General features: G+C 45.4%; 1 protein-coding gene across 1 annotated transcript; it reads right to left on the reverse strand.

Moving 5' to 3' along the window:
- Positions 1–22,112: 22,112 nt before the first annotated feature.
- Positions 22,113–113,064, reverse strand: CYYR1 (cysteine and tyrosine rich 1). Its single transcript, XM_088481689.1, has 4 exons — positions 112,974–113,064; positions 69,449–69,551; positions 23,456–23,613; positions 22,113–22,444 (listed from the first exon to the last, which is right to left on the reverse strand). Exons 1-4 carry the CDS (start codon positions 113,047–113,049, stop codon positions 22,317–22,319), a joined length of 465 nt encoding a protein of 154 aa, XP_088337815.1. The 5' UTR covers positions 113,050–113,064; the 3' UTR covers positions 22,113–22,316.
- Positions 113,065–144,179: the final 31,115 nt, after the last annotated feature.

The raw sequence follows: 144,179 nt of genomic DNA on the forward strand, positions 1-144,179 counted from the left end.
ACTGACATCACAAGTGATGTCAGTGGGAGTGCCTTCGGCTCTGATAGAGCCGAAAGCACTCCAGGGCTTGTGGCAACGAGACCCTACCACAAGGGTCTCGTCACAAGCCCGATGGTCGTGATGGTCTTGACCATCGCGACCATATTTTTGGCCGCTCGCTATAGCTGTGGGTGGTAACCCACAGCTATGCCAGCGGCCAGGAGGCCGCTCTAAAAAAGAGAAGGATGGCCCTGATTCAGAGCGAGCGCTCTGTCAGAGCATCTGGCTCTGAATCAGGGCCTCAGTACAGGGGCTGGAATAGGTGGTTAGAGGTGGGCAGTGGGAGTGTAGATGCAACCAAAGTATAGTAAGGGAATGGTGCAGGTGTACATTCGCGAACTGCAACTAAAATGCCCAGCGAAAGGTCTCAAACAGTGACGTGCAGTCAAAGTAGGCAGGGGAGGCAGAGCCTCCCCTGTCATACTCCCTCCCCAATCATACTCCCTGTCATACTCCCTCCCCTATCATACTCCCTGTCATACTCCAGAGTTTTGATATAATAAAAATGTCTGTTTATACATGTGTGCCTCCCCAGCCATTCACCTCACCGCACGTCACTGGTCGCAAACGTAGCCAGCTGGAGAAGTATGACTTGCGGGAGCTGTTACCCTGGTGTACAAGAGTCGCACAGGTTCCGGGAGAGTAAGCAGTACAGTATGATGAGGTAATATCACATGGAGTAGTCGATACACACGAAGCCAATCAGAAGCAACTAGATAATTATGCATGTATCCAGGAGCACCAAAAGGGGGGGAGCGGGTACTATTTACCTGACATAAGGGGCCAGGGCCGGCTCCAGGTGTTGCCTGTGCCTGCTCGATGTAAAGAGCTTTTAGTGCTGCGCGCAACCGAAAATGGGGGCATGAACTAATTACCATAGGTCACGCCCCCTAAGTGGCATTATTTGGGAAAGTGCCCGCATGGCACACCTCCTTTGTAACGTCAGGCTGGGGGAGAGCCTAGCACTCCGTCACTAGCTGGGTTTCCCCCAGCCCTCTCCCGTCACTGAATGGATGCCCTGCACATGCACGCAGCAACCATTCAGCTACTCTGAGGTCCGGCACCGCCGCACAGCTGCGGCGATGGGGGTGCTCAACCTCCCGATTTGACCACCCGCAGGACACTTAGGCCCACAGGTGGAACAGCGGGACAGTGCTGTCCCGCAGAAGTCAGGATGTTGGGAAGGGGTGCCCCCTCTATGAAGTGGTGTCCCTGTTCGACAGCACTGGTCAAACACCCCAAGAGCCGGCCCTGTAATGGGCTACAAGTACACCTAGAAAGCCCAGAATGTTTGGTCAATGTAATTGTTAGAAGGATGGTTGTGGTCCCAGAAGATTTCTGAAATGACTCTTTCACCTTTCAGTTCATGCATAGATCTAGATACAGGTGCATTTTGGTAGAAAGCAATATATGCACTGAGGCTTGCAGAGTTAGCTGGATTGAGAACTGCAGGACAATTATATGTGCCTTCTGGTGGAGAAAAGGAAGTATTCATTAACATTACCTTTACAACGGATCATACACTAATAAGCTCATGTCAAAGATATTATTATTTAAATTATCGAAATGAAAAAAAAAATCTGAAGCAATATCTCAAATCTATTTGCTTGCAAAGATACGCATTTATCAGATGGATGTATTAATGTAAACTTCACATTAGTTTAATAAACCAGTAAGAAACTCCTTAGTGCCACTTGAATATCATAAGAGCTGTTTTTGCATAAATAAATACATAACACCTATAAAATAGATCATATAACCAAACAATATATGATATACTCTTGAAAAAAATATAAATTATGCTTTTATTTATGAACAGCGATAAAACACTGCCTCTGCGAGATAGAAAATGTCCCGATGTCAATATGATTAATAGCATCAATATGAAAGGAGCAATTCATATAAGTTGAGAAAGCCGTATATTTTCTCCCAACAACTTTCAATTGCTTCCTGATAATGAAAATGTACTGACTCAGGATTTATAGGTAATCCCCATTAGTGCATCTGAATATGATAAGTAAGAACTGTCCAATTAATCTAGGTCAGTAATTAAAAAGCATAAATTGGGCAAAACAAGGCTTGCCTACCCTCCCGATTTGGCCTGGAGCCTCCCGATTTTTCGGGTTCCGCTCCCGGCCCCCCGGAAAGGCAGGCAAGTCTCCCGGAAGTCTCACACCCTCCCCACTTCCCCCCTGAAAAAAACAGAAATCCCCGCAGCGGGGGGCCCGGTGACGCGATTCACGCAGAATCGCGTCATCGTGGCCCCACCCCTGCTTCACAATGCTGAAAATCACGGCATTGTGAAGAGGGGGCGGAGTCACGATGACGCGATCATGCGGCTCCGCCCCCAGTGTGACCCAAAATGGCCGCCCCAGCCCCGCCCCCAATGGCCGGCCCCGCCCCCGCTATTAGCCGACAATCATCTCCCTCCCGGAAGGCTGGAGCGGATTGTCGGCAAGTATGGGCAAAAGGCAGCAATCAATATGGTAATTCTGCCGATTGGAACAATCTTTCGCAGACATTGTATAATGCGTATGCCCAATCCGCCACTCCCTCTGCTGTGCTGCACATCAGAGGCAGCATCTAACCATACATCTAACCATGCATTGCGCTGTCATACGATGGTTCGTGTACTGTAGTGTGTCTGGCAACGTGATGCATCGTTACATCGTATTGCTGCATCGTAAAGTCTGTACCCAGCTTAAGTTCATACACTTGTAGGACCTGATGCAGAGTTCAATGTATGCTCCACTGTAAGCACATGGCTCATGCCCTGGTGCCAAGCATGTGGAAAGTTTGAGCAATGCACATCTCCACTTGTAACTGAAGAGACATAACTGAGATGTAATAACAGGGTGTCCTCACAAGGCTCAGCCAGGGCATTGATACAACTGCAGCCTATGCACAGATGAATGCAAGCACAAATAAACATATTTTCACTCGTGTCTTTTGAAAAAAGTATTGCCTGGTGCAAGTGCACCCTGATAAAGATGGCGACTAGCAAATCAAGTGTACAGATAGACTAAATTTATATCCACGCATGAGAACGCATCTACGGATGAGTTGATTTCAATTTCGCGTCAGGTCTGTATTGTTTAAAATCTTCTGCCCCAGTTAGTGGGTGACAAAATCTGTACATAGAAGATAAGGGAGAGCCAGATAGTGTAGGACAATTTATGGACGAGTGATCTAAAGGTAAATAGAAATGTACACAAAATCTTCTCGATTAGCATATTTGTAAAATCACTATCAAGGGCAAACTATGGAGCTTCTTGCAGACCATTGTTCCCTGATTTGGTTCCTCATCAGGACCTCTCCGAGCAGAAGCTGGGCTGGCTACTGTCTGTGCATGTGTGACCTGAGCACCACATCCAGTGCTTTCCATTCAATGAACATTGTCCAGAGTGCATTCCTCTGGCTGGGCTTCCATGTTGAGTATCGTCAGCCAATCAAATCCATACATGTACAGTATTACCACTATGGGCGGAATGCACTAGCACAGTGCAGTACTTACCACCACACACAGCATCCCTACATATATACTAACATATGCGATCAGTAGCACAAAGGACAGCTCTTCCGATAAGCGCTGTCCTTTGCGAAACGCGCAGACCCGTGGACTTCCGGGTTTACGACCTGAGAGTCCAGCTGCGCATGCGCAGAGTGAAGCGGCGGCCGCGGGGCATGCCGGGAGGGATCCGACAGGATCCCCCATACCAGAGCAATGCGGTAGAAGCACATAGGCTTCTGTAGGGTAACACCAGCAATAGCTGGCGTTACCCTCGGCATCGGAAACACGGCAGCCACACAGTGCATATGGAAAATGCAGGAAAACCCCAGAAATGGGGCACATGCAAGGGACAGGACACTGCAGTCACTGCATAGGGGGAACTGTCCCCATAGTGACCTACAGTACAGAGGGGCACAGCAGCACATGCGGTGAGCGGGAAGGAGCACGCTTCTGCTGTGTGGAGCTGCCGGAGGCGTGAGGAGCCGCTGCTAGAGCACAGGAAGCTGCTGCCAGGACCCAGAGAGTACTGAAGAGAGACTGATTTGGAGCTGACTGGTTTGAAGGCAGGCTAGGGGCGGCATCCAGGTCCGGAGGCAGGAGCAGTGACAACGGAGCAGGCTGGAGGGGGTGGTGATTGCCCTAAGGAGAGGGACTGTCCCCACAACTGCAGGAGAGGTCTGTAACCAATGACCAACACAAGTAACGCTCTGCATTCTTACACTGTCACCCAGCTAGCAGCCTACAGCAGCATACATAGTTGTTAATGCAAGGGACTTAGTGATTCAAAACCTCATTATACCTGATAACGTTAGTGTAGCAGCCCCATGGACAGGAGCAGCCTGTTTTACTTCAGGAAGGGACTGATTCTAGTTATATAACCCGAGCAGCTGCTAATTTATTGGGACCGTGTTCTAGTTATATTCAGTTACTGAAATTCAGTAGGAGGCTTGGTTATTGAATGGAAACCCCTACATTTCAGATACCCTTATCTGGAGTCCGCAGGTCCCTAAAGGAGCATCATTATAACTCCAGCATTAAAGTACTGTTTATAATGTTGAAAGTAAATTCCAAAGCAGCCCGCATTATAACCCTGATTGTTACAGCTGTACTCGCTGTTCAGAAGGAAACAGACTAGCAGAGACAGAAACAATTAGCATCTAGGTTGCTCTATTTGAAACATTCACTGGTTACTGCTACAAATGTTGCCAGATCCCTTCTATTTGGCTAATGGCACAGGACAGGATTAAACTGCGTATCACTTCGTAGGGTAGACAGAGGAGATCTAGGAAACTGCTTCAGTTAATTCCTTAGGAGCCAGTGAGCCAAGTTACTCCTTGTCTGTCACGTTTTTCAGAGGAAAGTAAGTTCACCAAGTTACAGTCGTGCACCACCTCTAAAGTACTATCTGGCCAGCAACTGATACAATGTAATGACTTGAACAGTTACAGTTAGCCGCTAAGATTATGCCGTTTATATATTGTGTAAAATAGTATTGTTAGTACAATGTTTTGAGTTTTGCTCTGTGTCTTAACTTCATTCATTCAGTTTCTTATACGTACAGCCAACGAGACAAGAGAGTTCTGCTTTAATTTTCTGTCTTAAATGTGTGTGTGTAATAACTGTATTTCAGATTGTTAAATTATATTACTGATATTGGTGAATAAATTCACCATCTGATTGCATATTATTGCCTGTATCTATATTTGATAACATTCTGGAAGGACCCTAAGTGGGGTGTTACCTATGTGATATTGTGCATACTGTGTATGTATGTGTTAAAATGTATATATGTGTTAGTGCGTGTATACCTTTTATGTGTATGTGAGTGGTGTCTTTGTGCGGGGCTTCGGGTGGGGAGTAGACTCAGCTTTGTGTGGCTTGAAGGGGGCCCCCACAGTTAAGTTTCCCTGGGGCCCCCACAAGCCTTAATCCGGCCCTGTTTATAAGAGGGCTGAAAGGAGGTGATTGAGCAGCTGATTAGGACAGGCACTACTATATTGGTATTTGCAGTGGCATTTATACAGACATTATTTAAGCCTTAAACACTAAGCTGCACAGAGACTACATTGCGAACAACTAAAACCCTCTAACTATGTACCAATTCTGCAAAGTACTATGTACTATATTATATATATTACTATATTACTGCTGATGAGAGAGATACTGTTAGTGTCTGAGCTCTAGTGGTTACAGTATCACTAAAGAAAGAACAGTATCTGTGCATAATGCAGCTTATCCAATATCTGTAGCAGAGTGGAGAGAGAAATACATATGTAAAGGATACAAATCACCTCTCTAGTGGAGCAGGATTAAGAAAACTAAGCTAAGGAGTTATGTTCTAAGCTATTCAGCAATAGACTCTACAGATGGTGCTATAGAAATACTGATAATCACCTTTGTAATAAAGGATATAGGAGCCATAGTCAACTAGCCAATTCAAAGACTTGTACAATTGGTCAGATATAAGGGCCCCAGCATGCACCAACATACTGTAGGGTTTTTAAAGGACCAATAATACCTAAGAGCTACTGGGTTAATTGTTTCTCGATATTATACTTATTTTGTTGTATGGCATGCAGAAGTGTATGTATAGAAGGTACATTGATGTAATCTAGGTTGTGGGGCATATTGTATTGTATTGGATTGTTTAAAGGATGCTCTGATAGTGCTGCAGAAGTGGTCCTGACTGCATGGTGCCATTCCAGGAACCCTCCTGGCCAGGGACATGGGGTAGTGATGGTGCCACCTACAGAGCCCTACACTCTGTGTGGCAGCAACAGTCATACACCCCTAGTTATGGCCTTGCCTGCTGCAGTATAAAATCATTCCCCGGGGTATATTTACTAAAGGTCGATTTTGGTAGATTTTTCAATTTTGGTGTATTTCTTGTCGATTTTCATTTGATTTTGCAAATCAAAGATTTTATAAAGGCAAAAATCAAATATAAAATTGACTATAAAACTGAATCCCGACCAAAACTGAATATCGACCAAACATTGATACATTTACATAAACCACTAAAGGATTCCTTTTACTAACAGTCATATGTACATGACTGACTGTTTACAAACAGTCAGATTGGAAATCGAATAAAAAACTACTTCAAATCCGACTGTCAACTCAGGCAGTTGATTTTGGGAAAAGCATGCACAGATCACAATGTTGTGTGTGTGTGCCCCCCCCGGAATGGCCACTGGGAGAACTACATCTCCCAGCAACCCTTGACCCTCCCACCAGTCCCTGGAGCCTCCCAGCAGCCCCCTTTCCAATGAGAAGAGAGAGGGGAGACCACAAGGAGCCGCGGAGACCACCGGAGACCCCCAGCCAGGTAAGTGCAGAATTTTTTTCATCTATTTTTTATGCGGCGCGGGGTTTCAGAGCTGAAAACCCTGCAATCACTTTTTTTAAATTGGATACCGTGGGTATCAGGAGCGCGCATACCTGTGGTAATCCAAAATTGGGCGCAAGGTTTTTTACCTCGCTAAATATATGTGTGTAGAAGGACAGCATAAGGCAGGTGAAGATCTGACTGAGCCAGGTTAAACCCCGTGGTTGTGGTAGCAATATACCTTTAAGGACTTTTTTGTTGGTGTCAATCATTAGTGTTAGCCTATAGGGATCCTTGGGGGTTTGGCCTTGCTGGCATATTAGGTCTGTTATCCAAAGACTCCTCCTCTTTGTTTCTGGAAATTTCCAGCCCAGGAGTCAGGGAAGTGCTCTGTGCAATGTGATTGTATAAATTGTGCATAGTCAGTCTTTTCTTTCTCTTTATTTATTTTTCTATACTTAGTCTATTCTTTTCTTCCTCTTCCTGTATCCCAGTCTTTGCTTTTATCTCCCCTTTTGTCACGGCTGCCGACACTTGAGACTCCTGGAAGGAGTCAGGCCTACTCGGCACTATAAACTGAGGTGGTTTTAGGAATTACCTCTTCATGAAATCTCAGTAACACGGAATAAAAGTAAATAGAATTTATTCACAGGCAGAATATTATAGCAACATTTCATATAAAGTCTCAACAACACAGAAGTTCAGATAGGCAATAATCAATATAGGAGTAAACCCCTATATGTAAATAAAGTCTCTGATACAAATGTGGTAGGGGACCCCAAGTCCAATATGAAGCAAGACCTTAGGATGGTATAATGGACCTTACTAAGGTTGAGCCCTGTAGCGAGATGAAAATCAGTGTTGAGCCCTGCAATGTAGTGAAGATCTGGAACAGGGTTAAGTGCCTGAGACGTGGTGAAAATCCAGAAGAGAGTTTAGCCCTGTGATGTACTAAAAGTCGGTGCAGGGTTGAGCCCCTTGATGCAATGAAGATCTGTGACAGGGTTGAGCCCTGCAATGCAATGAAGATCCGGAACAGGGTTGAGCCCTGTGATGTAATGAAGATCCGGGACAGGGTTCAGCCCTGCGATGCGGCGACGATAACTGTAACGGTGCAGTTGACAAATGTAGTAAAGGTGAGTTCGATGTCCACAGAAGTAGAAGACAACAGGCAGAGTAAATAATCCAGCAGGGGATGCAACCAGAGCAATGGAGCAGAATAACAATACTTAGGCAATGGCAATGTTGAGCTCTGTAGTGCGGCTGGTAACCGGTATCAGAGGTTTAACCGGAACACGGGCAGAGATATAGCAAAGTCCACAGCAAACCACAGGCACAGCAGGGATCTGGCAGGAGTCCAAGAAAGACCTGAAAGCAACGCTGCACAGACACTGAGACACAGTTAGTAACAGGCTTTATACTAGAGGTCTGTGATCCATAGGAAGTTCAGAACATGTGACCCAAATGGAATCAGGTTTGAAATAATAAGCGCTCTAGGAATCCCACAACCTGACAGCACCTTTGAGACAGATGATCATTTTAACTCTCTATCCCCTGCATGTGGAGAACACCAGTAACCAGAATAGCTCCTCCAATGACCACAATGGAACTTTGGCAAATGTAGTTTATCTTTATGTACTGAAATAGTCACAGTCCTGACACCTTTGCTTTCATTCTAACTTTTAATTTTCACCTTGTTTATAATTATCTCTCCCTCCCACCTCCTGTTACGCGGCTCCCCCTTGCAATGCCCGCGGCCCAGCTAAGATTCAGCCCCCTTGGCTTCTTTAGCCGGAGCGGGGCCTGCTGTGTCCCATGTGGCTAGCGGTCACATGGCCCGCCGCGACTCTGGGTCACGGCGTGTGTCACAGCGAGTGACAGCTGCTCCGGAGCCTGCGTTAGCAGTCTCGGCTCCTGGTGGTGTTGTGCAGCGGCGGCAGGCTCCATTATGCCGCATAATCAGGTGAGACGCGACCCGTGCAGCTGCTGTGGGCGTGTCCTGAGAGGCCTCACACATGACAGTGGTGGAGTCAGCTGTGCTTCTGCTTGTCTCCACCACTGGTGCAGGCGTGGGGGCTGGGTCCCTGATAGCTTCTGTCCCCAGCCGGGGTCAGCGGCATTCTGGGCAGGGGGCGGGGCTAACGGCCACTGCTGTGCCAGTACACAGGAGCTCCAGACTAGGTAGGGGGAATAGGGCATTTTTGCAGGTCCCAGTTGGGCAACCCGCATGCCAGGCTGGGCCTGTGATGCGGGTGCAGCACACTGCTGCTGTGCAGGGTGACATAATGCCCTCTCCTAGCCGGACTGTTCATTATGCTCCGCTTTATAGTGAGGTGGTGTCAACGGGGTGGGCTGGTTTTGGTGTGGGTCATACTTTCAACCCCCCAATAGCGCAGCGTGTGCGGGGGACCCTCTTGCGTAATTCCCATATTAAATCATTTGCACCACCTTTTTTAACATGTATCAGCATTAATAAATAAATTGTGCACCAGCTAGGAGATCTGGAAACCATGCACTGTTAGAGATGTGCAGCTATAGAGCCCAATATATACATATATGTCCAGGAAAGTGCTAGGTTCTTCTGCTGTTACCCCAGACCCCGGACTTGCGCCAATGATCTGGAATGGTGCCTACATCTGAAATAAAAACATTCAGGCCCTGATTCAGAGCCGGACGCTCTGACAGAGCGCTCACTCTGAATCAGGGCCGTCCCTCTGAATTTAAGAGTGACCACCCACAGCTATAGCGAGTGGCCAAAATGATGGTTTGCGACGGGTTTGCGACGAGACCCTTGCGGTAGGGTCTCGTTGCCGCAAGCCCTGGAGTGTTTTTGGCTCTATCAGAGCCAAAAGCACTCCCACTGACATCACTAGTGATGTCAGTGGGGCCGGCCCGAGACGGTAGGCATTCCCATGGGAACGCCTCCATCTGGGCAGCCATGCCACCCGGCACGCCCACCATAGGGGGCGTGCTGTCAATCACCAGTGCGAGACCCATAGCGATGGCTTGGCCGCCTCCATCGTGCGCATGAGCACTTGGCCAACATCGACCAGCTTGCGAGCGCTCAGCGCTCGCGAGCGGGTCTGAATCAGGCCCTCAGCTCAGGCAGGATAGCCCTACTGCTGCATCTAATGGCTTATTGTGATCACTGGTCCTGTATATGCTGGAATTATGATACACAATGCACTATGTATGACACATATAATGGGTTACTGTGATCGCTGGTCCTGTATATGTATGCTGGAATTATGACACACAATACACTACGTATGACACATATAATGGGTTACTGTGATCGCTGGTCCTGTATATGCTGGAATTAATGGACACTCAATATATTTTGTATGACTCATATTAAAACTGGATAAGTGCTAATTATACTCTATTCATGGACTGGCCACACTCACTCTAAAATCACGCATTAGGAAACCCCCCACTTAGAAGTCCTGCATTTGCCACTGGTGGGGGTCATTTGGCGCTGGGTCACACCTACACCCCGCCATTAGCACAATGTGTTTGCGACGGGCACGCTTACGTGTTTTTCCCCAACGGCTTTCGCTAGGTGATGCTGCTCCTGTGGTGCAGCCGGTTCCTTCCCACCCAGTACTCACGAGTTCCGCACCTATGCTTGCTCCTTCCATTTCGCAGCCTTCCCTACCTGCAGCAAACACGTATCGTTTTGCAGCCGCTAATGCGTTATAGGCTTTGTCAGGTGCTTTGGCACCTCTGTTGGCAGCGCAGTCCACGTTGGCCTCCCCAGCATCGACGCAGTCATCTGCACACTTGCAGGAAGCTTGCCCCCCCCGATGGGTCAGCTTTTGCGGTTTGCAAGAGGCTTCAAGCCCTGGTGGTCCGCCTTTGGTTTGTCCTTCTACGTCTGTGAAAGTGGCTATGGATTCTGTGCCTGTTATCCCTTCTTCCTCCTCTGCAGGTGTTGCTGTAGCTATGACCTCTGCTGATCAGATTGATGGGGCGGCGTTGTGCATTGCGGTACTACGACCATATTGCGCGGTTTGCGCGACATGTGTGTGATCGTATCACTAGGGGTAAGTACGTGGATGTATTCACGCTTGTCTCTAAAGGCACACGTCTATAAGCAGACCTCAAAGCAACTGCGTGATTGCGACACTGTGGTCATGCAGGTGTTTGTCAGTCTGTGGTGTGCCTGCGCTGAACGAGCAGTCGTTCAGTGTAGGCACACCAATCATCACCTAACGTGCTGAACTTGACGGTATTGTTGGGTTGTACGGCATGTCTGCATAATGATAGATGTGTAAACGACCGGCGCTCAAATGAATCGTCTGGTGGATGCGTGCCTTATGATGCATACACACGGTCGGATTTGTCAGATCAAGGATTGCAGCAATGAACGATTTGAACGATTCCGTCAACGATTTGAACCATTAACGATTTCAGACAGTAATTCAATGAATTAAATCATCTAAATAAATAATCGCATTTGAAATTAATTTGCTCAAATTGGCATTTGCAATGGCGATTCACGGCGCATTTAGGGTTAGTAAGTTGGTGGCACCTGCGCGCGATTCAGCATCTGCGCTACTTCGTCTCTGTTGCATAAGATGTGTTGCTCTAAAACTGACCAGATTGGGCGGGGTCGCTGGCTAGCTTTGCAGAAGTGTCAGGACATCGGGATCTGCCCTGTGCTTTTTGGCGCATGCATATTTGCAACAGCGTCCAGAGTGTGGGGAAGCGTGGTTGGTGCATCGGAATGGGGTTCCAGTTAGTACATAAATTTGGTCAGTGTTTTGCAGTGGTGTATTGCAGCTCTCGGTCATCCTTCGCACGAATATTGTACTCATTTGTTCTGAATCGGGGCTGCCACCTCTGCTGCCGCTTCTGGTTTTCCAACGTCAGAGATTCAGGCTCTGGGTGGGTGGAAATCCGGAGCATTCCGTCGTTATGTGCGACCGGGCAGGGGGTTTGCTAGCGCTTATTCGGCATGCTAACCAAGGGTTTAGACTACTCGCTTTCAGGGGTTTCGAGAGATTTTTATTTTTTCCTAAGGAGGCAACAAATAGTTTCCCCATATAAGTAGAAAAGATCCTAGTAGGTTTTGTTTTTACCTCCAGCCTGGTTAGCATGCTTGTGTTTGTCACTAACATCGTTATTGTTGTTTTTATGTTGTCTTGTCCGTGGATGGCAGGTGTGCATGGTGTTGTTTGAGTGTTGTGTTTTCTTCGATACCGCTCTTAAACTATATTATTTTCTTACTGGATTGTACGATGACAGGCCAGTCTGGATTATTGGCCAGTCTGGATTATTTGGGCCGCTACATTGGCCGCTGCACATGACTTAAGCTCTTTTGCTTCGGCCCATGGTTCAGGTGGTTGGGTGTTAGAGGAGTGCTGTGGCGTGGATTGAAGGGGCGTCTGATGCAACGGTGCAAATGTTTGGTTGGCCTAAGGTGTTGATCGTGCAATTAGGTGGAAATGATGGCGGATTTGCGGTTCATCGTGCACTCAGTATCAAGACGTTCATTTGTTCAGGTCTGATGGGGACCATTTATCAGATGCAGTTTTGCTTCTCTTTGTGGAGGCGTTAAGGTGATGGTGGAGTTGGTTTTGGTGGCGGGCTGCGGCTTGAGTTGCCTCGCTTTGGCAGAAAGAACGGTAGTGTGATTTTAGTTATACAAATTAGATGGGTGCGCTCTCCTTGTTCAATGATAGGCCAGAAACGTCCCTACCGGGAAATGACACAGCCCGTCTGGGCGTGCTTTTTGCTGGAGAGTTGAACACCAACGGTGATGTGTTTGCTCTGAGTCTGTAGTTTGTTGGCGTGTCCATTCTTTGTTGTCCTCCACCATACTAACTTAAGCTCACAATCAAGTTCAATGGGCAACATCTAATGATCTAATTCAATAGCCCAAATTCAATATTTTATTAATTATTAATAATCTGATGTCAAATAAATTTGACCTTTAATTTTAAATCCAACTCCTGTTGTCCGTGTGTTTATTTTAGATACGTTTTTAGTTGTGTTAGGTCTGTAAGGTATAGTGTGCATATCAACCACAGGGAGTTTATGCCATTGTTAGCAGAATGTATGTATATGAAGAGGGGTGTTTGTACCTTCTACGTAAATAGGGCAGTATCATGCTTGGGAAAGCAACACAATAATCTCTATAGCATAACAAATAAATTGCCATAGATCAAATAAAAAAAATACTTACTGTAAAAAAAAAGCAATGGTATAGTGAAGAAGCTCAGCAATGGCAACTAGATGAGGCTGCTGCAATGCAAATGCATAAATGTATAAAGTATACAGCCAAAACACACATTATAACACAGGTTGTTGCAGTTTGCATTCAAATGCAATACAGGGCCTGATTCAAGGAACGCAACCGGGAATGCAATAGCGATTACACACACAGGACCTCATTCAGAGCCGGTCGCACAGAGCGTGCGGTCGGTCTGAATGAGGGGAGGACGTCTTGAATTTTCAAGACGTCCTCCTTTGCGGTGGTAAGGCTGTTAACACCCACAGCCTTACGACCGCCTAAGGTGATGGTCGCGATGGTCAAGACCATCGCGACCATCGGGGCTTACGACGAGACCCTAGGGTAGGGTCTCCCTTGTCGTAAGCCCCGGAGAGCTTTCGGCTCTGTCTGAGCCGGAAGCTCTCCACTGACATCACAAGTGATGTCAGTGGGGCCGCCCCCAAAGCCGGAAGCTCTCCACTGAAGAGCCCCAAAGCCGGAAGCTCTCCACTGACATCACAAGTGATGTCAGTGGGGCCGCCCCCAAATGGTAGGCATTCCCATGGGAACGCCCCCATTTGGGCTGCCACCCCCCCGGCCCGCCTTCCAAACGGGGCGAGCTATCAATCAACATCGACAGCTCACCCCCTTTGGATCGAGACCCGCTACGACCGGCGCTGTCGGTCGTAGTGGGTCTCACGCATGCGCACGACGGCGCCGGCGCCGTCGTGCGCATGCTCTGTGGGGGGCCATCGATCCGGTCCGAGCACATCGGCGCTAACGACCGGGTCTGAATGACCCCCACAGTCTCTCTGCGATAGGATGCTAATCCATTGCGATCGCAAAGCAATCTCAGCACAATAGAAGATCGCCCACTTTACCTTACACACATCTGAAATGTTTAGCAGGACTGTGAGACCATCAGTACAATCGAGTACTATTGATGCCTCACGCAAATTTGCACAAGCTCTGACCTTACTCAGAAATTGCTAACCTCATCGCACACTATGAGTCCTCAGGCTACGTAGGGCATCACAGTGACTGATTTATACACGCCACTGCAACGGCGTTCACACGCACTGGCATACCTGCGTTCGTCCAACCACCCCCCCGTTACCACCCACAAACGGGACTTCCTGTCAATCACTCTGCGGTGGGTCTGCATAGCCACCGCAATCGCAGTCCCGATCGCGGTGCCTGGTTCACGCATGCGCACTGCGATGCATGCGCAGTAAGCAACAATCAACTGCATGCATATTAGCAACTGCGCTCCTTGCTGAATCAGGCCCACTGTTAGAATTGTACACATCAGGTGGTAAATTTACTAAAGGTCGATTTTAATCGGTTTAAAAATCGCTCTAAATCGATCAACATTGATGTTGTGTCTCAGGGGCTAAATCGCACATTTACTAACAGACACATTTTTTTTATATTAATTTTAAAGTGTTAGTATTTGTGTGAATTAGCCCATAAAACACTATGGGCCATATTTAATTAGCCGCGATAAGCCATTTCGGCAGGCGAAAACTTATCCCTGTATTCAATTCCAAAGACTTTTTGCCGGTGCGGAAAGTCAATGCATTGGTATAGGCGAAAAAGATTCGCCTATGAAACTAGGCGGAAGAAAGTGCAGAATTGGGGATTTGTGGTGCAAACTTGCGGGAACCTCCCTGCACCCTTGGGACAGCCCACCAAAGGTAAACTGTATAAAAAAAAAAGTTAAAAAAAAACTTAAGAACACCCTAAAAAAGTACTTTCATTTTGGGGGCGAAAAAGTGCAAAGTTGGGGGACAAATTAAAAGACTAGCAAAATAGACTCCAGAGGGTCCCCCTAGTATGCCCCAGGTGTTTCTAAGTTTGCAGGTGGTTGCTGCAGGTGGATTTTTAACGATTTTTAAAACATCACATTTTCAAATTTGCTAGGACTATTTATCTTCTCAAAAAAACCCTTCTAAATGCTATTCTTCACAACTTGTGCAAAAACGCTAATTAGAAGCTATTGAGAGCATTTAAGTACCCCAAATAGCTTCAGCAGGGCTGTTCGGGGTATCCATAGTGATCCCCAATGTTAGTGTATCTGTTGGTGAGAGTCAGGCTGATTTCCCCAAATCTGAAAGCACTTTTCGCCTGTTTGAGTTTCGCCGGGTCCCGTTTTTGCGTCCTTTAGAATTGAATAGGGCGAAAAGCAGCCGCGTGCACGTAGTCTTTTCTCCAAAAACACACTATGTAGGCGGAAAGTCCAGCAGGCGAAACTTGATTGAGATAGATCTACTTTAAATCAATTAAAGTCAATTTAAATCGATCTTTAGTAAATTTACCCCCAAGTATGTTCAGTTTACATCCATACAGGAATGTGAGAGGGATCCTCCCTTAAATCAGTGGTTCACAAACTTGGCCCTCAAAACTCCCTAACAGTCCAGGTGACTTAATTAGTACCTCAGTCAATTTGATTATATCATCTGTGCACAAGCATATTCTTGACACTTGGAGGTATATTTACTAAAAGTTGATTTTTGGTCGATATTGGGTCGATTCTTGGTTGATTCTGTGTTTTAGGGTCTAAATCACACATGTAATAACATATCATTTTTTACATCTTTTTTTTAAACAATGTCAAAATATAATCTCTAAGCAAATATGTGATTTAGGGCCTGATTCAGAGCCGTTCGCTATTTGCGGTCGTTCGTTCAAAAACAAGTGGCTATTCAAATGATCCGTTCGCAAATTGCAGTCTGTTCACACCTCTAAGTCTGAACGAGCGAGCAAAACATACGCTCGTTTATTTGATAAAAACGCCCCCTGGCCGCTCGCACCATACGTCATGTCCGCTATTTATTAGATTAATCGAGTACATCGTACAGCGTATGAACTGCTCGCTATTCTTGTGGTTGGTTTTTTCAACCGCTATTTTGCGAGAAGTTCTGAGTTAAAAAAAAACAAGTGACGTGGTCAATGACGCTGCTGTATTAATTATGCACTCCCTTAAAACGCCCGTTTTGACCTTTAAGCACGCCTGCGTTCGAATTCCACTCCCCCGTTTTCAAACACCTTCCCCTGTTACCACCCACATACGCCTCATTCTGTCACTCGAAATAGCAGGCACTCGCTATATAGCGTACAAACGATTTTCGGCCGCACTGACTGGTTCGCGCATGCGTACTAAAAACCGTACGCATGCGCAGATGTGCGAACATCGCTCGGAACGAGCGTACGGCCGCTAGCGAGCGGCTCTGAATGAGGGCCTTAGACCCTTAAACAAAAAATCAACAAAAAATTTACCAAAGACCGACCAAACATCAAACAAAAATAGACCCAAATTGACTTTCAGTAAATATACCCCTAACTTACACATTTACTAACAGATGGTTTTTGACATTGTTTAAAAACAAATATGCCAAAAATCATTTTAGTAAATGTATAATTTAGACTATGAAATACAAAATCGACCAAAATCAACCTTTAGTAAACATACCCCCTGGACCGTTAAACTAGGTACACACATCGGGCTGACAAATGGGGCGATCTTTCTGCAAATCGAAAGTCCCAATATCTGTTCTACACTTTTTATTAGTAGTTCAAGTTACCGATTTTTGTCCACGCCACACTGAGATGCCCGCCCACAAGGAGGATGACGTAGTCAGTGGAGAACTAGCGGCGGTGCATCCATAACCGCCTGCATCCAACAGCACCGCTGCACCCGCCACCAGTGTCCCCCGGGTCCCACAGTATTTAAGTGTAGTGCAGACCGCAGTGAGAGCGGTCCGCACTACACAGTAACAAATACACCACCGCCAGCGGCGGCTGTGTGTTTGTTATAGCAGCCAATGAGAGTCAGACAGACTCTCATTGGCTGCTGAGTCCACGGAGGGAGCCGGCTGGAGCTCACTCATGAGCTCCGTTTTCCAGCTCCCCCGCAGCGGGTGATGGGAGAGACGTCATGACCTCTTCCCCATAGTGCAGAGCAGGCCGGGAGGAGCGGACAGCAGTGGTCGCGGCAGGAGCATTGAGTCAGGTAAGTTGTGTTTTTTTTTTGTGTGTGTGTGTGTAAGGGGCATGGGCACTGACACTGCATAGGGGGGCGCTACTGGGGCCACTGTATAGAGGGGGTGGCTGCTACTTTGGGCTCTGTATAGGGGGGACTACTACTGGGGGTAATGCATAGGTGGGACTACTACTGGAGTCAATGCTTAGGAAGGTACTACTGGGGGCACTGCATAGGGGGGACTACTACTGGGGGCACTACATAGGGGGGACTACTACTAGGGGCACTGCATAGGGGGGACTACTACTGGGGGCACTGCATATGGGGGACTACTACTGGGGGCACTGCATAGGGGGGACTACTACTGGAGGCAATGCATAGGGGGACTACTACTGGGGCAATGCATAGTGGGGACTACTACTGGAGGCAATGCACAGGGGGGACTACTATTGGGGGCAATGCATACGGGGACCACTTCCGGGGGCACTGTATAACGGGCACTGCTGTGGACACTGCATAGAGGGGCTACTACTGGAGGCACTGTATATGGGGCACTACTGGGGGCATTGCATAGGGTGACTGCTACTGGGGGCAATGCATAGGGGGACTACTACTGGGGGCACTGCATAGAGGGGACCACTTCTGGGGGCACTGCTTAGGGGGACCACTACAGGGGGCACTATATAGGGGGCACTGTATATGGGGCACTACTGGCTGCACTGCATAGGGGACCACTATTGGGGGCACTGCATAGGGGGGCCCAAAGCATATTCTTGCTCTTGGGCCCACCACTCTCTAATTCCACCACTGGACGTAGTCACAGGAAAACGTAGGACATATGGGCAGATTATTGAGAATGCACACACACTGCTCGATATTGGGAGATTGCATTAGCGATTCTTGGCTGACCGTTAAGATAAACAAAGGAATGTTTTGATAGATACGTTTTAACCGTTTTATCTTGGTAAATCGGCCCGATAATTGTATAGTGTGTACCTAGCTTAAGGGCGCCTTGAGGCCCTGGTTTGGGAATCCCTGTTCTAAATTAAACCTAATTATTCAAATGTGACGAAATCTGTTGTACTGCCTCTTCTGGCTCTATGGAATCTCTTCCGGGATTTTTCAGAGCGGGCTACACTGTATATACTGTACATATTGTATTGCAGTGTCCTTACACATTCACCTTTGTTCCATGGTTCTGCTGGTGAAAGGAGTAGGGGAAATGGTGCCCTAACAAGTAGGATTAATAAGTACTCAATATTAATTATATACTGTACCTGCCAACCGGACTTCTTTTCACAGTGGGCCTGATTCAAAAAGATGGTCGCGATGGTCAAGACCATCGCGACCATCGGGCTTGCGACGAGACCCTGCGGTAGGGTCTCGCTGCCGCAAGACCTGGAGTGCTTTTGGCTCTATCAGAGCCAAAAGCACTCCCACTGACTCCCACGCTCCATTTTTAGGTAGGAGGGCACTGATTCAGAGCGAGGGCTCTGGTCACAGCGTCCGGCTCTGAATCAGGCCCAGTATTCCAAATTAGGGGCAATGGTGCCCTGTGCAGACACGCATTGGCCTGGGAACAGCTGCCTCGTTTTATAAAATGGATAAAAGGAAAAACACAGGTACCTTGTAACAGGAGCTTTATTTTCCTTTAAAAAGTCTTCTAGATTTCTTCTCACTATCAAGATGTCCTGAACAGGATGCAGTAAGAGGAGTAATTAGAAGTGTCTAACCTATTATCTTTTCTGTAGAGGTGGCATAAGTAACCAATTCCTCATTAATACCTCTACTTCAGACCATAGGAGATAACCAGGCACCATGGTAGTTAGTCTCGTTGTCCTTCAATAGGAGTGTAATATAATTGGTGTATTAAAAATATAGTTTTTCTTAGGGAAGAATTCAGTATCATAGAATAGAGCAAGATAAGGCAAAACATCGCTAAAGTCACTGTTGAATTCCAATTCGTGGCGTCAGATGTCAGACTGCACAGAGCCGCACACTTGCAGAACTGATGGAGAGTCACGGGCTGTATACAGTAGTTCCTTGAATTATACTTGAAAAGCAAGTTATACTGAGATGTTACTTTGTTTGGAAGTGGTAGTTTTTGAAGAGCTGTTCTTATTATGTAAAGCAAAAGTCATCCTGTCTCAGGGGGTTGCTTTGTGCAAAGTATACTTACTTGGTCATTCTGAGCATTTGCATTTCTCATTTTTCACGACAATTTGATCACGTGGTGGCGCTGTTTCATTATTTGACCTGCTACTGTATGTAGTCCTTAGCATTGTGCTAATGTCTCTCAGCCATATGTATATATACAGCATATTGACATACACTAATGTTGCTTACTGCCATTATCAGATGTAGACGGTTAGTAACTTCCCAAGTATCCAGTAACAGGTAAAATTTACTCATTTCGTTTTCCTCTTCTCAGATCAAAGAAACGGTATGCAGACGGGAAGCTGGCGGACCTAACCCCGACAGCCGGCTTCCCGACTGTCATATCCCGGCAAGGGTCTAAAGACAGGCATCGATATGCCGATGCCTGTTATTAGACATACGCCGGGAGCCCAACGCCCGGCATCCCGATTGAAGGGGCACCAAGCGCGGATCGCCATGGGGGGGGGACTTAGGGTTAGGCACCCCCCCGGGAGGTTAGGTTTAGGCTAGGGGAAGGGTGGGTTAGCATTAGGCATTCCCAGGGGGGAGTTAGGGTTAGGCAACCCCCCGGGGGACTTAGGTTTAGGTGGCGGGGAAGGGGGGGTTAGGGTTAGGCACTGGGGGGGAAGGTTAGGGATAGGCACCCCTAAGGGAGGGTTAGGGGGTAGAAATAGGTTAGTATATACGTACCTGTGGACGATCGGGAATTCCTCCTCTGCCAGGATGCCACTGTTGGAATTCCAACTGCCGAGCATGGGTCCAGCAGTAAATCATACCGATTCCCAAAGAAACTACCCCAAGTGCTTCCACGCTCACCCTCCAGCTGTTTACCTCCCCCTATAGAATGTAAGCTCTCGGGCATGGACTCCTTCCTTGTTCTTCCCTTGCACTAACCTTACCACCAGTGCTCTTTGTCTTTTGTCTCCTCCAGCGACTGACACTGCCTGATCACTCATACAATGGGTACACTGGATTATTGAGAGCTTTTATGCTACCCCCTTCCACTGTCTGCTGACTCTAGCACAGCGAGCTGCCTTACTTTCCCCCTGTACTTGTCACTCCTTGTCTGTGGTGTTACTGCATTGTACAGCATGAATGCTTTGTACATCTGTGATGCTTAGTGTCATGGATGGACTGGGGCTAAAATACATCCCCGGCATTCTTTCCATGCACACATGCATAGGAAAAGGGGGACGGGACCACACATAATGGGGCATGGCCATGCAACATAGGGCGTGGGATGTGCCATGGGGGTGTGTCGTGGATCACGGAAGCGTGGCCTCCTGGCACTCCCTGCCTAAGCGTGCCAGCCAACCGAAGCGCCGGGAGGGTGAACTGCTCAGGCAGGTCTTCAGATGGCCGGACCACCCATCAGGCCAATGGCCCTTCTGGCTTTTCCTATAATTGCTGATGGCCAGTCAGGACATGCTAATTGTAGTGCATTGTATTTAGGGCCCACCGGGGGAATGAAGTGGTAAGGGCCCATGCTTAAAAGGTGTGGTCATCCACCAGAGGGGGTGTGGCCAGCCACCACAGACGCTAATCAATAGGCAACTCTTAGTGTAGTTTCTATAGAAGGAAACCAAGCCCCTATGCTGATCAGTGGTCCTGCTCCACCAGGTAACCGACAGTCTAATAGAGTAACAATGTAAAACTGAGGTCTGGAACCTGACACCTAAAGGAGGGGGTGGGCCCTCAGGCAGTGGGGCCGACCGTGGATTTCCCCTGTACCCCTGTGGGCCAGTCCAACCCTGTTGATACTGTTTACTGTGTGTGCTTTTATGTGTATTGTACATAGTATATAGAACCTAAAAAATAGAAGATGTTATGAATAATAATAACATTTTTGTGTACTGTTTCCCTCAGGGCTGATTTTAGAGATGATGACAGGACTTCCTATATGTCTCTGTCCGTCCTGTTTTCTGCCGAATTCCTCATGCAGTATGCTTGGATGGAAATCCACCACTACCCATGCCCATAACTAGATGCATGGTGCATATCAAATAGTGACCAAGTTTTCAATATGAAAATGTAAAACACCTAAAATACAATAGGTCACTTCATAACAAATAAGATTAATAAGTACTCAATAATAACAATTATATACTGTACCTGCCAACAGGACTTCTTTTCACAGGATTCCAAATTAAACCATTAACCTGGACTGACTAAATTAACTGTATATAAAGACATGCGGTTATCTAAGGCAGCCAAGAAACTGACTGCAAACCCAAAAATATCCCATTACCACACTGTGAATAAAAATGAGGATGACACAAATTTAACAGCCGGGCCGATGGAATTAGGAATTACCTCAGCCTGATCTGAGTGTCACATCCCTAGCCAAATATAGCCTTCACGTCCCACAGAGTTCCCTTCCCACTGTCCTGCTCCGTGCCTGGACACCCACTCAAAGACCATATGCTCAGCAGCACCCCAGTCACAACACATTACAAATAGTAGCCCACTGAGAATGATACGCAGGCCTACCCCACCACCTGCCATGTGTTTGACATCAGGTGTGCTGGCTGTACAACAACACTGAATGCATTAAGGCCCCAGGACATGCACTGTACTGTTTGTTGCACCCTCCAAAAGCCCGGTATGGGCCCCTTCCCGAAATTCCACGTTACTTGATGCCAGAATATAAGCATAACAATATAACCAACATTTTATCTTTGTTGGAACAAATCTAAAATATTTTAATGCACTTATTGCAGATTTATTTTTTATAAAAAACAAGTATATATTCAGAAATGATGGGTCTTTGTAGTTCAGTCCACATCAAAATAATACTGTATCTTTATTATCAAAACATTTGTCAGATGCACAGAAAATAAATACTGTTCTTATAATATGGTGCCTGGTAATGATTGGTCCTACGACAGACATCGACGGTGGCGATGAAGATCTCGCTTCAAGCACTTCAGGACGTAAGGCCTGGACGTTGCGGGGATTGGTGTCCATTGTGCATTGTCTCTCGTTATTCATCTTCCTCGTTATTCATCTTACAAACCATCTTTTATCACTCTCTAGAATGCTGAAACGCTTGTGTTTCTGGAAATGTCCAAGTCTCGGAATGTTATTTCCTGGGAGGTCCTGGGTACGGTGGGGGAGCAGGATATTGCATAGGCATCGGTGGGGTGGGAGTATATGGTGGAGGTAAATCAATAGGATACTCCATCTCATAGCTGTATGGTGGTGGAGAAACTAAAGGAAAATAAAATTAAAAAAAATTTAAAACAAGCTTCAGGTTACCCATTAATGCAGGTTCCAATGACCACTGTGCTGAAGTGACCTATAGTTATTATTTTAGCACTTTGTAACTGGCCAGGAGACATGGGGCAAAGGGGTGACAGGTAAGGTGAAGAACAGGAGTCATGTCATCATTAATGGACGCCCCCCAATTTTTATTATTTTCATTATTAGTTTATAAGCCCTATTTAATCAGTTACCAGTATAATATAATAATAAAACAAACTATGAACTATCTGTGACACCTGTTGTATTTTTTTTAATTATGTACACATATTTACTAAATAGCAGACAGTTTACAGGGACTCCCTTATTGCTTTCAAAATTTGCTTCCACAACATTTCAGACTGGCAGTAATCAAACAATACGCCTGAGTCCCGCCCCCAGCAGGTGGCGCCCCGAGGCCTAATGGGCTATTCACCACTGGTGAAGATGGTTTGCAATACAAAGTGTCTGTGCATTGGGGATATTTCTGTATGCTCTATGGCTAGGAATGGGAGCGATGCCTTTTGTAATGACATTTTATTTTATTAGCAGATGGATTCCCTAGCCTAGTAAAATAGCTATATTGCAAGTTTATTATAGAACTATTTTCTAGCCCACATATATAGATATATATTGACTATAAATCTGAGAGCTCTCATCTTATAATATATATACAGTATACAGTATGTGCAGAGGAAAAGACATTCTGGGGGCGGAATATGGTCACCATTGCTGTATAGCGCTGTCATTAGGAAATATTGTATATATTAACTTGGACTACAAGGTCTAAAGTGCAGACAGGGGTCATAGGATAATTTACACACTGTATTCAGGAGCTTCATTTGAGGCAGGTTTTGAAGAAGAGGAAGAATAAGATGCATGATAAAGCTGGGCTGTTACTGTGGGAAAGAGCAGGTACCAACGAACGCCTGAAACTGAGCCTAGAGGTGTCACAACTAATATCCGCACGACCCCACTTACCTGAGTAACTGCTGATTGCATTGATGTGCGTGGCGCGGAGAACTCCCACACGGGTACCGCGTGTGCTCTTCATACACATGCAGATACATATTGCGATCCCTGCAATCACCCCCATGATGAACACAATCCCAAACACAATTCCTGCTATCGCTGTACCCCTAGAACACAAAAAGCATCGTCCTGTTACTAAGCGCACGGAAAGACTGCAAAATCACTTGCATTTGGAAATAAAACATTTATGACAGAGAGAATGATATGAGCCTGTAAAATAAATCATGCATGCTTATTGCCTACACACCTGCAGTGTCAGGGAGACAGTAGACTCACACATTTATGGGAATTTTCCAGCACTCCCAGGCCCTGGTACTGTAGTGGGGGCGGGGCCAAGCACAGGGCATGTATAATATTTACTACAAAGACAGTGCACTCCACATCCATGGCTGACACAGACACCCGCCAAGCCCCCAGACAAGCCAGGGACCAGGTAATTAGTGCTCTCCTCAGCTCCCTCAGCACCTTGGAGAGTAACCGACTCTTCCTAGATCCTGCTTCTCATCACATAGTGGTATATATTGGACCCCCCCTCTCAAACCTTACTGCATGATTATGCAAGTCACATCATTGCAGTGATAGGTGGTGTCATGACACCGCACTTACCCCTTTGACTCCTGTGGTGAGGTACAAACAGTAGGTATTTATGAAATAGATAACATGCCAAGCTCATTGCAGTAGCCAAAAGTATACTATATAATGCTACATGATATGTCATGTAAACCATTTGCAGATGCAGGGAGAATAACTAAGCCAAAACAATGGACTTGTATGACTATTATAATACACATCATACATTATGTAATATGCCAATGAGCATAGGCATGCGCAGAAGCCAGCGCAGGGGGTGCCGCTCCGCCACTTCACCCTCCGCCCGCTGGGTCATGCACTACCCCCTCTCCCCCTCCCTCTGGGACATACTGTACACTACTGACCTGAACTCACTTGACCGCCCAGGTGAGTAGTGTAGGTTCCAGTGGGAGGGAGGGACATGATAGTCCATAACCCGACAAAATGGGAAGTGCCAAAGCAACACCCCCTGTGCCAGCTTCTGCACACGCCTATGCCAATGAGTACTGATATCTTCAAATTTGTTAACAACTCTTCCACTTAATGTTGTTTTTAATTTAAGTTCATCTAAAACATTTATAAAATGTCACTATTTCTATCACTTATCTGCTTTCCACTAAATACCTTTGATTAAGAGGAATAACAGCCTTATAACCTATATTGCCTTTATGTCTCTATTTCTGTATGCACACTCAGCTGTTGGCATAGTGGGCAGTCACAGAATGGACTGAATGAACTGTTCAGCTTATTTTTATGTATTATATATTAAATAATTATTATAAGACAATAAGGGGTTTCTTTATCAATTAGCTGTACATATATATGTATATATGTATAATTGTATATACTGTATATATATTTAGTGGCGGGCTGCCCTGCGGTGCCACCCACGACCAGGGGGTAGAATCCAGGGCTGCTTAGAGCGCCACACTGAAGAGGGTGCCGCTGTAGAGATCAGCAGCCAGCACCAGGACCCCATGCACATCCCAGCGCCGGCCTTCATTCTCTACAGCGGCACGCTCATCAGTGTGGTTGGAGCAGCAGTGGCAGCAGTGTGGTTTTGGCACCGGGCTGCAAGCTGGTTGTAGCTCATGGACTGGTAGCCATGCAGAGAGACAGCAGCGGTATTTAACCACTGAGGGGAGATGTGTGATGAGGGGAGCTCTGTGATGGTGGGAGCTCTATGATGGTGGGAGCTGTGTGATAGGGGAGAGCTGTTTGATGGGGAGAGCTGTGTGATGGGGAGAGCTGTATGATGGGGAGATTTGTGTGATGAGGGAAGCTGTGTAATGGGGAGAGTTGTGTGATGGTGACGAGCTGTGTGATGAGAAGAGCTGTGTGTTGAAAACTGTGATGGAGGAGCTGTGTGATGGGGGAGCTGTGTGATGGGGGGAGCTGTGTGATGAGAAGCGATGTGACAGGGAGAGCTGAGTAATGAGACGGGGAGAGCTGTGAGGGGGAAAGCTTTGTGATGGGAAGTACCGTGATGGGGGAAGCTGTGTGATGGGGAGATCTGTGTGATTAGGAGAGCTGTGTGATGGGGAAAGCTGTGTGAAGGTGGAGAGCTGTGTGATGGGGCAGTGCTGTGTGATGAGGAAAACTGTGATGGGGGAGCTGTGTGATGGGAGAGATCTGTGTGATAGAGGAGAGCTGTGTGATGAGGAGAGCTGTGTGATGAGAACTGTGATGGGGAGCTGTGTGATGGGGGAGCTGTGTGATGGGGAGAGCTGTGTGATAGAGAGAGCTATGTGATGAGTGATGTGAAGGGGAGAGCTTTGTAATAGGGTGAGCTGTGTGATAGGGAGAGCTGTGTGATTGGGAAAGCTGTGTGAAGGGGGAGAGCTGTGTGATAGAGGAGAGCTGTGTGATGAGGAAAGCTGTGATGGGAGAGCTGTGATGGGGATAGCTGTGTAATAGGGAGAGCTGTGTAATGGGGAGAGCTGTGTGAGTGGGGAGAGCTGTGTGAAGGGAGAGAGCTGTGTGAAGGGAGAGAGATGTGTGATGGGGAGAGCTGTGTGATGAGGAGAGTAGTGATGAGGAGCTGTGTGATGAGGAGAGCTGTGTAATGGGGAGAGCTGTGTGAGTGGGGAGAGCTGTGTGATAGGGAGAGCTGTGTAATGGGGAGAGCTGTGTGAAGGGAGAGAGATGTGTGATGGGGAAAGTAGTGATGAAGGAGCTGTGTGATGGAGAGAGCTGTGTGATGGGGGAGAGCTGTGTGATGGGGGAGAGCTGTGTGATGGGGATGTAGTTATGAGACCGGCGGTCACGATGCCGCCAGTCTAAATCCCAATGGGGGAAGTCTGCCAAGGGACTTAAGATAGGCATCGTAATACCAACGCCTATCTTGATCCTGACACCGGAATCCAGAGGGATGCCAGCCAGAATGAGGTAAGTCTGGGGCGCCCTTAGCTGTTAGCCGCAGGGGGGAGGATTAGGCTTAGGTAGCATAGCGGGGTTAGCGTTAGGCACCCCTAGGGTTAGGCACCACTGGGGAGTTAGGGTTAAGCACTAAGGAGGGAGGTTTAGGTTTAGGCACGAAGGGGGGAGACTTAGGTTTAGGCACTAACGGGGAGGGTTAGGGTGTGGGGTGGGGAGAGTTAAGGTTAGGCTACAAGAAGGGAGGGTTAGGGGGAGAAGGGGGAGGGTAACTATACTTGCCCAACCCCTGTCGGGATACCAACCATCGGGATTCCGCTGTCTGTATTTTGACAGTAGGCATCTCATCAGCAGGCATTACATGCCGATTCCGTGTGATGAGCAGAGGTGTGATGGGGGAGAGCTGTGTGATGGGCAGAGCTGTGTGAAGGTGGAGAGCTGTGTGAAGGGGGAGAGCTGTGTGAAGGGGAGAGCTGTGTGAAGGGGGAGAGCTGTGTTATGGGGGAGAGTTGTGTGTTTGGGAGAGCTGTGTGATGGGGAGAGCTGTGTGTGGGGGGAGAGCTATGAGAGGGAAAGCTGTATGAAGTGGGAGAGCTGTGTGAAGTGGAGAGCTGTGAGGGGGAAAGCTGTGTGATGGGGAGATCCCTGTGATGGGGAGAGCCCTGTGATGGGGAGAGCTGTGAGGGAGGAAAGCTATGTGATGGGGAGATCTGTGATGGGGGAGCTGTGTGATGAGAAAAACTGTGTGATGGGGACAGCTGTGTGATGGTGCCAGCTGTGTGAGGGAGAGAGCTGTGTGAGAGGGCGAGCTGTGTGATGGGGAGAGCTGTGAGAGGGAGAGCTGTGTGAAGGGAGTTAGCTGTGTGAGGGGAGAGAGCTGTGGGAAGGGGGTGAAGCTATGTGATGGGGAGATCTGTGATGGGGGAGCTGTGTGATGAGAAAAACTGTGTGATGGGGACAGCTGTGTGAGGGGGAGAGCTGTGTGAGGGAGAGAGCTGTGTGAGGGGGCAAACTGTGTGATGGGGAGAGCTGTGAGAGGGAGAGCAGTATGAAGGGGGTTAGCTGTGTGAGGGGAAAAAGCTATGGGATGGGGGTGAGCTGTGTGAAGGGGAGAGCTGTGAGGGGGAAAGCTGTGTGATGGGAAGAGCTGTGTGAGGGGGGATAGCTGTGAGATGGGGAGATCTATGATGGGGAGAGCTGTGTGATGGGGGATAGCTGTGTGATGGGGAGAGCTGTGTGAAGAGGAGCGATGTGATGGGAAGAGCTATGATGGGGAGAGCTTTGTGATGGGAAGAGCCATGATGGGGGGAGCTGTGTGATGGGGAGATCTGTGTGTTGAGGAGAGCTGTGTGAAGCTGGAGAGCTGTGTGAAGGGGGAAAGCTGTGTGAAGGGGGAGAACTGTGTGATGGGACAGTGCTGTGTGATGAGGAGAGCTGTGTGATGATGAGAGCTGTGAGGGAGGAAAGCTGTGTGATAGGGAGATCTGTGTGATGAGGAGAGCTGTGATGGGGAGCTGTGTGGTGTGGAAAACTGTGATTTGGATAGCTGTGTGAGGGGAGAGCTGTGTGAGGTGGTGAGCTGTGTGATGGGGATAGCTGTGTGAAGGGGGTTAGCTGTGTGAGGGGAGGAGAGCTGTGAGAGGAGAGTTGTGTGATGGGAGAGCTGAGAGGGGGAAAAGCTGTATGATGGGGAGAGCTTTGAGAGTGAGAGCTGTGTGAAGGGGTAAGCTGTGTGAGGGGGGAGAGTTGTGTGAAGGGGTAGTGCTGTGTAAAGGGGAGAGCTGTGTGTTGGGGAAGAGCTCTGAAAGGGAGAGATGTGTGATGGGGTGAGCTGAGAGGGGGAACAGCTGTGTGATGGGGAGAGATGTTTGAGGGTGAGGGGAGAGCGCCAGTCCCTTACTTTGCCTGGGGTGCTCGGAAATCACATATAAAGTTTGGTACTGTATTTTTAAATGAAAAACATTGTCAAGGAGAAGACCTTCTACAGACAATCCCATAAAATGTGACTAGCCTGAAAATGATAATAGTTGAATCAGTGAATGATGACGCTACTGCATAAATCCAAAAGGCCACTAGTTTTCATAATGTATATTAGTTTTTAATGTATTCTTACTTCAACCTTTCAGCTGCATTTTTACAACAGTTCCTAGGAACCGTGCAGGAAGAGTGTATGTGTACCACCAGGAGCACAGGACCTCACCCATCCTTGCGTGTCCATGGCTTGTAAAAATAACATATGGCCCATGCTCAGGGGCGGACTGGGGCTGGGGCAATGAGGCAGAGACACTCTGGGGCAATGAGGCAGAGATACACTGGGGCAATGAGGCAGAGACACACTGGTGCTGGGGCGATGAGGCTGAGACACACTGGGGCTGGGGCGATGAGGCTAAGACACACTGGGGCTGGGGCAATGAGGCTGAGACACACTGGGGCTGGGGCAATGAGGCTGAGACACACTGGTACTGGGGCGATGAGGCTGAGACACACTGGGGCGATGAGGCTGAGACACACTGGTGCTGGGGCGATGAGGCTGAGACACACTGGTGCTGGGGCAATGAGGCTGAGACATACTTGGGGCTGGGGCAATGAGGCTGAGACACACTGGTGCTGGGGCGATGAGGCTGAGACACACTGGGGCTGGGGCGATGAGGCTGAGACACACTGGTGCTGGGGCAATGAGGCTGAGACACACTGGTACTAGGGCAATGAGGCTGAGACACACTGGTGCTGGGGCAATGAGGCTGAGACACACTGGTGCTGGGGCAATGAGGCTGAGACATACTTGGGGCTTTGGGAATGAGGCTGAGACACACTGGTGCTGGGGGAAGGCATGGGGGGTCCTGGGGATGAAGAAACGCTTGGTGTCCTGGAGAGACATAGGGGGTTCTGGAGAGAGACAATGGGTCCTGGAGATTGAGAGACAGAGGGAGACTGGAGAACCACAGGGGAGCCTGGGGATGGAGAGACATACGGGCATCTGGAGACACAGAAATTGTTTGATCAGAGAAATTAATTTTGCCCTGCACTAAAACTTCTGCTACTGTAGGTTATGATGATGACATTAGTTATATTTCTACATAAACAGGCATCTTCCAGACAATGTGATCTTCTACATGAATACCGGCTGAAGACGCTGTCCAGTGAGGCTCAATTTCTTCAGAGGTTCCCTGTTGCAGAGAAACCGCCATATAGAAAAGACTTTCAAACTGACTGGCCTGTACCTAGTGCAGAGGGATGGGGGGTCCCAAATAAAAGGGTATCATTCACCCAGAATTCTGTAGCTGGCCCTGCTCCCCTCAGTGGCTCGCAAAAGCAGCTCCAGGCTCTAAGACGAGGGAGTATCCTGCCCTCCTCCACAGACTCCGCCCTTTCAACAGACCCACCTTCTCAACACACCCGCCCCCTTTAGGGCTGCTTCCAGAAATTTCCCGGGCTGGTTTGCCATCCCAATCCACCACTGCCCGTGCTTCTGATCAACTTGCAATGCAATTTCAAAATGGAAAGTACACCGGTTTCTTTCAAATATGAGATTTTTCCTCCTGGATGTTGGGGAGGTATGTATACTATTGTAGCAATTGCTAGGGTATAATTTTACACTGTCAGAGCGTGACAGCTCCCACTCTTTAAAATAAAATAATTATAAATATGCCGAAAAAATAAAATTGTGTTTTTAAGCAAAAGAGCATTCCCATAGTTGTACTGCCTTTCTGCCCACTTACGTGCACTTATTTATTGAGAAGCCAAACCTTAAACATCTCTAAATCTTTCCAATAAAATGTTTACTATAACTCCTACTGGCAAGGAATGGGTTACAGACAATATTTCTGTGCACTACAGTCAAATCTCATTATATCTGCAAGGAGATCACAGCAACTCCCGTCCACAGATCGCACGCTGCAATTACAGTATAGCCCCAAGAGCCTTTTCATTTACGATTTCATTTCACAAGGTAAACTAGACATACAAAACGTATGTGAAGTCTCCAGGGGAGGGGGTTTGGGGGCTGGTAATAGGGGTGGGGGTATAACAAATTTCAGCTGCGCTTGTTTGAAATATATTATCACTTGAATGCAAACCTTTGTACAACAAAATATATTGGTTTGATGTGTCAGGTGCAATTATAAAGGGTATCGATCTTCACATCCGCATATGATTGACTTACTTAGGATAGGTAACCTTTGACTATATATAGAGGCATATGCGGGAGAATCTGAATCCCCCCCACCCCCTGCAGCCCATAAATTAGGTGAGCAATAAATTGATGAAGTAAGGTTAGTGTTGGGGTGTATTTATTTGTGATAAATATTTTCACAGTATTTGTTTTATTGCAGCTGTTTTACATGGTGAACTACAGGTCACAGTGATCCCTTGATGCCTGGGAATGTTGGCACTTGTAGGAGTGTGTGTTTGGGGGGGGTTATTTTTTGGTATAATGTATTATTTGCTACAAGTACAACTTTCAGGGGTAAATTTATCATATTCCGCATTTTGGAGGGGAGTGTCCAAACTGAAATCTAAATTGCAGTGTAAAAATAAAGCTGTCCAGCATTTATGGGCTACATGCAAAAGCAGCCAGTATTTACCCTGCATGCAAAAAAAATTATCAAAAAATGTATTTATTTATTTGCACCCCTTGCATTGCAGCATGGTTTGTCCAGGTACAGTTACTAGCTACAGTATTTCTTATGCTGGGCATACACTATACAATTATCTGTCAGATATCTGTCCAATCTGGCTGGTTGGAATGAAAATCTGGTAATGTATGGGAGCAAATGACAGTCGATCATATGGTTTTAAACACTGAAAAAAGAACAAAAAAAATTGTTAAAATTGGTTAAATTCATGTGTTTTAACCAATTTGTCTGGATGACAATTTTTGTCTGTTTTCGGGTGTTTGTGAGCAAATGGTCGATTGTCATTTGCTCCCAAGCATTACCAGATTTTCATTCCAACCAGCCAGATTGAACAGATATCTGACAGAACATTGTATATTGTATGCCCAGCAGTACTCTATTCTCAACTCTGAACCACGCCCTGAGGCAGGACAAGACTGCTGTGAGATGGGGGAGATAGAAATTAAGGAGGCAGCACTCCTATTTAGTTCCCCTGTAAATCTATTGTGTTAGTAAATTGACACACCTGTGCTCCAACTAGATAATCTGGAAAACATGCACTGTTATGCTGGGTACACACTGGACAATATATCAATCATACAGCCGATGATCAATATATCCTCCCGACCATCTAGCAGTGTGAACACACTATGGGCCTGATTCAGACCCACTCGCGAGCGGCTGTACGCTCGCAAGTGGGTCGATGGTCTGCACTGAGCATGCGCACGACGGAGGGAGCTCCGTCGTGCGCATGCGCCAGACACGACGAGCGAAGGACTTTCCTTCGCTCGTTGTGTCCGATCAAAGGGGGCGTGCTGTCAATGTTGATTGACAGCACGCCCCCTTTGGTGGGCGTGCCTCCCTGACGGGGGCGTTCCCACGGGAACGCCTCCCGTCAGAAGCCGGCCCACTGACATCACTAGTGATGTCAGTGGGAGTGATTTTGGCTCTGATAGAGCCAAAATCACTCCGGAGCTTGCGGTTGAAAACCTCAACCGCAGGCTCCGGCTCGCAATTTCGATGGTCGCGATGGTCACGACCATCGCGGCCATCAAAATGCACGCTCGTATAGCCTGTGGGTGGTGACCCACAGCTATACGAGCGTCCAGGAGGACGCTCCATGAAAAAGGAGCCCGGCCCTCATGCAGAGCGTGCGCTCTGCTCAGAGCGTACGGCTCTGAATGAGGGCCTATATATCTGTGACCAACATATATCAGATATATTGCGGCAGCCACAGGGCCTTAGAGAGCCAGTTGGGCCAAGGTACTGGCAAGGAAGAGTGGCCTAATGTAAGGAGGCGTGGCTATGCTTCCTTACAATAATAACCTAACAACCACAATTTGCCGCGTCGCTTGCACGCTTCACAGAGGGAGCGCCATTGTGTCCTTCAGCTAGGGGAAGATCCAAGGGGGGGAATCACTCTCCTCCATCCTATCTGTTGCAGTAGTTAGTACCTGCTCCTCCCCTCTCGGCACCCCTGATCGGCCATGCTGCACTGCAGATGTGATAAATTATGCAGATATATCGCTCACATTTGCTTGTGTGTACACATGTCCGACCGACCCATATGCTACGCTCAAAGTTCCTGCTGCCTGACCTTGTGCTGGTCATTTAAGAGGCCAGGAACCTGCATCCACCAACGCAGACCCTGGCCACTGCCCTCCCGGAAAACGGAGGCGACCCGTTTCCTGAGAACGCCTCCGCTCCGCCCCCAAATCAAGGGCGTATTCATAATGGTTGCAGGGTGTGCGGTGCACCCATATTATATAAAACATACCCATTCGAGGTTCCATGTCGTTAGTCTCAGCAATGCACAAAACGCCGGAAAATGGCCACCGCGGCCACTTTTCCGGTGTTTTCGCATGCGCAGTGAGGAAATCTCCGGGGAAATGGCAGCCGCCCAATTTCCCCGGCGATCTGCACATGCGCAGTAGACTCTGGGCACACTCTAGTGCCCAGAGTCTACTGATGCTGCAGTGGCCGACCAGCCACGTCAGTCGGCTGCCGTCTGCCGGGGAAAGAGGATGGGGCCCAGACGGGGAATGCTCACGGGTCCCCTCTTCTTTTAAGATGCCCCTGCCCCAAACACTGCAGCATGTCAATCATGCTGGGGCTTGGAGGGTCTGCGAGCGAACGGGTCCTGTGCAGAGCCCAAGCCACTGGATATGTACCTTCATTCTCGGAAGAACATACATCTCTGAAGCAGGCCCACGGCGCGGCCGATTACTGAGGATATACACAATATCGTTTGGGCATTACCTTACCAAATCGGCATATCGGCAGACGATCCGTCATTCCAGTGTGAACCCCACATTAGGGTTCCATGAGAAACTCTTGTCTACATTAAACAATCGAGTTACAGTAACTGTTTTATATTGTTTTAAATTGTTGTCAATTTTCGTATTAAAAATAAATAAACAGAAAGAGTCACCTGAAACTGAAATACAAACATTACAGCATCTCTCTTTGCAAACAGTCACCCGCTTGGATGAGAGTTTTAAATGACATAGAGGCCTCAATTATAAAAGATGACTTAATCTGGCACTGGCCCTAGCTCTGCCCCCAGTCAGGGAAATCCCTGCAGCAATGGTCTGGGAATCATTACTGTTAATGTGATGCTAGTTTTCGGCAGGAATATTGCAATTTGTTTTAGGGCAAATTTACTTTAAAATCTCTGAACCATTTGCCCTCATCCTCTTAGAACATGAAAGCCTATTAAACATGTTTAGAATTCCATACATTGTACACAATTTCCCACGATAGAGAATGGGGCGGCCTCGCTGAAGCCTGGGCTAGAATTGGCTCTGGTAGCACATTGCATTTTTTTTTCACTTTTGGTTTTTATTATATTGTTTTTTTATTATATTTTCTGTCTGATGCCCAGATTGATTTGTCTTGTAAATCAAACTTTTTTGTCTCCTCCCCGGGAGAAGTCGGGGAAGGAGAAGCAGCTGGGTGGCAAAGGGGGGCGGGACTTGACGGTCTACGTCATTAAGCCCCGCCCCACACAGTAAACTGCCGTGATTCGATCAGATTTTAATAGGGGGCGGAGCCAAATGACGCGATTCTTGCAGATTCGTGTCATTAAGCCCCTGCCCCCTACATGGGGAACCGCGATCGCCATGGAAATTCTCCCCATTCTGCCCACTTCACTAGGAAGTGGGCAGGAATGCGGAAGAAGTACTGGGGGTTACCCGAGAAATTGTGAGCATCCCGCAAATTCCGGGAGAGTAGGCATGTATGTTGTAAACCCTTACTGTATATATTGCATGGTATACGTTTACGAAGCAGGAATCCCGACCGCCGGCTTCTAGACTACTTAATCCCGGCGAGGGTTAAATGACAGGTGTCTAAATCTACACAGCCGCGGAGGGGGGAGGGTTAGGTTTAGGGCTCGCGGGGGGGACTTAGGGTTAGGCACCCCCCCCCCAGAAGGTTAGGGTTTGGCTAGGGGGAGGGAGGGTTAGGGTTAGGCACCCCCCCGGGGGACTTAGGTTTAGGCGGTGGGGAAGTGGGTGTTAGGTTTAGGCACTTAGAGGGGGGATTAGGGTTAGGCACAGGGGAGGAGGTTAGGGTTAGGCACCCTAAAGGAGGGTTAGGGTGAGGGGGTAAAATTAGGTTAGTTTATACTTACCTGGGAACGATTGGGATCTCCTCCTCTGTCGGGCTGCAGCTGCCGGGATTTTAACCGCCGGCCAGGTGAATCATAACGATTTCAAATTGCATTTACATTTCATTAAGTCAGGGAGTACCAAAACCAGAAACATGTTCTTTTGTTCTACTTTTAAAATTGTGTTCTTCTACTTTTAGGGGACTATTTATCATTAAATATTTGCCGGATATACCTCAAAAACACCCATTTTTGGGGATTACTCTCAATTAGGAATCCCCCTGATGTACTATGGAGGGATTGCAGCAAACATCTCAAATACCTGCCCCCATCTTCATCTGCAAATGCAGCTCAGCTGCCGGATATACCAAGCTTGGACCTGATAGGATGATGCCATCTCCAGATGACATTACCATACAGTAGCCTGTGGGCTCCCTCTCTGTCACCAGCCCACGCCCCTTCCCCGATGATGCATGTACCAGGCCGACAGCTGCAAATGTGCATTGGCTGCTGGGAGCCCGAACCAGACAGCAGTGTTATAGCTTTGAAATTGCAGATTGCGATAAATATGGTCTTAATTGTGTTATGCTTCAATCGTATAGCAAGTATATATTCACATTTACAATTCCCTTAGCTTCTAAGATATAGGTAGTGGTGCCGAAATCTCGGCACTCACAGCAGCCTGCAGCCGGATATTACATTTGGGCCTTAGAAAGAATCTGATAAATTTTGTTGAATCATACAAAGAGATATGCTAAACATATAACATGGATATACAGTATAACATGGACTTCTAGTACTGAGCCCTCGCCATATTAAGCTATCATGAACAATTCTAAGCACGCTTCCTTGGTTTGCATGTTTAAACTCAAACGCCTTAACTCTGAAAGCGGCAGTAAGGCATCACATTTTTTAATGGGATGTCACGGTCTCCTGCCTCTGAGAAAAAGTAAGTTATTCTAAAGCTGGGTGAGAATATCGCGATTACATATTTTAAGAGGATACTTTTCAACACTTTCAATAAATACTATTAAATGGTTTTCCCAAGGTAAAACTCAATGTATAGTCACAGGGATACGGAGACCCGTAATGAAAAGACTGAACATCTGGAGCAATTGGCATTAATGCAGTATTCACATTTAGACCAATCAAATTTATATCTAAAGGTGCAGGTAAGAAAAATAACAATATATAATTTAATGTGAAATATCATCTGACTCATAGGGGCCTATTCATCAACACTAAAATAATGATTTTAAGGACATTATCCTTAATTAATGTTATCCTAGTATTCATGAACACACTTAGCACAGGAGATATCACTGATATCTCCTTGCTAAGTCCCCCTGCGTTAATTTCCACACTCCCCATACATTAATACATTAGTATGGGGATATGGAAATTATGGTATTCATCAAATCCGCTCGGGAGAGAGGATGGGGCCCGGACGGGGAATGCACACGGGTCCCCTCCTCTTTTAAGATGCCCCTGCCCCAAACACTGCAGCATGTCAATCATGCTGGGGCTTGGAGGGTCTGCGAGCGAACGGGTCCTGTGCAGAGCCCAAACCACTGGATATGTACCTTCATTCTCGGAAGAACATACATCTCTGAAGCAGGCCCATAGCGCGGCCGATTACTAAGTATATACACAATATCGTTTGGGCATTACCTTACCAAATCGGCATATCGGCAGACGATCCATCATTCCAGTGCGAACCCCACATTAGGGTTCCATGAGAAACTCTGGTCTACATTAAACAATCGAGTTACAGTAACTGTTTTATATTGTTTTAAATTGTTGTCAATTTTCGTATTAAAAACAAAAAAACAGAAAGAGTCACCTGAAACTGAAATACAAACATTACAGCATCTCTCTTTGCAAACAGTCACCCGCTTGGATGAGGGTTTTAAATGACATATAGGCCTCAATTATAAAAGATGACTTAATCTGGCACTGGCCCTAGCTCTGCCCCCAGTCAGGGAAATCCCTGCAGCCATGGTCTGGGAATCATTACTGTTAATGTGATGCTAGTTTTCGGCAGGAATATTGCAATTTGTTTTAGGGCAAATTTACTTTAAAATCTCTGAACCATTTGCCCTCGTCCTCTTAGAATATGAAAGCCTATTAAGCATGTTTAGAATTCCATACATTGTACACAATTTCCCAAGATAGAGAATGGGGCGGCCTCGCTGAAGCCTGGGCTAGAATTGGCTCTGGTAGCACGTTGCATTTTTTTTTCACTTGTGGTTTTTATTATATTGTTTTTTTATTATATTTTCTGTCTGATGCCCAGATTGATTTGTCTTGTAAATCAAACTTTTTTTTCTCCTCCCTGGGAGAAGTCGGGGAAGGAGAAGCAGCTGGGTGGCAAAGGGGGGCGGGACTTGACGGTCTACGTCATTAAGCCCCGCACGGTAAATTGCCGTGATTTGCTCAGATTTGAATATGGGGTGGAGCCAAATTATGCAATTCTTGCAGATTCGTGTCATTAAGCCCCTGACCCCTACATGGGGAACCGCGATCGCCACGGAAATTCTCCCCATTCTGCCCACTTCACTAGGAAGTGGGCAGGAATGCGGAAGAAGTACTGGGGGATACCCGAGAAATCGTGAGCATCCCGCAAATTCCGGGGGAGTAGGCATGTATGTTGTAAACCCTTACTGTATATATTGCATGGTATACGTTTATGAAGCAGGAATCCCGACCGCCGGCTTCTAGATTGCTTAATCCCGGCGAGGGTTAAATGACAGGTGTCTAAATCTACACAGCCGCGGAGGGGGGAGGGTTAGGTTTAGGGCTCGCGGGGGGGACTTAGGGTTAGGTACCCCCCCCGGAAGGTTAGGGTTTGGCTAGGGGGAGGGAGGGTTAGGGTTAGGCACCCCCCAGGGGGACTTAGGTTTAGGCGGTGGGGAAGTGGGGGTTAGGTTTAGGCACTTAGAGGGGGGATTAGGGTTAGGCACAGGGGAGGAGGTTAGGGTTAGGCACCCTAAAGGAGGGTTAGGGCGAGGGGGTAAAATTAGGTTAGTTTATACTTACCTGGGAACGATTGGGATCTCCTCCTCTGTCGGGCTGCAGCTGCCGGGATTTTAACCGCCGGCCAGGTGAATCATACCGATTTCAAATTGCATTTACATTTCATTAAGTCAGGGAGTACCAAAACCAGAAACATGTTCTTTTGTTCTACTTTTAAAATTGTGTTCTTCTACTTTTAGGGGACTATTTATCATTAAATATTTGCTGGATATACCTCAAAAACACCCATTTTTGGGGAGAACTCTCAATTGGGAATCCCCCTGATGTACTATGGAGGGATTGCAGCAAACATCTCAAATACCTGCCCCCATCTTCATCTGCAAATGCAGCTCAGCTGCCGGATATACCAAGCTTGGACCTGATAGGATGATGCCATCTCCAGATGACATTACCATACAGTAGCCTGTGGGCTCCCTCTCTGTCACCAGCCCACGCCCCTTCCCCGATGATGCATGTACCAGGCCGACAGCTGCAAATGTGCATTGGCTGCTGGGAGCCCGAACCAGACAGCAGTGTTATAGCTTTGAAATTGCGGATTGCGATAAATATGGTCTTAATTGTGTTATGCTTCAATCGTATAGCAAGTATATATTCACATTTACAATTCCCTTAGCTCCTAAGATATAGCATGCAGCCGGCTATTACATTTGGGCCTTAGGAAGAATCTGATAAATTTTGTTGTATCATACAAAGAGATATATAATAATGGATGAGTGCAATGCGCTTGTGGTGTAAAAGCAGCTCAGTATTATTGATAGTATATAAAAATGAGAATGAGCGCTATATGGATAAATTAGGCATAATAAACGTGTAACATAAAATAATCATAAATGATATTGATGTTTATAGTCTTTAGACTAATGTGGGAGGAAAGTCAGGACCCGGTCCGGGTGATGGTCCGCCTATGCCCGTACTACCTGTCCCTACCTTACCGCCGATCTTCTTAGGGGTTACCTTCGTCGGGGACTTCCCTTTGCTTCTTTGGCGGGGACTTGTTGCGGGCAGTCGGCTGTGCTGCGGCGCTGGTTGATGACGTCTAGCGCACGACGCCGGATGTAATACTCGAGTCCTGTTAGGCGTTTGTCAGAATTGAATGTACTGCTTCCTCTTTCCTCCTTGCTTCTACGCATTTCAGACCATCTAGGTCCTTTCTCAAGAATGGGAGAGACCTCTCCCACAGCTCTTTAAATAGGTAAAACTTTATTGGTAATTAGTTTAAAAACCGGATGTGCCTCAGGTTTTGGCGTCAAGCACATGTTCCTGGGCCAAATAAACAAATAAAAAAGTTTTTTTTTTATTTTTTTAAATTGTTTAGAAATGTTAAAACTGTTTATTATGCTTAAATTATGTGTGACTGTATGTGTTATAAAAAGGATTTGAGTTCTATATCTATGTTTAAACCATTCGGTTCCAATGTGTTTAAAAGAAAGATCCATTTTGTTTCTGTTCTCTTCAAGAGGTTTACCACATCTTCTCCTCTCCAATGGGGTAATATCTTCTGTATTCCCATAAATTTTAGCCCTTTGGGGTCTTTGTTGTGATGGTTGAGAAAGTGGGCCGATAGACTGTGGGTGGTAAGGCCCCTTCTTATATTGTAGATATGTTCTGATATCCTTATTTTCAATTTATGTTTTGTTTGTCCTATGTACTGGATCCCACAGGGGCATTTGAGTAAATATATAACTCCTTCACTCTCGCATGATATAATTTCTTTTATTTTGTTCTCTTTTTTTGGTAATTGAGGATGTAAATATCTGTGTTGGTTTCGTACTTGAATTTTGGTTCTTACAACCCATGCATTTTGTACAGAAGTGGAAACCTTTTTGCCCTATATTTATTGACATTTCAGATTTCGGTAAGAAGCTCTGTGTCAAATGCTGTTTTAAATTTTTCGCTTTTTTTGTATATTATACGTGGTTTCTTTGTTATTATTGTTTTAATATCATTATCCAAAGATAGTATGTTCCAGTGCTTCTGGAGAATGTTTTCTATTATTGCATGGTTTCCATTAAATTGGGTGATAAAAGAAATTGGTCCGTGATCTTCTTTGTTCTTTTGTTTATATGTGATGAGTTCTCTTCTTTCTAATTTAGATATTTTTTCTATTTCCTGTTGGAGAAAACTCTCTTTATATCCTTTTTGTATGAATCTTTCTTTCATCTCTGTAGTCTGGTGTTGGTAAGTGGAGTTCTCGGTGCAATTCCTTTTTATGCATCTGAATTGTCCTCCTGGAATATTATGAATCCATTTCCTATGATGGTTGCTTTCGATTGGTAGGATATTATTCCCGTTAACTTCTTTTATGTGATTACGAGTATGAATATGGTTATCTATGTCTTTAATAAAAATTTCCAAGTCCAAATAAATAACTGAGTCTTTACTTTGTGTAGTTGTAAACTCCAGATTGTATTTATTGTTTCCCATGTGTAGAATTAATTGTTGTAATTCTTCATTTGAACCGTTCCAAATAAAAAACAGGTCATCTATATATCTACGCCAGCATATCAATTTGTTTAAAAAGGGATTATTTGTCCATATATTATTGTCTTCCCAGTACGCTACAAATAGATTAGCGTAACTGGGTGCAAATGAAGTCCCCATGGCGGTTCCCTTGATTTGTAAAAATAATTCATCACTGTTCCAAAAATAATTGTGCGTAAGAATAAAATCGATGAGGAGGAAAGAGGAAGCAGTACATTCAATTCTGACAAACGCCTAACAGGACTCGAGTATTACATCCGGCGCCGGGCGCTAGACGTCTTCAACCAGCACTGCGGCACAGCCGACTGCCCGCAACAAGTCCCCGCCAAAGAAGCAAAGGGAAGTCCCCGACGAAGGTAACCCCTAAGAAGATCGGCGGTAAGGTAGGGACAGGTAGTACGGGCATAGGCGGACCATCACCCGGACCGGGTCCTGACTTTCCTCCCACATTAGTAAAAAGACTATAAACATCAATATCATTTATGATTATTTTATATTACACGTTTATTATGCCTAATTTATCCATATAGCGCTCATTCTCATTTTTATATACTATCAATAATACTGAGCTGCTTTTACACCACAAGCGCATTGCACTCATCCATTATTTATCATTGAAAACTAAGTGCGTTGCTGCTATGTTACATCAGTCACATATATCACACAACTGGAGGAGGAATACATCAGATATTTTCTCCACAGTAAAAACTTATACAGAACCAGAAATAGAAGAAGAACGTTTCTGCAGTCAGTTCTTAAGACTTGAGAAATTTTACACCCAGGAATCAAAACAGTGGTGGGAAGTAACCACGCTTTCTAAATACTTAGAACAAGACCTTATCCCAAAAGGTTTAAGAATTTTTAAAAACCCGACCTTTGAACCAAACACTATTGATTTCCAAAAAAGATGGAATGCCATTTTAGACACATGCTCCAGGAATTTAATCACTTTAATTATTGAAGATAGAAAATCCTCATTAAAGACCATTAATGAGAAAATAGAACAACTGGAAAAAAAGTTTGAACCACTACAAAGAATGGACGATTATCAAAATTTACTAAGTATGACAAATGAAAAAATTGGACAACTGGAAGAAAATATAATGCAACAAAAAAAGAGGAAATATTTAAGAGATTTAGAAGAAAAGGATAAATTCACGAAAACAGAAAATGAAAAAAGATATCAAAAAATAAACGTAACACGACCTTATTGGGAAGGGAATAGAAAATATCAAAAGAAACAAGATTACACCCACAAGAAAGAACCATTGCTCAAACAAAATCCAAAAATTACAGGAGAACAAAGGAAATATAAACCTTATAATCAGAGAAACTTCATGTACAACCATTCCAATCCATACAAATTAATTAAACAGTCATATGAGAAAGGAACGGAAACAGCAAAGCAAGAAGAACATACAAGCTTTAAAGCATTGCTACAAATCATAGAAGAAAAGGACAGAGAAGATCATACATTAAGAAGAAAAAAACCACAAAAAAGAAATCATGCAGAAAACTTTGGAAGTGACTACAACTCAGACGAGGATTTTTTAGCCGAAATTTGGGGCTCAGAAAAACCCCCAGATTACAGGAAACAAACACAGACAAAAAGACGCAATATTTCCGCACAAGAGGAACAAGAGGGGGTAAGAGAAAAAAGAAAATAGAAATAACAGACGAAAAACAAAAAGAAACAGTATACAACTTAAGCAGGAAAGAACTCACAGTAGATCAAATAAGTTTATTGAGAAAAGGACTTAAGTTCGCTCCTGAATCCAGACTCAACAAGTTTGATTTGTACATCGACACTCAAAAATTCATTCGTAAATTATGTATTAAAAAGTATTTCCAAAAAAATCCAATTATGAAAGAAATTATTCCCTCTCATCAAGAATATATACATACGAATCACAAACCCACATCTACATTTTATCCAAACCATATTAAAGGACCGCATATAATGACATTCCAGCGTCTGATTGAAGAGGAAATATCAAAACTTCCAGAAAAACCAAAAATCCCATTCAATTTAACAATGAAAGAGAAACAAAGTTTGAAAGAATTAAAAAATGACAAAACCATCGTAATCAAAGCCGCAGACAAAGGCGGCGGCGGCATCGTAATAATGAATGTGGAAGACTATAAAAAAGAAGCGGATAATCTCCTCTCAGATACAGAAACTTACAGTAGGTTAATGAAAGATCCTACCAAAAAATTTAATAGACAACTACAGGAGCATCTTGAGGAAGGTTTGCAAATGGGAATCCTGACGAAGAAAGAATACGATTACATCTATGCAGAACATCCACGTATCCCAACCTTCTACCACTTACCCAAAATCCATAAGATATTGGAGAATCCACCTGGAAGACCTATCGTGTCAGGTATAGGGTCCCTGACTGCAAACCTGTCAAGATATGTTGACTCCTATTTACAAGAATTAGTATGCAAGCAAAGGAGCTATTTAAAAGATACAACAAACATTCTTCAAGTATTACAAACAATAGAATGGAATGACACTTATCTACTCTGCACAAGTGACATTAAATCCTTATATACGGTAATTAATCACCAAGATGGATGTGAGGCTACGAGATTTTATCTTTCCACACAGACAAACATCCCAAACAGACAAATTAATTTTATAATGGAAAACATCGATTTTATTCTTACGCACAATTATTTTTGGAACAGTGATGAATTCCTTTTACAAATCAAGGGAACCGCCATGGGGACTTCATTTGCACCCAGTTACGCTAATCTATTTGTAGCGTACTGGGAAGACAATAATATATGGACAAATAATCCCTTTTTAGACAAATTGATATGCTGGCGTAGATATATAGATGACCTGTTTTTTATTTGGAACGGTTCAAATGAAGAATTACAACAATTAATTCTACACATGGGAAACAATAAATACAATCTGGAGTTTACAACTACACAAAGTAAAGACTCAGTTATTTATTTGGACTTGGACATTTTTATTAAAGACATAGATAACCATATTCATACTCGTAATCACATAAAAGAAGTTAACGGGAATAATATCCTACCAATCGAAAGCAACCATCATAGGAAATGGATTCATAATATTCCAGGAGGACAATTCAGACGCATAAAAAGGAATTGTACCGAGAACTCCACTTACCAACACCAGACTACAGAGATGAAAGAAAGATTCATACAAAAAGGATATAAAGAGAGTTTTCTCCAACAGGAAATAGAAAAAATATCTAAATTAGAAAGAAGAGAACTCATCACATATAAACAAAAGAACAAAGAAGATCACGGACCAATTTCTTTTATCACCCAATTTAATGGAAACCATGCAATAATAGAAAACATTCTCCAGAAGCACTGGAACATACTATCTTTGGATAATGATATTAAAACAATAATAACAAAGAAACCATGTATAATATACAAAAAAGCGAAAAATTTAAAACAGCATTTGACACAGAGCTTCTTACCGAAATCTGAAACGTCAATTAATATAGGGCAAAAAGGTTTCCACTTCTGTACAAAATGCATGGGTTGTAAGAACCAAAATTCAAGTACGAAACCAACACAGATATTTACATCCTCAATTACCAAAAAAGAGTACAAAATAAAAGAAATTATATCATGCGAGAGTGAAGGAGTTATATATTTACTCCAATGTGGGATCCAGTACATAGGACAAACAAAACGTAAACTGAAAATAAGGATATCAGAACATATCTACAAGATAAGAAGGGGCCTTACCACCCACAGTCTATCGGCCCACTTTCTCAACCATCACAACAAAGACCCCAAAGGGCTAAAATTTATGGGAATACAGAAGATATTACCCCATTGGAGAGGAGAAGATGTGGTAAACCTCTTGAAGAGAACAGAAACAAAATGGATCTTTCTTTTAAACACATTGGAACCGAATGGTTTAAACATAGATATAGAACTCAAATCCTTTTTATAACACATACAGTCACACATAATTTAAGCATAATAAACGGTTTTAACATTTCTAAACAATTTAAAAAAAATAAAATAAATAAATTTTCAAAAAAACTTTTTTATTTGTTTATTTGGCCCAGGAACATGTGCTTGACGCCAAAACCTGAGGCACATCCGGTTTTTAAACTAATTACCAATAAAGTTTTACCTATTTAAAGAGCTGTGGGAGAGGTCTCTCCCATTCTTGAGAAAGGACCTAGATGGTCTGAAATGCGTAGAAGCAAGGAGAAAAGAGGAAGCAGTACATTCAATTCTGACAAACGCCTAACAGGACTCGAGTATTACATCTGGCGTCGTGCGCTAGACGTAATCAACCAGCGCCGCGGCACAGCCGACTGCCCGCAACAAGTCCCCGCCAAAGAAGCAAAGGGAAGTCCCCGACGAAGGTAACCCCTAAGAAGATCGGCGGTAAGGTAGGGACAGGTAGTACGGGCATAGGCGGACCATCACCCGGACCAGGTCCTGACTTTCCTCCCACATTAGTCAAAAGACTATAAACATCAATATCATTTATGATTATTTTATGTTACACGTTTATTATGCCTAATTTATCCATATAGCGCTCATTCTCATTTTTATATACAAAGAGATATGCTAAACATATAACATGGATATACAGTATAACATGGACTTCTAGTACTGAGCCCTCGCCATATTAAGCTATCATGAACAATTCTATGCACGCTTCCTTGGTTTGCATGTTTAAACTCAAACGCCTTAACTCTGAAAGTGGCAGTAAGGCATCACATTTTTTAATGGGATGTCACGGTCTCCTGCCTCTGAGAAAAAGTAAGTTATTCTAAAGCTGGGTGAGAATATCGCGATTACATATTTTAAGAAGATACTTATCAACACTTTCAATAAATACTATTAAATGGTTTTCCCAATGTAAAACTCAATGTAGAGTCTCAGGGATACGGAGACCTGTGATGAAAAGACTGAACATCTGGAGCAATTGGCATTAATGCAGTATGCACATTTAGACCAATCAAATTTATATCTAAAGGTGCAGGTAAGAAAAATAACAATATATAATTTAATGTGATATATCACCTGACTCATATGGAATTACGTATATAGCACCACAGCATTTTATAACTTTATACTAGAGATGTGCGCTGACCCACGTGGTTTGGTTTTGGATCTGGATTCATCTTCGTGTTTTGGTTTTGCAAAACCACCTTCATGTGTTTTGGTTTTGGATCTGTATTTTTTTTTTTTAAATGATAAAAAAACAGCTAAAATATTGTCACTTTGACCTGTTAGCATGCAATCCAAAACCCAAGTTGGGTTTTTAAATCTGATTGTAAACCGCGGGAAGATCCGAACCACAACTCGGTTCGACTCGGTACCCCAAAGTGATTCCGAACTCAAGACTCGGTTTGACAAAACTTTGTTGTGGTCGGTTCTCCGAGAACCGGACCCGCACATCTCTACTTTATACAGACACTTATAATTGAAATTTTCCCCCCACATACACACCTGGGCCCAGGTAATCAGAAAAAAAGTACTGTTATGCTTTTGGAATGGGGGTTCATGGGAGGGGACCAGCGCACCTGGAGATAACCTTCTTACTTCTTGCTGATCGCTGGGACATGCTATTATCGGAGCCCATGTCCTTATTGCCACGATATGCAGCGATAAAGATTCTTAATATTTGGGGGCATAGGGCATATTTGAATAAATGTGCCCCTTTGTCTGAATAGAGCCAAATTGTTTTGACATTTATACTATTAAACTGCATTATACATAGACTTTATATTACAATGTTATTTGTTCTCTATCTTGTTAGCATTTACATAGTGTGGCTGGGTGATTTCACTGGCATCATGTGGAAAGCTTTGGTAACAAACCATTCCATGCGTTGCTGCTACCTCAGACTGTGCCCAATTTTTCTCCTTATCAAATGTGTCCAGCTCATAGCTGGTCTTTTTTGAGTGCTAGATATAAGTGTACCTTGTGGTGTGTGAGTGTGCATTCAGTCGACAGCTTGTGATGTCAGGGGATGTGGTGCTTCAGGGACAGGTTGAGTTGGTGTTTATTTTTGCAATATTCTACATTATTAGTACTGAATTGCCTTGTTTCCAAGCAACCCTGGCGGGCGCAGCCATGAAAGTCTGAATCAGGAGACTGTTCATCCACCAACAGGAGACCAGTATGCAGTCACATGCTGCCTGCAGCCAATCCCTGACTAGCCAGGGGTATATAAGGACTCTCCCTGCACACAGTACTTGTCTGTGCAATGTTGTCTATAGCCCAGCTTTGACCTCTCAAGAGATGTCCTGCATTTTACTTTGCTTTCTTGCTCTAAGTGCCAAACTTGCTGCACTTCTGGCTCCTGTAACTAGTCCAATATTCTGCACAATCAGTTCCAGTCCGACATCCTGCACCATTGGTTCTAGTCCGATATCCTCAGCTATCAAGCTATTCTGGTTCCATCCCGGTGTACTCAGCTATCAAGCTATTCTGGTTCCATTCCGGTGTACTCAGCTATCAAGCTATTCCGGTTCTATCCCGGTGTACTCAGCTATCAAGCTATTCTGGTTTCATCCCGGTGTACTCAGCTATCAAGCTATTCTGGTTCCATCCCGATGTACTCAGCTATCAAGCTATTCTGGTTCCATCCCGGTGTACTTAGCTATCAAGCTATTCTGGTTCCAACCCGGTGTACTCAGCTATCAAGGTATTCTGGTTCCATCACCGTGTACTCAGCTATCAAGCTATTTCAGTTCCAGCCCAGTGTACTCGGCTATCAAGCTATTCCGGTTCCATCCCATTGTACTCAGCTAGCAAGCTATTCTGGTTCCATACTGGTGTACATGGCTGTCAAGCTATTCCAGCTCCACCCCAGTGTTCTTGGCTATGCAACATTCCAGTTCCATTCCGGTGAATCCCATGTTCCGATTCCATATCATACATCATCTGTGATTAGGCATCATCTGGACTTTCTTCAGGTCCTCAGCTGCATTTCCAGTGCTCATGGTTGCCAGCAGCATTAACTTCTCACAGATCACTAATATTACTCCTCAGTCCTGTCATCTTTTATGAGCAGAGATTACTTAAGCCCGTCCAGTTTCCCAATGCTCACCTCACACTCCAGGCCAGCCCAAGACTCCAGTTCGGGTTCACAGACAAACCGATCCGTGACAGTCCTCCTGTTTAGTCAGCTGCTGTTTAGTGGAGCAAGAGGAAACAGACCGGGTTGTCAAAGTCTTTACTGTGCAGGACAGTCCCCACCAAACTGAGTTGTCCCTGGCTTGTCCTTGCTGATCATGGAGAGATTAAGATCTACAGTAGCTGGGTGAAGGGAAAGGTCTGAAAAGCCCGACTCCTATAAATCTCTTCATGGGGACCTACTGCAAGAGGACAGAGAGAGAGAGAGAGAGAGAGAGAGATGGCTCATGACCGCTTACAACCTTCTCAAACAGCTTGACCTGGGGATAACAGCATAAAGAAACAGTATGGCCCAGGCTATCGGGCGATATTTCAAACTAAGGACCTGATTCAGAGGCGCTTGCTGTTTGCGAGCGCTCGCTCTGAATCAGGGCGTTCTTTTTTTTTTTGCCGGCCTCCAGGCCGCTCGCACAGCTGTGGGTGACCACCCACAGCTTGTGCGAGCGACCTGGCGATGGTCGCGATTATCGGAATTGCGAGGAGACCCTAAGGTAGGGTCTCGGCACTCGCAATGCCAAGTGGACATCCTGCTCTAATAGAGCAGGAAGTCCACTACTGACATCACGAGTGATGTCAGTAGGGCCGCCCACAAATGGCAGGTGTTCCTTCGGGAACACCTCCATTTGTGCAGTTCCCCCTCTACCCGCCTACAAAACGGGATCAACAATGACAGCCGCCCCATTTTGTTGTGAGCCCCGGAGCGAGTGAAGTTTGGTGGCCCAGCGCATGTGCACTGGGCCACCATTGACCCGCTTGCGAGCGCTATGCACTCGCGAGTGGGTCTGACTCAGGCCTTAAATCTACAGAGCAGTGCTTCATGGAACCTATTAAAGCAGATAGAGATGAGCTTGTTTCATGTCACAGATTCCATGGACTGCGCAGAAACCGTAGTGTTTTACTGATAAACAGCTGATTTGCAGACAAGACAAGGCATGCAGAAACACTTCTACCAGATCACCGTGCGTTTATAATTTATCTTATAAAACTTGAAGCCGCGAATCCACTAGCAAATATTAATGAGCGATTGCATGATTACGACATCGTAACCGTGCAATCGCTCATTAATCGTGTACAAATCGTGAACTATAATGTCGGAAACGACCAGCAATGCTTGCTCCCACTTGTCGTTTCCTACATCAGTCATCGGCTGAACATGCCGCTCAATCTGCTGATAACAACAGATTGGCCATATTCAGGGATGATGGAGGGTGCCTACACTGAAAGACTACTCATTCAGTGTAGGCACTGCAGGGGATGGGGAACGACAGTACGATTACGATGTCGTAATCGTATTGTCGTTACCTCATCTGCTAGTGGATGTGCGCCTTAACACAGAGCTATGTATTCCTAATCAACTCATCATCACTCTTCTCTGCTAGAGTAAGACAGTGGAAAAGATGCTGACTTTCTATAGACTATTTACCAAAAACAAAAGCCTGCAGAATCTGGAACAAGATATTTCATGGTCTCTCACCTGAAAAACTTGCAATATTAGCTAATGCCATAATAAGATGGATTTAGCGATAGGGGCTCAAGCTCCAGAAAACAGACAGATCACAGACCCCATAGAAAGGTATGATATGCCCAACACAGACAGGGCCCGATAAATGCAGATACTTTACGAGCTGTCCTACCAGAGACTAATCCCAAAATATGCATTTTAGTCGCGTCGCTATTACGACTTAAGTGCAATGCAAGGGTACACTGACTACTGGTGCTGGCATATAATGTACTTCCATGTTCGACAGTCACTAATCTGATTGCAAAAGGCAAAAGACAGACTTGCGATACGAGCAGCTGCGCCCTGACTCACGCCATGTATTGTTATGCCAATTCCTAGTTATCTAGTGTGACTGATACACTGCGAGCATCTCTGTGCGGCTGCAATGCTATAGGCTTCCCGCATCGTAAGCGTATTAAGTTAACACTGTATGCTTGAACAAAATCAGAAAGGACATCTTCTCAGTAAGAGCTGCCCTTTACCATATAAAGACTTCAGGATTTACGACCCAGAAGTCCTTCTGCGCATGCGTCAAGTGATGCATGGGCCGCGGGGGGTGCTGGGAGGGATCCGATTGTATCCCTCTCAGCAGGGGCATATCTATAATGGGTACAGGGTGTGTGGGGCACGCGGTCCCCCGGGTCCAGGGGGGCCCCGCACTGCACACCCTGCACCCATATTATCTAAGACTCCCCTGTCCGTGGTCCCGCGTCGGGCGTCGGCGCTGCACAGAACACCGGCAAATGGCCACCGCGGCCATTATTCCGGCTGCGCATGCGCAGTAGACTCTGAGCACAGTCTAGTGCCCAGAGTCTACTGCTTCTACGGTGGCCGGCCAGCCGCGTCAGACGGCTGCCGGCCACCGGGGAGAGAGGAGGGGGGCCCTGCACAGGGAATGCACACGGGCCCCCTCCTCTCTTAAGACGCCCTTGCCTCTCAGGTGGAGTTGCAAAGAGAAGTCCATAGGCTTCTATTGGGCAACGCCATCTAAAGATGGCATTGCACGCCGCATCCAATGTATGGCATTCCGGCGGAGCTTGATGCCTATGCTGTAAACAGCAAAACCTTTGAAAATTTAATTTTCCGAGGTTTGACCGCAAAATATACATTGCTACATCCCGCCCTGTATCTCTGATATCTGCTGCGGATACCTGTTAAGGGTCCTTAACTGATGCAGTAATCTTATGAAAACTGCAGTTTTTGGGGTATTTGCTATAATTGTGCTTTGAAATATGTACCCCTTAGTCCCTCCTGCTAAGGTCTGTGACAACAGATTTAGACAAGAGCTTAACCTGATCAGGACAGAAGGTCTCCTGCTCAGGTCATTAGAGGAATTGTGAGACCTGTGGTAGATTTATTTATCACATTTTCGAAACATGTATTAATATATGTATAGAGTGTACACACAATAGGGCTCTATTTATTAACATTATTTTTACTAAAGTAAAGCGAAAAAGGGTGTTTTCACACCCTTTTCACATTATTTTAGTATCACCTAAAGTTACTAAAGGGCAATTGGAGTAGAATTCGTGAAATTCTACTCCAAGCCCTAATTATCACTTATTTTTAGTAATCAGATTGCATTTCCCATAATTGTAATGGGAAATGCGATCTGTTTGCAAGTTACTAAAAATACCGGGGAAAGCCTTGTGATAATAACACCACCTGGAGGTGGCGATATCCAGGGTCTTCCCCGGTTACCGGACTCCTGCTCCACTCTAACAGGCAGAGCAGAGCCCGGAGCCGGCCCCAGTGATCAGCTGTGTGGTCTAAACAGACCACACACTGATCACTGCTTAAAAAGAAGTAAAAAAAATAGTACAAAACTTTACCAGAGTCCAGGGATCGGAGATCGGGGCTCTGGTGTCCGTTGATGTCCTCCCTCCGGTCAGCTGGTCTCCCATCCTGCACTGGGACACGGTTAGCTGACCGGGTCCCAGTGCAGGATGGGAGATCAGCTGACTGGAGTCACGGAGCACATCACCAGAGTCCCGATCACCGGAGGTAAGTGTAATTAACAGAGAAAGGGGCTGCGATCACAGGGGGCGGGGCTTAGCTGCCGGCGCAGGGCTTAACGGCGGCCGGTCAGCGCATGTGCTGGCACTTGTCATGGTATTTTTTGTGAGAATACCGTGATAAGTGTGCGGAGGGGCGTTTTAGTAAATCCCTGTGATATTGGCTGAATTCGCAGTCGGTAATATCACACTACAATCTGCATTCCAAATGCGGATTGTAGTAAATACAGCCCATAGGAATTTACATAGAATTCTAAATTTGCTTACTAATAGTATTCAGGGTCGGACTAGCCCACAGGTCTACAGGGGAAATCCCCACTGGGCCCCATTGCTTGAAGGCCACATCCCCCCTAGGGGGCAGTACCTTGGTGGAGCAGGGTTATGGGTGGTCCTGACACACCCCTGTCTCCTCCTTTATAAAAGAACCCTGCTCTTTGCATGTCCTTTTTAATGGTTGCCCAAGTCCCCCTGTGGTGGCTTGCCACACCCCTCTGGTGACTTGCCATACCCCTCTGGTGGCTGACTACACCTTTTAAACTTGGGACCCTACCACTGCATTCCCTAGTGGGCTGTGCATGCCCCAATCCAACACTGAGTATTCTATATATAATCCTGCCCCTGTATAGACAGCATACACTAAATCTCCAAGACCTATATGTGAGGGTTCTGCATCCATCTGCAGGTCATAACCGGTACTGCAGTTTCCTTTTTTTTAACACTCATTATCTTAGCGTCTTTAGGGCAATATAGAATCCCCTTTATATATAATTATGGCCTTTTACAACATTTGCAGAGTTTTGAGAGTTGAGTGTTTTATCTTATAAATAAAATCTAAAAAAGATATTATATCAGAGGCCATATCATTTTTAGCTCTGAAATAGACAGATGAGGACCCAAATAAACATTTTTAGTGCAGATTAAGAAACACAGCGATTATACTGGCAGCTCAGTGGTCATCAGCGCTGGAAATGCAGAAAAAATATCAATTTGAAGTGACATGAGGAAAAAACATGCATTTTCATGAGAACACAGCAAGCCGGAATAATATAACCACTCACGAAGAAGAAGAAAAATCAATTCTGCAAAGCAATGTGATGGAAGTCTCCAAAGTGCTGAGTTTAAAATCATTAAAATGTTTCTCTTTTCACAACAAACATGTACAATTGAATCTATCATCCATGAAAGAACATTTGTCTATCAACCCTTACAAAAAAAATAAATAAAAAACAACCACGTTTTTTTCAGTGAATGGTCTTGTGCTGAGTTAAAGGAGAAATCCATGTAAAGCGTGGAAGGCGGCACGTGACTGGGTTATGACTCGCCGCTGTTAAATTGATTATCTAATCGTTACGGAAACGAAACCTACAGCAGCTGATCATTGCTCTTGCCTATGGCACTGACGTTCTGTTGCGTGTCTTCATTGGCACATCTATAATGTGGAAGCGGTCATTTTGTTGACAATTAATATGTCAATAATGAATATGCGGACAGCGGAATTCTGGTGCCGTAATACAGATATGGCTGTAATGTTACTTACAGCATCCTAACTGTATCGTCATTATGCTACCCTCTAGTGTTTTGGTTTTGGTTCTGGGTTTGTAAAAAACAAAAATGATAAAGTTTTTTTTTTTTTAAGAAACAGCTAAAATCTTGTAATTTTTGCAATCCCAAAACCCCAAATTTGGACTTAAAATCTGAATTCCGAATCGTTGGAAGATCACACACACACACACAGAGGGCTATTGCTCAGAACTTATGGACTTATGGATTTATCTGCATCTCCACGGGAGATTAGAATTACAACTCGGATATGTCCGGATTCACGAAATATTTTGGAATTCGGATTCCTGGAGAACTGAACCGCACATCTCTAGTTTAAAGTTATAATTCCAACACAGTTATAATGCTGTAGGTAACATTTACACTGTATCTGCATTACTGCACCAGCATTATGCTCTCCACACATTCACTATAGTCATATTGATTGTCAACTAAACGTTTGTATCCCCTATAATTGGTTTAGGGTGTGCAGTGCACATGGGCCTTGGGGGCAAAGGGGTTCCTTTGTAATACATCTTGAATAGACCTGTGTGTACAGTAGCACCTCCTCTGAATACCTTGTGCCGGTGGCCATCTTTCGGGCCAGAGCCTTTGTGATTTTCTGCGCCTGCACCAACTTTATGAAAATATTACCCTGAAGCAACTCTCCCTTATTGTCGGGAGACTCCCTGAAATAGCAGCAATCTCCCTGTCTCCCTGAAGAGTCCAGTAATCTCCCTGATTACAATTTACCCTCATTATGAAGCTGTTATATTAAAAAACAGAGATATATACATTCAAATGGGATCATTAGTATCATTTCCCTGCATTGGTTATAAAGCACAATGATCCCTATGGCCACAGGCATTTTCTGAAAAGTATCAGTGTGTTTTCATCAACACATAGATATTACTGCTTTTGGGCTCGTTTACATTTGGATGTAAGTCAATTTCATGACACGCCTCTCAGATGTAGCAGTACACGCCCACTTTAGCGCCGCGCTCATAGGTGCTGCTTTCACAGTCTCCCTGAAATTCTTTTTCAAAAGTAGGCAAGTATGCCCAAAAGTTCTGTGCAGTATTGGACCATTTTACATTGTGTAATCAGGTTTGTAATACTTTAGATTATGGAAATTGGTCCGCAAGTACGTAGGAATGCACTGGAATGGCGAAATGGTGCTCATTTGGGCAGAGTTATCTTTACTTTTCTACTTCATGTGATTGTGCGTAATGTGTCTGTATCATAATCCGCCTAAAGTACATACGGCAGGTACTGTATGTAATATGTAGTCTCTTTATGAGTCTATATAAGTAAAGGCTAATGATTATTTGACTATAAATTCTCACTCTTAATAATCTGTCTTATTTCATCGTGCTGCTAATATAGGGCCCTATTTAACAATGTATTAATAATATTATCATGTATTTATATACAAATGTTCCGCAGTGCCTTACAAAGTACATAAACAATTGGCCAGGGACTTTCCAGTCAGTGCCAGATTAAGGTCCACATGGGCCTGGAGCTGAAATTGATGAAGGGCCTATTTACACACATATAAACATATATGCAATAGTAGAAAGGAGTCTCACAAAGCAGCGAAAAATGGTGTTCTTTAATCAACATTTTGGGGAGAGACTCCCTTTCCTCTGAGTAAATGTCGATTAAAGTACACCATTTTTTACTGTATTGAGAGACGTGCCAAGGGGAGGGTGGCAGGACTGAGTAAAAGGTGGACGGATGGAGAGTGGGGGGGGGCATCTAGAAAGAGTGATGGGAGGTCGGAACAGCAAAGAGGGGGCAGGGCGTAACAGAGAATGAATTAAAATCAGTGGCAGTGCACTTACAGAGGGAGGCATTGCACTGATACACTGAGACTCCTGGACGTGTACACTACTTCCTTGATAAGCTCAGTCATGATTGTTCGAGTAGCCTTCACGGAGCTGAGCTAACTTCTTATGTTGGGCCTGATGGTGCGGCCAGCGGCGTGACGTCATGCGGCGCCGATCAACTGTATGTGCATAGCATGCAGGCAGGGTGTGTGTGAAGCCTGAGAGAGCACCACTTACCTGCAGCATGCTGGCGGCTCGGACCTGGCTCCTCTGACCCAGCGGCGTGACGTCGTGCGCCGGGTCAAAGCAGACTATATTGTTCGAGGCTGCCGGCAGCCCGGCCTCCCTCTCCGTCACTGTGCCCCTGCAATGAGGACACATGAACTGGGCAACTGAGATTCCTGGGGGGCCGGGGCACGGTACATGTGTCCCCTTTTTCCCCCCCTGTCGCCTGCCCAGAACTCAGTTGCCGAGGGAGGCAGGTAGGGGCACTGGGGGATGACCCGGGGACCAGAGCTTCTAGGGAACACACGGGGATGTTTTAGCACTACATGGGGGCGGGGCTTCGTTGGCATGGGTACGGAGTTTCGGATTGCATGCAGAGACTATTTGGCTGGCCATGGAACGGAGCTTCGGAAGGCAGATGTGGGGAGGGGGGACGGTGAATGGTCGGTGCTCCGGATCCTTCAAGTGCAGTGCAGACACTCTTGACAGGTAATTCTTTTTTTTTCCTTTCAACACTGTCTGCACTGCAGGGGATCCTGAGGGCCTATTTTCAAGGTGGGCCTGGAGCTGTAGCTCCATCCGCCCCATTATTAATCCGGCCCTGCTTCCAGTACAATACAATACAGGACAAGGACATGGATAAGTACATTAGCGACCATAACACCCAGATAAGCAACAGAGCAAAGCAACCAAGTGTTAGGTTCCCTAGTGGGGAGTAAGAAGTATATGAAAGGAGAGAAAGAGAAGCACAAGAGGGTAGAGGGCCCTGCTCGTAAGAGCTTACATTCTAAAGGGGAGGGGCAGATAAACAGGTGTGACACAGACTGGGCAGGCGCGGATGCATTACCCCTTTAGCACTCGCCATAGGGGTTATGACATCCTTTCTGCATTTAACAAACAGCGGTAATCTAAGATTACTGCTTTTTGTTAGTGCATCGCGATGCGGTCCCCATTTCTAGCAATGGGTAGCAGTCCTTCTGGCCTCTGCGAAGCCTTCCAGACTCTGCCAGGTACCCACCAGGTTAATCAGTCATGCACATGCGCAGACTGACCGTTGCGCGTGTGCATGACAGTGTAGCCCGTCGTTGGCAGCGATATGTTGCCAGCAGGTGAGCGGAAGACCCCGCCGGCGAGGAGGACGTTGCTGAGCTTTGCTGGAGGGTTATGATGAATACCAGTTTATATCACTGCCATTCTAAACAAAATATGTCACTGGTATTAAGGATCATTGTTAAATGGGGCCCTGAGTCACACAATATTATCATCAATTTATTGATAGTGATGTAGAAAGTAATGGCGACTTAAATGGTAGTAAATGAATTCCGTAGTCTTTAGGAAAAAAAAATCTTTAGCTATAAACTGAATACACAAAAAAAGCCCAAACATAACCAAAATCATCTGAAAGATACACAAAACGTCCCACAAGATTAATTGGGAAAAGACCACACGCCTTGATGTGACAATTTTATAACAAAAACTTTTAATCTTCAAACAGATTCACTTCTCAATAAAACAACAAAGGCATTCTTCAAGGTCCAAGAGGGTATTTATTTTTATAGTCAGAAAAGTACAGTCTGTATTCTATTTATATATAAATAACATACCACACACGGCTACATCTGTTAGAGCGCAAAACAAAATCTTAACTATTTAAGGTAAACTTAATTTAAAGTAATTTTATTAATTTGCTAGTAGATTGTGCATTATTATATATTATTGATTCATACATGGGCAGGGCCATAGCTGGGACTTTGTAAGCGGTGCCACAACCCAGAGCAGAAGGCCAAGTGGGACGGCACTGACTGTTGCTGTCCCGGTGGAACCAGTATTTGGCTTTCAGGTTGCCTGGAATGTCACTCTGCATCCTGAGGAGCCACCAGTGAGCAGCATAGCGCACCCTTTGGTCTTCCAGGTCCTGACCCCTCTTTGTGACATTAGTGACTTCTACAGCCAGGGCCGTATTTCCCGCAAGTTAACCTAGGAGCTTGCCTTGTGAGGCCCCTTTGCCTCAGGAAATCCGACTGGTCAAAACGCTCCCAGATGAGCACTGCACAAGTACCGCGTGACGTCATTATGTCACGTGAACCCACCCACACTATCAGAAAGTAGAGTGACTGTGCATAGGAGGGGGAGGAGGGTCACCGGGTCCACCGCCCAGACCCATCCAGCTCCAGCCTGCCCCAGCCCCAGCACAGGAGCCTCTGCCACTGACTGCCAGGCTTGCCACCAGCAGCATGCAGCTACAGCCCCCAGAGATGAGCAGAGGGAAAGGCAAAGGCTGGCTGAGTGAGACAGTAAGCGAGCATCTGGATCTTAGGGAAGTACAGCAGCCAGGCAGGTAGGGTACTACTACTGTGCAGGGGCGTATCTATAATGGGTGCAGGGTATGTGGAGAACACGGGCCCCTGGGTCCAGGGGGCCCCCCGCACCGCACACCCTGCACCCATAATAATACTTACCTCTCCGGAGTCCCACGTCGGCGCGGGCATCCGGCGCTGTAAAAAGACTGGAAAATGGCAGAGGCGGCCATTCTCCCATCATTTGCGCATGCACAGTACAGGGAAAATGGCTGCCACAGTCATTTTCCCGGTGAACTGTGCATACACTATAGACTGTGGGCACACTCTAGTGCCCAGAGTCTATAACTCCGGCGCTAGCCACTCGCGAGGTCTGTGGGAGTGTTTTTTTTTTCTCCGCCCGCTTGCAAAGCTATGGGAGACCACCCACAGCTTGTGCGAGCGGCCTGGAGCCTGTCTCAATAATCGCGACCATCGGCCTTGCGACGAGACCCTGTGGTAGGGTCTCGGCTGCCGCAAGGCCGAGTGGACTTCCTGCTCTAACAGAGCAGGAAGTCCACTACTGACATTAGTTGTGATGTCAGTAGGTCCTCCCCCAAACACCAGCCATTCCTAAGGGAATGTCTGCGTTTGGCCAACCACCCCCCCCTACAAGCCTACAAAACGGGGCGAGGTGTCACTCACCATCGACAGCCACCCCGTCTTGTAGCGAGCCCCATAGCGACTGAACTTCAGTCGCTCACCGGGGCTCGCGCATGCGCACGCCGGACGCAGCGCAGATCACAAACATCGAGCCAATTGGAAACGATGTGCGCTCGCGAGTGGCTCTGAATCAGGCCCTGAATCTCCTGGCTGCTGTAGTGTATAGTGAGTGTCTAGCAGGTGGCGAGCTGGGAATGGGGCGGGCGTCCTCCTCATTGGACAAGGAGATGCTGCTGCCCGCGCTGATTGGTTGGAGAGATGCTGGGGAAGTCACTGGATGACTACTGCGGCTCGCTCATAGCGTGTCCTTCGGGACCCATATATTTTTAAAAAGTGAGTCCCTCATTGCCTATCGTGCGTAAATACGCGCTATAGTGCGTATTTTGTGAACACTGAACAGTATTGCAATATACTCAGGGAGAGGAGCTTCGGGTGGAAATTTTGGCCAATGATTCATTTTTGCTCAATGTTTGCATAGCTAAAGATCAGTAGGTCGGGATGAAAACGATTCCAGGAGACTAGACTGATGGTCACAGCGTGCATCCTCTGAGATAGGGCCTGACGGGATGCAGGATGGATGCTTGCGTCAAAACAGGATAGGTGGAAGCCAAACGCTTCTGTTGTCCTGAAAGTTGCCGGAAAAATAGGGATGACTGACATCTGCGAGAATTTGGGTGGTGGAAGTGGCATAATTTTTACTTTTGTGGAATGAAATGTAGTTCCCAATAATTCTAGCTAACTGTGCTCTATGTGGTAGATTTCCTAAGGACACGATGTTAATGTAATAAAACTTATGAGTCCCCATATATATTAAAGAGAGTCCGCAGTGGATATCAGAGCTATCCCCTGCAGACCTGCGGCACAGCAGTGCCCATAGTATTCTTTGGGGCTGTGATGTGCCGCTATGTAGCAAGCTTCGGAAAGCGTAACTGTCTGGAGCTTTTGCACTATAGGCAATGCCATCTATTCTAGAATTATTACTTATTGGTGATATGTTGAAGAGAAAGTACAATTGTTGCTATACAGTTTGTGGCTAAAAGATATACAGCCAAACTATTATCCTTCGAATGTTTCTAGACAACTGCAATTATACTTCTCTAGCAGTTGGAGGAGGGGGCGCACGCCAAGAATTTCATCATTACGGACCCGTCCCCTACTGCACAATGCCGGAATTTGTACTATCGAACAGCAGTAAATGGGCTAAGATGACGAGTTACACTGTCAATCACACCATCAAGTCCCGAGACTGTCCATATCACTGGGGAGGCTGGGTTACTCTCCCAAATTTGGGAAGTCTCCCAGACATTGCGGTAGAGTTGGCATGTCAGTCTTTGGTGCTTTATTATCTATTTTAGGATAAGTTGAATATAGACTTTACAGTGTACTATGTGTTCTTGAAATTTATGTTTGTGCTTATTTATTTGGAACTGTTTGGTATCTGAACCCTCACAAATGAAGGGAACGCCTCCACATTTCCACAGTCAATTCACTTTGTTGTTTAATTTGTCATCAATATTTTTTATTAGAATATAAATCCGTGAACCACGGAGAGGAAGGGGGGAAGGGAATCAGATACAATGTCCAGATCAATATATCCGACAATACATTTAATAATAAATAAACTAGAAAAAAAGAACAATAGCAAATAAATTACAGACCTCAAATTTAAGCAGCTACAAAAACAATAACATAGAAAATGAAATATAAAAGGGAAAGAAAACCCCTAGAGACTAGAAAATATACAGAGTCCCTAAATATCAAGAAGGAGTGATGCACCTTCTCCATTAGTAGTGAATTTGTGCCAGCTAGACCACTTAATATGGGGGGAAGAAGCTGAGGGAGAATATGGTACTCCTAGAGTTTCCATTAAAAAAGCATGATGGATTTTGCGTCTTATTTTATGTAGGGAGGGAGGGGAAGAACATTTCCAGTTCCGCGCAATAGCCGCTCTGGTAGCAATAAATATATGGCCTAATACATAACTATCAGTTTTAGACAAATCTGCAGGGTAAATATGAAATTACGCCATACAGTTTCTCCAGCAAAATTTCGAATGTGTAGGCCAAATTTTATGTAGCTTATCCGGCGTAAAATAAAGCCTCTGTAATAATTTAAATTGCATTTCCAGATGGTTATGGCATCTAGAAAAGTGGTGAGCAGTTAAATATATAGACTCCCATTGTTGGGGTGAGAATATAGGGCTTCATTCAGAGGCGGCCGTATGGTCTACGACTAGTAAGGCTGGAGATGTAAAACCATTACTCAGCACTGAGGCCGTGGGGCAGCTATAAAGTGCTGAGATAGATGTCGCTATCTCTGCCTGAAATCCAAACCTCGACAGAACCGCATTCAAAAAATCCCAATTTAGGCGGTCGAATGCCTTTTTGGAATCTAGGGAAAGGAGTATTTTGTTGTTTAATTTGAAAATAAACTTTTAAAGCCATTTTATATGCACATTTCAGCACTGCAAGGGGGGGGGGGTCTCCAGTTGCCTGGAAATCCTTCTTTCCCCTTCTTTCTATAGCTTGTCAGGTGCTAATTATGCCCTTTGCCCCTGTTTAAACTGTTATAAATTGTGTTTTTTCTTTCATAGAGAATAAATATGTTCTGAATAGGGGAACCTGCAGATGTGGAATAATAAGTGTGTATTCCTTGTAGTCATGCTCAATGTCATCTCTCCCTTTTACTGTATATACCACCGTGTCCCATAGCAATCACACTCATAGGGCCATAATCAGGCTCCAGGGCTTAACCTTTTGTCGTGTCAGCAAAGTCATTGACTCTAGAGAGAGAGAGAAAGGACTGTAAAACAGCCATGTGTGAGGGTTCTGCAGCTGGAGAGGACCAAATGACTATTTCCAAAGCAAACACCAGAACGGGGATGAACCCCTGGGGAAATATACAGAGGGATAGCAATTCTGGGACAACACTGGAGTCAGAGTTATACAGGAAGGAGCTGGGTCTGTTCTGCTGAGTAATCAGGCTCTGTACTGACGACAAAACAATAAAGAACATTGTGCTATAACCCCCCCCCATAGAAACAACACATACCTCACTTAGCGGCTTTATTGATGATTTTAATTATTCGGCCAAAAGAGAATACTTTCAGTTCCCATTCTGCAAGCAAATATTACAAATAAATGACATTAAGGTGTTCAGCAAAGCCGCAGAACCCGTATATGTGTTGTCATGGGGAGAAATGCTTTTATTTAGCTTCATTTTCCTCCCAGGTTTAATGTTTTAGCTTTTAAACTTTAATAACGCTGAGCACACACTATGGTATTAAATCACACTTCCTAATGGAGGATCTCAGCTGACATTTCTAAAGTTTTATTTTACCTTTCTTTTAATGACAGAAATTTCTGGTAATAGTAGATAGCTTGCTCTTTGTGTTAAACAGCAGCGGCCCGAGACCCGGGCTATTTTAAAGTAATATTATGTCGCACTTCAGAGATGTTGGATGCAGTCATACTAGGGTTAGCTCTCTGGCAGAGTTGGGGCAGGAACCACCGCAAGGTGGGATGGACTTTGCTGCTAGAGATCTGCAGGTCATGGCCCTCTGACTGCCCCCAAGAGGTGACTTTGTACGAATGCAGAAGTGGTATGGAACCATTAGATAGAGGTCAGGGTCAAAGGCACAGAATCAGCAGGATAGGACTAGCCAAAGGTCAGTTTCACAAGCAAAGGTGCAAAATGGGAATGCAATCCGGGGTCTGGGTCACAGGAATACTGGGCCTGATTCAGAGCCAGACGCAATTAGCGCTCGCTCGTCCAGAAAATAGGGGTGGCTATTCAAATGAACCGTTCACTCTTTGCGGTCTGTTCACGCCTCTAGGTCTGAACGAGCGTACAAAACTTGCGGTCGTTTTTTGGGAAACTATGCCCCCTGGCCGCTCGCATCCTACGTCATGTCCGCTATTTATTAGATTAATCGAGTACATCGACCAGGGTATGAAATGCTCGCTATTCTTGTGGTTGGTTTTTGCTACCACAATTTTGCGAGCAGTTCTGGCTATAAAATAACCCAGTGACGTGGTCAATGACGCTGCTGTTTTAAATATGCACACCCATAAAACGCCCGTTTTGACCTTTAAGCACGCCTGCGATCGGATCTCCACTCCCCGTTTTCAAGCACCTTCCCCTGTTACCACCCACATACGCCTCTTTCTGTCACTCAAAATAGCAGGCATTCGCTATTTTGCGAGCACATGAATTTCGGCCGCACTGACTGGTTCGCGCATGCGTATAACGATCCATACGCATGCGCAGTTGGGCAAACATCGCTCAGAGCGAACGAGCTGCCGCTTACGAGTGGCTCTGAATCAGGCCCACAATCACTAATACAACAAAAAGGTAGTAGCGCTGATATTGTCAATTACATATGATACATAAATATGGTACTATTAGTAGGTAAAAATTGATTTTTAATATTAATTCATAAATGACATATAGCCACTTTATTATGGATACAGCATTATTTGAGGACCCAGCAACGTGAAAATTCATCTTTAAGGGACATTCCTCTAGTGGTAACTAGAACGGAATTTCAGCAGCTAAACTCCATCATCTATTGGTCAATCCAATTAATACCATCAAGGGCCTTTCTGAATAGGCAATACAGACTTGAGGTTGTGGGTGAGATCACTTGTTATTACTGTTGCATGTATACTGTAGATCCATTTGGTGACAGTTATATATTGCTTTTTATATGTCATTTATGAATTAATATTAAAAATCAATTTTGACCTACTAATAGTACCATATTTATGTATCATATGTAATTGACAATATCAGCGCTACTACCTTTTTGTTGTACTTGTCTATGGGGGTCATTCAGACCCGTTCGCGAGCAAAGGATGCTCGCAAGCGGATCGATGTTGCCCCACTGCACATGCGCACGATGAAGGGAGCTCCGTCGTGCGCATGCGCGAGTCCTGGACAGCGACGGGCTCTCCGTCGCTCTGGGTCTCGCACCAAAGGGGGTGTGCTGTCGATGTTGATAGAGCCAAAATCACTCCTGGGCTTGCGGCAGCGAGACCCTACCGCAGGGTCTCGTCGCAAGCCCGATGGTCACGATGGTCTTGACCATCGCGACCATCTTTTTGGCTGCTCGCATATGCTGTGGGTGGTCACCCACAGCTATGCGAGCGGCCAGGAGGCCGCTCCATTTTCAGGTAGGAGGGCACTGATTCAGAGCGAGCGCTCTGGTCAGAGCGTTCAGCTCTGAATCAGGCCCAATGTGTGTTAGGGAGTGACGATCCCTACTATAGTAGCTGCTAAATAAAACAGCTCATCTCAGCGCCTGTATATACCCTTTTGGGTATCCTTTTCCATTAGACAATCACTAATACCACTTTTCCACCAAAGTCCTGTGTCTGACCCAGGATTTGGTACACAGGCGCTCGCTCTGAATCAGGGCCGTCCTATTTAAATTTGGAGCGCCCTTTTGGACGCTCTCATAGCTGTGGGTTACCACCCACAGCTTATGGGAGCGTCCATGATGATGGTCGCGATGGTCAAGACCATCGCGACCATCGGGCTTGCGACGAGACCCTGTGATAGGATCTCGCTGCCGCAAGCCCTGGAGTGATTTTGGCTCTATCAGAGCCAAAATCACTCCCACTGACATCACTAGAGATGTCAGTGGGGCCGGCCCCAGATGGTAGGCGTTCCCATGGGAACGCCTCCGTCTGGCAGCCACGCCCCCGGCACGCCCACCAAAGGGGGCGTGCAGTCACTCAACCATCAACAGCACTCCCCCTTTGGTGCGAGACCCGGAGCGACAGCTTGGCTGTCGCTATCCGGGTCTCGCGCATGCCGCACGATGGAGCTCCCTCCGTCGTGCGCATGCGCATTTGGGTACAATCGACCCACTTGCGAGCGTCCTGTGCTCGCGAGCGGGTCTGAATGAGACCCACAGTTCCAACCCGGTCAGATGCGGGACAAACTCTTTTTGCACCGCGGCGCTGATCCGGGTGCAGTGTCAGCGCTTGGTGATGACATCATCTCCTTGCGCTGGAATGCAGCCCTCCCTGTGCCTTAAACAGGACCCAGGTCGGACGACCCGAGTTACCCATATACACTAAAGCTCACCTGGGTCCTTCCCGTGTAAAACCCTACTAGGTACCCGGGAAAGATTCACGGTTGACTAGACCTAGGTGGAGCCGTTTCCACTGATGAAAATCCCGGGTTGTTGCATGTTCATGTGTTATAACCCGGGATTTTCAAGTCAGTGGAAAAGTGGTATAAGTTAGACAAGTGATTGGGGTCGGAACACGGGACTTGAATGAGACAATACTTGGATGTAACGCTAGAGCACTGGCAGGAGACCTGATACTCTGACACCAATATGGTGCACAAAGTAAGTTTATATAGGCAGGGCAATAACACACGGTACCAAGCTGACATCATGTGTAAGCTGACCAAGAAACATAACATGCTTAACAAACCAGTACTGTGCGTCTGCCCCAAAATGGAGCTTTCAGTTCCCCTTGGGCTCTATTTACTACAATCCGCATATTGAATGCGGATTGTAGTGTGATATTACCGAGTGAATTTGCATTGCGAATTCAGGCAATATCACAGGGATTTACTATAAATCCCTTGCAGGGACAGAGCTTGCGATAAAGCTCTGTCCCTGCGGATCCCATCCGCACTCTAGTCGCGGTATTTTCGGAAAAAATACAGCGACTAAGAGCCCGCACATGCGCCGACCGACCACCGCTACTACCCCCCACCGACGCTAAGCCCCGCCCCCCGCGATCGCGGACCCCCGCGACCCCCCTCCCTTCATTACACTTACCTGCATCCTCCTGGCCTCCGGTGATCTTCTCCGGGCTTGCCGATCAGGTGATCTCCCATACTGCACTGGGGCCCGATCACCTGATGACCGGGCCCCAGTGCACTGTGGGAGACCAGCTGACCGGAGTGGAGCCATCACCGGAGGCCCGATCACCGGTCCCTGGAGTCAGGTAAGTAAAAAAAAAAATGTTTAATTTTTTTTTTCTTTTTTTTACAGCAATCAGCTTGCGGTCTGCTTAGACCACATAGCTGATTACTGGTACTGGCTCCCGTTTCTGCTCTCCCCGTTAGAGCAGAGTGGGAGCCCGGTAACCGGGGGAGACCCTGGATAACGCCACCTCCAGGTGGCGTTATTATCACAGGGCTTCCCCCGGTATTTTTTTACAATTTATTTTTAGTAACTGTGGTCGGATCACATTTCCCATTACAATTATGGGAAATGCGATCTGCTTTACTAAAAATAAGTGATACTGGGGGTTGGAGTAGAATTTTACTAATTCTACTTCAATTGCCCTGTAATAACTACAGGTGAAACAAAAATAATGTGAAAAGGGTGTGAAAACACCCTTTTTCACTTTATTTTAGTAAAAATAATGTTAATAAATAGAGCCAACAGGATCGTAGCAAGATACAGAATCACTGCTGGAAACTGCTACAGCTATCAGCGGCAGCAGAGACCCAGCAGATGTCCACCATGGTCTGGCTGTAGGACACTAGACGGAAGTTCACTGCCCCACCCGGTAAATGACAATATCCCCTTCCTTATGGGGGGGGCTCTAAACACCCCAAGAACAGCTTGACAGGATATTTTTTCTGGAATTCGTCGTGTAGAGCAGGAATGTCTTCAGCTCTAACCCAAGAGCATTCGTCAGTACTGAAACTTTTCCAGTCAATTATGTAGAGAACACCACAAGATATTTTGGAATTGAGAATCTTGTTAATCTGAAATTTTCCTTGAACTCGTACACTAATAGGACGTGGATGGGACTAAAAAGTAAAAAATCGATTCAACACCACAGGTTTAATAAAGAAATTTGCAATAAATTAGGAATCTAAACTGATTTAGGTGGTTCCAGACAGAATACTTCTGAATTAATCACCTTAGACACCTTGAAATTCCAAATAAATCATGGAGCAAACTTCATACATTTTAATTTCAAAGGAAGATGCCATGTCGAAAGCCAAACCTTTATCACAGGATTGAACTTTGGAACTTTGCTCCACTTCCCAACAGTAGAGATTTTCTTAGAGGACTTAGGGCTCTATTTACTACAATCCGCATATTGAATGCGGATTGTAGTGTGATATTACCGAGTGAATTCGCATTGCGAATTCAGGCAATATCACAGGAATTTCCTATAAATCCCTTGCAGGGACAGAGCTTGCGATAAAGCTCTGTCCCTGCGAATCCCATCCGCACTCTGTCGCGGTATTTTCGGAAAAAATACCGCGACTAAGAGCCCACGCATGCGCCGACCGACCACCGGTACTACCCCCCCACCGGCGCTAAGCCCCGCCCCCCGGCGCTAATCCCCGCCCCCACGGCCGCGGACCCCCACGACCCCCCTCCCCCCCCGCGACCCCCCCCTCCCTTCATTACACTTACCTGCATCCTCCTGGCCTCCGGTGATCTTCTCCGGGCTCCCCGATCAGGTGATCTCCCATACTGCACTGGGACCCAATCACCTGATGACCGGGCCCCAGTGTACTATGGGAGACCAGCTGACCGGAGAGGAGCCATCATCGGAGGCCCGATCACCGGTCCCTGGATTCAGGTAAGTAAAAAAAAAATGTTTCATTTTTTTTTTTCTTTTTTTTTACAGCAATCAGCTTGCGGTCTGCTTAGACCACATAGCTGATTACTGGTACCGGCTCCTGCCTCTGCTCTCCCCGTTAGAGCAGAGTGGGAGCCCGGTAACCGGGGGAGACCCTGGATAACGCCACCTCCAGGTGGCGTTATTATCACAGGGCTTCCCCCGGTATTTTTTTACAATTTATTTTTAGTAACTTTGGTCGGATCACATTTCCCATTACAATTATGGGAAATGCGATCTGCTTTACTAAAAATAAGTGATACTAGGGGTTGGAGTAGAATTTTACTAATTCTACTCCAATTGCCCTGTAATAACTACAGGTGATACTAAAATAATGTGAAAAGGGTGTGAAAACACCCTTTTTCACTTTATTTTAGTAAAAATAATGTTAATAAATAGAGCCCTTAAGGAGATAATTTTTTTAGTTTTGCTCAGGTCCTGGAGAATTTCTGAGAAACAGCAGGAGCTTCAGAGATTGGAAATGAGGATGGCACAGACCATTGTGGATGCATACCATAAACAATACAAAATGGAGACATATTAGGGCATGTGTAATAATGATTATTATGGTCAAATTCTGGCCATGGAAGCAGCTGAAACCAACTGTCCTGGGCCTCTGAGATATAAATTCTAATGACTTTTTCATGGTCCTGATTGATCCTTTTAGTCTGCCTATTCAACTGAGGGTGGTATGCTGTTGAGAAATTCAATTTAACTTTAAGGTTCTAACAAAATGCTCTCCAAAATGTATTGGTTTATTGCGTACTTCTGTCATAGACAATCTCTTGTGGACAGCCATGGAGTCAAAATATATGGTCATTGTCTCTTAAAGGGTACAAAGTGACACATTTTGGAAAATTGATCCACAATTACCCATATGGTGTTGAACACACTAGACTGAAGAAACTCAAAGTCAAAGTCTATCAAAAAATGTGTCCAAGGACAGCCAAGAAATGGTTAAGGAAAAACATGGGGCAATTAGTTTACAGAGAGGAGATTTATTTTGAGCACACACGGTGCAAGCAGATATTCTTTCACATCACTGTTGGCCACCAATAAGTTCTTAAAATAATCTCTTGATTCTCCTTAACTCTGCGTGACCTGAAAAGTGAGACTGGTGGGCCCAAATTAGAAGCTAGATGTGAAGTTCAGCATGCAGATAAGTTTTTCCAACTTGAGCTTTGGTTTTGTTCGGGGTGGTATTAGCCAAGATAACCAAACCAAGTTCCAGAATTGGTTTGGATTCAAAAATATCTTCACTGTCAGAACTATCAAGGACAGAAAGAAAGAGTCAGCTTAAACTAAACTGAAAGCAGGAAGAAGAGTGCCCAAGGAGCTTGGGGTGACTCAACTGCTGAGTGGATTGTAAATATAGAAGATATTTATGGTCTGTTTAAAAGTTAACATGTAAATCTGATCCCTCCAATAGATGGCACCACCCCATCAAGGCTAGATTAATGTCCTATAACTCTTTATCTCCAATTCCAGAATTATTTTCTGCTAGGGAGAATTTCTTTGAGAAGAAACCACAAGGATGAAGTCTACTGTTGGACTGACATTGAGATAATACAGCTCCAACTGCAAAGGAGGTAGCATCCACTTTAAGGAATAATAGTGCACTCACATCCAACCGATTAAGAATGTGTGCAAAAGCAAAATGTTTTTTACACTTTTGGAAAGCATGAACAGCTTCCTATAGGCAGACTTTAGGGTTATCACCCTTGTAAGTGAGAGCAGTGATAGATGAGCACACTTTATTAATTTTCTGTAGTAATTTGTGAAGCCTAGGAATCGTTGGGTAGATTTTAGACCGGAAGATTGAGGTCAAGCCATTTTTGCTTAGAATTTTTCTGGGTCCTTTTGTTGGCCTTGCCGAGGGTTGATGTACCCTAAGAATGGAACCAAAGCCTGCTCAAAAATATATTTCTCTAGCTTACAGTAAAAATGATTCTTCCCTGTGAGTATTTGTGGTTGGGGCGGAGCCACGCGATTGCAACATTTTGGCCCCGCCCCTGCTACACAATGCCTATATTACAGGCATTGTGAAGCAGGAAGCGGGGCCAATATGACTGGATTCAGCATGAGGTAATTGTGGGAGGTTGGGAGTGGCACCCGATTTTCTGGAGGCTCCCGACCAAATCGGGAGGGTAGGCAAGTATGCATGGAATTGCGTTGACTATGCACTGCGCTTTTTAAATTACCTCCAGAGAGAACAGGGAGATTTGACTTCCCTCGAATGCTGATTATATTAGATGCATGAAATTGAACATAACAGGCAAAGGTAATTGAGGATTTAAGCATTGCCCTGCTGTTGCCATAATGATTTCATGCCCTGTGATACCCACTCGTTAATGTTTGTCTGTAGGGAGCTCTACAGTGCAGAAATGTCTGCTGCATTAAGACAGACAGAGCAAAGCTCTTCTAACAAGAAATTTCATTTGAAGTAAAGTTCACTGAACATCAGGCATGATGGATTGCAGCAGATGGATGGTAGCGTTGTGTCACAAATCTGCGCAGTGTAACTTGTACATTTACCTCTGCCGGTATTATTGGGATTAGTAAAACAAAGTTACACTTCTGCATTGAATCCTGGGAGACTGTAGATAATGTTTTCACAGATCGACAGAATTTAAAATGGGAAATATTGTTTTTGCAGTCTCAGACCTGCCTGTATTATAATAACACTGTATGCTAGGGAATTTGATTGCTGATTGAGGAAGAATAACTATAGTGTAGTGTGTGATGCTGCGTGCTGATCTCTGAGTAGCTGCCGGCTCAGGGTGACATTAAGCTACTGGTGGACACGGTCACATGTGGGTGAAAGTAACAGAAATGAGAGATAAGTGGATGGTGCTTATACCCTGAAGTTCTAAACAACAATCCTGGGGTATTGTCAGTTGTTGAGTGCAACTTTTATTCAATGCAGCCAGGAGAAGGAGAAGTCTGTATATATTTGGTGCCCTTAGATATGACAGCAAATCTGCTGTGTAGATTCTATTGTATCACATACAGAGCCAATAGTTTATCTGTTGTCATATCCAAGGGCCACACAAATGCAAAAACAAATCTGTCCAATCATTACAATTATATGAAGGTTTTAGTTTCCCTTTATACTTTAGATATACTGCGCTACCCTATAGCTGAGTGAACATCTGACATTGTACTTTAGCATCATAAAAAACTGGGCGAAAGCTACATGAATATTACTTAGCGCGTTGCATATTATGGTACTATTCATTGCAATATAAGGTCAACTGTAAATTAGCATTGTTGGTAATAAAGCTGGGAATAATGATATTTCTGATTATGAACTATTAAATGCATTAAACATAACAGCAAGGAAGAGATGAAATCTAAACTTACGAGAGGATGTTTCCAATATATGCATAGTAGGAGCAACAGTATGGCGAGGTCCCATCACAGCAATATGCTTTGCAGTCTATTCCGCAGTGTGCGTTGCAGGTATCTAAATGAACAAATACACATGGGAGTAAGGACACCAGTAAAGTGAACTTTTGCCATATTACTCTATGCTTCTATGGCTATTATTGATTCCATTATAACAGCTGCGATCGTTCATACGGTATAATTGTTGCACCCATTCAAACTCTATGATGGCTTATAACTCACAGACCCCACTTGATGCCCTGCTAGCAGCTTCTGTGTATACCACCACCCACCTGTTCCCTATTACACAATGAACATTTGCTAATACATAGCCTGGAATCGCAAACAGGTCTAATTAAACATCAGTAATTCTATACCTCCCAACAAGGGTCAGGACAGATGGGTCTTGTCATAGGAATGGACATCGCGATGGCTTCAAACCATACTTGCCGACTTTGTAAATCTCCTTCCTAGGAGAAGCCCGGAGAGGAGATTCTGCTGACATCTTCGGGGGGTGGGGCCGGACTATACGTCATTAGGCACCACAGGAAAAGACCGCGATATGTGTGTCCGCAAGTAGGGGACAGGGCTAAATGACGTGATTCGTGTCATTTTAGCCCCGCTCCCTACTTGCGGAACCAAAAATTCCCAATAAATTCTCCCCCTCTTGTCCACTTCACTAGGAAGTGGGCGGGATGCGGGGCTTATGCCTACTCTTCTAGGGGTGCAGAACATCAGGAGCCTCCCGCAACTTTTGGGAGAGTAGGCATATATGTTTCAACAATGTTTTTGGTTTGATGGTAGTGTTTTCACCCTGCGATGGCGGCTTTCCGATGTTTGCAAGACCTGTGGGAGGCAGCCATGCCTAAATGGAGACACCCAGGAGCCGAATGTGAGGCAGTACCTTGACTCAGATACTGCGGGTGCACAGGAACCACTCCTGGCCCCGCCCTGCCCCGCCCCCAGTCTTGCCCCAGATCCTGCCACCAGTCCCATCCCCGGCCAGCCGCGCTGCTGGGGTATTGTGCTTGCGCAAACAGGGTTTTTTTGCGCATGCACAAAATCAAATAAAAAATCAAATAGTTTTTGCCATTGAATTCTTTTGACGCGACGGTTAGTTACCATCACATCGACAGTTTTGATTATGGAAACCCGGCCATCATTTGATGGTGCACTTCCGATGTCCATCCCTAGCTTGTTATAACATAGAGGGGGGGTGTGTGCACAATGAAGGTGACATGGTCACGTCCCTGATGGTGTGAGGCTGCCCCTTTTCCCCCTCCTATCACTCACAATCACCTTTTCACTACTGCATTCGCTACAGCATGATTATAGATCAGAACAATGAGCCCTAATCGCGATGGTGGGACAGAACACTGCAGAAATTGAGACACTGGAAGGTGAGGTAAATCTATCAATGGATACATATAACATATGTAGTGGTTGTAGTGGGCCATACCGCCACTTCTCTTACCGCTGCCATTGTAATGTTATCAAATACCATTCACCTACATTTTATGCTTTTACCTTTTTACTTTGATCACTGTGACTTTAACTGCACAGGAATTCGTTTTAAACATGTACAAAGTTGCAGATGAAGAGGAACTTGGTCTGAGAAAGAGCCGCGGCCACTGTATTGTAGCACTTTGTATAGAGATAAGGACTCATTCTCACACAGATGTACAAATATCGCAGGGCCGGCTCCAGGGGTCGGGGCACCCTGTGCAGGCTCCAGGGGTCAGAGCACTCTGTACCGGCTCAGTTAATAGCGCCCAATACTCAAAATGGGGGCGTTGTCTAATTACCATAGACCACGTCCCCCAAAGTGATGTTATTTGAAGGCGTGTCACTAGCTGGGCTGCCCCCAGCTCTCTCCTGACACTGAATGGATGCCGCGAGTGCCGCAGCAATTCATCATTGCTCCACCATAGAGACAGTTGATATAAAAATCAGCTGTCCTACTGAATGTTTTCACTGCTTCTTTTGGTGCAGTGAATCTTAGCAGTGAAACTAATGCGGAGCAGTGAAACTAGAGTTCACGCAGGGACAGAGGGACACAGAGGGAAGGAGCAGGTGTGGAGGAGCAAACGCCATCTGAAGATGGCGAATGCTCCCTCAGTCAAGCTCTATAAATATTGTATTTTCAGAGCTTGATGAATTTAGGTCTCCACACTAGTGTATTGGGACAGCGGGCCACATCGGGAGAGAAAGGTAAGTGGGAAATATCTGTGATATCTCCTGCGTTACCTTTATGATGAATGGCTCCAAAACTTAATTTCTAAAAAAAGTAGGTGATAATGTTCCGTTTCACCTGCTTTTGTAGAAATGAAGTTATAATGAATAGACCACAAAGTCTGAGTACCCGACCTCCCCTAACGGACCACAGAGACAGCCAGGACTGGCTGGAGGACACTCCAATTGTGTTTGTAAATACAATGAGAGCAGTCGGATAGCATCTTCTGTCTTTCATAGTCACAGACACCACTGACTGCACTGTAGTCGCAGTGGCCAGCAGCTGTTAGCTTGCAGTCAGTGGTCCACCAATCACAGTGGTAGGATGTATTCACACACTGTTTGGTGGATGGCTGGAATTATTCACCAATTAGAGTGCACGACTAAGATGGCGGGTCCAACCAAAGGCAACCATGTGAGGATTAGACATTTAATTTTGTCACCGCACATAGGGCCTGATTCAGAGCCGGACGCTATTTGTGCTCGCTCGTTCAGAAAATAGGGGTGGCTATTCAAATGAACCGTTCGTTCTTTGCGTTCTGTTCACGCCTCTATGTCTGAACGAGCGAAGAAAACTTGCGGTCGTTTTTTGGGAAACTACGCCCCCTGGCCGCTCGCATCCTACGTCATGTCCGCTATTTATTAGATTAATCGAGTACATCGACCAGTGTATGAACTGCTCGCTATTCTTGTGGTTGTTTTTTTCTACCGCAATCATGCGAGCAGTTCTGGCTATAAAATAATCCAGTGACGTGGTCAATGACGCTGCTGTATTAATTATGCACACCCATAAAACAGCCGTTTTGACCTTTAAGCACGCCTGCGTTCTGATCTCCACTCCCTATTTTCAAGCACCTTCCCCTGTTACCACCCACATACGCCTCCTCCTGTCACTCAAAATAGCAGGCATTCGCTATTTAGCGAACAAACGATTTTCAGCCGCACTGACTGGTTCGCGCATGCGTATTACGATCCGTACGCATGCGCAGTTGTGCAAACATCGCTCGGAACGAACGAGCGGCCGCTTACGAGCGGCTCTGAATCAGGCCCATAGATCTGAGCATCACTGGCTCACTGAAGTGGAGATTTTACTGTCGGGGCTGCAGCCTCGCAGCCCCTAGGTAAGATTCGCCACTGGATCAGAGGTCTGATATTAACCAGGAGATAGGGAGAAAGTAATCAGTAAGTGGGGATATTGCAGATTTGGGGAATTTATTTAAAGATGGACGATACATTTTAAGATTAAGGTATGATGTATATGAGTGATGGCATAGGCAGATTTATGGTATAATTTTTACAGTTACAACTTTTAATAATAATAATAATAATAATAATAATAATAATAATAATAATAATAATAATAATAATAAAACTTTTTTTTCTTTTCATAGATGTTTCTGGGCAAGTGCCATAATTCTAGGTGGGCTCTAAATTTGTCTCATTTACAAAAAAAAATTTCGACATTCAAAATGTAAACAGTCGACAGTTATGATGTTGACATTGTTTAAATGAAATATGTCCACATTTGTAGAATGCCAATATTATGGTTAGGCTGTTGGTTAGAAATAGGCTGCAGGGGGAGAGTTAGAGTTAGGGTTAGGTATAGGGTGAGTGTAAGGTATAGGCGTTAGCGTAATCAACAGAACTCCGCATCACCTGACACCGCTGAACCTGGCATACATCACTGCACAGCCAATATCAGTGATCACTGCACACCAAGACCCACTGTTTTTACATCATTATAAACATGTTAAAATTGCATCGATCAGTGTCGACACGTCAGCATTGCTGAATGTCGACATGGTCAATGGACCTTATCGACATTCTCATGACAACAAGATGAATGTTGACAAAATATACCAAACCCTAAAAAACAAAAAACACACTACGCCTTTATTACGTATAGTATGCAAATTTACGGATGTAGGGCCTGATTCAGCAAGGATCGCAATATAGCGTACGCACGCAGTTTTACTACGAATTTATGCTAAACCATAGTAATTGCTAACCACCGCATCACTACATAGGATGCCCACTTTACCTACACGCACATCCGCAATGTTTAGCGAAAACTTCTGTACAATCGCGTACCATCGAAGCCTCACGCACAGTTGAGGCAGGTCAGACCTTACTCTGGAATTGCTACTTCAGCGCTCGCTATGAGGCTTCAGGCTGCATATGGCATCACAGTGGATAATTTATGCACGCCCCTGCAACGCTGTTGAAATGCACTGGCACGCCTGTCGCCACCCACACACGGCTCTTCCTGTTAATCACTCCGCGATGGGTCTGCGCAGTCACTGCGATCGCAGTCACAGTGGCCGGATCGCGCACTGCGATGCATATGCAGAACGCAACAATTGGCCAACTACGTGCATATAAGCAACTGCGTTCCTTGCTGAATCAGACCCGTAGTCTGCTGCCTCTTCCATTTGCACTTTATGGGGTCTAGTTACTAAGCAGTGTTAGGAGACAGTGAAAAGTGATAAGTCTGTGATAAGGTGCCAGCCAATCAGCTCCCAACTGTCATTTTTCAAACACAGCCTGTCAGATGACAGTTGGGAGCTGATTGGCTGGCGCAGACTTATCACTTTTCACTCTGTCTCATAACATTGCTTAGTAACTAGACCCCTATATGGGTAAGAGCGTTTTTACTGTACTGTAGGTGCAATTTGGCAAAGGTAAGCAAACATTCCCATACACAAGTACCCCCATGTAATAGACACAACCCTGAGTCCCTGCTTCATTTAAGCCCATAAATAAAGCCATAGAGAAAACGAACAGCATTTAAGACAACTATGGAAGAGATGAATGTCACTGACAGGCCGTCCCTGGAGTGGCCGCATTGCTGAGGTGACATTTTTACTCTTTGCTCCAACAATTTCTGCAGATGGATTTAACCGTAATGTTGATGTTTCGAATAATAATTAAAAGTATTTGCAGCGGAATAACAGTGCTGGGCGACCACATGGTTCATAAATGTACAATCAGGAGGAGTGAAACGTGAGGCTGGCACCCAGGTGTCTGCGGTCAGTTCTACGTGGCTGCAATCATTTTGTCTGTAACTCGTTTTATTCTGGTGAAACAAGTCTATTGCTAAAGCCGGGGCTGCCAGATGCTTTTTTAAATGGTCTGCTCCTAATAAAGGATCAAAGTTTGTTGTTTTTTTTTGTAAATGATCAGGAAGGGCGCTGATTCTATTTAAATATCTGTAACATAGCTGGGATCCCTCAATAGGCTATATGAATCACTGCAACCTCTAATTCCTGGAAGTGGAGTTACTCGGTAATGAAGTGCATGTGAAATATCACATATACTGCGCACAGAAATCATGCTGTGCTGATTAAAATGAGGCAGGGCCACTGCTGAGCAGTGTTGGAAGGAGTGCGCTCCTGTGCTGCTTCCCTCCAGCTTCTGTCAGCTAGGACTGAGCCGGCAGTCACTGGGACCTGACGGAGCTCAGTGAGACAGACCTGAGCTCTGACATGTAGGGAGTCTTTGCGCGTCTTTATTTCCTGCCGTTCCATGAGAACGGACAGACCTAGGAGACTCTCACAGTACAGAGCCACATAGCTGGACCGCAAGTATACTCACCACCGTTATAGTACAGGGCATCACCACTACCATCCAACTGTGTATTAGTCACTACTATGACCATGCACTACAAGGCCCAGCAACACCCTGAGCTCCAGGCTGCATACATACAATCTGCATACCACTGTTACACCTGTGATATCCCTGTGTCATTTGCCACTTGTTGTTCTACCTGATCCAATAAATCTAATAACTGGTTAAGCTGTACCACATGTGGACTAACCGCCACCAGCATCAACAACTGCGTTACATACTTATCACTAGAGATGTTCACTGGACCATTTTTGTTGATTTTGGTTCTAATTCGTCATCTGGTTTTGGTTTTGTCAAAATGCAGGGATTGTTTTGGTTTTGGATTTTTTCAAAAAATTTACAAAAAAAGCTAAAATCACATAATTTGAGCTTTTTTTGTTCCCAGAGTACTAATAACCTCAATAATATTAATTTTCACTCATTTCCAGTAAATGTTGACCACCTCAAAGCTCACAATATTGTTTTCAATTTAGGCCAAAAGGTTGTACTGAGCTAGCTGGCTGACTAAGCTAAGCGACAGCAGTGGGCGGCACAAAGGTGGCAATTCAGCTTCTAATATGGCACATCTAGGAAACAGAATGGCACTGTAGTGGCAGACAGGATGGCAGTTTAATAAACTATATAACCCCATAGAGAAACCAAGAATGTTTTCATTAATCAAGAACTAGATCAGAGGTCCGAGGGAGATGGGGTATGTTTATGGATTTAGTTTGTAAATTTATGAAAAAAAATTGATTCTGAAGAAAATTTATGAGGGAGGATCAATGTAGGATCAAGGTCTTTAGTTCCTGAAAGACATCTTTGATCTGGAGAAGGTTTTCTATTAAATCGTGGAGTTTGTCAGAAGATATTATGCAGTGTCTGCACCATTGCACAGAGATGCTTGCAGTGTATATGGGAGCAGGCTCACTGAAGCCCACTTGTGTCCAATCCTATGTGAACCAACCACCTAAAATCTGATCACCTGAGCTAACACACAGTGAGGGCAGACATTTTGTGCCACATCCTGATTGAATATTTATTCAGCTTATATACGCTGTATATTTTTCATACATCTAATAGAAATGCGGTGGCCTTGCTTGTGGAGGTGCTAAATAGTACACACTGAAAATAGATGTCTACTTCTGCTCACAGAGGTTGCTGAGGATAATGGGACCAAGATTTTCAGTTTACATCAGAGGAAAGGTGCCTGTGGCTCTCTGGCTGAACTACAATGTCCATAGGAGATGGAGTATGTATGTAGTTGAAGGCAGGTAAAGGAAGCGTTGATTCGTAGTACATTTAATTTAAGTTTTGGATTCTGAATAAAAATTATGAGGGAGGAGGAGAGGCATTTACAAAGAACATTTACTCATTCACATGAGTCCTTTCCCCAGTTCAGCTCTCTGGTGGTTCTGAATTTTTTTCAAAAAAGAAGGTGCATGCAGTAGATGCTGTCTGTTGCCATAAAAAATGTTGGACATTCTTGGCATTCATCAACTGCATGTAGAAGATTTCAGTGGCTGTGGCAGTTCAACTTCAAACATGGCACATATAGGAAACAAGAGTGGCAGTAACTTTTCATTAATGAAGAACTAGATAAGTGGCCCAAGGGAGGTAGAGTATGTATGTAGGGGAAGGCAGGGAAAGGAAGGGTTGACTGGTAGTAAATTTAATTTAAGTTTTGGGTTCCGAAACAAATTTATGAGGGAGGAGGATCCAACGGGATCCGAACCCCGGCTGGGGTTTTTTCCTCCAGGCTTGGATTCAACATCAAGGCAAAACGTCATCATCCTGGTGTTGGATTTCACGGGTTTTGGATATGATATAAGTCCCTCCCACAGTGATTTGGGCACCATCTCACACAGGACTGTCGAAGCTGAATAATTGGCTGAGACAAGTTGTTTAAAATTCAATTGCAGCGACGCCATCTTGCGAATGGCCGCAAGACTCCATTTTAGAAATGCGATCGCAAGACGCCATTTTGCGAATGGCCGCCTAAGCGCCATTTTAGGTGAACTCACAATATAGTACATGTAGCGATATTTATAATAGCACTATGCGATCGCTTATTTCATCATTTCTCATACACACAATGATACTCACAAGAGCGCTATTAACTAGTCGCATATCAGCGAATGCATAGGACTTTGTATGTAACCGCTGAAAAAGTAGTTTTATGCGCACGCATCTGTCCCAAGTTAACTAGCGTCCTTATACCAAACCCTGATCACCCACAAATTTCATATTCACTCATAAGGTTCAATAAGCATCAAATGTATGATTCAAGTTGGTTAAGTTAGTTTAAATGCTGAGAAATAAAGGTTTTTGATAACTAAGGTATTATACATGATAAGCAAGTTATGTTTAGTCTTGTTCTGATGCATATGCTTTTTACAGCATCCCGGTGTGATCGGTGGAGAGATCGCATCATGCAAACTCAAGTAACGGATTGCAGAACTTACAAGCAACTAAATGTTTAGCTGTTGGAATGTTACAGGAGGTGTTATTAGAAAGATCCCCCTGCTATTAGAGGCAGGGGGAGTCTATTTGAATCAGCCTGTTAAATGTGCTGTAACATATGCTTCTCCTCTGGGAACCAATGACATCAGTAGGAAATTTCCCCTTTGTACTGTTTTAGTCTGGGGGGGATAAATACATGTGCCTGAATACTGGTTTCTTAGTCCATGCTGAATGCTGTATGTACTGAGGGTCTCTAGTCTGAAGTCTATCTCTGTACTTGAGTCTGTAATATTTCCTTTTGCACCTAAAGTGTGTGTCTCTCTCTCTTTGTCTCTCTCTCTCTCTCTGTGTGTGTCTCTCTGTCTCTGTCTCTCTGTCTCTCTCTTTGTCTCTCTCTCTCTCTCTCTCTGTGTCTCTCTGTCTCTCTCTCTGTCTCTCTCATTGTATTTATTTGCGCTTATTATACACAGATCATAGCGTGTAACTGACTGTACTTTTACTTGAATAATACTTTGTGCTTCGGAAACCACATGTTCTGAGTCTGTAGTCTCTATTTATTGTATGACTGCGTACGCAAATTAGCGTCATCCTTAGAGGTTTATAGGAAGGATTTTAGAAGGTACTGGCAGGGGTATATAGAGGTTCATTTTAAAATCAACAGGACCATCAGAAGGAAAGCTCACACTAGACTGCCAGGGCAGAAAGTATTTAATAATTACAACTGGGTGAACCTGTCCCATGTTTTGCTCACCCAAAAAACTTGGTAGTTAAGAATATTTTAAAAATGAAAGTGGCATGCAGGAGATGGTGTCTATGGCCATGAAAATGTCTTGATATTTTTTGCATTCATGAACCGCATGTAGAAGATTTCAGCGGCTATAGCAGTTCAATTACCAACATCTAGGAAAGAGAATGGCCCTGCAGTGGCAGACAGGATGGCAGTTAATAAACTATAACAATAATGTTTGTCGTCTACACAAAAAGACAGTCAGCAATGCCCCAAACAGTGCATAATGCAAAGAAAGAGGTGCAAGATGGAATTGTCCTTGGACCTTCCCACTGATAGGAGAAATGCCAGTGTTGCACCTGCCCATTTCAATTCTTGAACGGAAGAACTATTAATGTGGCAGCACACAAAATGGAAGCTTTGAACAGGAAGGAGCAGAGGGATTATTAAAGTCTTGTACTAAACATCTCTCATCATCGTCCTTCTGGGATTATGTATGGGAAGAATGGGAGGGGAGGGGGGAGAACATCTCAAGATACTATCACAAAATATCCTCCTCATTTGGTGCTTGAATTGCATCTGACCAAACATGGCTGTTATGATCAAGGAAAGCCAAGCCAATCTGTTGTTATACATTGGAATGAAAGTTTAAGAAAAAAGGCAACCAGGTTGGTATCGACAAATCAAGGCTGAAAAAGGCATAAGAGTATTTTGCAAGTATATCTATTTGTGATTTTAGTTGACATAAATACAGTATGAAAAAAAAAGCAAGCATCAGAGCAGTGGCACAAAAGCACGGCAGTTAAAAAAAATATAGGACATTTGTGAAACATTTGCCACACAGCAGTGGCAGACAGGATGGCAGTTTAATAAACTATAAAATGAAAAATGTCAGTCAGCAATGCCCCAAACAGCACATAATGCAAAGAAAGAGGTGCAAGATGGAATTGTCATTGGGCCCTTCCATCCACCCTTCTGTTGTATATATTACACAGGACATACACAGTTTAACAAACCAATCACTTCAGTGACAGGGACTGCCAATTGTGGCTGAAGTGATTGGTTTGTTTGGGCCCCCACAAAACAAGCTACCAATAGGCAGCTGACATTGCTGGTAATGATCTCTACCTACACAAACTGGCTTTACAGAGGCAAGATGTCGCTATCATCATCTGATTTCTCACCCACATCAGTATGTACATCATCCTCACGCAATAATAACTCATCCCTGTTGGAATCCACCATTACAGGTACCTCTGTATTTTTTTGGACCCAATTGGCGGTAAAGGTCTTATTCGTGGAATTTCCAGTTCATTTTGATGAACATCATCTTTTCCACATTTTGAGGAAAGACGCCTGCTACGACGGTTGGTGATAAGGTTCCCGGCTGTGCTGAAAACTCTTTCTGAGTACACACTGGAGGGTTTAACCTCCTCCTTCAATTTCTCGAGTTGATTTTCCAAAAGCCTAATTAAGGGAATCACCTGACTCAAACTAACAGTGTCTGAACTCACTTCACAGGTGGCTACTTCAAAGGGTTTTAGCACCTTGCACAAGAGTAAAGTATTCTTAACTGCGCTGGACTAAGGAACACTCCCCCTCCTCTCCCAATATCATGGCTTGTTGTATAGCTGTGGATGGTTTTTTGCTGTTCATTCATCCATCTGCCAAAGCATATAAAGGGTGGGATTCCACCTAGTTATCACCTCTTGCTTTAGTTGGTGGCAGGGCAAATTCAACTATTCTTGCAGCTGCTGCAATCTCCTGCACTCTGTGGCTGAATGTCGAAAATGTCCCAACATTTTTCAGGCCACAGACAGCATTTCCTGCATGCCCCTGTCATTTAAAAAAAACACCTGTACCACTAAGTTGATTGTGTGAGCAAATTATGGGACATGTTGAAATTCACCCAGCTGTAATGCTCTCACAATATTGGTGACATTGTCAGAAGTCACAAATCCTGAGTGGAGTCCAAGTGTTGTAAGCCATTTTGCTATGACCTACCTTAGTTTTTTTGAGGTTGTCAGCGGTATGCCTCTTAGTGAAGTCATACACAGAGTAGCCTGCCTCTGAATGAGCTGGTCTTGTTTGTTAGATACTGCTGCTGCTAAAGACGAATCACTCACCCAGTGGGCTGTCACAGTCATGTAATCTTTAGTTTGCCCACTACCACTTGTCCACATATCTGTGGTTAGGTGGACAGTGGGTACATTGGTATTTTGTAGGCCAATAATTAGTTTTTTTTTACAAATGGAACATACATGGAATTTGGTAGCGAGGACACAAGACCTCATTTAACTGTGTGAAACCCACTGCACTAATGGCGGATATTGGACACGGATCTAATACTAGCATAGCTGTGATGGCATCAGTGATTCGCTGTGCGACTGAGTGAGAGCTGTCATACTTGCTTCCTGTTGCAAAGGATTGTTTCACAGTCAGTTGTTTATTTAAAATACTAGTCTTCTTGGTCCCCTTCTGGGATGAAGATCCATCTTCAGCAGCAGCAGGCGTAGCGCTCAAGGATTCTTCTGAGGAATCCTTGATAGGGGAGGAGTCATCTAGCCTTAACAAATTGGAATCAAGACTATCTCTGATCATTACTATGGATATTAAGGATGAAGGTGTGGCAGTAGAGATTGCAGGTGCTGGGATCTAGTTGAGAGAAGGGAACTAGCTGATGCTGGACTGCTTGTTGTTATTTTTTAGCATCAGTTTCTGATGTTGTCAAAACATTTTCATGAGTTTGCTGCAAGTTACGTAACAGGGAGGTTTCTAGATGGTTAATGTCCCCCCCAGGCATGACAATGGGCTTCCTCTTATCATGGCCAAGAGCTGCTTCCACTGGAGCCTGACTTACACAAACAACAACATCCTCATCCTCAACATCCTCATTAGCGGCGGCATCTGCTCCACATATATCCCCCTCATTCTCTTGCACTTCCTCAGTGGCATCCTAAATTTCTATGTCATTAGCTATATTTGCGCTGCTCATCCCCACATTTGCAGAGGGAGCAGAAATGATGGAAAGTGGCTTCCTTGTGAGGACAACAGTATCAGAAAGGTCAGGCTCACACATCTCACTCGTGGACCCACTTAGACTTTCCTGAGGTATTTGTGACATTTCTGTTTCTGAACACACAGTTTGTTCTACTGAGTGGTTTTCATTTTTTTTTATACCTCTTCTACACTCTGAGTGATAAGGTCTTACATAGCCATGAGAGGCAGAGGAAGATGCCTTACTGACACTTGCAGAACCACCACTCATAAAATATGGGCCAAGGCCTCAGTCTTTCCTTGCCACTGAGTGTGGTAAATGGCATGTTGGCGATTTTATGTTTTTCTGCACCACACTTTCCCTTTATTAGATGTTTTTTTCTTTAGCACTGTATTTTTTATTTTATTTTAGATGCCCTGACTTAGCCCCTCTATGTCCTTGAGTATCGGCTTTAGTAGATGATGATGAAGCACTAGCATTGTCATCATTACTGGTGGCAGCAGCTGCAGTGACAGTATTTGATTGCTCGTCTTCTCTAAACGGAACATTATTAATTTTTCAATTTTCAGATCACTGCATGACTTATATATGCAGCACGTGAGCAAAACAAAGTGCACCAAACAGTACCATTTTTTTTATGGCACAGCTGTTTCACACGTGGACTGGAGCCACAGGGCTTATATATGCTTGTGAGCAAAGCGCACAAAACAGTACAAACAATACAATTTTTTTTGTATGGCACAGCTGTATTCCTGCATGGACTGGAGCCACAGGGCTTATATATGCACGTAAGCAAAATGCATAAAACAGTACAAACAATGCAATTTAGTTTTTTTATGGCGCAGCTGTATTCCTGCGTGGACTGGCGCCACAGGGCTTATATATGCACATGAGCAAAATAAAACGCTCAAAACAGTAAAAACAATACAATTATTATTTTTTTTAGATGGCACAGCTGTAATCCTGTGTGTTCTGGAGCCACAGGGCCTATATATGCACACGAGCAAAACAAAGCGCACCAAACAGAACAAACAATACAATTATTTTTTTTAATGGTGCAGCTGTATTCCTGCGTGGACTGGAGGCTTATATATTATGCACATGAGCAAAACAAAGCGCACTAAACAGTACAAATATTTAATTAAAAATGTTTATGTCGCAGACGCAGCTCTATTCATACTACTACAGCACAGCATACAGCAGCGTGCACCCCTATACACACTGACTAAGAAGCACTGCCACTTGTGACTTGTGAGTGTGGACACAGCCAATACAGCAGAGTACAGCACAGCATACAGCAGCGTACACCCCTATACACATTGACTAAGCAGCACAGCCACTTGTGACTTGTGAGTGTGGACACAGCCAATACAGCAGAGTACAGCACAGCATACAGCAACATGCACCCCCAAAACACATTGACTAAGCAGCACAGCCACTTGTGACTTGTAAGTGTGGACACAGCCAATACAGCAGAGTACAGCACAGCATACAGCAGCGTACACCCCTATACACATTGACTAAGCAGCACAGCCACTTGTGACTTGTGAGTGTGGACACAGCCAATACAGCAGAGTACAGCAAAGCATACAGCAACGTGCACCCCCTAAACACATTGACTAAGCAGCACAGCCACTTTTTAGTGTGGTCATGGTCTATACAGCAGAGTACAGCACAGCATACAGCAGTGTGTACCCCAGCATACAGCAGTGTGTACCCCTAGCATACAGCAATGTGTACACTACACATTGACTAAGCAGCACAGCTACCTGTGACTTGTGAGTCTGAAGTCTGGATGCAGACTATATAGCAGATTACAGCACAGCAGTGTGCACCCCCCTATATACACATTAACTAAGCAGCACAGCCCATACTTACCGACTTTGTATAATGTGCTTTCTGGGAGCAGGCCAGAGAGCTGCTGCTGCAGGCCAGTTCAGGGGTAGAGCTGAACTGTTGCCGTAATTAGGCCTTGCCCCTTTCCCAGAAAAGTCTGCAATTTGTGGGTCCGCTAGGAGGTGCTGGGCTAAATTATGCAAATCACGTTGTTTATCCCCACCCCCTTCTCGCGGACCCGCAAATTCCCCATCAAATCTCCCCATCTTGCCCACTTCACTAGGAAGTGGACAGGATGCAGGAGATCTGCCTACACTTCCGGGGGAGCAGGGGGCTACCCGAAAAATCGTGAGCTTCCCGCGACTTACGGGAGTGTAGGCAAGTACGGCACAGCCTATAGAGCAGAATACAGAACAGCTGCATGCACCCCCCTATATATAGCTATGCACATTAACTAAACAGCACAGCCTATGCAACAGAGTTGACAAGGATATGGCGCCAAGCCCAGTCCGCGGCGCCTTATATGGAATCCAAAACCCACGAGAATGCTGCGCCATGAGAATTATGTTTTGCCTGGAAGTGGAATCTGAGTCAAGCGGGAACATCTGAGCCGCCACTCGGATCTACTCAAATTCCCGATGTTCGGACGGGTTTGGATTTTATGGAATCCGAAATGCTCATCTCTACTTCACCACATGCATATTGGCCAAGCATATTATACCCTGGTTTAACTATTGTCTGGAGGACTACTGCTCCCAGCACAATCCACTTGCCCATTATAGTGACAGTCTATGCTGCTATCGGGTCATACCCACCCAGCCTGCTGTCACCCCGATACTCTGCTAATAGGAAGTACATTATTAAGTTGCCACAAAAAGGAGCCTAGTCATTATCCTTTATGGGCCTGTAATGAATGTGGAAACTCTCCTTCCTATTGCCTCCAATGGCCCTGTGTATGTGCATGTGTGAACTCAGGGCCTGATTCAGAGCCGGACGCTCGCTCTGAATCAGGGCTTTTTTTTTTGTGCAGCCTCCTGGCCGCTCGCATAACTGTGGGTGACCACCCCAGCAAGTCTTGACATGCCTATAGTGCTTGGGTGACCACCCCAGCAAGTCTTGACATGACTATAGTGGTTGGGTGGGCAGACTTGTAGGTCTGCCCACCCAAGCACTATAGGCATGTCAAGACTTGCTGGGACCTGCAGTTCACCATTATAACCACTTTTATCTTATTTAGCTTTGCACACATTCTATTACTCCATGCCCACTGTTACATAAATGGTGGGGGGGGGGGGGGAGCCCTGGTGCTTTCAGCACACAGCTAGTCATTTCTTACCTGATTCCCCTAGGGCAGGGCTTCCCAAACTCGGTCTTCAAGGCAACTTAACAGTCTAAGTTTTAAGGATATCCTTGTTTGTGCATAGATGGTGTAATCAAACTGACTGAGGTACTAATTAAGTCACCTGTGCTTAAGTATGGATATCCTAAAACCCTGGACTGAGGGTATCTTGAGGAGCGCGTTTGGGTGATGGCAAATCACAATCTTATTTGGATCGTGATCGGCAAATCAGTGGAATACAACATGTTGGATTTCACTGATCCTCCAACCCGGCAGCTCTGCATCACAGCACCGTGATTGGTCGTTAAGCAAGGAGCATCTGACAGTAGGAGGTGCCGGCACAGCTGGGCTGCCCGATCACTGCTGACCATAGTGATCGGGAAACAAAGCCGCAGCTCATAGTAGGGCGTGCCGGCGCTGCTGAATTGTCCGATCACTGCTGGCCACAGTGATTGGGACTGTTGAAGTCAAGGCTGCCGTGCAGCCATGCCGGGTGAAGGTGCAGATGGGCTACCTGATCACAGTTCATATCGGTGGGTTGTAAGTCCGAGCGGTTGTTAAACAGGCAGGTAGCTCAGTGAGGAGCAACAGAAATATGGCTTACACCATGACTGCTGCATACGGAACCTTCAGCTCTTAAAACGCACCTATAATCACCTATTGATCTCTATGGCAAGTGCATTATACTGTAATATATATACAAATAGATAACCGCTTTCCTTCCAGACTGCAGCTATTAACGAACTATCACTGACTATAATCATCATTAAATATATATATAAAGCATGGAATAATACTGTAAATTATGTTTTATAATCTAATCTCCTTTACATGAAATAATTTGGTCATTTTCATTGAATTTCCCTGTTTCTTTAAAACATGTGAAACACAGACTATTCATCTCCTAAAATATGTTAAATATTTCATTTATATTATATCCCCATGCCCAGTACCTTTCAAAACTCCTTGTTACAAAGCAACGGCAATCAATCTTACTTTTCAAACATATCAAAAGAGCCAAATGTTAGCTTTTTAGAATAATTACATTTGTATAAACAGCTTTAGAACTACATCCCAGAATTTTTTTCTTCTTTAATGAAATGGAGTGTGATTGCCTATTTAAGCAATCCCCCACAGACACCTGATCATTTGCTACCATGCAAACAGGATCAGAGACAAAATGAGATTATTTCGTTCACAGTCCAGGGCCTGGCAGAGAGACAAAGATCAGCCCTCACTACTAGTTACTAAGTTCAATTAAAATGTCTAATAATTAAGCCTAATTTTCTGTAGCTAATTGCATTCAGTAGTGGATATGAAATAACTGCCATTGGGTTTATTTTTTATTGTGTAGAACACTAGACGTTAACCAATTACAAGGTAAAAACAGATTCATTAAATCAGGTTGATAATCAAATCGTCCATAAACTGGGTTAATGTCGCAGAACTGCCAAGCAAAAGGCACTGCTCAAAGCTGCCCTTGAAACGCGTGATGAGAGTACATAGCAGCTGCTTCCTCCTGGCGAAATGCAGCTTCTTTTCCATTGTGATGTAAAGAGAAAAGAATGTTAATTAATTCACAAATAAGTTACAGGAGACAAAAAAAGGTTAATTGAAAATGTCTTTTAAAAGATGGGATATAGTTTTATTAGGAGGTTGTTTTTTTTTATTAAACTTTTAATTAATGTGTTATTAATTAAACCTTCAATTGTTCATAGAATACTCACCTTTTCAGACAAGCTTATGAAATTCATAAACTATCTTCATAACATCTCTATGCTCTTCTATTCTATTGCAATCCCTTATTCTTCTTTCTATACTTCTAAACATCTAATCCCAGACCAACATAACTGGATTTCATATCCCCACAAATCAATTTTACTGTTGCTATCTGGAGCTGAACCAATATGCAATATGTAGCACATATGCAAGTAGGGGGGTGGGGGTCATTAAAGGGGGATGAACAAAATTACATCATTCTGAGAACCCAGACACCCCCTGTCCTCTTCTGGCAAAATGCAGTGATTCGCGGGACTGTGGGAAGGGGGTGGAGCCTATATGAGGCAATTCAACAAGAATATTGTCATCTTGGCCCTGTCCGCTCTTATTAGACTCTGTCCACTCAGCGATCTGCTGCATCCATTTTCCTACAGACAGTAACTTTACAAGTAGGACCCTCTTACCTCTCTATCTAATAATAATAATAATAAGTATTTATATAGCACCTTTCTTCCAGTGAGACACAAGGTACTTTATATTTGCAGAGTAAACACACATAATACATAACAAATATATAAAAAACAGGAGAAAGCTAAACATCGGGTGTTATGAAATGTATGAGTAACAGATAAGTCTTCAATCTATTTTTAAAGATTTTTAGAGTGGCGGCTCCTCGAACATGAGTTAGGTGCCACAAAGACAAAACCTCGGGCTGCATATGAATGTGAGGAAATTCTAGGTACTAATAGTAAACCTTCATGGGAGATGTACTAAGCTCTAGAAAGTGATAAATTGTAGAGTGATAAACGACCACCACTCAGCTCGTAACTGTCATGTTACAGGCTGCGGTTGAAAAATGACAGTTAGGAGCTGATTGGTTGGTAGTTTATCATTCTCCAGTTTATCACTTTCCAGAGCTTAGTACATCTGCCCCCACTGGATTGAAGGGAGTGAGTGGGAGTGTAGGGAATCAGGAGTTGCTTTTGAATGTGAATAAATCAATCTTGAACTAGATTAATCATGTTACAGGCAGTCAGTGAAGGGAATGTAGAACAAGTATAATGTGGCAAGGGCAATCCAGTTAGGTAACAGACTGACTGTTGCATGTTGTACTAGCTGCAAGCGGTGCAGATCTCTTCTGGGAGACTCAGGTAGAGGACATTGCAGACGTGTAAAGCATGTATGTGTGTAGGAATGTCTTATGGAGACGATCTGTCAGAAATGTTGTGTATGTAGATGTTGATGCCGCAGAGAGGATCCGGTCAATATTTCAGCACATGGGATGCTGGTACTTAGAATACCGGTGTCGGAGTCCCGACACATGTCAGAATCCCGACTGCCGGCATCCCGAAGGTAAGTAGCGGGGTTGGAGGGAGGGTTAGCATTAGGGTTAGGCACTAGGGGGAATGCTAGGGTTATGGTGCATACACACGGGACGATCGTCAACGATAACAATATCATTGAGCGATCTCCCAGGTGTGCTGGATGATCGCTATCGATCATCCAGCACACCACCAACCCACCAATGACGGCCAACGATCGTGGGTCTCTATAGTAACCTGGTTGATATTGACCAGGTTGGCCTGCATGCACGGGCGATGGACGATATCGTTATTGTCCATACGTGCCCGCCCATCAAAGGTCGCTGGTGGGTTGGAAGGGGCCAAAAAATGCACAATATGAACGATAATGATGTGTTCGATATTGTTATCGTTCATATTGAGCATTTAATGTTATCGTTCATATTGAGCACTAATAGGCCCTAAGGAGGAAGGTTTAGGTTACTCACTTCCTGTCTTAGTGTCTCCTGCTGCCCTTCCCTGATAAGTGGGTCCCTCCCCCTCACAAAACAGTAACGTTGTGTAGTATACGGTAAAGGTGTCGCTGGAATGAGTAATAGAGGGAATTTCCGCTGCAAATATTAGGTTTATAAAATCTGTATATCTTTATTAATATTGATGTAAAACAGAAAGGCACTGATCATTATGTCATGTAATATCATCCAGGTATTGGTCCCAGAATCAACATAGTATCAGCATAATGAACAAATACACATGTATCACAAGAAATGCAACATCAGGATTGTTTGCAAATGCAGCATAGTGTATTACTAAGATTGGAAGCTTGCTAAATTGTATGGGAGCTGCAGTTGCAGATGAAAATGGATGGACCACGGAGGAGATCAGAGATTTCTGCTGGGATCCCTCCATAGTACATTTGGGGGATATGTAATATTTGTGGCTCCCCCCCCACAAAAGAAGAAAAACAAGACTGTTTCTGGGAATATTGAGCAAATATGTAATTACAAATTGGCCCCTAAGGGACTTAGGGCCTGATTCAGAGCCGGACGAAATTAGCGCTCGCTCGTCCAGAAAATAGGGGTGGCTATTCAAATGAACCGTTCGCTCTTTGCGGTCTGTTCACGCCTCTAGGTGTGAACGAGCGAACAAAACTTGCGGTCGTTTTTTGGGAAACTATGCCCCCTGGCCGCTCGCATTCTATGTCATGTCCGCTATTTATTAGATTAATCGAGTACATCGAACAGGGTATGAACTGCTCACTATTCTTGTGGTTGGTTTTTGCTACCACAATTTTGCGAGCAGTTCTGGCTATAAAATAACCCAGTGACGTGGTCAATGACGCTGCTGTTGTAATTATGCACACCCATAAAATGCCCGTTTTGACCTTTAAGCACGCCTGCGTTCGGATCTCCACTCCCCCTTTTCAAGCACCTTCCCCTGTTACCACCCACATATGCCTCTTTCTGTCACTCAAATTATCAGGCATTCGCTATTTTGCGAGCACATGAATTTCGACCGCACTGACTGGTTTGCGCATGCGTATAACGATCCGTACGCATGCGCAGTTGGGCAAACATCGCTCGGAGCGAACGAGCGTCCGCTTGCGAGCGGCTCTGAATCAGGCCCTTATTTATCAATGGGCGAAGAGTCCTCGGGCCGACAAAAGTGGGTGTTTTTCACTGGTGGTGGTGTTTGTTATTTCATTGCCCAATATACATAATATAGTAACAATGCACTAAGATTCGCCCGCTTTCAGCCTATTTAACAAGTAGAATGGATGTAACAGCTCAACATCTATAAGAAAAATTATGCCACGCTCACACATTTTTTTATTTAATAAAAAGTAAAAAATATGTGATTTCAATTGAGTTTGAGGGGGTAATTCAATGAGGTGTGAGTTTGTTCTCGTGAGTCGAATTTGCGGCAAATTCGCATTGTGAATTACATTTGTAATTCAATTCCAAAATTACATTTCTTTTTCAGAGTAAATTTACCTGTTTTTGTTTGCACCCCGCCCTGAGCAGGTGAAAAGGTAGGAAAATCTGTAAGGCAAAAATGTAGGGACTTGCTTCAGAACCCCTTGGACACCCTCCTCCCCTAATGTCTAATTAGGCATTTTGAAGTTTTCAATTTGCTTAATTGGGCCAATAATTGCATGTAATTTTTGGGATGAAAAAAAAAAAAACTAATGGCCTCAAATTACCCCAAAATAATCTTTTTAGCTAAATAATGCACCCAAACATTTACTGAAAGTATTTATTTTAACTAAAAATAATTTATTTTTATAATTTTTTAAATTTACCTCAAATTACCCCAAAAGCATCTTTTTTTCTACTTTTTTTTTGCATTTTCTATTAAATTCCTTTGTAAATTAATCAAATTCTACAGCTTTTTACATTATTTAACTTTTTTTTAAATGCACAAATCAGCCATTTGATACCTATTTAAAGCGTACAGTGCTTTCCTTGTGCATCTTCTGCTAATGACGTTGTCACTTTTTTGGGGTCCAGGAAGGTCTCCTTACTTTTTTATGCTATTTTTCCTGTTTGCTTTTTTGGACATAATTTGCACACTCTTGCTGAGAGTAGTGCAAATCAGCATTTCTAATTGAATTGCGTGTATCTCGGGTACGCGCATGAAGGCGAAGTGTGCAAATTTAATGCTTCTTGCAAAATTGCACCAAATTGAATTCCCCTCTTATACCCCTTTTATACCCTTTTTACACCAGAGCAAAAGCCTTGGTTTTTGCTGGGTCTACCCGGGTCGCAGCTCAGTGTAAAAGGGTCCCTGAAAAAAAACCCGGGTCAATCCTACCCAGGTAGCTACCAGGGTCAGACCCATGATGGACCTGAGTAATGGTGCAGTGTAAAAGGCGCAACCCGGGTTATCCAACTTGGGTCATGCCTAAAATTAGCTGATTGGTGGTTGTAGAGCAGTCACCTCCCACTTTTTATGACCTCACAAATTTAGCAGGGCATCCCAATGGTTCAGTGTGAACTGGGCTGGCCTGAGAATAACCCAGATAGATGGTGCTGTGTAAACGGTGTCTGACCAAGGTTGGAAATATGTCTGAAAACCCAGGTCAGACCCGGGTTTTTGGTGGAAAAGAGGTATAACACTGCTGCGATAGTCCGAGTTATTGCTGGATCTACCCAGGTAGCAGCTCAGTGTAAAAGGGACCCTGATAAATAACCCAGGTCAAGTGGCCCAGCAATCTAACCCAGGTAGCTACCAGGGTCGGACCCAGAATGGACCTTTGTAATGGTGCAGTGTAAACGGTGCAATCTGGGTTATCCAACTTGGGTCATGCCTAAAATTAGCTGATTGGTGGTTGTGGAGTAGTCACCTCCCACTTTTTATGACCTCAAAAGTTTAGCAGGGCATCCCAATGGTTCAGTGTGAACTGGGCTGACCTGAGAATAACCCAGATAGATGGTGCTGTGTAAACGATGTCTGACCAAGGTTGGAACCATGTCTGAAAACCCAGGTCAGACCCAGGTTTTTGGTGGAAAAGAGGTATAACACTGCTGCGATAGCCCGAGTTATTGCTGGATCTACCCAGGTAGCAGCTCAGTGTAAAACGGACCCTGATAAATAACCCAGGTCAAGTCGCCCAGCAATCCAACCCAGGTAGCTACCAGGGTCGGACCCAGAATGGACCTTTGTAATGGTGCAGTGTAAACGGTGCAACCCGGGTTATCCGACCTGGGTCATGCCTAAAATGAGCTGATTGGTGTTTGTGGAGCAGTCACCTCCCACTTTTTATGACCTCACAAGTTTAGCAGGGTAGATCAGAGTTCAGTATGAACAGGGCTGACCTGAGAATAACCCAGATCGATTGTGCTGTGTAAACGGTGTCTGATCTGGGTTGGAACCATGTCTGAAAACCCAGGTCGGACCCGGGTTTTTGGTGGAAAAGAGGTATTAGATATACTTCCATTAATGAACTGCAGCCCAAATCTGCAATGCAAAAGCTGGATTTGCACATCTGCAATGATTGGGCTGGCTAAGAGATAAGTATTACTCACTAGTAAGCAGAGGTTAATAATAATAATAATAATAATCATAATAATAATAATCAGACTTATCGCCATAGTAATCAACCCCAGCAGGACTCATTACATTTTATTCATCTCTACTCCACACCCAAAACTTTGTAAAGTTTTGGAAGTCACTAAAATCTAATGATAAGAAGCGGCACGATCTGTACTCGATCTTGCCTGTAATAACCTATATCAACTGATCAGATTCCAAGTGCACTTTTACTAGGGCGCTTTATAAAATGAAAACACATAAAATATCTCACTGGCTGCTATTGGTTATTGATGCACCGTTAACAGACCCCAATCTGAGGAGATTCCAGACATGGCAGATTAGCTAAGAATCTAGAAAGACATTCTCTCCCTCCCCAGTCGCAGTGACCTTAATTTGCACTTGATTCATAGAGAAACAAAAGCTGTTTCTCATTTGCATTTCCATTATGCTCTGCATTAACATGTTAAAAAGGTCAATTAGTTTGCTAACTGTAATACAAAATGTTCTGTCATTTGCAAATGACTGACCACAAAAAAGCATTACATTGGGGAGATATAACGGATACAACTTTTCCCCTCAGTGAAGGGATTTTCTCCTCTCATAAGTAGATGCTAGTGGGGACTTTGCACAGACGATGAATTATTATACACTATATATATATATATATATGTATATATATATAGACCTATCTTGAACTTGCTATTAAAGCATGCCATTTTTTTATTTGGAAAAGGTTGTCTGCCCTTCTTTTGTGTTTAAGTAATCATTTATTTTTGTATACAGCGAGGTCATGCGCCCTTTTATACACATACGCATCTTCACGTGTCCCTGGGTGACATGATAGCAGGAAGTGCGCACCCTGCACTCATACCTTATACTTACCTCTCTTGAGTCCGGTGCTGCAGAAATCACTGGGAAAATGGAGAGCATGATTTGTACTTGCACGGTAGAGAAATCACCGGGAACATGGCACGGGCACCATATTTATGGAGATCTGTTCATGCACAGTAATGTCTAATTTGCAATTGCAACAGCAATAGGGGGGCTCATATGGAGACTGCACATGTTCCCCCGCCTCTCTTAAACCGCCCCTATTGGGTGAATCAGAATGATCTCGGCCGTCTCTCTCAGTATTCTGTTTCTCTCAGGGTGTCGACTGGATGGGCGCTCAACAGAGAACATTTATGTGGGAGTGTCATGGGCGTGTAACCAGAGTTGCGTCATGTTTGCACCCAGCTTAGGGTAGGTAGGTGTAATGGGCGATACTAGTGATGATGAATGTGCTGGCGGATAAACAGTGGGTGGCGTGTTAGGACTCATATAATATAAATGGGTGTGGATTGATAGATAAACAGTAATTAGATAGACAATCCATAGATAGACACCAGACTGTAGAAATTAAATGGTCGACAGGGTCAAAAGGTCAACAGGGTCAAAAGGTCGGCCTGTAAATGGTCGACATGATCTTAGGTCGCCATGGACAAAAGGTCGACAGGGTGAAAAGGTTGACAGGTAAAAGGTTGAATTTGACAGTGACAAATGGCCTACATTCAATTGGTTAGCATATTTTTTTTATTATTTTAGCCCTAATCCTAACCCTCTCCCTAGTGCCTAACCCTCCCCCTGGTGCCTAACCCTAACCCTCCCCCTGGTGCCTATTCCTAATCCTCCCCCTAGTACCTAATCCTAACCCTCCCCCTGGTGCCTATTCCTAACCCTCCCACTAGTGCCTAACCCTAGAGCCATAACTAGACTTTTTGGTGCCTTGTGCCAAAAAAAGCATTGGTGCCCCTCCTATATTTCAAATAGGGACATAACGCATCCAAAAAAGGGGTATGGCCTCATGGGGAAGGGCCAGAGAAGAGATAGGGGCGGCCAGGAGATGCTGGGGATAAAATAAGAGGAAGCTACAAGTGAGAAAGATAATAAATAGAAAATTGACAGGTCCAAACAGCGACCCCCTGCCCTGCGGTGCCCTGTGCCATGGCACTGGTCACACCACCCAAGTTATGGCCCTGCCTAACCCTAACCCTCCCCCTGGTGCCTATCCCTAATCCTCCCCCTAGTGTCTAACAATAACCCTCCCCCTGGTGCCTAACCTTAACTGTCCCCCTCCACAGCTTAACCCCAACCCTCCGCCAAGTGCCTAACCCTAAAAATTATGAAAAGAAAAAATGTGTCGACCATTTACCTAAAGCATCTGCATGCAAAGACGCAGCATTGGTCACAGATCAGTCAATTATCGCAGTTCTAAGTAACCCTATGTCCGCGCAGAATGCCACGTATACTGAGACGTCGGAGACACTTTCACTCCATACGGGATCGCAAATGCAGGCTGCAACTTCCCCCGAAAAGTTTGCGATATGCCTGCGTTCTTTGCCACCATTCCCTGTTACCACCCTAAAACACTCTCTGTCAATCACGCTGCAAGTAAATAATCACTGTCAGCGTCTAAGGTAATGTACCTTAATGCATGCGCAGTGTGACTCAGACACGTCTGCAGAGAGCCGATAATCGCTCAACTATAAAAACATCGGCATAACGTACATCTCTAAATCAGGCCCTCGATATGCTCCCTTAGCGATATCGTCTAGTCTATCCCCAGCAGGCTGTGCTCAATGTCATTCATGACATAGAGCACACCCGCTGAACGATATCATTAACGATATCGTTCAGCGCCGGGCTCTCTCCCCATTCCATAACATGCAGCAACCTGACAATATCATCAGGTTGGCCTGCATGTTTACCTGATGAAAGATAATGACGAACGACCCACTGGAACGTGCATCATCGTTATCGTTTTCGTGTTAAAAATGGACGATAAAGTGGACGACTGAACGATAACGATATCGTTATCGTTCAGTCGTCCACTTTAATCGCCCAGTGTGTACGCACCATTAGATTAGGGTAGGAACTGATGTCCAGAACTGCATGATATGATTGGTGCTAAATAAATAAATAAATAAATAAGTAATAATAATAAAAATCTTCTACATGAATAAACTGCATGTTCCACTCAGGGGCTCCCAAAACTCAGCCCAATTCAGCTGTCCCTGTTGAACCCTCTGATATGGTAGCCTGTGTGGTCTATTCATCATCGGGGGCTGTATGGCGCCCTGATGATTAATTATCCACCTCGATTCGGGGGGATACTTATCACCGGAGCAATTCATTCCTCCGGTGTGGGGAAGTTGCTTCGAAAAACAGCTGTCGCCGCGATCAGTAACACTGCTACTTCTGTAGCTGCGTTACTTACCTGTCCCCATCGTCGGCTTCTGTGCATGTGTGACTTGAGGTCATGCATGCACAAAGCCACTGGGGAGGCAGTGAGGAGGCAGCGGAGGAATCCGCTCAGATCCCTCTTCGCATCCCCAGAACTCCTTCCCAAAGAAAGGAGCGGGGCTCCGAGAACGCCATCTGAAGATGGCATTTGTTATCGCATGCAAACACCGACAACTTTAAGTTTTCAGAGTTTCCTGAATAGCAGGTAGTCCTATTGGACCACTGATGATGAATGACCCGTTACCTTAAATATACACAAACTAGCATTTCCACAAGTAAATATTCACCATTCAGCCATCACAAGGAGGGTCCAAATGAGAAGTATATCTGTATGGTGGTCTGATGAATGTGTCTGAGGGCAGCTGTGGCTACCAGAGAGCTCTGCAAATTATGTATAACTGGGATCTCTGTGCAGCCTGGCTGATGAGGACCCCTACGGAGTACAGCACCTGGCAACAACATGGCCAGTAAAATCACTGCATATTATCAGGAATAATTGGCGAACAGTGCAGGAAGCTTATCAGATGGCATAATCGTATAATAACAAATTACTGTGATTCACACTAGGGGTGAGCGGGTTCGTATTTCAGAAATCCGAACCCCCCCGAGCCCCCCCGATCCGAGGCCGATCCGAGTCATGCTCGACTTTTCCCGCCTGACTCGGATCTGAAATCGAGGAAAAACGTCATCATCCCGCCTTTCTGGGTCTCGCGGGTTTTGGATCCTATATAAGGTACCCACGTCGGCGCCATTTTCTCACTCGGCTGTGGACAGTGAAGAGGGAGGGTCTGAGTTAGGGCTGGCTGGGCTAAGTAGTGTAGTGTAGTGTAGTGCACAGTAGTGTTGTGCTGTGCTGCTGTTGTCCATAGGGGCTGTGTCCACTACTTCAAAGTCCATAGGGGCTGGCTGTGTTGTGCTGTGCTGCTGTTGTCCATAGGGGCTGTGTCCACTACTTCAAAGTCCATAGGGGCTGGCTGGACTGTGTTGTGCAGTCAGTTGTCCATAGGGGCTGTGTCCACTCCAAAGTCCTGTGCAGTGTCCCAGTCCTAAAGGGGTGCTGTAGTGTTGTCCAGGGGGTGCTCTGTCCGTCAGGGGTGCTCCCCCCAAGTGCTAAAAAAAATTAAATTTTTTCTCTGTTTGTGAATTGTGTGCGCAGTAGCCACACGTGCATCAACAAAGTAGTGCCAAGTGTGCGCCTGTGTCATAAGTAAAGGGCCGGCTGGCTTGACCGTTAAAGGGTGCTGTAACCCCCAAAGTACACTCCAAACCAAATAAAAAAATATTTTCTGTGTTTGTGAATTGTGTGCGCAGTAGCCGCACGTGCATCAACAAAGTAGTGCCAAGCGTGCGCCTGTGTCATAAGAAAAGGGCCAGCTGGCTTGACCGTTAAAGGGTGCTGTAACCCCCAAAGTACACTCCAAACCAAATAGAAAAATATTTTCTGTGTTTGTGAATTGTGTGCGCAGTAGCCGTACGTGCATCAACAAAGTAGTGCCAAGTGTGCGCCTGTGTCATAAGTAAAGGGCCGGCTGGCTTGACCATTAAAGGGTGCTGTAACCCCCAAAGTACACTCCAAACCAAATAAAAAAATATTTTCTGTGTTTGTGAATTGTGTGCGCAGTAGCCGCACGTGCATCAACAAAGTAGTGCCAAGTGTGCGCCTGTGTCATAAGTAAAGGGCCGGCTGGCTTGACCGTTAAAGGGTGCTGTAAACCCCAAAGTACACTCCAAAGCAAATAAAAAAATATTTTCTGTGTTTGTGAATTGTGTGCGCAGTAGCCACACGTGCATCAACAAAGGAGCAGCGCCAAGCGTGCGCCTGTGTCATAAGTAAAGGGCCGGCTGGCTTGACCGTTAAAGGGTGCTGTAACCCCCAAAGTACACTCCAAACCAAATAAAAAAATATTTTCTGTGTTTGTGAATTGTGTGCGCAGTAGCCGCACGTGCATCAACAAAGGAGCAGCGCCAAGCGTGCGCCTGTGTCATAAGTAAAGGGCCGGCTGGCTTGACCATTAAAGGGTGCTGTAACCCCCAAAGTACACTCCAAACAAAATAAAAAAATATTTTCTGTGTTTGTGAATTGTGTGCGCAGTAGCCGCACGTGCATCAACAAAGTAGTGCCAAGTGTGCGCCTGTGTCATAAGTAAAGGGCCAACTGGCTTGACCGTTAAAGGGTGCTGTAACCCCCAAAGTACACTCCAAACAAAATAAAAATATATTTTCTGTGTTTGTGAATTGTGTGCACTGTGGCTGCACGTGTATCAACAAAGGAGCAGCGCCAATCGTTCACCTGTGTCCCATAAGTAAAGAGCCGGCTGTCTCATTTCTTAAAGGGTGGTGTAACCCACAAAGAGCACTACTCTCCAGCAAAAATAAAAAAATATTTTCTGTGTTTGTGTGCGCCTTAGCCGCACGTATATATCAAATCGATATAACATAAATGGAGGACCAAACTTTCTCCGATAAAAATAAAATAGAGAAAGATCAAGAACCACACACATACAATCCCAAATGACAAAGTTCAGGAAAATTACCTTAAAAAAAACATTTAAATCATCTGAAGAGAAACGTAAACTTGCCAATATGCCATTTATGACACGGAGTGGCAAGGAACGGCTAAGGTCTTTCCCTATGACTAGTGTGTGTCATACTAGTATGACTAGTATGTTCATGACTAGTGGTTCAGCTTCACATGACGATGGAAGCCCTCCTCCCGCTAAAAAAATCAAACGAGTTAAGCTGGCAAAAGCACAGCAAAGAACTGTGCGTTCTAAGAAGATATCACAAATCCCCAAGGAGAGTCCAAGTGTGGTGGCGGTTGCGATGCCTGACCTTCCCAGCACTGGACGGGAAGAGGTGGCTCTTTTCACCATTTGCACGCCCCCTGCAAGTGCTGAAAGGAGCACCCACAGTCCACTTGCTGATATGCAAATTGAAGATGTCACTGTTGAAGTACAACAGGATGAGGATACTGGTGTAGCTGGCACTGAGGAGGAAGTTGGCGAGGAGGATTCTGATGGTGATGTGGTTTGTTTAAATCAGGCTCCGGGGGAGACAGTTGTTGTCCATGGGATGAAAAAGCCCATCACGGTCATGCCTGGGCAGAAGACCAAACATTCCACCTCTTTGGTCTGGCAATATTTCTATCCAAATCCGGACAACAACTGTCTTGCCATATGTACCATATGTAAAGGTGAAATAAGTAGGGGTAGGGACGTTAACCACCTAGGAACATCCTCCCTTATACGGCACCTGCAGCGCGTTCATAAAAAGTTACTGTCAAGTTCAGAAACTTTGGCTAAGACCGTAAGCAGTCCAGGGACACCTAAATCCTGTTGTCCTGTTGTATCCAAGCGCCTGCAAACCACACCATCAACTCCCTCCTCGTCAATTTCCTCCTTAGTCAGGATCGGAAGTAGTCCTGCAGGCCATGTCACTGGCATGACTGACTCTCCTATCCGGGATTCCTCCGGAGGATCCTGCATTGCTACGCCTCATGCTGCCGCTGCTGCTGTTGCTGCTGCTGGGAGTCGTTCATCATCCCAGAGAGGAAGTAGGAACACCACTACTTTTACTAAACAATTGACCCTCCAACAGTCCTTAGCGAGGAGGATGAAGTACGACAGCAGTCATCCTGAAGCAAAACGTATAGCTGAGGCCTTGACTGCTATGTTGTTGTTAGACATGCATCCGGTATCCGCCATTAGTGCAGTGGGATTTAGACAATTGATGGAGGTAGTGTGTCCCCGGTTCCAAATCCCGTCTAGGTTCCACTTCACTAGGCAGGCGATACGGAGACTGTACAGAAACGTCAGAAAAAGTGTCCTCAGTATCCTGAAAAATGCCGTTGTACCCAATGTCCACTTAACCACGGACATGTGGTCAAGTGGAACAGGGCAGACAAAGGACTATATGACTGTGACAGCCCACTGGGTAGATGTATCACCTTACGCAGCAACAGCAGCAGCGTCACCAGTAGCAGCATCTCAGAAACGCCAGCTCGTTCCAAGGCAGGCTACGCTGTGTATCACCGGTTTCAGTAAGAGGCACACCGCCGACAACCTCTTAGAGAAACTGAGGGAAATCATCGCCCAGTGGCTTACCCCACTTAGACTCTCCTGGGGATTTGTGATATCTGACAACGCCACCAATATTGTGCGGGCATTACATCTGGGCAAATTCCAGCTCGTCCCATGTTTTGCTCACACAATAAACTTGGTGGTGCAGAATTTTCTGAAAAGCGACAGGGGCGTGCAGGAGACGCTTTGGGTGGCCCGAAAAATTTCTGGCCACTTTTGCCATTCAGCGACTGCGTGCCGAAGACTGGAGCACCAGCAAACACTCTTGAACCTGCCCCGCCATCACCTGAAGCAAGAGGTTGTGACGCAGTGGAACGCAACCCTCTATATGCTCAGAGGATGGAGGAGCAACAAAAGGCCATTCAAGCCTATACATCCACCTATGACATAGGCAAAGGAGGGGGTATGCACCTGACTCAAGCGCAGTGGAGAATGATTTCCGTGTTGTGCAAGGTTCTCCAGCCCTTCGAACTTGCCACACGTGAAGTCAGTTCAGACACTGCCAGCTTGAGTCAGGTCATTCCCCTCATCAGGCTTTTGCAGAAGCAGCTGGAGAAAGTGAAGGAGGAGCTAAGACGGAGCGATTCCGCTCGGCATGTGGGACTTGTGGATGAAGCTCTTCATTCGCCTTGCCAGGATTCCAGGGTGGTCAATCTGTTGAAATCAGACCACTACATTTTGGCCAACGTGCTCGATCCTAAGTTTAAAGCCTATGTGGTATCTTTCTTTCCGGCCGACACAAGCCTGCAGAGGTGCAAAGACCTGCTGGTGAAAACACTGTCAGCTGAAGCGGAACGTGACATGTCAACAGCTCCTTCTTCATTTTCTCCCGCAACTGGGGCTGCCAGGAAAAAACTTAGGTATCCTAAGCAACCCGCTGGCGGTGATGCAGGGCAGGCAGGACCAAGTTTGGACATCTGGTCCGGACTGAAGGACCTGGCAACAATTTCTTACATGTCTACTGTCACTACATATCATACTGTCACCATTGACAGAATGGTGGAGAATTACATCGGTTACAGCATCCAAGTAGGCATGTCAGACAGTCCATACCTGTACTGGCAGGAAAAAGAGGCAATTTGGAGGCCCCTGTACAAACTGGCTCTATTTTACCTGAGTTGCCCCCCCTCCAGTGTGTACTCCGAAAGAGTGTTTAGTGCAGCCGGGAACCTTGTCAGCGAAAGGCGTAGGAGGTTGCTTCCACAAAATGTGGAGAAGATGATGTTCATAAAAATTAATTATCAACTCTTCCAGGGAGACCAGCCTCCAGAACGTACAGAGGGACCTGTGGTGGTGGATTCAAGTGGGGACGAGTTAATACTCTGTGAGGATGAGGATGTACACAACACTGAAGAGGGTGAGGAATCGGTGGATGAGGAGGATGAGGACGACATCTTGCCTCCGTAGAGCCAGTTTGTGCAGGGACAGATTAATTGCCAGCTTGTTTTGTGGGGGCCCAAACGAACCAATCATTTCAGCCACACTCGTGTGGCAGACCCTGGCGCTGAAATGATTGGTTTGTTAAAGTGTGCATGTCCTGTTTATACAACATAAGGGTGGGTGGGAGGGCCCAAGGACAATTCCATCTTGCACCTCTTTTTTTTCTTTGCATTATGTACAGTTTGGGGCCTAGTTTTTCAAACTGCCATCCTGTCTGCCACTGCAGTATCACTCCTAGATGGGTCACGTGTTTGTGCCGCTCACTCGTGTCGCTTAGCATAGTCATCCAGCTACCTCGGTGCAACCTTGTGGACATAAAAACACTATTGTGAGGTGTGAGGTGTTCAGAACTGGAATAGACTGGAAATTAGTGGAAATTAAGGTTATTGAGGTTAATAATAGCATAGGAGCAGAAAAACCAACACATTCTGTGATTTTAGCTGTTTTTATGCTTTTTAAAAAAAAAATACAGATCCAAAACACAAAACCCAGAACCCAAAACACGGAAGGGTGGTTTTGGCAAAACCAATCCAGATCCAAAACACGAAGAAAGATCCAGATCCAAAACCAAAACAAAAAACACGAAAAGTTGTCAGTGCACACCCCTAATTCACACTTGTCTTTATAGCAAGAACATACATAATCTGGTACGGTTTGTGAGTGTTTCCACAAACTGTAAATCTTGGAATATTAAATTAAAACATATTATTTCAACTGATATTTTAGTTTTAGTGGCCTTTTAAAGCCACATTAGCACATGTAAGGTGCTTGTGGAAGCTAAGAAAAATATTTGTCTATTAAACCTGCACAGTGTGCTGTCATGTCTATAGATCATGTGGCCTTTGGCAATGGCATACAGAAAGGATTGTCTATAGAACTCATATATATATAACAACAATCAATACAGTATGGATTGAAGAACAGGCTTGCCCAATGCCTAGGGAAAATGAAATAAAAAGAAGTTCCTTCCTCTATAACTATGTTTCTCCATTTCTTTGTATAAATGTGTTCCTAGATAGATCTAGGTCAGTAAATCTAATCAATAACTTAGATATAGCAGAAATTCTAAAGAAAAATGGCTTTATTTATTGTTATATCCGGATTTCCTTTTTATCACCCATTGAAGTAAGATTTAACTAAAGAAGTCCACTATTAGAATAACAGTTTAGATTACTTACTTAGAATACTTACATGCCTAATTGCAGCCTGAGGCTACTTTACTCTAATGGGATAATGCTCACCAATAGTACATAATGTGACATAATGGACTGCACTACAGGAGTTATGTTATAGCTGCATTCTTAGGTTAGATAGGCATAGCTGCATAGAGACCTTACTTTCGCACACTCCAGCAGGCGTACATTCAACTCTGCATCAAGCCCTTAGGGTTTTTTCGGGTGCGTCAGGTCTACAAGGACCATACGCTTAACTCAGTCTACCAGTCTATACAGTAAACTCATATGGTATGACGTTAACCAATCAGAAGTGTACAGGAGCGAATTTAGCTCCATACACAGAGAGGAAGCTGCTCACTGAACATCTGCAGCAATTAACTCAGTAAATGTACTGTGACAATCAAAATATAGCTTTGCATTGGATTGTGGTCACCAGCACATGGGTTTCACATTATACTGTGGTCACTAGAATATGGGCTCTGTATTTTCAGGGCCGTAGAGAGCTGAGGCAGGTACTGGGGGGCATGGCCAAATCACAGAGGCGAGGCCACGCACCGTAAAAAAAAAATACTATGCTGCACTGCAAGCTGCAAAGGGGGCCAATGCCCCATCAGCAGCTGACCTGGGCCACTGCCGAACCCCAGCAACAAGCTCGAGAGTGGGTAAATCGTACTTGCCCTCCCCCACCTTTCAGTGTCCCTGTGGATTTTACTATTTTCCTAAGAACTTGATTATTTTGTACTGTGCTCGCCAATAAATAGACTCTCAAATAAACTGCAGTAATAAGAAATAGGGCTCTGCATTGTACTTTAGTAACCAGAATAAGGGGTTGTACAGTATAAGGTTCATGGAACAGATGTTAGAAAAAGCCTGAGGAGGAGAATTGGTCAGGGAGATGACCCTCCTTGATACATATGACTCACATTGTCCTTAGGTCCCGTTGCTTCCCAGCATAATGCCACAAATTGCGAGTCTGTGATTTTCTGAGAATCGTGTGATTGAGCCCCTTGTCTTGTCTATTTTACGAAGAAGTGGGAGTAATGCAGGAGGGTGACCTACTCTTTCAGAGTCCGTATGGTGTAGAAGCAGTTACTTTTAGGTAGCAATGGAGAAAAGTTAACTTTGGAAAAACTACTAATTAATAATAATAATAATAATTATCTATATAGTGCTTTCCTCCAAAAGGACTCTGTGTGTTTTACATATGGACACCATAGGCGGGATGCATCACACATCACATTTTTAATTCGATGCATCCTGCCACTCATCGCATGCCTAGTGACATTTAGAACAGTCTTTTACATTGTGAGGACTTTATAACTCGGTTGAGGACTTTATGACCCCGGAGCCCTTCTGCGCATGCATAGCCATTGGCCAGTGCATGTGCGAGCCTGGGAGGGTCCCTCTTGGGGAAATATCCAGTAAGAAGCCAATATTCTTCTATTATGCAACACCATCTATAGATGGCGTTGTCTATAGGGAACAAGCTCTGGAAAGTTTCGCTTTCTGGAGCTTGATGCATATGGGGAATGCGGTCAATCCTTTTCGGAGGTTTGACCGCATGTTTGAGAATAGTGTATCCTGCCTCATATAACAAAGGAGACAGCCATCGTGTGCGCACTACAATAGTTACAGTGAATGAAAATAAAAAATATAATTCAATTACAGGATACCCACGGAGCCATCAATCATGGATTGCTCATCCCTCATACGAAAGTAGGGAGCCATCTTGGGCACAATACATAGGATAATATGGATGGGAACAGCAAATACATGGAGCTGCGATTACACATGAGGAGATACAAAGTACGAATATACAAATAACAGGATACCCACCCGCGAAAGTAACTGTTGAGGCGGCCACCATGGGTGCACTAATAGCTTACACCTGGTAGGATAAGCAATATGTGGAGACATGACTACACTTTGGGGAGTGGACACAATATGATATACAGATGGCACACACAGTCCTTGGTTCCGCTGATTGTTCATCCTTCCCGCAAAATGACCTAGTGAAGCAGCCATCCTGGGTTCACTACATACAGTAGGTTATGATGAGAAAAGGCTTGCCGAAATTTGGCTCCCTCCTGCGGGAGGGAGCTGTCGGGCAACCACACGGGGGACGACTCGCGGCATAAAAGGGTGTGGCCTGGAGCATGACACATCATCACAATGCAGAGATTAATGGCATTGTGAAACAGGGTGTGAGGCTACGATGACGCGATTCAGCGCAAATCATGTCACCGCCCCCCCATCCAGAGTTTATACAGTTGGCTCGCTGGGGACGGGAGGCTTGCTTGCCTTTCCGGGGGGCCGGGAATGGCACCCAATTTTCGGGAGGCTCCCGGCCGAATCGGGAGGGTAGGCAAGTATGGATGAGTAGGATGGAGGAATTGAGACAAATTTGGGAATTACCAAATACAGAAAGTGAGAAACTAATTAACCAACAGTATAATCACATCTTGGGATTTTTCATCTCAGCCACAAGCATACCAGGTGAGGCAGCCATCTTTGGCACACTGCATAAATTAGAGTGGGTGGGATAACTTGATATTGACAATACACTCTGGGACAAATATGTACTTCAGTAACAGCTATAATGCTGCAATATGTTTAAGCCTTCTCTAGGAAATCAGGCAAAATTTGTGGATGCTGGTACATTTAGTTTCACCACAGCAAGAAAGCCACTGTCTTAAACCAGCAATTCCATGAAAATATCAGTTGTGTATTTTCATTTTTAACATAAATCACTGTGCCAGGCAGTAAAATGAATGTTAGTATTAACCATTTTCCCATGGCAACCACAGTCGCATGTCACATGATGTATTAAGCAGAGAGCTTGGAACAATTTCTGAGCTTAGTTTGAACAGTGACATCCACCCCCTCACCTCCCTCCATCAGCCATCACATGACATACAGTACTGAGAGGAAAAGAGGACTCTGCTCTGCTCTTTTTAGGTGGGCCTTGAGAACCCTGTGGGTATCCCAGTAAGATGGTTCAACAGCCTCGGAGGGTGGACAAAGCATTGCTGGGTCCCGTAGGCTCTGGGCCCACATTAATATTCAAAGAAACAAAAAAATCTTTGTTTTTTTTCAGCATTGTTGATTATCAATATCAACACTTTTTGTAAGTGACAGCACCTGAGCTATGTTATTACGTATATGTTCACTGAGCTGAAAAATCATAATCACATGTCACTTAATTTGTCATTAATTGGAAGAGTTAAGTATGTAGACGCACATCAAAATGCAGGAAGTCACACTACGTTTACACAGGAAGTGACACTTGTACATACCATTACCTAAGGGTTGTGACTGTGAGAAATGACCTCCCAGGCCACTTCCTGTGTCTAAGCTCCTAATCGGTTCAAATAACTGGATTTAACAAAATCCCCATCTCACTCTTTCAATAATAAAAATCCTTAATATGACTTGGCCTCTAGGAATGATAAGTGGTGGAACTTTATCATTATGGATCCCATAGAATATGTTGGTCTCTGCTTGTCATTAGTAAAAAAATGCTCAACTTCCATGATTTATTACAGGCAGCAGAGAGATCCTAGAACAGCTGGAACACAAACAGCTTCTGTAACTAATAAATGGTAACATGAAATGTGAAAAATAGTAGAACACAAAGTAAAATGATTTCCTAGGATACAGATCAACTAAGTTCACAGGCACCAGCAGCGTACATGCAGCTACTGTAGTTTTGTATCAGCAATAAAATAAATAAATAAAAGAATCTGGGTCATGTTGTCTCACTGGTAACCGGGGCTATACTTCAGTTACTTACACATTATACAATAATTGGGCCGACCAGACGATATTCAGCTGCTCGGCCTGATAATCTCAGAGTGTGTACGCAGCACCCGGATCCGATTATCGTTCCAGCACCAGTGAGATCGGATGGTTGGATCAAACCTGCAGCACAACATTGCTCCAAAACGATGAACATTTTGTAGTGTGTATGAATTTCCGATCATCTGTCTGACATTTCTTTTCTACTGATAGTTTATTTCAAAATATAACCTTTGCGACGGTCTTGGGACAGATAATTGTTCTGATCGGTACTATAAATCGTTAGTGTGTACACTAGAAATTGGATGTTCTGCTTATTGGCAGCAGAGCTTAGCACTTTCCCCCACACAGCTCGCACAGAGGGCCTGATTCAGCACCGATCGCTATTGCGATGACGGCTGCGTAATCGTACGCAGTTCTGCTGCGAATATATGCTAAAGTTTGCAACAGCTCAGCCAGCATCGAGACGCCCACTACCACTTTCTCACATCCGTAAGACCTCACAGTCCTGTGTATACATTTGTAACATCGAGTAACATCGGACCCTCACACAACATTGCAGCAGCTCTGACCTGTCTCTGTACTGTCGTGAATCAGCTGCAATTTACATTTTATAAAAAGTTCTTAAACTTGTCTTAGAATGACCAAATGTAAAACATTTCTACCTACAGTATTTGAAGCAATGAGCCATCTTCAACTCTCATATCAGCCCAAAAAAAAAGGAAATTGACGGATTGTAAACTTTTGATGTATATTAATATTTCCATCTGACATAAACCATAATAACCTTACTAATAAATAGTAATTCGCTGTAAAATATAGAGTGGCTTTTTAAATACAACTTGTTGCTTTTATACCAGTCTTGGCTCATTCGAGTAGTTCCTATAATGTAGAATGGATTCCATATGAAAGGCATTAGACTGCTAAAAGTACAAATTGCATTTCAATACCTCCTCCGGCTCTTCATTATCAGATGAATGCAGTGACTTCTGACACCCATTACAGAGAGCCTAAGGAGGTTTGCCCCAAAGCTGCTACAATTGGGGGCATTCAGAGTTTAAATTGATATGAAATCCCCAGATGTACAGCACCAGGTAATAAATATAATATCTATCGGGGGGAGGGGGATTATGTGTAAACCGCAATAAAAATTGTTGACGGTTTGCAAATCATTGTGAGCTTTGCGTCTTGCTAAACTGCCAAAGATCAGAGCTCGATTTACGCAGATTACAGAGGATAGAATAATGTACTTCTGTTTAACAGTAGCATCCGATTGACGGTGGTTTTAAAATGCACTTTCATACATCCCCATCTTAGGGGTAAATTTACTAAGCTGCCGATTTCTATTTTATGTAATCCGAGATCAATCTCAGGCGACATCGTAAGAATTCATGTGTTTTATTTTTCAAACAGGTTACTGAATTTAATAAGCTGCCGAGTTGCTGTCATTCGTGTTGTTTCGATGGTGTAATCATTCGATATCATTCGTATTATTCCTTTTTATTTAGCTTTCGGTTTTAGCTAATGCAAATGAACAAAAGCATGCACGGATCAGGGAGATCCGTGATACATGTATCTGTGTGTAAAAAAATAAACACAGAAGCATGGGCGGGATCATTAAGATTCGTCTGTGCTTCTGTGTTAAAAAAATGAAAACCTGTATAAAAATAGAAAAAAAAAATGGTGTGGCTTCCCCCAAAAGAACAACCAGCCCTGGGCTTTGGAGACCCAGTACTGTTTGTGCTAAATACAGGGGACAAATGATATAGGGGTCCCCTGTATTAGATTTTTTTTTCTATCTTTATACTCAGTGATCTCAGTGATCCCATCCGTGCTTCTGTGTTTATTGTTACACACAGATGCATGTATCACGGATCTCCCTGATCCGTGCGTGCATCTGTGTAGGTTGAGATGTGAAACTCAATGGAAAAAGTGTTCTACTTGAGATTTCTATTTGGGTTCTTTTTTGTGTCTTTTGCGGCCTAAGTGCACTATATATTGCGGCCGTTAAAACAAATACGAATCCTTAGTAAATTTCCAGGACCTATTGATGTCTATGGGCAAGTGCTGCCGAGTTGTACCGACGGTCTATGTGTCCAAAAACATTGTCGGCAGAGTTTTAGACATCGAATGGAGCAAAGTTGGTAGAGTTTAGCCCTTAGTAAATTCCGAATATGCATTTAATGGCCGAATTTGTCTCATTCGATGTCAGACGAGCTTAGTAAAATTATCCCTTAGTCTCTATTCTGGCAGACATTTTATTTTATTATTTCCAGAACATAAGGCGAATTGGACACCGTCTAGTGTGTATCTACTGTTATGCGCTCACATGCGTCATTCATCGTATCTTTTGATCTGCTGTACTGTACATGTACGGCCGGTCAGAGAATATTCCATGCGGGGCTGTGTAGTTTAATGAAGGAAGGAACGAGTGATTGTTCAGTTGTGTGTGCCAGCAATCTTGCATGGTTCGGGGAGAAATAAATCGCCCAAACAATCAGCAAGATTGCCGGGTCATCTAGTGTGTAGTACCTGGCCTAACCCTCACCTGCCATGCAATGGACTTAAACACTACACTCAGTGGAGGCTGCGATTTTTCGGCCTTAACTAATATGCTGTCCGTCAATGTCCATAGTGAATTGTTATGGCTGCGCTCCCATGAATTTACGTTTTTCCCATCGAGGGGCAGATTCAATTAGTCAAGGGACTTACCGCAAGGCTGTAGCTCTGCCCTAAGCTATTCAGTTACTGCCTGCTGCCCCGCGCTAAGTGCACCCTTTGGTACTTTCCACTCATGGTAATTCCATAGCTCCGGGTACTTAAATCAAGAGCTATGAGTTAATGAGCGTTAGCTGCAGGGAAATTGCCAAATAATTGAATCGTTCCGGGCATTAAACCTAGAGCTTCAACCACGCAGTAAGTCCATTGACTACTTGAGTGTAGGAGACAAGTCCAAGCTAATGGTTCATGTTTCACATTTGTTTCAAAAAGTTACTGTTAGTGATTTAGGGGTCTATTCATTATGTACATTATCAGGGTCTGGGCGGACACCGATAATTAACATTCCTACTCGCGGCGAGCGCCGGAGCAATTCATCATGAAAATCATCTGTCTCCGCAATCCTCATCACTGCTCCTTTAGCAGTGCTAGTGCGCTTGAGTGAACTGGGATACACACAGGCGCACAAAGCCCTGGTGTCTAGAGGAAGGACCTGGAACAGGGGCGGAGAGATCCCAAAGGATCCCTCTTCGTAACTTGGGACTCCTAACCATAGGGAAGGAGCTGGTGTGCCAGTCAAGCTCCGAAAATATTGTATTTTCAGAGCTTGACGATTTTAGGTCTCCATACTAGTGTTTGGGGACAGCGGGACAGGTTGGGGCTGAAACGTAAGCAGGATGAAGCAGTGATATCTCCTGCATTACCATACTTACCGACATTCTGGCAGCCCCCTCTGGTCGGTGCAGTAGGAGATGTGGGGGTGGATTAAGTGGGCGGTGTTGGGGCGTGTTGGCGCGATCACGTCATCATGCTCCCTGCTTTTTAATGCCGATACTACGTCATTGTAAAGAAGGGGGAGGGGCTACGGTGACTTGATTCAGCACAAATCGCCTCATTGCCCCCGAACCATCCACTTTCGGGTGCGGGCGCAAGGAAGTGCAGGGTGTCGGCAGCCATTCTGGGGGACTTGCCTACTCTTGCAGGGAGCCGGGAGTGGCACCCAATTTTCGGGAGGTTCCTGGGAGTACCGGGAGAGTAGTCAAGTATGTGCCTTACCTTTATAATGAATAGTCCCAATCCTTAATCTCTACAAAGTACTGTTGGTGAAATGTTTAATTTTCACCTGCTTTTGTAGAAATGAAGCGATGATGAATGGACCCCTTAATGTCTGAACATGAAAATAATGATCTAAGGGGGTCATTCAGACCCGCTCGCGAGCAGCAGTATACTCGCAAGCGGGTCGATGTTCCCCACTGCGCATGCGCACGACGGAGGGAGCTCCGTCGTGCGCATGCACGAGCCCCGGGGAGCGACGGGCTTTCCATCGCTCCGGGTCTGTATATGCTGTGGTCACCCACAGCATATACGAGCGGCCAGGAGGCCGCTCCATTTTCATGGAGGAGGGCCCTGATTCAGAGCGAGCGCTCTGGTCAGAGCGTTCAGCTCTGAATCAGGCCCTTAGATTGTGATTGGTTTTCAAATTTTATATACTGCAAAGCCTTTAGATTTTTATATACTTTTGCACAACAAAACAATCAACCACATGATATCTGTGTAAGTGCATCATTGTACTAAAAGGCATATATCTTAGTATGTACTGATTATTTCCATTACTGACATGTTTGTTTACACAGGAGCATCCCTATAGCAAAACCAGCTGCAGACAATATAGACACCAGTTTGTGTTTTCAGCTGCTTACCAACACTTATACTACTCTCTGCTGCCGTTCCACATGTAAAGTTTTAAAACTGCCAGCTGGTATAAATATTATCCTAGCCTTATAGGTAGCGGACATTAAAACTAGGTGGTCAGTACAACTTCTTCTCATTAGCCAATGAAGAGACTCGGAACCAGCTTACACATACACAGCTGTCTTCCAGTATTTATATCAGTGTGCGCACCAGTCTCGGATGGCTCAAGATAATTATGTATCCAGCTTGCAGCGAGTTGTGGTGGTGTACCCCGCTATCTCTAACACACCTACATCATGCCGGTCAGCTGCGCGTGCGTAGCCTAAGTTCATGCATGCGCACGCTCGCTGAGCAGTCAGTGCCCAGGAAGAAGCAGGGCTCTGGGAATCAACGCTATCTGAAGATTGCATTGGTTCCCACAGTTTTAGGAGTCTGAATACTAAATGGTCCCATCAGTCTCCGAATAATGAATGGGCCCGTTACTTAAAACATGCGGAAACTACTGTTTCCGCATGTGTAACGTATCCATTAAGAAAGATAAATGTCCTTAGAAGCTCATTTATCAACAAGTTTTATCATATGCAATGAGTTTTAAAACTCTTGCGTATGATGATAACAATGCTCCAGCCAATGAGCTCATGACTGTCATCTGTTTGAAAAATGTCAGTTGTGAGCTGATAAATGGGCCCCTCAGTGCCTGGATAACTGCATCTCTCAAGTTAGCTCTGTGCCTACAAATCATTTCTTAACCCACACACATACCGATGTGCACACGATCAGCCAATGTGTACGATTTGTGTACGATTTCCCTTGAAACTCTCCCCGGCAGCTCTGCACACGATCTCCACACGATCTGCACACAATTTGTTGTCCAATCTTCATACGATCTCTCCTGCATCCAGACTTTTCATTGTGTATTGTATCCTAGATTGGCAGATCTGCCCTATTGCACGGCAGATCTGAAGATGCGATGTGCGACCAGCGGGGACGCGCATCACATCGTGATCGTGAGTGGGGACTCACGATTTCTTCACAATTTTGACATATTTTACACTATCTGTCGTTCCAATGCGTCGGAATCGGCCACATCGGGTAAAATATCGCTATGTGTGTGGGCACCCTTACTGTAAATTGTTTCCACTTTTCCACTTTATGTATAATAATTAGTTAACAGCCCGTGGCCATGAAAAGTCCCGTTTGAGCACTCAAACTGGTCACTTTGCGGTAATTTGTAGCAGCCAGTAAAAATGTCAGCGCTGGCGGCTGTGCGCGCCCGAACAGAGCAATAGTTGAATTGGTGCTATCTAGTAGCCGCCGGCATGCAACACACTTGAATTCCCCCCATAAAGGTGAGGAGCAGCGTTAGCCATGTATATATATATATATATATATATATGTAGATAGATAGATAGATAATGATATAGATAGATAGATAGATAGATAGATAGATAGATAGATAGATAGATAGATAGATAGATAGATAATGATGTACCTTATCTAGTGATCACAATATAAATTGCTGTTGGATTATGCACACTATGATACACAGAGGCGATACACTAAGGGCCTGATTCACTACCGATCACAACTGCGATTAGGCACGCAATCGGCCAATTGTTGTGTTCTGCGCATGCGTATGCATTGCACGCGCGCGAACCAGCCATTGCGATCGGGACTGCAGTGACTACGCAGATCTATCGCAGAGTGATTGACAGGAGGTACCATTTGGTGTTGGTGACGGGAGGAGGTCGGCAAAATGCAGGCTTGCCAGTGCGTTCAAATGCCGTTGCATGGGCGTGCATAAATTATCCACTGCGATGCCATACGCAGCCTGAGGCCTGATAGCATGCGACGATGTTAGCAATTCCTGAGTAAGGTCTGACCTTGTGCAAGTGTGCGTGAGGCTGCGATGTTACTCCATGTTACTGATGGTTTCGCAGTCTTGCTAAACATTCCGGATGTGTGTAAGGTAAGGTGGGCGTCCCTGTGTAGTGCAATGGATTAGCATACTATCGCAGTGAGACTGCGTGTGTAATCGCTATTGCATTCACAATTGCGATCCGCCATGAATCATGCTCTAAAATTGGAGAGTGATGAAGTGGAGAATGATAAAGTACCAACCAGTCAGCTTCTGTCAGTTTACAGACTGCTTTTGAAAAATTACAGTTAGGAGCTGATTGGTTGGTACTTTATCACCTCCTATACATCATTCTGTCTAACACTTGGAGATCATCTCTTACCAATAACTGGAATGACCTGGTCCTATCCAAAGCATCCCTATAGCCTACTTACACTTTTCTCTCCTACAGTGTCTGCTAGTAATCACTTCTATGTACCCACTACTCTCCCAGTAACATTAATGACCGCTTCATGTTTAACACTGCTTCATCCTGCAACCACTCTCCCCTCATACATACACATTGCTATAGAATGAACTACATCTAGATGTCTCCACCAGACTACACCCAGGATGGTACGTGATACTCATCACCACTATATGATTGTAGATGTGTCCTTTCAATGCACACCCAGGATACAGTGTATGTATGTCACACTGTGCACGGTGCACGGCCTCTGGGATCCAATCACAGCACCAACAGCAACTCCACACTGTAATGATGCGGCTGTACAGTCCCAACGGCATCCCCTCCTGCCTATTAATGCACCCCCATGTCCCCCAGGTGTGTGTGCATAATATATATATATATATATATATATATATATATATATATTTATATATATATAAATATATATATATTTATATATATATGTACAGAATATGCTGGTGCTATTTAAGTAAATGTTAATAATCACATATGGAGGCATATATAGATAGATAGATAGATAGATAGATAGATAGATAGATAGATAGATAGATAGATAGATAGATAGATAGACAGACAGACAGACAGAAACAGACAGACAGACAGACAGACTGACAGACAGACAGACAGACAGACAGACAGACAGATAGATAGATAGATAGATAGATAGATAGATAGATAGATAGATAGATAGATAGATTTATATATACATGCATTCAGACTGAAGTTAGACTGACCTGTGCTGAAAGCTGAGAGCAGGAGCCCTATCCTTATACTCGTGTGACAGTGGCTGAAGGACCCCGTTATGTCCATCCAAACTTTGCAGACAGTCGCCGTGATTCCCGGAGACAGAATCAGAGAGTACGTGTCCTGGAGGGAGTTAATTTCATATAGTTCAGGTCAGGATAGCATGCATCTGGGTGTGATGTGGGTCCCGTCCTTGTCACCAGCAGCTCCTCACACAATGCTGCAAAGCTGGTGTCCCCCCCACAGATTTTCTTTGTGTGAGAATTCCCTTCTCTTTCCTCTTGTTTTCTAATAGCTTTTCCTGATGCCTCCATTCTCAGATTTCACATTACAGCTTGGTGGGTGGCACAGAGAGTGTGTGTGTGATATATCCTCCAGGCTTTTTTATCTCTTGTGGAAAGTTAGAAACATTTTCTTATCTCCTAAAAAAAAAACCCTACACATTACATGTAAACTATTTTCTTTTCTTTAACACATTTTTTTTTCTTCCTAGGAAAAATATAGAATATTTTCTAGAAATGTAACTTTTTGTTTTATTGTTTTGTTTTATTATTATTGTTGTGGGAGTAGTGAAACCATCTTATATTATATATTCACAGTAGTGATGCTGAGGGGAAACAAAATCTCCCAAATTAATGTCATAATATAACAATTCCCTGAAAGTGATTCCAATACTGTCATGTGTCAATCATGTCAAGCCTATGTTAACTTTTCATTATTAATAAACTTTATTTATCGGGCGCCACAAGTTGTCCACAGCACGGTACAAAGGCCAAGATAATAAGATTGTACAGGGTAAAACAGTACAGTACAATATAGTAGATAAGTAATAAATAGCACTACAACTCTCAGCACAGCAACTGATGTAAGGGTGCTCACCCTGACAGATGTAACCTACGCAGTGCGCCCCAGATGGCTGCCTCAGATGGTTATTCTTGGGCAGGATGAACAAACACTTGGATCAATTCATTCAGTGTATTTCATATTACAAACATTTCAGTCACCCGTATATGTCACGGGAAAGATTCCTAGACTGCACACCCTGAATATATATATAACGGGAGGTGCTACCTGATTAGACTAATTGCAGGCACAAAAACAGACAAATCTCAGGTGCACAACTCCAAATGATTGATAATATATAAATGCAATAACATTTTGCAATCAATAGAGGTTTTTAGCATAATCTTGGCCAAGGTTATGCTAAAAGATATGCCACCATATCCAGGCAGTAGGCCGTAGCTATTGTAGTGCGGCCGGTGCCATCGCACAGGGCACCACAGGTCAGGGGGCGCTGTTTGGGACTGTAAAATTTCTATTTATTATCATTCTCACTAGTAGCTGCCTCTTATTTCATCCCCAGCATCTCCTGGCCTCCCCTATCTCTTCCCTGGCCCTTCTCCATGAGGCCTTTCCCCTTTTTTGGGTGCATTATGTCCCTTTGATAAATTAGGGGGGCGCCAATGCTCTTTCTGGCACAGGGCATCAAAATGTCTAGCTAGGGCTCTGTATCCAGGTAACCTCTTTAGGGTAGGTCCCTAACAAACTAGGATTCAAATCCAGAGCGCAGGACACCCCCAAACTGGCCCAGCTAAGCCGCCCCAGGGCATCACCATAGTAAGAAAAGTGCAGTGTAAAAGAGATAGTTAAGAGCAGCCACTGCTGCATATAAAGAATGAAAATAAAAAGTGAGGTACATGTATAATAAACAAACAGTGAAGGCTTAAAATGTGTTATAAAAGAAAAATGTGTTATAATGCGGTGCCCTGAAACAGATCAACCAAAGCAATCCAGGGGGAACCACGCCCCAAAAATGAACCAAAGCTGCACTACAGTATATAACTTGTAGGACTTACCTAGAATTGTGCCTAATACCATTGTGCATATTCATTACCAGACTCCATGCTTTTAAACCAATAAGGTAGGGGTGCTAATCCACACTGAGGGCGTCTCCTTTCCCTCAGGTGTGCAATAAAGCACATTAAATGGAGTATATGGGAAAGAATCCTGGACTGCACACCCTGAATATATATATAATGGGAGGTGCTACCTGATGAGACTAATTGCAGGTGGATAGGCCCATAACCTTGGCCAAGATTATGCTAAAAACCTATATTGATTGCAACATTTTATTGCATTTATATATTATCAATAATTTGGAGTTGTGCACCTGAGATTTGTCTGTTTTTGTACCCGTATGTGTAATGCCCGAACTGCATCAGTTTGCTGTATTTGCTATTCCCTGTTTTGTACCATGTACTTCCACCCCACTGTATGCTATACTGGTGTGCTATACCTCCACTGAAGTGCATCATCCATGGGCAGGATGTTTGTCACGTGGATCTACTCACACAGGGTATAGCATACTGCCACATGTGTCAGTTTTCCCATATATTCCTTGGGACCTTGTATGGCTTATCTCCCACAGTGCAACATTCGTAGTACACCCAACATGGCTGCCTCACTTGGTACACTCGTGGATGGCATGAAAAATACATGGACCTGACTATTATTGTGGGACCCTACTCCTAGAGTTAGGATGCTGCAAACACCCATTTTGTGCCATTTCTTCCAGGCGTAGCCTGTTCCACCCAGGGTAATCCTATGTAGTGCGCCAAAGATGGCTGCCTCATCTGGTACCTTTTGAGGGTGGAATATATAACCCATGGAAGTTATTTCCCAAAATGTCTGTACCAATCCTACAATATGCTTATTCTGCTCTCTAGGTTTCAGTTGATTTTAATTATCTCTGTGTGGTTTTCTATTTTTTGCAATACCAAATCCTTGTACAATGTACCATGTTTTATGATGTCTGTAAAGTGACTTTGAGTCCTACGGGACAAAAGCACTATATACAGTCAGGTCCATAAATATTGGGACATTGACAGAATTTTCATATTTTGGCCTCTATTCACCACCACAATGGCTTTGAAATGAAACAAACTAGATGTGATTTAACTGCAGACTTTCAGATTTAATTTGAGGGTAATTACATCCAAATCAGGTGAACGGTGTAGGAATTACAGCGGTTTCTATATGTGCCTCCCACTTTTTAAAGAGCCAAAATTAATGGGACAAACTAAACAATCCTAAATCTAACTTTCACTTTTCAATACTTTGTTGCAAATCCTTTGCAGGCAATTACAGCCTGAAGTCTGGAACGCATAGACATCACCAGATGCTGGGTTTCATCCCTGGTGATGTTCTGCCAGGCCTCTACTGCAAATGTCTTCAGTTCCTGCTTGTTCTTGGGGCATTTTCCCTTCAGTTTTGTCTTCATCAAGTGAAATGCATGCTCAATCGGATTCAGGTCAGGGGATTGACTTGGCCATTGCATAACATTCCACTTTTTAGCCTTAAAAAACTCTTTGGTTGCTTTTGCAGTATGCTTCGGGTCATTGTCCATCTGCACTGTGAAGCGCCGTCCAATGAGTTCTGAAGCATTTGACTGAATATGAGCAATTGCCCGAAACACTTCAGAATTCATTCTGCTGCTTTTGTCAGCAGTCATATCATCAATAAATACAAGGGAACCAGTTCCATTGGCAGCCATACATGCCCACGCCATGACACTACCACCACCATGCTTCACTGATGAGGTGGTATGTTTTGGATCATGAGCAGTTCCTTTCCTTCTCTTCTCTTCCCATCACTCTGGTACAAGTTGATCTTTGTCTCATCTGTCCATAGGATGTTGTTCCAGAACTGTAATGGCTTTTTTAGATGTTGTTTGGCAAACTCTATTCTGGTCTTCCTGTTTTTGTGGCTCACAAATGGTTTACATCTTGTGGTAATCCCTCTATATTCACTCTTGTGAAGTCTTCTCTTGATTGTTGACTTTGACACATATACATCTACCTCCTGGAGAGTATTCTTGATTTGGCCAACTGTTGTGAAGGGGTTTTTCTTCACCAGGGAAATAATTCTTCTGTCATCCACCACAGTTGTTTTCCGTGGTCTTCCGGGTCTTTTGGTGTTGCTGAGCTCTCCGATGCGTTCTTTCTTTTTAAGAATGTTCCAAACAGTTGATTTGGCCACACCTAATGCTTTTGCTATCTCTCTGATGGGTTTGTTTTGATTTTTCAGCCTAATGATGTCTTGCTTCACTGATAGTGACAGCTCTTTGGATCTCATATTGAGAGTTGACAGCAACTGATTCCAAATGCAACTGTCACACCTAGAATCAACTCCAGACCTTTTACCTGCTTAATTGATAATGAAATAACGAGGGAATAGCCCACACCTGTCCATGAAATAGCTTTTGAGTTGATAGTCCCATTACTTTCGGCCCCTTAAAAAGTGGGAAGCACATATTGAAACTGTTGTAATTCCTGCACCGTTCACCCGATTTGGATGTAATTACCCTCAAATTAAATCTGAAAGTCTGCAATTAAAGCACATCTTGTTTGTTTCATTTAAAAACCATTGTGGTGGTGAACAGAGGCCAAAATCTGAAAATTCTGTCAATGTCCCAATATTTATGGACCTAACTGTAACTAAAATTATTAATATTACAAAGGAAATATACAGCAGAGGCTGAAACCTCTACCTATTAGCGTGGGCACAAATACCGGGTCTAGGTCATCTGAAGAAACAAAAAGAGGGAGTGGAGTCCAGGGGCAGAGAGTGCAAGGAGGAGGTGTAGAGTGTAGCAGTTGTATTAGAAAAGTAGGTAATGAAAACAGGAGGGAGGAGGGCCCTGCTCATGGAGCGTACAGTCTAAAGGGAAGGGGAAGACAACAGAAGACATAAGGAGTGAGCCAGTGTAAAGGGAGCTATGTGCAGCATAGGCAATTGCAGGAGGGGGTTACAGTTGCCTGGAAATCCCCCTTTGGCTAAGCCAATAGCATGAATCATGACCACAATAGCAGTAGTATATAATATGATTTTATAAAAGAGCTACAGCAACACAATGCAATATAAGGGACAGAACAGAGCATCTGTGCATGCCCAGTGGCTGCTTCTCCTACTTATGTCTTTTTTGTGAGTGTGGATCTGAGTGGTCAATTAGCGCACCAGACCAGAGAGCAGCTGCTGGCATGAAGAGACAGGCGTATTAATATAAGTGTAGGAGATGTTTAAACTTTCCCTGACCACTTATGTTACTTATATGAGCTAAATATGTTTGATAGACTCTCCCCTACAGCCTACACTATAAATCAGTGTTTCCCAAACTTGAACCCTAACAGCTTAAGTGCTCATTATGCCCTCTTCATGGGATGGCCACACTCACTCTAAAAACAAGCATTTGGAACCCCCCTCCCCCCCCCCCTAGAAATCCTGTGATTGCCTCTGGACAGGAAGTGAGAGAATGGGAGGGTGCAAGACATACTTGCCTACTTTTGTATTTTCCTTTCTGGGAGAAGCCCAGAGAGGAGATGCGGGTGGGTGGCAGGTCCAGACTAATTGTGTCATTAGGCCCCACCCCCTCATGGTAAAATGCAGCAAATCCCACATATTCAAATAGGGGGAGGTGCCAAAATGACATGATTATCATATAATTGTGTCATTTGGCTCCCCCCACTACTCAGGTACAGCCGATCCCCTGGAAAAATCTCCACATTTTGCCCACATCACTAGGAAGTGGGTGGGATGAGGGAGAAGCGTTAACTCTTCCGGGGTGCAGGGGGTTACCAGATAAATATGGTTTCTCCCGCAGGTTCCGGGACAGTAGGCAAGTGTTGTGCAAGAGGGTGAGGTAGACTATGTGGTAACATAGTTAAAATAGAAAAATATTTCCCTAAGGTAGTCCTCAACCATTAGTCAAAAGGGGCTGCTCAGTACGGTAATTTCTCATGGTTCCTCTGTTCCACTTACATCCTTGGTATAGACCAGGAGGACCAATCACTACTCAATGAAGTTGTTGTGAGTGGTCCTTCCATAGTGTTGATTCCAATTAATGTTGAGTGCTCCTTCCAATTAATGTTGATTTTCTTACTGTATTAGAGAAATGGACACCTTCAGTAAACCTAGGTGGTAGTGCGACTTTAAACAGATATTATACAGTATAAAAAGATATGAGGCTATTGACAGTATATCCATTTCTTCTCAGCTCGACTTACTTCTCTCCCTCCTTCTCTCTCTCTCTCTCTCTCTCTCTCTCTCTCTCTCTCTCCTGCCCTGACCAAGCTGTTTCCCTATATACTTACTTACTTCTACTCAGTGGTCGCTACTCATCCTCGCAGATCCACACCTCAACCTTGGCATTCTAAATGCACCAGATATTTACAAAAGTGTTCATGAACAACTGAGTGACAGTGGAGGAAATCGCGGTCCAGTGCAGGCTACCTCCATCTGAAATGTTTGCTCTCGAACTCCAGTGCTGCCCTTTCCCTCTCTAAACAGTCTTATTTCAAGACCCTTATCTCCTTCCAATCCTCCAACACCTGTCGTCTATTTGCCACTTTAAACTGCCTGCTCTGCCCCCCCCCCTCACCTCCCCTCCCTACTCTCTGTCCTTGGCTTTTCCTCCAACTTCACATCTAAAATTTAATTGATCCATCAGGACATCACATCCTACCAGACCCTTGTCAGCCTATCCTCGTTTTTCCTAGGCCTATCGCTCCCTATTTTCTCCATCCATTTTACCCACTCTGACTTTCTTCTCTTCAGACGAAGAGAACATCGTGGAATCTTTGGATACTTTTTAACCGGATTAACACCACGCCTGTAAGGTAACGGTGAAACCACCGGATATTGACTCCAATGTTGTGGTGTGTTTATTGGTGAAAATACACCATATTAACAGGATTACTACCTTTTTATTACAAAGAGGACAGAGTAAAGAGCTCAGCAGCGTATCTCTCCTCCTTAGAAATCTTTATCAAGACTTTATAGGGATTGCACTGTGTATGTATTGTTTTTACTGTTTTGTTTGTCTATGTCATTTGTCTATATACCAGTATTAGCCAAACCAATTTTATACATTTTTTTCTGGAAGTATCCTTGATTTGGCAAGCATTGGCATATTTTTTGCAGATGCGATCCATGTGAATTTGCAGCTACGACAGCAATTGTGATCGGTACTGAGTCAGGCCCTGTGACTGCTAATTCAGAAATGTTTATAAACCTTGTCCATATTCTGCAATATTTTGTAATGAAAGTCACTTTTTCTTGTTCTGTTCATATTGTCTTTGTTTACATACTCTGTATGGCACTGCGGACCCTTTGTGGCACCATAAAAAGGATAATAAAAATAATAATAATAATATAGCATGGATAGTGTTAATTTTAGGACAGGTCTGCCCACCAGGTAGTGGTAGCACCTCCCACCTGGCCAACTGACAAGCCCCGGCTCACACTTCCCACCCAGTTTGGCTACATGACCTGGCTTACCTGTCACTTGAAATCCCTTTCTTTGCAGGTAATGTAGATACGGTATGCAGTCGGGAAGCCGGCGGACCTAATCCCAACAGCCGGCTTCCCGACTGCTTAATCCCGGCGAGGGTTAAATAACAGGCGTCTAAATCTAGACAACTGTCATTTTACCGATGCCGGAGACCGGAGCCCTGCCATCCCGATGGGGGGGGGAGGGTTAGGTTTAGGGTTCCTGGGGGGGGACTTAGGGTTAGGCACCCCCCTGGGAGGTTAGGTTTAGGCTAGGGGAAGTTAGCGTTAGGCACCCCCCCGGGGGGGGAAGGTTAGGGTTAGACACCCCTAAGGGAGGGTTAGGGGATAGAAATAGGTTAGTCAATACTTACCTTAGGACGATCAGGATTTCCTCCTCTGCCGGGATGCCGCTGTCGGGATTCCAACCACCGGGCATGGGTCCGGCGGTAAATCATACCGATTCCTGTAGATACTACTCTCCCAGCAAAGAGAGGAATTTCAGAGTTACTGGTTGTTGATGCATTAAAATATCTATTTGAGGAGCATGCACTTATTTCTATAAAATGCCAAACTGATATGCAGAGGGAGATATAAAGCCAGACCAGGGCCGGCTCCAGGGTTCTGAGCACCCTGTGCTGGCTCTTGAGATAGCGCCCTAACCTCGCGCCGCACATGACCAAATTTGGGGGCGTGGCCTAAGTACCATAGGTCACGCCCCCTGTGTGACGTTATTTGGGGGTACCCAGCCTCCCGATTTGACCACAGGTGGGCCATTTAGGCCCGCGGGTGGAACAGCAGGACGGTACTGTCCCACTGAAATCGGGATGCTGGGGAGGGGTGCCGCCCTCTACGGGTGGCGCCCTTGTGTGACCGCACTGGTCGAACACCCCAAGAGCTGGCCCTGAGCCAAACTATGGGGTAGATGTATTATATGGCGATTTGGGAATTAGTGGTGCTTCTCCCCCATGTATTAAGGTGGGGTATTGTGTTAAATGACAGGGGAGCCCCCGACATTATCAGTGGTGCTTTCTACAAAGTAGAGCACCGATGTTCCAGCAATGTTTGAATGGTCAGTGACACTGACCATTCCGACAGCTACAGCTATCGTTCCGGCATGCATAGTACTGTCCCTGGCTGTTGGTTCCGACAGTCAGGGATTGTGTATTAAAAACACAATAACGTTTTTTTTTTTAATTAGCCACGGGTGACGCTGGGGAACACACAAATGGCGCTTGCGCAGTCAAAACCTCAGCGCTGGAGAGGAGAGCCAGCATTGGGAGAGCGCAGATCACCAGATAGGTGATTTAACTCTCTACCAATCGAAAACATCCACGTTAATACATGCGGCCTGTAGCTGGACACCGCAACCCAGTGGTGAAACGGATCCAGACAAATAACACCCGGAGCCAGCTGCATCATACATCTCCCCCTGTGTGCCAAATCTGCAAACACAGATAAAGAGGGTGATATATCAAGCAGTGAAAATAATGGAGTAGACCAGTGGAGAAGTTACCAATAGTAACCAATCAGCTTTTAGGTAGCATTTATCAAGTGCATTCTATAAAATGAGGCTCCTAATATCAATGTTTGGGTTAATCCAATGGTCACACTACCAACATTACCAAGAAGGGAGAAGAGGTAAACTATTCGTCCAGTGGTGCAAGTAGAAAACATTTCTTAAGCTGGGCATACACGTTCAGATAAAATACCTGTCAGACCGACAGACATTTTATCTGGCAGCCTGCCAGCCGCAGATGTCCGCGGCATACACTGTGAGATTTCTCATAGTGTATTATCCCGACATCTGCACTCCGGCTCCGGGGGAGGAGACATTTCCCTGTTCCTTCCATGGGAAGGAACACAGGAAATGTCTGTCTGCCGGCCGCGGCTGGGCATACACTGCCAGATGCGGCCGACAGATTACCCCATAAATATCGCATCGGACGGGCATGCTGGACAAGCAGGGGCTTAATTATGCACACCCCTGTAATGGCATTCAAATGCACTGACATGCCTGCGTTCTCACGACCACCCCCCCGTCACCAACCACAAACGGTACTTCCTGTCAATCTCTCTGCGATGGGTCTGCGTACACACTGCAATCTCATTCCCGATCGCAGTGGCTAGTTCATGCACTGCAATGCATATGCATGCGCAGATCGTGAAAATCGTCCGACTGCGTGCGTCTTAGCACTTGCGATCCTTGCTGAATTAGGCCCTGTGTCTTCAGTCGGTATTCACTATTCATATAGGTGATCACATGGTCCAGTAGATGTCGGTTTGTGTTGGAATGTAACCAAGGTCATCATCATACAACAGAGGTTCAACCAGACTCCTGCTCTGTGTCACCTCCTGCCCCCTGTATGCCCTCAAGCCTCGTGCCCCTTATATCTCTCCAGCCTCCTGCTCCCAGCCTTTCCAGCATCCTGCCCCATTCCCCATCACAACAACCTCCTACATGTCACTACGGCCTTCTGTCCCATCACTCCAGCCTCCTGTCCCCCATTTCTCCAGAAGCCTGTCCCTCATGCCTCTAGCCTCCATTCTCCTTGTGTCTCCAGCCTCATGTCCTCTTGTGTCTCTCCAGCCTCCTGCCCAGTCACTCCATCTTCCTGTCTTTTCAGCCTCCTGCCCCCTGTGTCTCTCAGCTTCACCCTGTGTCTCTTAACCACTCCCTCACCCTGTCTCTCAGCCTCCCCTTCACCCTGTATCTCTTAACCTCCCCTTCACTCTGTCTATCTCAGCCTCCCCCTCTGTGTCTCTCAACCTCCCCCTCTGTATCTCTTAGCCTCCCCCTCTGTGTCTCTTAGCATCATTGCCACCCGTATCTCTCAGCTGGGGCCCATCATCCTCTTCAGTGTTCCGAGCCCACACCTCCTGCTGCATGATGAGGATGCTCATGCTGCTGGCTGCTTTGTCTTCGTGGGCAGCTCAGCTCATCTTCAGTGCCCAGCGGCATGACGTCATGTCATCATGCCGCTGCGTCTGTAGAAAAAAAATTGTGCTCTCCACTGTCCCATGCCGCCTCTGCCTCCTCTCTGTGCTTTACCCAGCAGTTTGTTCCATTTTCATGCCTGACAAATTGCATCCCCTGGTGGTGAGGTGGTTTGGGGTACGGCATACCGGCTTATAATTTATTAATGGTACGCCGTACCACCCCTGACCGCCATACTAGCACAGCTGGGTAATCAATTCCTTGAACCCAAGCACAGAGTATTAGACATATGTCCGCTTTTATAGTTGGCAATTGTGGCTACCATAAACATCTAATGCAACCACTCCAGGTAACTGGTTAAAAAATCCACTAGTGGAGCTGATTATTTCAGAGTGGCCTAGCGTGGTAGCATGAGCCAAGTTAGGCTTTCCCTGCCATCGTCACATATGATGCGACCGCGTCAGAGAAACCTGGCAGTGGTTGTTGGAAGCTTATTTTCCGGCAGCTGCCAGGCTCAGCCCAACCGGCCGGCTCCTCGGTTGCCACCGCATCCTTCCCCCAGCCTCCTCCTGCCAACTGTGCTACAGAAGGCTATCTTCGTACAGCCTGAACTCAAGGAGCTCAGGGCAGATATGGGCGGCTGTCCACAGCCTCCTAGCCTAACAGGATTGGCCACTGTCTGCTCCGAGCTCCCTGCTACAGTGCAGCCGCTCCTCCCGACCTCTTCCAGGCAGCACAGCAGCAGGTGAGATAGGCGAGCCTCTTATATGAGTTCTCCCTAAGAGGGATCCAATAGGAGCTCAACAAGGTCTCTGCCAGCTGTGCAGGAGGAAGAATGCCCCCTTCTAATTTTCATTTAATGTTTTTTTGAGAGGTCATGGCCTCACCCCCAGTCTTTGGCTACACATCCCCATCATTATGGTCCGCCTTTGCTCTCTACGGGCCTTGACATGCATATAACAAGGAACAAAATAAAACAATATATATTGAATTTTAGCCTACTAACAGGACGTTAGAGAGACACTCTCACCAATATAATACAAAATTTATGTTTAACACACCACTAACTATTGGTTTGCTGTACTGTGGTCCCATTTGAATAAAAATCCTTGATACATGTAATTCCCGGTGGTGGCTGTTTATCTCTCTGCTCACATTTTCACCTCTTAGTTCTCTGGAGTCAGCTCTCACTTCAGGACTACTGTAAAGCAATTACAATAAGAAACCCCTGTTGTTTACTGTAGATTTATAGCTGTGCTGGAGCTGCTAACTGGAGCTACAGGCAGTTAGAATACACATGCACTGCAGGAAAAAGGAGAAAATACTCAGAGTTAGATCCATCATGCAGAGGGCAACATTCAGAGGGATGTGGTCATAATACTGAGCACTGGGATTCCGGTGGGCAGAATGCCGGTGCCGGAATCCCAACACCGGTCAGAATCCCAGCGCCGTCATCCCAGCCACCGGAATCCCGAAGGTAAGTAGCGGGGCTATTGGACAGGGTTAGGTACTAGGGGGAGAATTAGGTTTAGGGTGCGGGGAGGGGGAGGTTAGGGTTAAGCACTAGGGGGGGATGTTAGGGTCAGGCACCGGGAAGGGAGGGTCAGGGGCACAGAGGGGGAGGGAGCGGGTACAGTTTACCTGGGCCCGGGCTTCCAGAGTGGCCCAGCAGGGGCCCTGGTCCGGCGCTGGCCCCCTCCCTTCCCTGAGCAGCAGTCACAGCAGTCTCCTTTGCCTGTGAGGGGGGAGCGATCACACCGATTGCGCCACCCCAGGCTTTGCACTGGGCTGAGGTGCTTCCTCAAGGGGGCGTGGTCACGCCTTACGCGATTAGGCCACACCCTCTCTGTACCTGGGCCCGGCAGGGCTCTCTAGGGCCCTGGGGAGGGTTAGAGGTAGGGAGAGTTGGAGGGTTAGGATACCGACCAACAGGTGTCAGTATCCTAACCCTGTCTCACGGGCGCCGGCATCCAATACTCAACCCCATTCAGGGTTGTTGAATATGCAGCAGCATCAATATAAAATAAATAACAGCACTAAGGGGCATAATTATTAAATCAATTTAGCAGGAAATCCCCTGAAAACATCCATTTTTGGGGGATACTTGCAAAATGTAAGTACAGTATCCCCGGATGTATTACAGGGGTTCTGCAGCAGATATATCGGAGATTACCTGAGGATCCATCTACATTAAATGCCACTCGCCGATTTGCTGCCTGATGACCACGCATGCGTGGTATATCCCGCAGCATCTCATTGCCACGAATAAGCAGTGATCTATAGAGTAGTGCTCTTCTTCCTGGTATCGGCTGCCCTGCCCCATCAATGTGATATCTTAATGCGCAAGGCAGAAAATTCCCCTGCTACAGCACTGTCTAGGTGAACTGTATAAGTAGGTGTACTGTATAAGTAGGTGTGCTGTATAAGTAGGTGTACTGTATAAGTAGGTGTGCTGTATAAGTAGGTGCATTGTATAAGTAGGTGTGCTGTATAAGTAGGTGTACTGTATAAGTAGGTGCACTGTATAAGTAGGTGCGCTGTATAAGTAGGTGTGCTGTATAAGTAGGTGTACTGTATAAGTAGGTGCGCTGTATAAGTAGGTGCGCTGTATAAGTAGGTGTACTGTATAAGTAGGTTTGCTGTATAAGTAGGTGTACTGTATAAGTAGGTGTGCTGTATAAGTAGGTGCGCTGTATAAGTAGGGGTACTGTATAAGTAGGTGTGCTGTATAAGTAGGTGCGCTGTATAAGTAGGGGTACTGTATAAGTAGGTGTGCTGTATAAGTAGGGGTATTGTATAAGTAGGTGCGCTGTATAAGTAGGTGCGCTGTATAAGTAGGTGTGCTGTATAAGTAGGGGTATTGTATAAGTAGGTGCACTGTATAAGTAGGTGCGCTGTATAAGTAGGTGTGCTGTATAGGTAGGGGTACTGTATAAGTAGGTGTGCTGTATAAGTAGGTGTACTGTATAAGTAGGTGCGCTGTATAAGTAGGTGTACTGTATAAGTAGGTGCGCTGTATAAGTAGGTGTGCTGTATAAGTAGGTGCGCTGTATAAGTAGGTGTGCTGTATAAGTAGGTGTACTGTATAAGTAGGTGTGCTGTATAAGTAGGTGTGGTGTATAAGTAGGTGTGATGTATAAGTAGGTGTGCTGTATAAGTAGGTGTGCTGTATAAGTAGGTGTGCTGTATAAGTAGGTGTACTGTATGAGTAGGTGTGCAGTATAAGTAGGTGTGCTGTATAAGTAGGTGTGGTGTATAAGTAGGTGTGATGTATAAGTAGGTGTGCTGTATAAGTAGGTGTGGTGTATAAGTAGGTGTGATGTATAAGTAGGTGTGCTGTATAAGTAGGTGTACTGTATAAGTAGGTGTGCTGTATAAGTAGGTGTGCTGTATAAGTAGGTGTACTGTATGAGTAGGTGTGCAGTATAAGTAGGTGTACTGTATAAGTAGGTGTGCTGTATAAGTAGGTGCACTGTATAAGTAGGTGTGCAGTGTAAGAAGGTGTGCTGTATAAGTAGGTGTGCTGTATAAGTAGTTGGGCTTATGCAATAAAATAAAGCATTGCAAATTGGAACTCTTGATGTTTTGTAAATGACCTTTAGGGGTATATTTAATTGTTAGTGGTTTTGGGATTTAAAATGGTAATCAATTTAAATGCAAAAGCAGCAGCGTTTTGCATTTAATATTATTGACCATTTAAATCCTGCCACCACTAAGCAAATATACCCCTTAAGAGTGTAACTTGCACTAAGGGCCTGATCCACTACGGAACGCAACTGTGAATGCAATAGCAATTACGCACGCAGTTCAACTGTTATAGTATGCTAATTCATTGCGATCACAATGCCCTCGCAGTATAATATAAGGACACCCACTTTACTTGCATCTGTAATGTTTGGCAGAATAGCTAAACCATCGGTAGAGAGTACCATCGCAGCCTCGCGCACACTAGCACAAGCCCTGACCTTACTCAGAAATTGCTAACAACCACACACGCTATCAGGCCTCTGGCTGCGTAGGCCAACACAGTGTATAATTTATGCATGCACTGGCACGGCTGCATTTGCCCGACCACTCCCACGTTACCACCAACAAATGGCACTTCCTGTCAATCACTCTGCGATGGGTCTGCATAGTGATTGCGATCGCAGTCCTGATCGCAATGGCTAGTTCACTCACACGCATTGCGATGCAGTATGCAACAATCGCCTGATTGCATGCGTATTCGCATTTGCGTATGGTAATGAATTAGGCCCTAAATCAGTTAGAGTGGATGCGTCATGATATAGTTTATAGGCCTGGCGGACTAAATGCCGCCAGTCTATATCCCGACATGAGGATAGGCGGGAGACTTCAGATAGGCGTCAAAATACCGACACCTATCTGAATCCCCGATGCCGGTACGCTGAAGGACCACAGCCTGAACGACGTAAGTCCGGGGCGTTCTTAGCATTAGCTGTGGGGGAGGGGGAGGGTTAGGTTTAGGGAGTGTAGCAGGGTTAGGGTTAGCTTTTGGGAGGGAAGGTTAGGGTTGGGCACCCCTAGGGGGGAGGGTCAGGGTTTGGCACCCCGGGGGTAGGTTAGGGTTAGGCACCCCCCCCCGGGAAGGTTAGGTTTAGGGTGCGGGAAGGGGGGGTTAGGTTTATACACAGGAGGGATTTAGGGCATACTTGCCTACTTTTGAAAACTGGTTTCAGGGAGACATAAGATTGTAGCAGAATGCGCCGAGTGTAGCACGGCGTTGAGGCGGTGTGGCCATCTCTGCCCAAAAGGGCGTGTCTACCCCTATTGTATAGTATACAATACATGTATTGGTATCTATACAGGACTGCGTACATATTATATATATATATATGTAGTCGGCTTGACCTTAATGAATAGCAGCTTGCCATGCATGACAATGATGTGTGTACTGAAATATATTTTATATATATATATACACATATATATATATATATATATATATATCTCAGACAGGGACACTAGTACTGACAATGTGGGCTCACCTTTTCCATGCTACAGCCCTGGTGCAGACCGTCCTCAGATCACTCTGCACTGCAAACAGAGTGGAGGGAAGCAGGCTGGTCCAATGCTGATCAAAAACCCCACACTGGTGTCCAGGGCGCGTGGCATGAGCTTGGGCCGGCAGCCTGGAGGAGAAGAGGATGCAGCTGCTGCCGCCAGTCGACGCCACTAGGCGGGTAGGCAATGCAGTCAGTGGTGCGACTGCATGATGGGCTGAGCGACCACCGCTATCCACAACCCCGCGGTGGCCGGCCTATAGTATTAACGGGATGTAGTCAGGACGTCCTGGAGCCCTGGCCCCGCCCCTGCAACATCGGAACTTGCGCATGCGCAGTCCATATTTTAATGGGGCAGTGGTGAAACCGGGGGATTCTCTGTACTTTTCGGGGCAGCGGAGGCTCCCACCTTAAAGTGGGAGGCTCCCGCTGAATTCGGGAGGGTAGGCAGGTATGACTTAGGGTTAGGCACCACCCCGGAAGTTTTAGGGTTAGGCACCTCCAAGGAAGGGTTAGGGGAGAGTTAGGGTATTACCAGCCGGCGTCGGGATCTCCTGCTGTCGGGCTTCTCGTGTCGGGATTTGAACTGGTATTATATACTGATTCTGATGTGTCACCTGCAGACTAAATAGACCAGGCCTGGCCAACCTGTGGCTCTCCAGCTGTTGTGAAACTACAAGTCCCAGCATGCCTTGACACAGTTTTGCTATTAGGGAATGCTAAAACTCTGGCAAAGGCATGCTGGGACTTGTAGTTTCACAACAGCTGGAGAGCCACAGGTTGGCCAGGCCTGAAATAGACAGCTGTTTCTTAGGACGAATATTCATGATACTACAGTCTTGATAATGCCGTCTTGCAATATTGAAGCATAATGATTGGTCTAAACTGCCATGTACAAAAAGACAACTTGTTAAATAAAAACCACACTTTATGATATAATGCTGCATGGCTGTTACCGCTGGATCGCAAATGTGTTAATCGTAGTGTAAAACTTTCATTTCTACAAGTTCCACAAGAGATCAGTCAACCAAAAATTTGTGTTTGGGGCTTTCAATTTGTAGATATTCCCAAGTTAGGAATCAGAATAAAAATGATTTTAGATTTCCCAAAGTGGTGTTTGAGATCAAAATTAATATGATACTTAAACGGAGATATGAATAACTGTATCTGTGATCATTTTTCAACAAGCGATTGCTCCCAGCATTGGTTCTGTAGCACAGCATACAAAGATTCAGATGTTAAAATTCAGGACACAGGAATCGTTGCACAGAAATGAAATGACTACTGTTTATGGCAATGATGGTCTATTAACATTGCCCACTAAAGTGTGTTTTCAAATTGAATATGAATATTTTTACTCTGTGCATTGCATATACTCATGGGACAAACTTAGATTGTAGATTTGTATTTGAATGTATCTTAGGTAAGGAGGCTGCATTAGTTTATAACAGGGCACAAAATAAAAACAGGAATGATAAATATGGCTGTACAGATGAAGTAATATCACTGACTGTGGTTCCGACCATACTTGCCTACTCTCCCAAAAGTTGAGGGAGTCTCATGATTTTTTGGGTAGCTCCCCTGCACCCTCGGAAGTGTAGGTGGATCTCCCGCATCCCCCCACTTCCTAGTGGGTAAATTCGCTGGTCCTTATGTAGGGACGGGGCAAAAATGATTCACGTGATTTAGCTCGCCCCTTCCTTGCGGATCCGCAAATCGCTGCATTTTACAGTGATGACAGGGCTTAATGATGCCTATAGCCGGGCTTTCAACCGGAGAGGAGTAAACTAAAGTGGGCAAATATGGTTCAGAGTCCGACTAATGGGTTAGGAAATCTTGATTTAGATTGTAAGAAACTGGGGACCATTAAGGGTTGCCCACTTTGTACAAGTGCTATTTAGTAAACACCCCTGCCACCTTCCTTGTGTACTCCTTACCTGGCACCTTAAGTGGATTGCCCTGATAATTGCTAAATTAAGCACCATCATTGCAAACTAATGCATCCGAATACTTGAATAAGTTTGAGGATAGATAAGCACCCTGTTTGATATGTAATTTTGTTAGGTAAGTTAAGGGTTAAAAGCTGGAGGGGGGTGCGGTTAGTTATTGGTCATTTGAGGAGTATAAGCCTATGGTAGGATTTCTGGGAGGGCTTAGAGGTCCCATATAAATAGTCTGGGGAAGGGAGCCATCTTCCTCTTTCCAGTTTATTCAACCAGGCTGGCTGAGTGTCATTTATATATTATATTTAATCAGCCTGTCTTTCCCTTGCCCATCTGCATTTTACACCTCATTTATCTACCCTTTTCTTACACCCTCTCTAGCTCCTGTCAGTATTTCTTTTATTGTTTATCTATTTTGCTTCCTTTCAGACTCTGTTCCACATTTTACTCCTCCCTCCCCTGCTTTTGTGTTCATCCATCCCCTGTCAGTATCTTCTCAGGGGATGGATGTATCTTCTCAGCCATGCCCAGTATCTTCTCAGCCATGCCCAGCCGTTCAGCCGCCCCCCACCCCCCGCCCGCCCGCCGCCTTATGGAAGCTCCCAGGCCTCTCGCCCTGCGGCCCCCTCGTCCCCTTCCAGTACCCCCCTCAGTTACTCCCAGGCCCCGCCGTTCAGCCAACGCCCTCCCCCCCCGCCGCCTCTCACCACAGTGGCTTCCTCTTAGCGGGGCGCACCCTGCTATAGGCCGCGACCGCGCGCCTGTCTGCGCTCCCGCACATGGCCCAGATCATGGCCGTCTGGCTCTCCGGCGGCACCGCGAGTAGCTCAGGCGGCCACAGCCCCCCGTCCCAGCACCGCAGATCACGGCCAGCCCGCTCCCTGCGCCGGCGGTTGGCCCCGGCCACAGGGTCACGGCGGCCAATTTATATATTTTCGGCCTAAGCAGGGAGCCCTGCTTGGTCCTGTTCCCCCCTTCATCCGCCCCCTCTACTCCAGGAGCAGGGCCTCCCCCAGCACTCCCCGCTGTTCTTAAGTAACAGGGTTTTCCAAGGCCCCAGGTGCCCCACCCAGCAATCTTTCCCTTGTTGTTTGCCGGCACCCAGGGGCGGGAGTTATACCCCTTCACCCCGTTTCTGGCTCAGCAGTAGGACAGGTCCCCATATTTATACACCACCACACTACACGCAGAATCCCCTTGAAATATACTGCCCCTTACCATCCTGCCCCTTCCGTGTACCATCAGCCCCCCCCCTGCTGCAACTCCAGACCCTAACCCCCTTTTACAAGGATTTTGCACCTTCCTATCAGGTTTTTTCACCCCTTTTCCCTGCCTCATGCCCCCGCACCTGCATATTCCCAAACTACACATATGCTGCAACCCCCCCCCTTCTGTCCCCCCTGCCTTCCCCGCAATCTGCCCACGCCCCCCACTGCCACCCATTGCCCCCCCTGTCCCCCATTCCGCAGGCACAGTTGCTGTGCGGTCCAATTCACCAGTCACTGTTTCAAGCCCCCAGGTTGGAGTTTCTGATCTTTCCAGTCGCGTTATCGAGGTCCAGCAGACGGATGATGCAGTGGTATCAGCGAGTCAAATCGTGGTGGGCGCACCGCGCAGCGAGGGACAGTTGGCAAACGCTCAGGAGGAAATGTCTGGTCCTTCGGCGGCATTTTCTGGTGAGCATGGTTTTTCTACATTTCGCAGCGCACATTCATCTTCCACTGATTCTAGCGATTCTTCCAGTTCATCTGATAGGCCGTGCAATTTGCGCAAAAAATAAATAAATAAATAAAAATAAATAAATAAATAAAAATTAAGGCAAACTGGGGGAGCCATAAGAGGTCTAACACAGTGTCGGCAACTAAGGTGCCGGATGCATCGGGAGATTAGGTTCACTGCGCGAATATGGCTATCCTTAAGGGTTTAAGTTCTAAATTTAGGGAGCAGATCAAGAAGAGTAAATTTGTGCATATGTTTGCAGTTGCGGATTACGCAAGTAGGTCTTTGGATCGGACTTAGTCAGCTGGGGTAGTTGCGGAGGCGACATGTCGTTCTTAACAGAATTCGGTGGCGCGTGTATATGTTTTTGCGGCATGCCCCTTGAATCCAGGCCTGGGGAGTATTATGAATTTGCTAAAATACATGCACATGGTACACGGCTTAAACTAGTCAGCTAAAGGTACCGCTTGGTGGCAATACGACGCATTTAGGACACAGCAGGACGGGTAGGCAGTGTTTTAATTCGGTTTCAAGGATGTCGAGGTTTGGCTTGCAGTCAATCAACTGCCTAACGCGCCTGCAGATTCCTCGGCTGGTCTGAAGCAGCCTTTTCTGATCCGCCCTGGATCTGCAGGCATCAGTTGCGTGTCGTGCTACGCGTGTAATAACACGCAGCATCATGAGGGGCAGGCTGTGGATATTGGCATATCTGCATGCTCTGCGGGAGTGGTCACCCAGCCAAGATGTGCAGGGGGTCTGCGGCGCAGGAACAGGTTGAGGAGAATAGGGCAACGAGCATCGCGGAGGTGTTCAATGAAGCGCCGTTGCTGAGTAATTTGGGGGTTTTGAGGAGTTGGTTGGGTCGTTATCCCCTTGGGGAGGAAGCAGCCTTTTTTGGGGGGGGCAAGGTTTTGGCGTGGGTTGGTGTTTACCTTTGACATGGGCGATATCTGGGTTTTCTAGGAGGATTCTGAAATCAGCGCATGTCCATCTGGAAGTCGTTAGGTGTATGGTGGAGGCGGAAGCCAGGTTAGGGTGCATGTGCGGCCACCTTTTTACATCCCCCCCTTTTCTGAAAGTTTAGGTCCACCGCCTTTAAGGCGGCACCGTAGAGGGAACCGAGTAGATTTCGGTTGATACAGCATCTCTCTTGCCCAGATAGAAGGGTTGGGCTCCCACGCATGATGTCCATCAGATTGTCTTGTCGTTTGCCAATCTGTTTATATATATATATAAAAAAAAAAAAAAAACGCCCTGGAGATAGTACAAGGTTTTCGGGGGGAGGGCTCTGCTAGCTAAGGCGGATATAGAATCCGCTTTACGGCTGTTGCCCATTCACCTTTCAGATCCTTTAGATATGTGGGAATTAAAGTAGTAGAGCTCTATTACGTAGACTGATGTCTGTCGATGGGCTGTTTCATTACGTGTACTTTTCGAGGGTTTAGTTACTTTTTTGCTTGCCGGCCTTGTTCGGCGTTAGTAAGGTCTACTTATGCGCATATATTACTTGGATGTAGAAACCTATACCTTGATAGGGTTATGCCACTTGTCTATGGAGAGGGCGTGGCATTTCGGGGGAGTTGCTATAAGCGTTCATTTCGGTAAAGAAGGTTTAGTTAATGTAGTTGCAATCGCTATTGGGTCCCCTCAGTTTCGCGTTTAGAGTCATACCTAGGAGTTGTTTTTTTTTTTCAGCAGATGGCTAGGAGGAACCTCAGCAGGGGTTAGGAAGCCTCATAACCTCATTCTGCATCTCTTTGGAGCTGAGTGAGGTTCTGCGTTTTTGGTTGGTTGTTTATGTGCGAATTCAATGGCGTAAAGATATGGCCTCCAGCATCTGTAGCCAATTCGAACTTCAACTGTTTACAGATGTGTCCGGTTCCTGAAGTTTTGGTGCATTTTGTAAGGGTGTGGTGCATGGAGCCCGGGCCGGTTACTTATGGGTTTCAGGGCCTAAACAAGAACATCCTTCTTTTAGAGAGTGTTCCCAATAGTAGGTAGCTGTAGGAGAGCAAGATTTGCAATAGGCGAATTCCCTTTTGGATAACTTAAGCGTGGTGTAGGTCGGTGCTAATCAGGGACGGACTTAGATCCGGCCTTACGGTTGTTGATGTATTTTACACTGCTAAGTGGGTAAGGAATATTGAATTTAGGGCATGGCAGGTTTCAGGCGCTGCAAACGGTATGGCGGACGCCTAAAATCTTTTTCAGTGGGACAGGTTCATTTTATCGTGCCTCCTGTTTAAATGGTTTAACCTTCCCTTTCCATGCCCGGCATTTCATTGGGCTGGCATCAAGGACCTCACACTGAAGTCATTGACGCCTAGTACATTAAAGACCTACACGGCGGTTTGGTACGATGGGCAGGTTCTTAGCTTCCAAGAGCGGGTGAGGTAGATCGATTGATGATTATATAGCAGAGTTTGTCTGGGGCATGCCACGAAAGGGGTCATTCCAAGGCGGTTTGTCTTCAGCATTATCAAGTATCTCTAAATTTTTCCAGGCACGCTGTGGGCGGATCTGGCCAATTACATTATACTAAGCATGGGCAAGCTAGTTCCTGCTAATAAGCTTTATGCGCTAGCAGGTTTAAGGTTTAATAAGGTGGTTATTAAGCAGGTATTGATCTTATGCTAATTACATAGGTTTAAGACAGATTAGCTGGCCAAGGGGTGTTGCATTTCTATTCAGGCGCTTGCATATCTCGTGATTTTGTCCAGTTGCTCAGGCAGGGTGCTTTAATAATGTTCGCCCTCCAGGTGGCGGGCACTGGTTTATCCTTGCTAATCTAACCCCCTTTGTCCAGGTGGCAGTTTATGAGGGTATTTCAGAATTATCTTATTGCTTTAGGTATAGCTACGGAGCTTTGCAGGACTCATTAATTTAGTTAGGGGCAGCAGCTTGCGCAGCGGGGGCAGGTGTTTCAGTCGACTTATTAAAAACAGTTAGGGGGGTGAGGTCGTATTTAAAGGAGGATAAGTTGCACTAGGTAGTTGCGCTCCTTGCGAGTTTGTTGGGAAACCTAGGGGCCTTATGCCTACTGCCACTAGGGATTCTGAAAGGATTTTCAGCTTTTGCCCTCAAAGAGGTTTTGCTGTTTTTCATCTTCAGATGGGTCACCCAACTATTTTGTTTCCCTTTCCTTGGGGTTAAATTGTTGTTGTTATTATTACATACCAATTTCTGTCTGTATTAAATTCCAATATCTGTCTGTATAAATGCCAATTTATGTCTACGTGAACTCTCGGACAGGTTTGTCCGGGAATGCTAATTGTCGGGTGTGGGTAAATTCCTATTTTTTACTGGGCTAGCCAGCACCCCTTGGATTTGCAGGTCCAATTTTTTGTTGTGAGTTGCAATTGTTAGGATTACGAGAAATGCATTGGAAGCGCCTGCTAGATGCCCTATGGGCAACAGACGAGACGTTTGGGGCCCCACTTGGGAGGCAATGATTTGGGCGCATGCATGGGTATTGAGCGGATATGGTTATTGCACACTTGTCATTTAGCGTTGGCGGACGCGTCATGCAATACCCAAGTTTTTTACGTTACAGGGCGGAGAGCTTTCATAGACCCAATGGGGCTAAACTCCTGGGTGTGGGGCTAGTGTGGTTGATCAGTGACCTCTGCAGTTTCCCTTTATTTTCAGGAAGGTCACAGTTTGGTGGCGGGCCTGGTTCTGCGATCCGGGCTTTGGCGGGAAGCAGTGCTCACGGGCGGCCTATTATTAGCGCAGGAGTGCCTGTGGTAGCATCTTTCCTTTGAGAGCGGCCAGTTTGTCACCGCCTAAAGGGGGGACATGGTCTTTGTTCCAAGGGAGGGGCCAATGCTGTGCCAATTAGGGGAGGATGGTACTGCCCCAGGTCAGTCTGCGCAGGGCGGGGATCCGCCCTTATTATTTAGTATTGGTATCCATCGGGCTGTGGCCTTGGAGCACTGCTTTCTTCTTGCCACCTATTCTAAATTTCAATTTGATCAATAAATTCTGGCTGTGACCTCTTTTAATTCCATACATGTGTCAGTGTGTTTATTCTTAGGTTTAGGATTAAGTTAAATTAACAAAAGGGAATAATAAAACAAATGGGTGACTTAAGGGGGAGATTTATCAAAGCTTGGGAAGAGATTCTATGCATTAAGACATGTAGTAGTCAGTTGTTATTTTATTATTATTATATATTATTCTTTATTTAAATGACGCAACAAGGGGTCTTCTGCTCCTTACAAAGTACAAAAACACAAACAGTATGAACAGAAAACACAGGAATGAAAGTGACATACAACACACATACCTCCCAACTGTCCCGCATCCAGCGGGACAGTCCCGTTTTTCTGGGACTGTCCCGATGTCCCACCCGTGGGCCACAGTGTCCCACGATGTGGGGGGGGGGAGCACAAACCGCTGATCTGCATAGCATAGCAGCAGGTGTGCACAGGAGGTGAACAGATGCCGTGCGCATGGGCATGACATCTGTTCACTTGTGTACTCAGAGCCTGTGGGCTGCACGCCTCCAAAGCGACGTAAACGGGGGGAACCTGCAAGGCTAAGCCCATTTTTCATAGGCCCCACCCCTCTCACAGAAGTCCCACCCCTTTTCTGGCGCACGCGACCTGTCCCTCCCCAGGATTCCTAAATGTTGGGAGGTATGTATACAGAACATGGACTTTGTTTAGAAACATTGCTGCATCAGCAGTCATAAAACTCAAATAGGCAGCAGGGTGGTAGGTTGGGTGCCGTTGTAGGCAGTGGGGAGCATATGGTGGTAGAAGCAAGGGAAGGAAAAGCATATGACTGCTTAAAGTCTAAAGTAGGGGGCAGACAGACAGGGGTGACACAGAGTGGAAAGTCTGACAGGAAGAGAGTTCCACAGCTGAGGGCAAAATCTTGGAGGCAAAAGTGGAAGGAAGTAATCAGTTGGGATCAGAGGTGGCATTCATGGGTGGAGCGAAGTGGGCAGACGGGAGTGGGCAGGGAGATGAGGTCAGCGATGTATATAGGAGAGGATGGGGTGAGAGCTTTGTAAGTTAGTTACACTGCACATCGCATTTCTGTGCTGCGATATAATACTTCTTTAAGTTACTATTCATTTGTGCTGGACTTCTCTGTGATGCGATCCGGTAACTCAGGTGCCGGCAATCCTGTCTTCTCAATTCTTTCGGCTGTTTTCGGCCTTTGGTCCTTTCTGTGCATGTGCTGTCTTCTCTGGCTTGTTTTCCTGCGCATGTGCTGTCTTCCCTGGCTTGTTTTCCTGCGCATGTGCTGTCTTCTCTGGCTTGTTTTCCTGCGCATGTGCTGTTTTATCTGGCTTGTTTTCCTGCGCATGCACCGTCTTCTCTGGCTTGTTTTCCTGCGCATGCACCGTCTTCACTAGCTCTTTTTCCTGCGCATGTGCTGTCTTCTCTGGCTTGTGGTCCTGCGCATGCACCGTCTTCTCTGGCTTGTTTTCCTGCGCATGTGCTGTCTTCTCTGGCTTCTTTTCCAGCATATGTGCTGTCTTCTCTGGCTTGTTTTCCTGCGCATGCACCGTCTTCACTGGCTTGTTTTCCTGCACATGTGCTGTCTTCTCTGGCTTGTTTTCCGGCGCATGTGCTGTCTTCTCTGGCTTGTTTTCCTGCCCATGTGCTGTCTTCTCTGGCTTGTTTTCCTGCCCATGTGCTGTCTTCTCTGGCTTGTTTTCCTGCACATGCACCATCTTCTCTGGCTTTTTTTCCTGCGCACGTGCTGTCTTCTCTGGCTTGTTTTCCTGCCCATGTGCTGTCTTCTCTGGCTTGTTTTCCTGCGCATGCACCATCTTCTCTGGCTTTTTTTCCTGCGCATGTTCTGTCTTCTCTGGCTTGTTTTCCTGCACATGTGCTGTCTTTTCTCGCTTGTTTTCCTGTGCATGTGCTGTCTTCTCTGGCTTGTTTTCCTGCCCATGTGCTGTCTTCTCTGGCTTGTTTTCCTGTACATGTGCTGTCTTCTCTGGCTTGTTTTCCTACACATGTGCTGTCTTCTCTGGCTTGTTTTCCTGCGCATGGGCTGTCTTTTCTGGCTTGTTTTCCTGCCCATGTGCTGTCTTCTCTGGCTTGTTTTCCTGCGCATGCACCATCTTCACTGGCTTGTTTTCCTGCACATGTGCTGTCTTCTCTGGCTTGTTTTCCGGCGCATGTGCTGTCTTCTCTGGCTTGTTTTCCTGCCCATGTGCTGTCTTCTCTGGCTTGTTTTCCTGCCCATGTGCTGTCTTCTCTGGCTTGTTTTCCTGCACATGCACCATCTTCTCTGGCTTTTTTTCCTGCGCACGTGCTGTCTTCTCTGGCTTGTTTTCCTGCCCATGTGCTGTCTTCTCTGGCTTGTTTTCCTGCGCATGCACCATCTTCTCTGGCTTTTTTTCCTGCGCATGTTCTGTCTTCTCTGGCTTGTTTTCCTGCGCATGTGCTGTCTTCTCTGGCTTGTTTTCCTGCGCATGTGCTGTTTTATCTGGCTTGTTTTCCTGCGCATGCACCGTCTTCTCTGGCTTGTTTTCCTGCGCATGCACCGTCTTCACTAGCTCTTTTTCCTGCGCATGTGCTGTCTTCTCTGGCTTGTGGTCCTGCGCATGCACCGTCTTCTCTGGCTTGTTTTCCTGCGCATGTGCTGTCTTCTCTGGCTTCTTTTCCAGCATATGTGCTGTCTTCTCTGGCTTGTTTTCCTGCGCATGCACCGTCTTCTCTGGCTTCTTTTCCTGCGCACTTGCTGTCTTCTCTTGCTTGTTTTCCTGCCCATGTGCTATCTTCTCTGGCTTGTTTTCCTGCGCATGCACCATCTTCTCTGGCTTGTTTTCCTGCCCATGTGCTGTCTTCTCTGGCTTGTTTTCCTGCGCATGCACCATCTTCTCTGGCTTGTTTTCCTGCCCATGTGCTGTCTTCTCTGGCTTGTTTTCCTGCCCATGTGCTGTCTTCTCTGGCTTGTTTTCCTGCCCATGCACCATCTTCTCTAGCTTTTTTCCTGCGCATGTGCTGTCTTCTCTGGTTTGTTTTCCTGTGCATGTGCTGTCTTCTCTGGCTTGTTTTCCTGCCCATGTGCTGTCTTCTCTGGCTTGTTTTCCTGCCCATGTGCTGTCTTCTCTGGCTTGTTTTCCTGCGCATGCACTATCTTCTCTGGCTTTTTTTCCTGCGCATGTGCTGTCTTCTCTGGCTTGTTTTCCTGCGCATGCACCATCTTCTCTGGCTTGTTTTCCTGCCCATGTGCTGTCTTCTCTGGCTTGTTTTCCTGCGCATGCACCATCTTCTCTGGCTTTTTTTCCTGCGCATGTGCTGTCTTCTCTGACTTGTTTTCCTGCACATGTGCTGTCTTTTCTGGCTTGTTTTCCTGTGCATGTGCTGTCTTCTCTGGCTTGTTTTCCTGCCCATGTGCTGTCTTCTCTGGCTTGTTTTCCTGCCCATGTGCTGTCTTCTCAGGCTTGTTTTCCTGTGCATGTTCTGTCTTCTCTGGCTTGTTTTCCTGTACATGTGCTGTCTTCTCTGGCTTGTTTTCCTGCGCGTGCACCATCTTCTCTGGCTTGTTTTCCTACACATGTGCTGTCTTCTCTGGCTTGTTTTCCTGTGCATGCACCATCTTCTCTGGCTTTTTTTCCTGTGCATGTGCTGTCTTCTCTGGCTTGTTTTCCTGCGCATGTGCTGTCTTCTCTGGCTTGTTTTCCTGCCCAGGTGCTGTCTTCTCTGGCTTGTTTTCCTGCGCATGCACCATCTTCTCTGGCTTGTTTTCCTGCCCATGTGCTGTCTTCTCTGGCTTGTTTTCCTGCGCATGCACCATCTTCTCTGGCTTGTTTTCCTGCCCATGTGCTGTCTTCTCTGGCTTGTTTTCCTGCGCATGTACTGTCTTCTCTGGCTTGTTTTCCTGCCCATGCACCATCTTCTCTAGCTTTTTTCCTGCGCATGTGCTGTCTTCTCTGGTTTGTTTTCCTGTGCATGTGCTGTCTTCTCTGGCTTGTTTTCCTGCCCATGTGCTGTCTTCTCTGGCTTGTTTTCCTGCCCATGTGCTGTCTTCTCTGGCTTGTTTTCCTGCGCATGCACTATCTTCTCTGGCTTTTTTTCCTGCGCATGTGCTGTCTTCTCTGGCTTGTTTTCCTGCGCATGCACCATCTTCTCTGGCTTGTTTTCCTGCCCATGTGCTGTCTTCTCTGGCTTGTTTTCCTGCGCATGCACCATCTTCTCTGGCTTTTTTTCCTGCGCATGTGCTGTCTTCTCTGACTTGTTTTCCTGCACATGTGCTGTCTTTTCTGGCTTGTTTTCCTGTGCATGTGCTGTCTTCTCTGGCTTGTTTTCCTGCCCATGTGCTGTCTTCTCTGGCTTGTTTTCCTGCCCATGTGCTGTCTTCTCAGGCTTGTTTTCCTGTGCATGTGCTGTCTTCTCTGGCTTGTTTTCCTGTACATGTGCTGTCTTCTCTGGCTTGTTTTCCTGCGCGTGCACCATCTTCTCTGGCTTGTTTTCCTACACATGTGCTGTCTTCTCTGGCTTGTTTTCCTGTGCATGCACCATCTTCTCTGGCTTTTTTTCCTGTGCATGTGCTGTCTTCTCTGGCTTGTTTTCCTGCGCATGTGCTGTCTTCTCTGGCTTGTTTTCCTGCCCAGGTGCTGTCTTCTCTGGCTTGTTTTCCTGCGCATGCACCATCTTCTCTTGCTTGTTTTCCTGCCCATGTGCTGTCTTCTCTGGCTTGTTTTCCTGCGCATGTACCGTCTTCTCTGGTTTGTTTTCCTGCACATGTGCTGTCTTCTCTGGCTTGTTTTCCTGTGCATGTGCTGTCTTCTCTGGCTTGTTTTCCTGTGCATGTGCTGTCTTCTCTGGCTTGTTTTCCTACGCATGTGCTGTTTTATCTGGCTTGTTTTCCTGCGCATGCACCGTCTTCTCTGGCTTGTTTTCCTGCACATGTGCTGTCTTCTCTGGCTTGTTTTCCTGCGTATGTGCTGTCTTCTCTGGCTTGTTTTCCTGCGCATGCACCATCTTCTCTGGCTTGTTTTCCTACACATGTGCTGTCTTCTCTGGCTTGTTTTCCTGCGTATGTGCTGGCTGGTGCTGTAGATGGGCTTTGGTGGGAGTCTGCTCACAAGGGGAAACGACAACAGTGGCTGATGGGATATTATTGGGCTGAGCTACAACAGAGGATAGAGTTCGACTGAATGATGGAAGAATTCTACTTTCTTTTCCGTTTCATATGGAGAATCAGATTACGAAATGGCAAATCTGAAAGGAGCAGAGAAATGCAAAGCTGAGCTTTCCCGTTCTTTTATGAATCACACTCACCATACGATCACACTCACCAACGGACAAGTAATGAACTTCTTCCCTGTAACCCGACGCATGAATAGACGAAAGCAGAGAAAAGCCCTGTTTTCAGCTAAACAGGGCTTTTGCTGCTCCGTGAATAGACCCCAAAGTGGAGAGAGATATAGTGGAGAGTAATATAGTACCAACCAATCAGCTCCTAACAGTGACAGATAGGAGCTGATTGGTTGGTACTTTACCTCCATCCACTTTATCTCTCTCCCCCTGAGAGTAATAAATAAATTAGAAGAAATACCACAGTGGCCATTTTGTGATTTTTTTTTTGCAGTGCTGAAGGAGGCGGGGCCATGCACATTGTGGGTGTGGCTATGCCTCTTTGGTAAGCCCTCTCTCTCACGCCACAGTAATCTGTACCTGCCCTCCGCGATCAGTGTCCCTGGGTAGCCCGGGTATCTTCACAGTGGCTCTGTTTCTAAAACACGCTGTATAGTAAATGTTTTTATACATGGCGGATGACCATGCTCCGGGATGTGTTCATGGGCCAGAAAATCCACCACTGTCCTGGACTTTTGAGCAGGTGCATTGTCGTAATGGAGAAGGCCACCACTTAGGTGGGGAGCTGTGTCTTACTATTGTGCCCCTAAAGCTAGACATAAATGTGCTGGGCACACATTGTGTTGATAAATAAGCTATGCTGGCCATACACCTGCACGATTTCGGGCCAATTGCACGATTTTCGATGAGTCATAAGATGGATCTTGTGAAAATCGTGTATTATTTTAGTAAGATAAGATCCGATATACGCTCCCGCAGCTCCTATAATCGGATCTTATGATCAGATGTGCAGCCCATATGTTCCATCGTATCGTGTGCAGATCGTGCCGTTTATTTTGGTCATGCGATCCATCGTGCAGCAATTCAAGTCATTTCAATGACTGTTTCCCTTAATGAGCCTGTGAGGCACAGAATCGATCATACGACTGATCCTGTGCTAAGAAAAACAACAAACATGCTGCCGGGACTGCCAGGGACCTCCGGAGAATTGTAGGGAAATCGTATGATGAATCAGATCTTATGCTGGTCGTTTAGGTGTATCGTCAGCTTAAATGTAGAAACGATGGAGCGGTTAAAATGAATATTGTGAATGTTGCAATTTTGGTGATGAGGAAATTGTTACAGTCTGCACTAAAAATGAAATAATACACTTGAGAGGGAGAGTGAAAGTCATTGTAAATATGATTATGTACTATTCATTTGTGGCTCTTGAGTGGGATAATAGCAGCACAATAGCAATGACAGCAATAAATGGCTTGGCATCAATAGGAGACAATTCTGCTGAGAAATGATAGCACATCCTTCACGCTGTTTAATTAAATGGAGTTCCAGCCTTTTGTGACCTAATTTAACTATGTCACCTAACACCAGCAAAGGGATTATTAGTGACTATTTGCAGTAGCTCCCGCGAAATATATTGTACACAGACAGATTCCCGCTGAGGAAATGCAGGTTTCTAGAATAATTATTTGAAAAAGCTCCCCCCCAAAAAAAAGATTTTCGCACCTAATTTTCCTTCTTTATTCTTTCAAATGAGCTCATTTATGTCAGCAGAGAGCAATATGACCACGGTGCCAGGGTTGGGGAAACGCAGCTGAGATTACATTGGATAACACTATACAATGAGCTGCATGTGTGAATAAAAAGAGGAGGCTGCCAACTTACCTCTAGCACTCCCAGCAGGTCCATCACCAAAGCTTACCTTGATGTTAGCATTTGCCAAACATTCTTCCCTTGGTGGACATCTGACCTCTGCAGGAACAGCACGCTGCAAAGACTCTCAGTGGCAGAGCCGTACCAGGCAAATAATGCTCTCTGGGCTGGTCCCACCTCCACAAATGTGACATCATGATTCCCTGATGAGGGGGGTTGTCCCACCACAAGGACCAAGAAGATGAGTTCTTGGCACTTCCTAAGTAAATGGAATGCAGCTCTACAGAGGTTCTTCAGAGTGCTGTTACCAGCACCGTGCAAACCAAATACATCTGCAATAGTGACACTCCCTTGGCCATGCACCTTGGTCGGCAGCACAGTTTGCCCATCCCTTGTTACGGCTCGGCAGCATTTCCTTAGGTCATGACCGGCGCCCAGCTACAGTACCTAGTTGCCTATGTTATGACATCACATGCAGGCCCGTAGAGTCATCACATGCAGGCCTTAGTATTTTCAGAGGGCTGTGAGTCAAATCCAGGGGGGCTGTGTGCTGAGGAGGGAGGTGCAGTGTGGTGATCTGGGTCAGGGGGGACGGGTGCTAGCACAGGATGTGATGGAAACAGGTTTGGGTTTGGTGCACTGTCTTTGATGATGCCAGGCCACACTCACCCAACCACACACGTGAGTTTTTACGGTGCTACCATTGGGAGGTACTGGACCATCCTCCCTACAGCCCTGACCTGGCACCGAGTGATTTCCATCTCTTTGGACCATTGAAGAAGCACCTGGGTGGAAAGTGATTCGCAACGGATGGTGAAGTTCATCAAACCATCTTGTCCTGGCTTCAGGTGCTTGATACTGATTTCTTCTATGCCAGGATAGATGCCTTGGTGTAAATGCGTAGGCAAGTATGGGGACTATGTAGAAAAAAAAATCTGAACCAAGGCCAAGGTATTTATTATACGTATATGTACGAGTTGAATAAATGTATGCAATGAGAGGGCTTGTTACCATATTCATTGAACCACCCTTGTACATTTTAATAATATAAGTAACTAGCTGGAGTACCTGGTGTTGCCCAGGATTTTAAGAATGTTTGTTTACACATCATCCTCCAACAAACCTCTCCTTAGGCAGGCCTCACAAAAAGTGTGACAAACTTCCCCATCCACAGTCCTAAGGTCTTTGAAGGAAGTAGGACCTGTAACGGTGTAAAGCAAACTTCGGAGATAGAAGCATTCAAAATTTGTCGGATGTACAGTGTAAACACGGCCAAGAGCTTATGTTGCTCTGATACCAGGATGAC

The sequence above is a fragment of the Taudactylus pleione genome, unplaced genomic scaffold (genome assembly GCF_031769625.1).
Source record: "Taudactylus pleione unplaced genomic scaffold, aTauple2 ptg000276l, whole genome shotgun sequence".
In the NCBI taxonomy this organism is placed as follows: domain Eukaryota; kingdom Metazoa; phylum Chordata; class Amphibia; order Anura; family Myobatrachidae; genus Taudactylus; species Taudactylus pleione.

What these genes read in the sequence shown, in the direction of transcription:
- CYYR1 (XM_088481689.1), bottom strand. Translation starts at nt 113,049, where the DNA reads ATGGACATAACGGGGTCCTTCAGCCACTGTCACACGAGTATAAGGATA. An exon ending in GCTCTCAGCTTTCAGCACAG is followed by an intron (nt 69,552 to 112,973) that starts GTCAGTCTAACT and finishes TTGTTCATTTAG; the next exon opens with ATACCTGCAACGCACACTGC. An exon ending in TATATTGGAAACATCCTCTC is followed by an intron (nt 23,614 to 69,448) that starts GTAAGTTTAGAT and finishes TTTGTGTTCTAG; the next exon opens with GGGTACAGCGATAGCAGGAA.